The sequence below is a fragment of the Suillus fuscotomentosus genome (genome assembly GCF_016647785.1).
Source record: "Suillus fuscotomentosus strain FC203 chromosome Unknown F5891scaffold_115, whole genome shotgun sequence".
In the NCBI taxonomy this organism is placed as follows: domain Eukaryota; kingdom Fungi; phylum Basidiomycota; class Agaricomycetes; order Boletales; family Suillaceae; genus Suillus; species Suillus fuscotomentosus.
Genome location: NW_024539627.1, coordinates 1 through 131,352, shown reverse-complemented (window position 1 = coordinate 131,352; position 131,352 = coordinate 1). Strand labels below are relative to the sequence as shown.

Below are 131,352 nucleotides of genomic sequence, written 5' to 3'. Positions count from 1 at the left end.
TTCTTGCGTTGGTCTAGAACCTGGAGTAACTTCGATAGATCTCCGATATCGTCCAGGATCAACGCGTCCTCGCCATCTTCATCAGCATCCAAGAGAGGTGTCGCCATGTTTGGTGTGGCAGACAGTGCCTCCGCACGCGATGACGGACCTAGGTATGGTTGGATCTTAGTAATATCACATGAAAATGAATGTGCAGTGACGTGGATGGGAAGTGGTTTAAAATCGACGCGCAGAGCCGCAAACGCCCCTGTGCTGTTTGCACAGACAGCAACAGCACGCTGTATGTACGGTATGCGCTGGAATTTGAATGCTTTGGCACCGGAACCCTGACCTCCCTTGGCGCTCCGCAAGCGGACGTAAACATGTCCAGACTGAGTGCAGACTATGACAGTTCCATCGGCCCCAATATCAACGTCCTACAAGACGTCAGACGGGGTGGTGTTTGTATTTGAACCCACCCACCTGCACCGCACTGAACTGACGTCTCAGGGCCCATATACGTTGAGGCTTGAAAGCAGGGGAACTCTTTGCGGAATCGACTTCTCCAATAGGTTGTGAAGTAAACGTGAATACTTCCCCATTCGATGAGAGGGCGGCGATGGTGTCATCACAGCTCCTGAGCTTTGTGATGGTCTGACCCTTGATTGCTTGCGGGGGGCGATAAACAGAGATCTCTGAAGGGAATCTCTGAGTGGGGAAACTAGGTATCGAAAGTCAGAAAGAAAGTGAACCGAGCTCAGGAAAAGTTTGACCTAATCTTGGAAATCCCTCCAGACCAAGCACACAAGACTTCGCCCGTGAGAAGTAGACATGCCATGAGGGTTTCCTGAATCCGGAGTCACTCTTATTGTAGAACTATATAAAAATTCCAACGAACCGTCATCACTATTGCGCGAACAGGCTTCACTATACTGGAGACTTTACGAGGGAGCACTTGGACGGGCACTAGCGCCTTGTCGTACCCTAAGAATTTCAACATGAGCATGTATTAACAACTCAGGAGAAATAACCAACCAAGTTGCCCGCCGTTCGTGCCCCACGTCCATACTTCCGTATCTGTCCAGCAACCAGAAGCGGTTTTGCACGCTGCAACACCTTTGACAAACTCTCTCCTCAATGAGCCGACTTTTCGTGGTGTAGCCTGGATATGCTCATCTTGTTTAGCCGAGGATGAGACCTCAATGACGTATCCAAGCTGATGGAAGCGATTTAGTCCCCATGTGAGAACTTCTCCAGTTGAAGTGAGCGCGAGGGTGTGGTCTTGGCCAAGCGCAACGGATTCAATGGTGTGTTTGATGTCGGGAAGAGGCATGAGGGCATACTGTGTATGTTGACTTGGCCCTAAACTGCAGAAAAATTAGCAATGCAACGTACGATCGAGTACATGTCTGCGCCTACCGTCCTCCACCGCCAAAGCCGCACACACGGATGTTATCCCGAGGCTCGGAAGTGAGTACAACTACGGAATGGTGAGCTCGGCACATATATACCCCGAACAAAACGCGCCTGTATGAAGCTTGGACATTGACACTTGCCGGACGTGAATTGGGGCGAAGCGGTCGTCGAGGGACCTGTTGTGCTGATGTGCTACATCGTCCTTACGGGGAATGACGACCTCATCTGGATATGCCCTGTCATTTCCATCGCCCAGCCCCAATGCTGCGTTTCTGATGTCAAAACCCTCTTAAGACGTGATAACTCAATTCCATCAGCACGTCGACCTACCTGTTTGTACCCCAGGTAAACAGTTCGGCAAGAGTCTCTTCGTCCTCAGTGGGCTTTGCAGATTTCACAGTTGAGTTGTAGAGGTCATGTGCAGTATAGCCTTCTAAGTCCTTGATGGAGGTATCGATATCCAGGCGCTTCAAAAGAAGGATCCTTGAACTCAGTAAGACAAGACTGCACCGGTCACACATGCGAAAATAGAGACGTACGCAGCAGAGATATTTCCCGCATATAGCGCCCTATGTAAGGGCGTCCAATGACTCTCCTTGTCCAGTATGTTCACGTTGATAGCTGGGTGGGCGAGGAGCATGCGGACATATTCCAGGCTTGAAGTCTCAGTGGAGCTGCATGCCAGGTGCAGGACTGACCTGCCAAGGGTATCGAGAGCATTTATTTCGAGGGCCATTCCTCTGTTCAGTACCCCCGCGCGCTTCCATGATTTTCCGCTGCTGGTGCTGACAGATGTGGAAGGTTGTCCAGGACCGCCATTGAGCAGGCGGTGAAAGGATTGCTGCTTGCGTAGTGCAAAGTAGACATGGAGCAAGGTCATGCGCTAGGTTTATCGGACTGAACGATCGCTGGGGGTGATAAAATCACTCCTCCTCGAGATCGTCTCGGCTGTGTTGTATGTCGGTACCGATGATAAGGCGGCACAGACGGTGTCTCTGAATAAATGGTTGGCTGTTTCAATGTCGGATATCTGTATTTTAGAGGCCGGTGCTGTTGCAGATGAAGAATAAGTTATAGCCGCTGCGGGAGAGAGAAGTATTAGTACGAGACTGATAGCGACTTGTGGTAGAGAATATCTAACCTGACTCGGATACTATAGATATTGTGTAGTCACTGACTCCCGCCGGATATACAAATTCGGATACTCGGTGAGTGGGAGAGACCGAGTGAGAATATGCACATGATGTATATAAGTAGATCACTACGGGCGGGCCGACGCGCGGATCATCTAACCTCGCTCTGTGCCGGGCCACCAACGTTCCAAATTACATGTTGAAACTCGTCCAACGTGGGCGCGGTAGCGCCGTGCTAGTTATAAGGAAAATTTTGGCGAAGGGCACGTTGTTTAAACTGCAACGAATGTTTGCTCTAATTCTTCCAGACTGATCCGACTGCCAAATGACAGAAATTGGACAGAAATAATTGACAGAATGTACCTGAAATATGCTCAGTCAGGATCATTAGTTTGGGGAAGGATAACCGATGCTGTGAACATGGTGACAGACAGAGGCATACTATGCACTCGGGTATGTCCTCTTCCCTAGTACCAGTGTTCTTATCCAACTAATGGATACAGATATCGGTAAACTAGTCACCTCTATCATACTCAGAAGCCTCGCAACAAAAGGCTTCGGTAGCTCTGGAACCTGTTTGGGTGTCAGGTTGGCAGAGAAGACCATAATACTGTGTCTGTTCAGTATATATCGACCCAGCGGCCGTCCCGCATGTGGCACCAGAAATTCCCAAAATCGCAAACACGGCATTTATGATAAGTACTACCAGCACCTTCTCTCCTGTAATGCAATCCGCCGCAACAGGATAGGAATATGCCTGGTAGCTGTCAAAGTACCTGCGTGAGGCATCAGATAAACACTTACAATATCTCATGGAACACACTCTTCTCCAAAAGAATGCCAGAGTGGCCCTGAAAACACCGTCAGAGGATATGAGCCCACATCCAAACAAGAAGATCATTGCTGTCACTCACTCGGCATCAATCAACCCGATTGCAAGAGCATTGAATGTACTTGTCAGATTCAGTCAGTAACATGACCACGACCACTTACGGTACAAAGATGTGGTATCTTGGAGGAACCGCTGATAATTTGGAACGACGGACATGATGGTTGTCATTCTAAGTGCAATGGTCGTATACACAGAAGACAGTGGGATAGACAACGTGGTCGAAGACATGGCGATAACCACTGCACGCCATGGCACCTCAGGTGTGGAAAATGCCCACGTCGCCCGAGTCAAGTCGTTGATTCGGGGGTAAGCGGTCGAAAACACAACGTAGAGAGCGACTGATATGACAATTGATACATCGGTTCCGAAGAGTTGAGCGACACGATGAATATAGCCTTGAGAGACGATCAAAGAATGTTTGGCGTCAACATTCCAGTAAGCAAATTTAGAAGCTGGCCTCATTTGACGGTGTAGTCCTGGCCCGAGGCTAAACCTGACAAATATCGATATCGTTTTCTTGGGCCCAAAATAGTCTCCCGCCGAGAAAAGTGGGTGCACTTTAAGAGTGGTTGAAATATAGAATTGAGCCGAAGAACGACAAGCCAGACGTCCAACCTGTGCGTGAAAGGGTAAATTCGGACCATAAGCCGGATTTGCAACTTTGCCGTTGTACAGAGAGGTGCAAGATGTATCCATGGTCAATACGCCATTCCTGATGGTTATGAGTTGTCACCCATGCTAACCGCAAAAGACAACTCGATGATGGAGCTTCGATCCGAGAAGACTGATTTGTAATGTTCTACAACCGGCGCCAAGGGATCCGGATCTTCCAGGATGTGGGATTGCAACTTGGAGATAACGAAGAAATTCCGAGAAGTTAGAAGCACCGCAATCTCTCAATAGGAGATGTACGCAAGGGAAAAATATTCGCACCATCGGTCATAAGCCTACTCGTAATCTGTCGGACGCAATGTTCAGTGCAGACAAATATCAGAGACCACGGTATCAGCGCTCATCAATGTTGAACGTGGAAGCTGATGCCAAGAGCTTGAAGCCAAATGTCAAGATCCAAAATCGGTAAATTTCAAAGGATCGCAGCAAGACCGTCGAATCAGGATGTATGTATGAAGGGCGCCAGCGGACAAAATTCCCAGCGATTTCAATTCAGAGTTTCGACGTTTCATTTCGCTTTCAAACACAAGTGATTCGTTTTCGGGTGCTAATTCTCGCTTTCCCGAGACTGATTTTCACGTTAAGTTTCGATTTCATGATTTTGATTTCACTTATTGATTTCACGCGTTTTCAGTTTCGGTTTTGATTTCGTCGACACATTTTGGTTTCAAACTCCGATCGATGTCGTGCAAATACCCGCGCGGGTACACCATAGGCCATGAGGGAGTTGCAGGGGACCAGTGCTGGTGACACTGAAGCTCAAGGTACGTTCTAACTTTTCATCATTTTTCTATATTCTTACTACAAAGCATCTTTGCGCCTGCCTGTTCTCTCGCGCCCGACTCATACTTCACAGGGAAGCACTGGCCCCTTGCGCCCGGTCGGTCACACATATCGCCCTTCAGATGGAAGCGCTGGCTTTGTTATCACATTAGTTTCTGGTTCCAGCTATCTAACCTCTAAGCATGGAATATGTGATCCCACAGAACCGATTCGCGTCTACCCCATGTGTGCAGTTACCTTCCATTTTGAATTATGAGGCTCGAGAGAGCAAGCTTTGTCATTGTCATGGGTGCCTGCTAAGGTTGCGCTTAATCTACAAGTGCTTGAGTAGCGGGTGAGAAAATACTGTTCGAGCTTCTATTGCAAGCTACCATGGATCATGGTAGCACATGGACCACGGAACGCACATGGATACATAAAATCTGACGTCTCCCATTTCTTGACATAACTCTTCATTTTCCCCGTCGCTTCAAGGACATCCCAGACATGGACTCATCCCCCTGCCGCCAGTGTGCATGTCGTGGATATTTGGAAATGGGTGTAAGTTACATTCTGTGACTCTCAGGTATTTGGTGCTGATCGATCCCAGCCTAATGAGTGCGCATGCACTCATACCCCGCAGGATCACACAACTGTGGCCCTTCCACCTCGTCGATGTGCATCTGGCACCTATTTCTCTACGGTGAGTATAAAGAATGAACACTAATCATGAAATTCACATTATGTAGAATGAAAATCCGGCCACATATCGATCCATGTGTGCACTCTGTAATGGAGCGTATTACGTCCATGTCCCTACTCCCACTCAAGCGCCCATCACCCCAACTATCCGCTCTGGTTATGATTCGACCATGGCAAATTCATCAAGTTCTTCATCTGGCAGTCCGGCACTTGCCCGGTACATTCATCCTCCTCCATCACCACTTTCCAGTAGCACTGGAGCACCGCCGACAACTCCTGCACCTCTGACCCTTCGACTGTGGAGTCCTCCCCATGCACCTGCATCTGGAACTACAAATGACCACCGGCGTGCCCCCCATGGGGTATCAGCATCTCCGCTGACATCAGTGCCAATAATCTCTTCCCGGGCAGGCAGGTCTGGACCGTCTGGCAACTCAACCAGATCATCCACTGCTCCCAGGAGACAATTGACTCAGCGCACCACTCAATCCATCAAGTACTTGGTGGTCATCCACCCTGAGCCGGTGAGTAATCTTTGAATGCAACGTATCACATAGTTTTTTACTCTTGTACTTTTGTCTAGGTGTATGGAACGGTCACAACAGACTTTGATCGGCTGTTTCGTGAACTCCGGTGCCCTGTGCCTCAAAAGATTGGCTCCTTTTTACGCCAGGCCGAGTCCCTGCGACTCTCATTCAAGTTTGAAGTGACGGCGCGCTCAGACGAATTGGCAGGACCTATTTTCGATACTCAGTTGACCAACCATTTGGATGGCAAGGGGTTTGTGTTTTCCCGCCCTCACAGCGCACCCAATACCAACACTGTCACAATGTCTCAATACACCTGGTCGTTCCTTATGACTGGAAAAAGTCAGCGATCAGCATTGGGCGCTAAACTCACCTCATCTCGGAAGTCTGCTGAAGATGTCACTCACAAAGACTTGGCCGCAAATGCTGACAAACTCCCTGTACCGTCACCTCATCATGATCACCGCATGGTGTTTGTTGGTAAGCTTCTCCTCCGTTTCCTCTCCCGTTCTTAATCATTGATGTGGCATCCAGTTCCTCTAGAGTTTATTGTTACTGGCCCTCTCGATGGACAGGGCTTGCACCTGTGTCTTGCACCTCGGCTCTGGAACAAGAACTTTCAACCAGACATACATGAAGAGGACACAGAATTTACATGCGCCGACGGGTGCTCTGAGGTATGTAATGTCTTTTCTTGCCTGAGTAGGTGCTCAATTTACGTCTTCACCTCAGCAACCATCAATGGATTCTGATATGGATTTTGATGTTCCTGATTTTGTGCCATTGACACCAGCAGATACTACCAACGTTGGGGTGTCTCTCTTCCTGCCAGGGCCAGTGTCTCCTGTTAATGGGGCAGCACCCTTATCACCTCTACGCATGCCTCAGATTATGTCCTTCGATGGTCCTGCTTCCTCTGCATCGTCCGGTCCAGATACTGCCACTAATACCATCATGCGTCCCCCTGTTGCTTTGCAACCCCGTCAACAATCTCCCGCTGCTGCTGTCGCTGCTTGGAGAGGGAGAATAGCAGCTGCACGAACGACCATGCAGTCCCTCCTCAGTGACGATCCAGCTACCATCACCATCAGTGCAAATACTGCATCAGTTGCAGCCCGATCGTTTATTGACGCTATCAAGAGTTGGTGCCGCCCAGAGGCTTCAATGACTGACGAGCAGTCAACGGGTGCCACACTTACTGGATTGACGCCAACAAGCATTGTCACTGGGGAGTTTGATGTCTCAATGTATGTCGGATGGGCAGCTCTGCCCAAAATGTCACTGACCTATTCTTCTACAGTAGCGATGGTGTTGGACATGGTGTACTTCGCTCTTTCTGGAGCGAGGTCATCAGAATGATTACGGAAGACTCTGGGCATTGGCAAAGTACCTGCGATGGGCATTGGGTACCCATTGTGACCTCACTACCCCCCTGTGATGAAGATATTGTTTCATACCAGGCGTATGGAATCATCTTCCGGACTGCGATGCTTATGGACCTAGAAATCCTCCCCGTTTCTCCGATCATTGTATTGTTTCTGCTGAGCGACTACATCACAGCTACCACTTCATCATTCACCGCTGCCATTGCACCCATTGGGAGTCAACGTCTTCTTGCGTGGCCACCCCCTCTAGTCACTGATGCTGCAACAGGCCGGTTAGAACTATCCATAGCACCTGCAACAAATTTGTATTCCATGATTCTGGAAGTTGACGCTTCTGCCCAGGTTAGTTTCTCATTCATTTCTATCATGACGATGTTTTCACACTGCTTGGTTAGATCACACAGCTGAGGCGTCTTCCTGTACATGCACAGGCTGAGCTTACCCACCGGTTGCGATGTCAGGTGTTCTTTGGCAACCAGTTTGCTCGTGGAACACCTGACCACATTGTATATTCATCAATGCGTCAGGCATTCGACTGCCTAATTGGTGACCGTATGACATTACGTGAGGTGCGTCCTCACATTAAAGACATTCATTCATTGGCTCACATATCACCACTGCTGCATTCAGCATTTCATCACTGAAGATTCATCTAGTACGATTCTTGAGGGAATGTTTGGTGGCCGCATTCTTTCCTCACCAGAGCAGGTTATCCGCCTTCTTGTCATCAATGTTACCCCAGTTGGTGGTGTCTTGAATGATATCATCGCACGATTCAAACTTCATCTGGAGCGCTACCTCCGTGGGTGCAGCACTCCTACTCAAAATGATGGATCAGATCTTTTCGGAGAAGATGTAGTAATTGATCCATTGTTACGAACTCGACTCTTTCTCCGGTGTGTCACCGGTAGTGAGTTCCTTCCAGCATGCCCCCAGCAACAGATCAGGGTTCGATATTTTATTTGCTCTATTCATGTCTCGTCACTGATGTCTTTGAACAGTTGAATTTCCAGACGCAGTGGAGCCATCATTGGCGTGAACATGTGGTGCACCTTGTCACTTATTCTAGATTATTGCAGCCCTTGACATCTACGATGACAAGGGAATCCACATCCACACATGCTTCTATGCAGTGGATGTGCTGTTGAATGAGCCATCTACGCTCATTGTGAACCAAGAAATTCTGGCGGACATGTCCATTTCCACTGACTTTGACAGGTGGATTCACTCCTGTATCAGTGGCAACGCCTTCGATCACTACAATACTTCTGTATGTCTGCTATCCTATCTGATCTGAGTCTTAAAGGCACGCTACTAATCATGCCTACATAGTAAATGTTACTCCTTGCACTTTTCTACTCGCACTTCAACAGTTTGATGGCTCCAATTGCTGTACTTAACTCGTTCTTATGCTGTACTAATCTCTCGCATCGTTTCATTTGCATGCTGCCAAGACCGACCTTCACGTATCCTGTGACCCATAGAATATCACTACTGCTTTCTTCGTACTGACTTCCGTACTAATTGCTACTGATTGTACCCTTGCACCATCCCAGTAATATTGTACCAGCTTCATTTTGTACCCTGACATAATCGTACTGCCCTGCAGCGTCAACTAAGCCTGCATTCTGGGCCTGATCGCATGAATAAGTGTCAATAGGTCAACGAAGACTTTGAAGCTCTAAACGTCACAAAACATGTCATTGAAGCTTTTTATGGGTATATGTTTGGAGATTTGAAGTAAACTGTCGCTGGTCACAGAAGGGATGTCTTCGCTGTGCTGGGATCTTTACATGGATGATACGACTGTTATCTTACAAGTGCTGTAGTATCCAATAAGAAGGCGTGTGCATGATCCATGATCTCCAGCGGGATGTCTTTCATTTGCACGTGCCCCGTATGCTGCATAATTAGTTTGACCTGTATTGCCAAATAGTGCTGAAACTGAGGAAAACGAAACGAAGAAATCCAGCTTGTTTATGTCAATTGTATTGCATAACACCTCGAAAGCTCCAATCTTGGGATCGAATGGCATATTGAAGTCCTTCACCGATAGCCCAGAAAAGAAACCATCTGCTAAAACCATGGAGAGCAACATGCATCCCCCAAGCGGATTCTGAAGTTCTCCCACCAATGCTTTCATGTCGGGCTCGCAGAGGGCATCAATCGCATCGATGCGTAAATTCAAGTCTGCTAGGCTCTTGAGGTATGCGATGATACGCTGAGATGCAATGTCTCCCCTGCACTGAATTCCAGCGCACCCGGAACGCGAAGTCAGGACGATTTCCCGGGCGCCATTCTAATGAATCGACTTAGTGTGAAACAAATAGATTCAGTGAAGAGCGTAATTCTGACCTTGTACATCCACTGGGCAATCTGAAGCCCAAGGCTGCCGACACCTCCCACCAGTATATAAGCCTTCTTGTCGCTGAAAAGATGTTTCTTCACATGGATGGGATCACCAGGCTTGGTAGTAATGATCTCACTGAGACTGCGCATGGGGATCTTAAGCTCGTTGCCAGCTATATCTGATCCAAGACGAATAGCGTGGCCAATTAACCACGGGTCACAGGCAAGCAGCGATTGCAAGCCTTTCGTCAGATGCTTCCATGGGAATGTCTTCCCATTGGCTGTCAAGAGGCGTGCTAAGAGGTGGAGTGTTGCCATGTCTCTGTATTCAGAGACAATTAAATTGAAATGGCCATTAGGGAGGCGGCCGATTTCGGAGTCCGTCGCATGTTGCATTAGAGTAGTAACACGAAAGCCCCGGAGAAGGTAGAGTTGAACAATCTGGATGCCAGTTTGAGAATCTGCGTGTGTCACCAGAATCTCTCCACGAAACCTTCCAGGGTTCTCAAAATATGTAGGACCAACAGCAAGGACTGCTATAGCAAACACGAGAACAGCAGGTGCCATCGATATATCAGCATTCCAAGCTACTGGAGCATCTACCATGCTATCCAGTGGCGATACGATGATATTTCCAACAGGGGAAGTGGATATTCCCATAATGCCTTTGTGCGAGCTGTCCAATGAGCCAATAAAGGTCCATATCTGATCGATCTGATCGTCCGATCGGCTGATGGCCTCTCCTCAGCTCGGCAAGGCAGAATTGAGGGAGACCAGTTTAGGGCAAAGGGAACGAGTGTGTCCAGTGGGCTTGATGTTGCAGTCGAAAGACTGGCAAGAAGACTGCGATCAGATGCGAGTGCTAGGCCATTGAGAGACTGTGCGAGTGCCTTAAGCGAGCGTGCCGCAGTGTAAGTGATGCGAGGACAGGTGAGGGAGCGAGGGGACACAAGGGGGGACGAGCAGATACATCAGACGACCAACATTGCGCAATCTCATTCCAGCGTGCTGTTGTCATATCGGGTGTCGCAGGACGGGAAATGTCTTCTCCTCTTAGAATTCTTTGAAGAACTACGATGTCGTTCATATCATTCCAAGGAATGACCAGTGTTAACACCTGCGCACAGGCGATCATGTTAAAGGTACGTAAGTTTTCTGGATCTATAAATCTCACATGAAACATGACGCGACCAAATGAATAAATGTCGGTTTGCGTAGTCGGTGCACCATTAGCAGGTTGGTCATGTACCTTCAGCAACTCGGGTGCGATCCATCTGATGGCACCAGTTCGAACATTTGATCCGAATGTGCGGTCACCTAAACAACCACTGAAAATTGTCGCCAGACTGAAGCCTGTTAAGCGTGCTATGTATTCTCCTTCCTTGATGTCAACCAGAACGTTAGACTGGAACTCTCCGTCAGGAAAGTTTTATGTCAAGAAGATGAACGAACACTCGTAATGTTTCCATGTACCATATTCGATCCATGAACTGATGGCAACCATATCAGTAAAAGCAAGCTTAAAATGAAAGAAAGACGAACGATAGCAAAGGCCAGACACCACATTATGAAGCTAACGACACAAAAATGAGGTTGAGATACAGAAGTTATACCTAAACAAACTACTCACCAAATTTAGCTTCAACCTAATGTTCAATGCAGCACCCTGTTCCGCGATGAACCGGAGCAGTGTACCGCTCTGTAACCATGGAAGAACAAGAGCTGGAGACGGCCCAAATCCTGCTGTCGTCCCAAGCACGGGAACGATGTTGTCGTGTCTGAGGACAGCCCAATTCTTAGCCACGTGTCGAAATCTCTATCAAATTCAGATCAACGATAAGCTGTAAATGACAAAAGAATTAACGAATTCTCACTTGTAAATCCAGCTCTGATAAGTGAACCTCGATGACTTTTACTGCAACCTGCAGCACAATAATCAATAAATATATCATCAATGTTACTAACATTGTCCGACCATCATAGGACCCGACGGCTGTCTCCATTCGCATTTGCAAATTATCCCAATATCACCTGCAGCAACCAGGTCAGTCATCGTACCGACGATCTGACCTGTCAGGTCCACCAGCCCCTGACTGGCGGGAACCTTAGATCGTCGACCCTGCCAGTTGTCGGTCCTAAACTGATTGATGTATTGAAGAACTTTCGTGGCCCTCGGGCGTTGACCCGCCTCCCAGGACCAGCATTTCTGAATCAAGTCCCAGCGATCGTCGAGGATGTTTTTGGGACGTGCATGTGAGACTTTATTCGATAGCGCGACGCAGATTTGAACATGTTGCTTCTCTTTCCATGGCATATCCCCCGAGACAATCTGAGATGAGAAAACTTAGGATAGAGCTGCAAAAACAGAGAGATCGTACATAGAACATGATACCACCAAAAGAATAGACATCACTCATGAAAGTCGGTTTTTGAGGATTACATTCCAGTCCAAGGACTTCAGGCGCCCGCCATCAAGAATTGAAATTGTGTTCGACAGTGGTCGGATTCAACTGTAAATCTGCTTCTCCTTCGATTGTTGCAAGACCGAAATCAGCCAAACATGGATTCCCTGAACCATCTATGAGGACATTTCCCTGAGGCCTGGGAATGAGTGTAGCATCCGCAGAAAGACGACCGTACATACGGGGTGAAGGTCCCCGTGAACAACATTCATTGATTGGACTGAATAGGTGTCAAGAACGAAAGGGAAGACATGGTAGAAATCGACAAACGATAATCGAGGCCAGCAGCAACACCCTTGACCTAGTAGCATGAATTCTTGTTGGATATAATTGATGGTAATGTTGAGAAGAGAACTCACCAATGCAACTTTGGCAAAAGCAGTAATGATAGTAGTTTCTTTGAGGTAGACGGATAACATTCCAGATGGCATCCACTGGGAGACGAGAGCCGGGAACTTGGATGAGGAATTCACGTATGCGAAGCCAAGTAGCGGAACAATGGTCTGGTGTTTCAGTCTAAGCCACACTTTGAGTTCTCGACGTATTGCCTACATAGACCATTCAGCAAAGTAAAAATTGAACCCAGACGACTGACATTTTCAATTTTGTCCGTAGCTCTCGAAGGGTCAATCTTGAAGACCTTCACTGCGACCTGATGATGGTTATTCATTAGATGGGTGCAGATTTGTCGTTTAACGTGTCTTTTGATGTGGATGTGGAATCTGGATGCGTTAGAGGCGACCATGTAGCAGTATGATTAATGGGGTGGATGTATGTTTTTTTTGACGCCGGAGAAGATACAAAGAAACAGAAGGTCTTGAGGTGAATTCTTGTCGATTTTCAAAAAACACAAAGTACCGACTGAAGGGGAGTCCTCGTAGTATATACAAGTTTCAAGTATTAGGCTCGGTTCTAGAAGAAGCTAATGCTAATGTTTGAATCCAAAGTAGACGGCGTGAGTGCATATCGACATAAAGACTAGAATCGAGAAGGGGCTGGATATCCGAGAGAAAAGATTGAAGTTGAGTGTCAGTAAATGGACAACGGGACTCAGGAACCTCGACATGGGATAGATCAGAATCAGGATGATTTGATACAAATGGATTGGTTGAATCACCGTCCTCGGGATTATGAGTATTGTGATGAGCCAGTAGACGCTGGTCATCCAAGTCATTCCAGTCAATGCCATAGCTGGCAATATCTTCTACCTCCTGGTCCTCAGCCGACTCAACAAACACCCCTCGATGGCCGTGCTCAATGATACCTTGGATGAACATGTCATGGGGCGACCGATGGGGCTCTCCACGACGCCCGAGAACATGGTGATTCCACGAGGCTGCCCACTGGCCTGCGTCGTCATTGATCAAAGGGATGAATAGGAAATGAAGTAGCCACAGGTGTGAATCGTTGTTCACGTCGAGGTTGTCGTAGGCTTCAAGAGTCTGAAAAAATTCCTTCCACTTCTGCCCTAGGCCGTTTGTCACATCCACCCAAAGACGTTCAATCCGGATGTTGTGAACGCTCCTGCAAATATAATTAAAACAGGCTAGCATGTGGAAAGCTCAATGATACTTACCTGCCCCATATGTATGAGCCACGCTCAATTCCTCGTACCTCTTCCATCCGGGCAGCAACAAGTAGATTTTCTGTCCCATGGTTGCCTCTCACTCGGCTTGGGTATCCATGGATCATAGCAATATCTTCAAATAAAGAGAGCACAGTTGCGGAGCGGTTGTTATTACTGACACGAATTCCTAGAACATAACGAGAGAATCCGTCAATGAAGCCATGGATGACTAGCTTCCAGCGGATGAGACCTGCAAATAAATTAGTAGCTTTATTACACCACATGTACACAACACACCATGCTGTCCATCGTGATGAACAAGGGCCATGGGGCCTGGTACAGAATAGCTACGGCGTTGGATTCGCCGTGGACCAAATGTCGCAGGAGATGGACCAACAACTCGCAGATATGATACTTCTATACGACTGCGAGGGATGCGGTAACCAAGCTGCAAAAGATAGCCATCACGCATCCGTCATCCAAAGGACGGAAACTGCTGATGGAGTTCCAGTATCAATCTATCAAGTTCAGCATCTGAAATTGTGGATAGATCACTCGAAGATCCTCGATGGTATATTCGGTTGATACTACCATCAGGCTGCTGCTCATCCACATATACTGGAGGTCCAGGAGAAGAAAGGTTGAATTCGAGTAGTCGACGACGTATGGTGCGGGGATGACATTGATAGAGTTCAGCTAGGCGCCTCCTTGATACCCTTCCTGATGAGAGTACAGCAAGATCAGACGGAAGAATGTGAATGCTGGGTCTTCCGACAGTGCCTGTATGGGTATGACTTCCTAAGTCGACAGGGCTGGCATCTGGTGGATCAGATGATATCGTGGTGGCAATATCTAGCTCTTGAATCATGCGATCCACACTGGCTTCAATGACATGTCTTTCCGCAGGTGGGATGATGTTCAAATGCTGAGATAGCTATCAGATCACGTCCTAAGTTCTCGTAATGATACCACAAGTAGCTACACCTGTTCAATAGCCTCGAGGAATTGAAGGCAGACAGCCTTTTGAGCATTCAAGCGACCAATGTCACCAAGCTGCGTTCTGAGCGTGACATGGACTCTCTCACCCAGTTGCGTGAAAGAATCGTAGATGTTTGATAGTTGAATTGCGTCAGGCATGGCCCTCGGCGAAAAATGGACCTAATGGCTTCGGGGTTGGCGGGTTGGTCGTGATGATGTAACTTAGAGACAGCCCGGAACTTCCCGATCAGGCGCTGAGAAATGTGAAAATGAAAGTCACAAGGGAAAGTCGAAAGTCAACGCCGAAAGTGAAAGCCAAAGTCGAAAGCCAAAGTCGAAAGCCAAAGTCGAAAGCCGAAAGCCAAAGTCGAAAGCCGAAGTCGAAAGTTGAAGTCGAAATCGAAAGCCGAAGTCGAAGTCAAAACTCTTACAAAGCAATGTGAAATCTTTATTTGGAGATGAAGAGTTTCAAGGAAAATCAGGAAAACTTTTTGTCCGCCCAAGTCCGTTATATGTATGATAGGTGACAACCAATATTTATTGGTGCTACTTGATTCGCTTGTGAAGAATCAGGGTTGCTAAGTACTAGCTACCGAAAGCAACCTTCGCTGTTGGAATTGAGTCAGCACTGATATCAGAAACCATTGGCAAAATTCAGCTTATGAACGACTCACCTAGGGTTAGAGCTTGAGCGCTGAGCTCTTTATTAAAATCGATGATCATTCTCCGCATATGCAAGCCCGGCTACTGAGGGAAGACGTTTTGGTTCGGTGACCGAGCCACCAGTGGCATTGACAGTTGATGAAAAGCAGCTCGTTACGTAAGCTTACAGTCTCATGAACTCAGTGAATGCGGCATCAGTCCATGACTCGATGCAATGATCATGATTAGCACAAGCCGACTAGTGTCCTGGCTCAGCGCTCAGTGCTCAGACCCGTAGAAGTGACATTCAGTCATCACTAACCAGAACTACTGGGGATCAACACTTGTAAGCATACGAGGGCACTCCGAGTCATCACCACCTGGACCACGCTCATGGGAGCCGAAAAGGAACCAATAACTGCGGTATGTAGTATGTACAAGGATAAGGATAAGTTCCTGATATTGGCTGGCCCAGGCCCCATAATGTTATGTTCTCACTGGTCGGGAACGCAATGTTCATGTCTTCGGCGCCCGTGATTTATGCATTTTCAAGCATTTGATCGCTTTCGCACAATTTTGCACTCTTGTTCTTCTGCTTCAGTGCGCGAACCATTAACATCAGCTCATGGTTCTTCCCTGCCTCATATGGATCTTGACCCGACTCTATTTTATCCACCGCACAAAACGACGATCCCGTAGTCTCGGGGATGTTTATCAAACACGTTTCTACATTTGTCTGTGGTCCGAACACTCGGGCATTGACAGACAAGTAGTTGGAGTGGTGGTTTTGGTGAGTGATAGATTTTGTGCAACAAATTAACTGTTTGCTAGCGGTTGGCTTGTGAGCAGTCTGCCTTGTTCAGCCACAGCATGCTGACCATCGCATTGTAGGAGTTGACATCAACTGAACTACTTAATGATTTCTCGTGGCTGACCTTGTTCTACTATGACAAAATGCTGGTTTCACCCTCAACAGTACTAATACAAAGAAATGACTATCTTCTTTCGACAGGTCTGTCTAGGGAGACTATTTTTCCAGGTTCCCCCCGGCGCTGGAAAATTAGCTGCTGGCAGTTCTGCCCAAAGTACCATCAAGGTTTGGCTATATTACTTCCAAGTCGAATGGAGTAACTTTATTTCTTATCGACGTGGCAGTCCTGGAGGGCCAGTCTCAAAATTTGCACGATAGGTATCAGCACATCCTCAAAAGACATTCTTTCGACTAATTAAATTTCATACACCACACCAAAGACGATCAATGTGTCAGATGGTTCATGGAGAACAGTGATCATGCTCAGCCACTCGGACTTAGATCAGTGAGATTTGAGGAATTGCTGCCATCCTAAAACATGGGCGTCCACTACCGGAATGAATCTTTCCCCATATTCTTCTACTAAGGCATGTGTCACTAACATTTTGATTCCATGGTCGCTAGTGCGGGGCCTGCGGGCCGTATTCCATCGCCAAGAGCGAAGCTGGATAGTCTCGAACTTCTCGAATTATCGGTGCTCCGAGAGCAGGTCATAGACAAGGTGTTCTTCCGGCAGGGTGAGGTTATAAACCGCTTCACCTTTCTTCCGGAACGCGACTAAAACGGACCCTTCAAGATAGAGTAAGACAGTCTGCGCAACTTTCCGGGATTTTTGTCTTCCCATCGTCCCTACCCTCTGTAAATGGTCGAGATTTGGGCGTTATAAGCTGTCAGGTCAACCTCGTACTTTATCTTCGCCTGTTGTAAGATCGGCAAGTATACGTAGGAATTCATCTCTCTTCTGCACCCTTGAATCGATATCGGGTGCCTGAATTCTGGCTAATATGTAATTGAGCTGGTATTGACCAATCGCAAGTGCTCTTACAACGTCACTAAACTACAATAGCTCGTGAAGATTGCAACTCGTGCTCATCTCCTTATTGATGATTAGAAGGTACTCTGTCAATGATGTGCATCATCTTCCCGTTGGACCGTGCGGGGAGTGCCGAGTTGCTGAATCAGATGTTGATTTGTGTTTACTGTTTCCTGGTGAGTGCAATCGAGTAGAATTGAGAAAGAGTCGGACAAGAACTTGGTCGGCGGCAAATTGGCAGGAGACCAAAAACATTGGGAACGTCGATGAACAGCGATGCAACGGAGGCTGCACTCGGTCTCCTCAGCCTCTCTCCTCTGAACAACAACACAATCCCTCAAATCAGAAAACCAGTACAAATACCGACACCAAGACCACCGCCAACGACAACACCAACGCAACCAGCGCTATCAGCTGGCCCACCTCTTCCAGACGCAGATGCTATCAGCTGCATATGTGGTTTTCTCTTTGACGATGGTTTCAGCATTGCCTGCGACGTCTGCTCTCGTTGGTGCCATGCAGCATGCTTTGATATTGTCGAGGGAGAGGTCCCAGAAGAGTGGCGCTGTTGGGACTGCGATCCCCGTCCTGTTGACCGTGACCGTGCAGTTCGCCTCCAGAAGCAACGTATTACAGAGATGCACGTCAGGGAGAGGGAGAGAGACAAGGAAAAAGATAGAGACAAGGGCAAAAAACGAGATAGAGCAGGGTCGCCCGTACAACGGCGACGAGCCAGCGCTGCTGCCATCGAGGGCTCTGGAAACACAAAGAAGAAACGTAGAGCATCTATCATATCCCCGTCAACACCGCACCCACCACCGACGCCAATACAGCAGGGGGAAGATGAGCCGGTCGACATCGACGAACCGTGGTCTCTATCCTACGTCCCTATCACTAAAGACATCGTTACAACAGAAGCCCATGCCAGACTCCGCAGACAAGCCCAGGCATGGCGGGGCATCACCGCCCTCTCACCACCCATACATCCCAACCGCACACAAATCCACTCAGTTCCACCTACACCATCCCCAAGTCAGCTGCATACCAACCCCCTCGTTCGCCCGCCCACCTACAGCCTCCACACAACCACGCCGGTCCCTTCGTCGAGCTACATTGCCCCGTTTACCTGCGCTATCACCCCGAGCGCTTCTTACCTCGCCGACCCGCTCAATGCGTATGCCCACCTTGGCATGCCGAAACCATTCGTGCACCTCATGGGTCCACCGCTGGACGTCGCCCTCGATGCGAGAGTTGTTGGTGACGAGGGACGCTTTGCCCGGAGTGGGTGTCGTCCAAATGCAGTGTTGAGGCCCTTACTGTGCCGTAAGGCAAAGGATGAGTCCAAGGCAAAGGAATCATCCGAGAAAGAGAGGACAGAAAGCGTGAAGAAAGAGAGGAGGGAAAGCGGGAAGAAGAAGAAGAACGACAAGACAGACTCGGATGAAGAAACCCTAACATTTGGCGTATTCGCACTGCGCGACCTCAAAGCTAACGAAGAAGTCGTTCTCGGTTGGGAATGGGACGACGGAAACGCAGTGCACAGTCTTCCAGCGCTCATAGAGAGCCCACATTTGTATTCGTGCGTCTTTCTCTTATCCTGTTCTTTCTTTTTAACCTTCAATCTTTTGTTTCTTTGTAATTGATCCCGGACCATTTACCGTTCCGTACGTTTACCCCTCACCCTCTTACCTCCCACTCCCACTCCACTCCCCATTCTCTTTCATCATCCCACATCCCTTACTGACTCACTCGCACGAACAGGACGTACCACCTAACTCACCTCCGTGCACAAATGACCTCAATTCTCCATGCGCTCAGTTCCACATTCACAACGTGTGCATGCGGTGCCCGCGCAAGGGACTGCGTTTTGAATGTCATGGCGCAGTATGTTGACAGCGAGCTTGATGCATCTAGTGTCACGTGTGCGTCAGGGCAGCCTATGAATGGTACGGGCGGGATGATGAATGGGAATGGGGCGAGGCAGGCAGGAGAGGCGGATGCCGGGGATGGGTCGAGCTCAGACAAGGAGAATTGGGGACATGATTCTGAGCGAACTGTGGTGGGTCTTGGAATCCAGATGAACGCGAACTCGACTAGTACCAACGGGAATGGTGCCAATATCAACACAAACGGTTTGAATGGAAACACACCATCATCACCGGCATTCACCCGGAAAATTGACCTCGGTCCACTGATTGGCGCGAAACGCGGCTTTAGGACACGGGAAAAGGTGCCATTTGGCGGGGGCGTTGGCGGCGTGGAGATGATTCCGTCGGGATCGGGGGTCAGTTTTGACGCTGAGTCGACTGAGAAGTTTGGTGCTGAGTTGAGTGGGAGATTTGATGTTAGGTCGAGTGGTAGATCATCGAGCGCAGGACCCGACGCATGGCCTTCAAGTTTCAATACTCCCGCCGAGTCCTCGGGCTTGGGACCCAATGGAGGACCATCGAATTGGCGCCCTACGATTTCCACCTCGAGTCAGTCACGAACTTTGAATTGCACGAGGACAAGCGATAGGAAGGGCAAGCGGCGTGCTCCAGAGGAGACAGACGTGGATGCAGATGTGGACGTGGAAGGCGACGGTGAGTGTGTTCTGCTGTATTTTAGCTTTTGGTGTGTCCTCTCTGCAGCGCGTAATTTTCTTTCCTCAGCGTGTGCCCATCCACTATACCCCCCTTCTTTACTCCTTAACCCAGACTTGCTCACTCTCAGTATTTCATTTATCTGTGCAGGCCCTACTCCCGACTCGATGGACGTCAACGAGGAGAATATTCCACCAAGGATGCGTAAGAGGTGGATGCATACTGTGTCTGTGTCCGTGTCACATGATCGTGATGAGCGTGCCTCTTCGAGGAATAAGAGAAATTTTGTTTCTATCAACGCACAGAGTCCATCTGGTTCGCATGGACAGCATGGTCAAAGTCTATTGGGAGTGCATGTACATAGTTCACCAGTGTTGAGTGGACATAGTCCACCTGCTCCGGTGTCTACGACAGACTGGAGAAGCCCGACATCACTCTCAGCGGACAGTCCAGCACCAACATCTGGAGACAGCCCTTCACCATCCCCCGAGAGCACTGTAGATGGAATGGATATCGATGTGAACGATACGTTCTCTGGTAAGCTTTACTTCTGCTTTGCACAATTTTGTTGCTTATGGATTTTCACATCGCTTTTCCTGTGTGCCGCATGTTAGCTGACCCTCTCTCCATAGACATTCGTCAAATGCCACCACCACCAATGCCGGCAGCTCTCGATCCCACCACCATTTCCTCCGTCGCATTCGCATCCGTCTCGCCTTCAGCAACCTTCTCAAAATTATCTCTTCTGTCACCCGTTCTGCCTGATATGCGCTCCGGGTCACCTTCCCTCTTTGGAGTGCCTCTGACAAACTCGTCTAGGCGTCCTATGCCAATGTCATCCCCTCCGCCACCCCAGTCATCCAATAGCAAGAGTCCTTCAGACGCATTGAGCGCGCAAGTCACAGTCTATCCACAACCGTCCAATCCATCGATGTCCAGCGCTTCTTCACCCCATCGTGTGCGGTTTGCATCCCCGGAGGTGTTACATGGGCAACCGTGCTTGAAGACTACTCAACATACTCCGCTTAATTCAGGGAGGCAAGCGACACCTCCTATTTATTCACATACTCCTCCACCTGTGTTGGAAGATGACAAAACAGCTGGTTCAGCAGCAGAGGCCGTACTACAGCCAGATAGGAGCCCTGTACATGACGGAACTTCTCTTGAGGTCAAAATAGTCCCACCAGATGAAGCGCCACAAACAGGTGTTTCTATATCAACAATTATGCGCGATTCAACTACACTGGTACCGTCGATATGCGAGTCAACGCCATCCCTCCATGATTCTGATTCACCACCTCCGTCATGCGAACCCGCACTACCTATACACGAATCCACGCCAGCAACACACGAACTCAGTCCACCAGCATATGAACCCACGCCACCCGCACGCGAACAGTCACCGCTGCCTCCTCCAAAGGTGAAGATGTCCCTAAAGGACTTTGCTTTGCGCAAGAAGAAGCAACGGGAAGAAATGGCGAAGGAGCGGGAATGTGAGTCGCCTGGTGGGTTGAGCATGGGGTTACTAGAGGAGAGCGGGGACGAAGGGATACATGTGGATGATGATGGTGCAGATGAGCGGCTGGGGAGGGATTCTGAGGGCACAGACCATGAGCGTGATTTGGAAGTGACCATGTCAGATATAAGAGAGGTGCGGGATGTGGAGATGGATGGTGATAATGACGTGGGGCAGGCTGTTGAGAGGGTGAAGGACGAACCTGACGCTTCTTTCACCTTGCAGAACGTAGTGGACTGCGTGCTGGAAGATTCACCTGCTGAGAGTCAGCGGCGTTGTGAATCCGAACCACGAGGCGCTACTCCATACCCGCCGAGGTCTCCCGTCGCATCCCTGAGATCTGTTCGTAGCATGGATAATGCTCATCCCAACGGCCAACTTGCAGATCCCACTTCTCTTGTGACCAAGGTCGAGATATCGGAGACTTCTATACCCAATGGACTTGTGGGTGCCTATGATAGGACATCACCATTTGCGCCGGACCCGCCTCCACCTCCATTGCACCAGCAGATCAAGGGTACTGAAAAACAATCGTCATCACCCAAAACTTTTTCGTCACCCCTACCCCCTTCCGCTCCGGCTTCCTATTCTCTTAGACCCTCTCACGAAGATGGAGAAATCACAAGCGCCTCTCCTCCAAAGTCGTCGCATTTCTTCCCTCGATCTTACACACCTCCAACCCAGCCCCGCTCGTTTCAGACCTCACATCCCTTGTCTCCTAATTTTACCCATACCACATCCACACCCACCCCGTCATCTTCCTGGCGTGGCCCACCTCCACCGACAAGAGCACCCTCATCCAACACTCCTTCCTCGAACGGCCCTCCGCGCCCCTTACCCAGTGGGCCACGGGCACTGAGAGTTAGTCAATCATCCCATCCACCAACATATTCTTCTCCTAGTAGCCGCGTGTACAGCGGTTCGCAATACATTCCTCGTGGACCGTCTGCTGATCGTGATCGTCATGACCGTGATCGTCTTGATTGGGAACGAGAGCGCGGGTGGGCGCCACGACCGCGGGGACGTACGGGTAGCAGTGGTTGGGGTCGATAACACCAACCGTTGAATACCGAATAAGGAACCTTATTCTCCCTCTGTTTTTGTAGGCCACTCTTTCCTTTCATGATATTATATTTTTCTGCTTGATCCTGATCATTATTGCTTTTTGCGGCGTGGTTTGTATCGCGCCTTCCTGTGACTTTTTATTTTTATTTCTTTGCTTCTTCATTTCGTGGTATCAACTATGAGTATAGAGTATTATATTGCGTAACGAATGTACAACGAGCCGCGTGTACCATCTCTGCAATCATACTGCATCAGACAAGCTATTCAGTACTGTTCTCACCGTGCGGACTACGGTTATCGGCTCGACTAATTGAGTGCAACTTGTCTGTGACTAACTCTCCTTGGTCAACCCAGGTCAGAGATAGGATGGATACAGTAATCCCGATATCCACAAGCCAGATGGCAAAGCAAGGCGATCTGATTGCTCCATGGCAAGAACTCAGAGTACCCCAACCAAAGCCGGGATGAAGTCCACTGCGCAGACGTATGTACGACTATTTAGAATAAGGGAGACAATCATGTCAGTCCAACTTCCATGAAACCATCAACAAGGTTGTTTGCAGGGTGCTGATGCGAGTCACGATGATTTTCCGTTGATTGCTGAGCGAGTTCAATAACTGAAGTTCTGATCGAGCGCAGAAAAGAGAGCAAAGATCCATGTCTTTCTATCGTTCAAAGCTTCTATCATTCTGTTAAAGTGGTGTTGAAGGGGGATGAGCGTCAAGGAATGGCGCACGCACTGATCCTTCTTGAGACGTTTTTTCTGCACCAGTCTGATAGGACTCGAACGTCATGAGCCTCAATATGATTGTTAGTGTCGCTGGCGAATCGGATCTAGCTTTACCATACTTTCCCATGGCGCAAATCCTGAGATACGCAGTGAACCGGGACTGATAAGACCAGATATAATCTGCGCTCAGCACCGCGTGGTTCAAATGTATCAAGAGCAGAGACGCGATGAAACCACGATTGCAGAACATCGAGCCGGCAGTCATAAAACCAGCTGTGGTGGACCCCTCGCACATACCTAGGATAAAACGCGCTACGAACAGGCCAAGGCTGTGTGACAGGTAAACGCAATGCCCCAAACAAAGATATTGACGCTAGTCAATAGGCTACTAGCGGTTGGATAGCTTTAAATCTGACCTGTATCTCTTGTGGTTGCTGACAGGCGGGTTATAGGTGAAGCAACTTATCGCCTGTCACGTTGAGGATAGGGACATTTAATCTTGACGTGTCCCTGCAGTCTTGTTGATACAATGGACCAATGTACATTTCTTCATATCGCTTCACGGATGGTAATAACCTAGACCAGGTGACACAATACCAACGTGCTCAGGAGAGCGCCACTTGATCGATACGAACATCCTGTGATAAGCGAAGAAACAAAGATATTTTTACTTGTCGTGGTAATTCAGATATAGTACCCGTAACCTACACGGGTATTCAATGACATCCAGCTAGTTCGCTGAGCACAGCAGACTCACGTTCTAAATATTTAGAATATGGCATGTCTACTTCGTCTTCTTTGACGAGTTGGCTGCGAAACGGGGAGATTCTGTAGCCAATTCGCTTGTCAACTGCGCAAAATCCACCTCATTCCGGCGAAAGATGTCTGCAATAATTGTGTCCACTTCCTCAGTGACAGGCATCGGAGTTCCATCTTTCGCGACGGTCTTGACCTGGATGACTTCCATCATCTGAGTAAACACATGCCTCTTGCCCATGGCAGTGAGTTTGCGCTAAAGCCATCATAAGTTTGTGCAACATAAGACGCTACTTCACGTACTTGAAGCTTTTCCATCATACCAGCTTGGCTCAAGGGGTTACTGACTTTCCCGTGCTCAATTACGGTCCAGCCTTCCTTCATCTTCATCCATACGCTTAGCTCCCATGCATCTCTAGAGATCAAACCCTTCTTCTCCGCCTCGTCCGCAACCCCCATCGCCCGGAAGTCTATGGTCCACTCATCCCAAGGCATACCCCAAGTTGGCTGGTTGAATTCATCGGGATCGACGGCACGACGCAGAAGGTCCTTCAGGTATGAATCCCTTTTTTCCAGAGATTGGGAAAGAATATTTGCAACGGTCGCTGAACTAGGTTTTCGGAAGACGATTTCAGATTTTGGGAACCCATGACGGTATCGTAGCTTTATGATGGAGATGAAGTTGTTGATCAAGGGCAGCAACACGGACAGCATAAACATGTCAAGGCACAGTTGACCTGCTAATGGCCAGTTCACCGCAGGAGGAGGGGCCTTGAATATTGGTGATATTTTCCCAAGGATAAACAGGACGCCGTAGCGGTAGAGAGCGCCGTATATGCGTTTGCCAATTAGAAAAGACCATGCAAGATTGGCACCTAGCATGAGGAGGAAGTGTCTCCTGCGATGGAAAGTTTATCAAGTCTTCTCGTCTTCAAGCCCTATGGTGCGACTTACTTTCGGCTTGACACCTCAGTGGTGTCAAGATGGCTAACGAATACCTCAGTGTCAGAAGCATATTCGGATAGAAATGCAGCAACTGGGCTACCCTCGGGGACTCGATGAGTAGCTGGCATCGATTAGAAAACCTCGATCTTGTGGGTGATCAACCAACCTGAGTGCGTGGGCAGTGGTTACTGGGTGACTGCAGTGGGAAGTAGGATAATTAGGTAATCATCTGTCGCTGATAGAGTCGAGTATGATGGGCCGCAGACGGATTCACGATTCCGTTGTCGAACTCAGCTACGTAGCTTCGAGCTTCACGCCCCATGGTACGGAATAATACTGCGAGATACGATGATCGCAAATGAAAGTTGCTGCAGGTCATTCTTCTAGTGCATGAGTCCAAAATAGAAGCTATATTCCCACGAATTATTTCCCACGCCTTCGCCTTATAACATTCGTGACGAAAACATTTTGATTTTCATCCTTCCACAATCAAAAACGCCAATGACGAGAAATGACGGTGCAGAGAGTTGAGTCGGACCCTATACAGGGATCGCAATGACATCGCCCGTTCGGCACCACTCTCCTTGTTACATTTGTAAAGGGACGGGCCTCCACAACTCTGATGGCGGCTTTTGATTGTCACTGTGGGTCATCCTGATTCCTGATAACTGGTTCACGACTTCAGTTGGTATTTACTGTACATTCATCAATTCTGATACTCAGTTACACTGTTAACAATCTCATCCATCTACCAGTGCTTCTTGTGTGTTGGGCACTGGTAGCCATTCGGTTCCTTGAACAAATATAGCTGATGATACTCCTCGGCATCATACCACTGCCCAGCTTCTTTAATTTCTGTCGCAATCGTTTGGCCCTTGAAATGTTCCTCTTGTACCTTCCGCGTGACGTCCTCCGCTATCTTGCTCTGTTCAGGTGAATGTGTGAAAATTACAGAGCGATACTCTGATTCGACAATTAGCATATTGAACATGATGTCAAGGGAACAATCATACGAGTGCCCACGTCACCGCCCTGCCTATTCGGTGTGGTCGGGTCATGGGTGCGGTAGAAAAACTCTGGCAGCAGATAAGACTGATTTGATAGAACTAGAACTGCAACTCACCGACGAGCTCTCCGTACTGGATTATGGAAGGATCAAATTCGATTCTCAAGGCCTCAGCATGATCGGTTGTCCCAGTGCACACTTCTCTGTATGTCGGGTTCTGAGCTTTCTCCAGCCCACCGGTGTATCCGACGCTCGTCTTGAGGATGCCCTTATTCTGCGAAGGAGGATACTCTTTCAGGAATATGTGTTCGACACCCCAAAAACACCCCGCAGCGAATGTGGCAATCTCGCTTTGAGCACCTGTATCAATCAAGATTCATGGTTGAATCCACGCATTCAAAGGAACAATACTTGCCTGAAGACAATGCGGCACGATAATGAGACGTATCAACTGCGTGTGACATTGTAGGCCTGGCGAAAGAAAACAAGGCGGTACGGATGTGATTGAGACGACTAAGCATCTAACTGACCAAGACTACGAGTTGGTGGGAAGCATCAGACACCGCCGATCTATATCAATCATGATATTGGTGCCGTTCAACCTGTGCAATGATGATGTCATAGGCATGAAAGCTAGCGCTGACATGGCACTGCACTCGATAGGAATTCTAGAGCAATCCGAGAGTCCGGCTCGATCGGTCAGCGCTTCAGCATACACAGGACCGGCAAATTCGTATCAGCGCAGCATATAAACGACGACGAACGAACATCAGCTTTCACAACATGGCTTCCCCAAAAAGACCTGTATGATCTTTTGCGAAATGCTTGCGCGAGGGAGATTCGGAAAAAACTAGCACTTCCCCCGAAGAACCCTACTGCAAGTAGCTCACGACCTCCAAAGCCCAATGTCACCACCCAGCTATCTTCACAACCACAGGCTGCCGTCGTAGTCACGACACGCCCAGATATAACGATAAGAAAGGCTGGACTCTGGGCTCACTTCTGGCTCTTTATTGGTTGTCTCTCTCCTGAATATACGGACGGTTTTCATTAGATTTTCTCATCCTTCACAAGTCATATGCCTTTTACATCTAGATCTCTCGACGGATTCTTGTTGACGTGCTTCACCTACTCCCTCTGATGTATTTTTAACTGTCCTTCATATACGATACAGATACCAAACGAACAGGAGCTCGTCGGTGATCTTCCGAATGAATTATCTGGAACGCATCATGATAAGTACTGCCCATTCATATTTCTGCAGCTCGAAACCTTGCCGTTAACGCAACTTGCGACGAACATATATAAAACTCTAGCTTCAAGCATAAAAGCTGTGTCCCGGTAAGCATATGAACTCCTGATCTTCGGCAATCCCAGGTCTAAGATGTATTTTCTCGTGACGTATTCGACTCCAGCCGGACGTTCTTATAATATTACATGCTGACAAACAAAACAATGTCCGTCTAGACTCTAGTCCTACATAACATCTATCCGCAATAAATCATGCCAGGGCACCCGACAGATGTCCCGTATGTTGCACCAGAAACGCCCGAAATCGTGAAAACTGCGTTCACGATACCACCAATACCTTCTCCTGCAATAAAACCCGCTGCCACAGCGAAACAATACATCTGGTAGTTGTTGAAGAACCTATACGAGATGTCAGACGAAGCAATTAAAGTATCTAAAGAAATCATCAGACGCACATTCTCCTCCAGAAAAATGCAATAGTCGAGCCAGTAAACATTGCCATAGGGTACGTGCAGACGTCTGCAAAGTAAGCAAGACGGCCAATCACTGGGATACAGATCACATACTCATTATGAACCCAATTCCAATAGCATTGAAGTTGCTTCGTTTCTACGTGAGATAAAGCAGAAGCACAATGGCAAATCGCTCACGGTATGAAGTCATGATATTTCGGAGGAACCACAGTATACTTCGCCACGACAGATAAGACGGCTACCAATCCAAGTGCAATGGCAGCATATCCAGAAGACGGTGGAATGGGCAACGTGCTCGAAGACACAGCAACGGCCACTGCACGCCATGACTGTACATCAGGCGCGGGGAAAGCGCACGTTGTGTAGCTCAAATCGTTGATGCACGGGTAAGCAGTGGAAAACACGACGTAGAGACCAGCAGCCATGAAAATTGATACTACAGCTCCACAGAGTTGAGCTACGTAAACAGCCCTCGGGGACGCGCGGAGGAGGTGTGTCGTTTTGAGATCGCCAATCATATCCCCGGCTAAATCGCACGTCGACAAATTTTCAAAGTTTTTGATAATAAAACTGAAATACCTTGTTCCGCGGCACCTATTTGATTCACGATATTCTAGCACCCGTCATGCCTAACGATTGATTTGCTTACCTAGCGTCAACATTCCAGAAAGCAAGTTCAGGAGCTCGCCTCGTTGGACGCTGTAGTTCCGACCCCTTCCTAATCCTCCGAAAATGAGCTGCGAGGCATTACCTGTCAGTAATGTTAGCGTCCGTAAACTAATCGACAATTTGACAAAGTTACCGATCGATGTGACGGGATTGATATTTGTCCGGCCAGAGCTTTCACAACCAATGAAACTGAACAGAAAAGAGAACACAATCGCTGCATGATGCAAGGGAAGTATCAGCTTCTCCTCATAATCGATCTAACACGTCGATGACGCACCGAGGAGAGTAATACCGACGTTCTGTCCAAACTGAACGCCCATTACGACACATGTAACGATCGTACTGAGAACAAGCACAGAACCCCAAGCCCAGAAAGGCACGCGTTCATGCTCGGGTACAGTATCCACAATTTCGTCTACTACACCGTTTTTTGAAAACCGTTGCAGGATCATTCCGAAAGCGGAGCGCAATGCGGCATACAAAGACCTCCAATTGCATGCTACTTCTGCGAAACTTGCGCAGATAAGCATTAATGTGCCAGGCCAGAGCAGCCAGTATCTCGGAGATGGATCGTTGATCGGATCTTGAAGAGTCCTGCTAATAGTGAGATTTTCATACGGAGGGAATAACAGACGACCCACATTCCCATATAATTCATGTATCCAGGTATAGATGGGTCTGCAGAGGTCCCGAAAGCCTGTCATGGGTGGTTCAATAAGTGGTCAGTATGTAACGACATATGAAGAGTCTTGCACTGACTATTCCTCTGGCGACAATAATGGGACCCAAAACAGCCCAAGCGAGGAAACTCTGAATATGCTATCGTGTCAGCGGCGTATGCAGTCATAGTAATAACACATACTCCACCGATGAAACTATACGAGGCATTGATACCCGTGAGCATCCCTGCACCAATGAACGCGGGTGTCCACTCCCAAATCCATCCCTTTCGGCTGATAATCAGACAAATATTCCTAATGACGGGTAAAATGCTCACCCAGCTCTCAGCGGCGATCACTGAACTCCACCCGATTCGATTCAGAGCGTAGAAAATGTGCCAATCCCAAAGCAATCCTGGAGCATACTCGCTGACCACCCGTAAAGAAATGGCAAAGAGGAAGGAGAAGAACAGCGCCTTGGTTTTCTTCTTTGCTGTCACTTCTGCGTTCTTGCCTGCATGCAAAGATTGAATCGTGTACGCAGCAGCCACGCCGGAAGGAAATACGAGCTTCAACTTCAAAATATAAAACTTCCTCAGCGGTTGAGTGAAGCTCAAACCAAAGAAGGCACAACAAATTGTGAAAGTGATTAGTCTGGCAAAGTCGTCTTTGGGATTAGCGCTCAGTAGCCCAAGTTGGTATGCGGCAGGGAAACCCGAGGTGAAGAGCAACCCGAGGCTTCCCGCTGACGTGGCGGCAGATTGACAAACATTGTTCTCTTTAGGCCCAAAATAGCCCCCGCCAAGAAACGTCGGTGCACTTCTTGAGAGTGGTTTCAAGATCGCGAAGCCTATGATCGAGCCGAACAATGACTGCGCCAAATGTCCACCCCGTCTGCATGAAAGGATGAGTGCATGTATTAACATATCAAAAGGATAACTGACTTTGAGACCCAGGTAGATGTTGCTGGCTGCGATGATGCCCCCCAAAATGCAGCCGACTAGTACAGCTCGAACAGTTAGCTGTTGTTCCTCAACAGGGGCATCCGGAAGCTCCGGAAATGGATCATCTGTGTTTATGAATTGCACATGCGGCTCTGACTCTTCAGAGTCACCAGACACGGATTTAATTTCTGCGGTGATGGCCTTCTTCTCCTCCGAGTAAGAAGATACGGAGTGTACATAGGCTATTTGATCCTGGTCTTGAGGAGCTGCAGTCGCCATACTTGAACCACTAGGCAGACTGGGACTTGAGGTTACCATTGCTCACAAAGGCGGCATATATATACTATCCTCGACTCGTCCATGCCGACGTACGAGGCATGAGGTAAGGCTTATCAGTGAGAGGCACTTCGGTGATAAGCAGTATAATTGGATCAAGGAAAGTCAGCTGTAGAATCCTGCGGAAGCCCATCTGTTTATTTCTTTCCCGTGGCATCTGATTGACAGCAGGAGATCAAAAAGTGCACATGCTCACCTGCTGCGGTGGTCCAAGATAGTTCTGACAGCCAAAAGCGCTGAGCTTGCGATTGAAATATAACACTAACAACAAGTGAAATGAGATGAACCCCGTCTAAGAAATAACGTAGTGAATGAATATTCGTCAAATTCACAACCCAGTATCAAAATTACATATTAGTACAACGCCACCGAGCGATAGGAGAACTGGTGCTTAACCGCAATATAGCCCCCCCGGACAACCAACTGTCGTTCCGTACACAGCACCAGAAACTCCCGTAATTGTCAACACTGCATTCACAATACCACCCAAGCCCTCCCCAGCAATGAACCCGGCAGCTACAGCGAAGCAGTACATCTCATAGTGGCTGAAGAACCTGGAAAGCCTGTGAACTTATCAAAATGCAGTCGGGAGAGATACTTACATTCTACGCCAGAAGAAAGCGATTGTCGAGCCGAAGAACATAGCCAAGGGATAGGTGCATACATCTTTGATGATAGCGTTAGAAGTATTCAATGACCGAGTCAAAGTGTTCCTCACTCATGATAAAACCGATACCGATGGCATTAAAGTTCCTGAATGTCCAATTTATAAGGCTTCGTTTTGAGGTAAGATACCGAGAAACTTACGGAACCCAAATATGATATTTCGGCGGGACAACAGTATGCTTCATAACAACCGAAATCACAGCCGCGATGCCCAATCCTATTGCTGTATACCCTGACGATGGTGGGATGGGAAGGGTCGATGATGAAACCGCAACCCCAACTGCCTGTTGAATTGGTCAGCATGTGATTAAAGGTACAGTTCCATGAATAAAAACTCACCCTCCAAGATTGTACATCAGGTGTCGGGAAACTGCAAGTAGTGTAGGTGAGATCATTGATGCATGGATATGCAGTCGAGAAAACGATGTAGACACCAGCGGCCATGAAAATGGACACGACGGCGCCAGTCAGCTGACCGCAAAAGACAGCTTTGGGGGACGCTCTGAGAAGATGAGTCGCTTTGAGATCGCTGATCATATCAGCGGCTATGCGACAAATGAGTATTTGTCAGCGGCTCAAAGTATGGTCTACGGACCTTGCTCGGCAGCACCTAGGAATGATGTGTGAGAAGCAGTGGTTCACAGAAGCATGATACATACCTAAAGCAAGCATTCCCGATAACGAATTCAAGAGCTCGCCTCTCTGGACCGAGTATCCTTGCCCTTTGCCAATACCACCAAAAATTAGTTGAGAAGCATTACCTTTTGAGATACATGTCAGTATAGAATCACAGGTTCCCAGATGCACTCACCAATGGATGTCACAGGATTAATATTTGTGCGGCCAGCACTCTCGCATCCAATGAAACTAAACAGGAATGCGAAGACAATGGCTAAATTCTGACGTTCAAACACCAGTCATCATGAAGGAGTCGTGTCTCACCTAGAATTGTGATACCAACGTTCTGGCCATACTGAACACCCATGACAGAACATGTGATCACGATGCTAGCAACGAGCACACCGCCCCAGAGCCAGAATGGAACCCGGTCTTCAGGTGGTACAGGATCCACGATCTCTTCTTCGTTGTTCTTTTCGTAGGTGTGTCCGCTGAAACGTTCCGAGAGTGCACCTATCGCAAAACGCGCGGCTGAATAGATGGACTTCCAGTTGCAGGCAACTTCAGTGAAACTCGTGCAAAGTAGCATGAGTGTACCGGGCCAGACCTATACAGGATGGATGGATTGGATCTACAGTTTTGAGAAGACAGTCTCTTACCAACCAGTATCGCGGCGACGGGTGATTAATAGGATCAGACAGAGACCTCCAGATAACTGGTTCAACCGAGATGAACTTGAACAAGGATGAAGATCACGCACATGGATGCATAATTCATCTGCCCAGGGATGGATGTAGCTGCCGGAATACCGAAGGCCTGTGATCCTGTCAGATAGTCCGGTGAGTGAGAGGTTCTACGCATACCTTGCCCGTGTGAACTATAACAGGTCCGATGATAGCCCATGCAAGGAAGCTCTGCAGGCGTTATATAGGATAGGCATGCAGAACATAACACGGACTCACACCGCTCAAGAAGCTGTATGATGAATTGATTCCTGTGAGCATCCCTGCACCAATGAACGCTGGTGTCCATTCCCAAATCCACCCCTACTGAACTTTAGAAGACAAGTATATCTCGTGCAACAGCACAGACTGACCCAACTTTCTGCGGCAATGATGGATTCCCACCCTACTCGGTTGAGCGCATAAAATATATGCCAGTCCCAAAGAAGCCCAGGAGCGTATTCGCTGACGACGCGTAAAGTGATCGCAAAACAGAAAGAAATCAATAGTGCCTTTGTCTTTTTCTTAGCGTCTGTTGCAGCGTTTTTGCCCACGTGGAGCGAGCGAATCGTGTACGCTGCGGCAACACCGGAAGGAAACACGAGCTTTAGCTTCAAAATATAGAACTTCCGGAGCGGGATGGAAAATGCGAGACCAAAGAAAGCGCAGCAGATAGTAAACGTGAATAGCCGACCAATATCATCTCGAGGACTTGCACTGAGAAGACCAAGCTGGTATGCAGCAGGAAAGCCAGAGGTAAAAAGCAATCCAAGACTACCAGCAGCAGACGCTGCAGATTGGCACACGTTATTTTCCTTGGGACCAAAATAGCCGCCCCCAAGCCAGCTCGGTGCTGCGGTAGAAAAGGGCTTGAGGATAGCAAAACCTGCAAATCAACAGTAAGTGACACTCGCGCCGTGTCATATGAACAACCAAACCGAATATGGATCCAAATAATGATGCGCCGAAGGTCCACCCTGTCTACATACAGCTTCAGCTTCAGAATTCAAAGTTTCCCAAAGGATGTTTATAGACCTTCAAACCTAAATAAACGTTGCTTGCGGAAATAACTGCCCCGAGTAGGCAGCCGACGAGGAGAGCCCTGATGGTCAACTGTCTCTCTTCCACAGGAGAGTCTGGATCGATGGGGAAAGGATCGTCTGTATTAATGAAACGTCCACCAGACACCAACTCTCCACTATCATCATCCTGAGAGTTGCGTTCGACAGTGGATATTGATGTGGAATACTTCTCCTTCATTTCTGGAGAAGTGGGGTCATCAGGGTTGGAAATGCCACTCTGGTGGATGGCGTTGGAAATCATGTCGCGCAGAGACGACGTTGGATCATGCTGATCCGAGCTTTTATGAAAACTCTTATCCGGCATGAGATTTTCAAAAGTCAGGTGCTTCCCCATCCTTGTGGATGTCATTGTCAAAGAAAGTGTCTTGGCAAGTTGTATGTGTGGCACATTGCAATCAGTTTTTCCATATCGTCGATAAGACTATTTTTGTTTCACCTGAAAGGATGTGTATCCGCGGCCTATGTAAGCCTACCACATGGAACGGAGTTATGAATAGTACTAAGAAGTGAAATTAAAGCCTATCAGCACGAATGAAATAAAGACAGGAAGGCCCAGGCACTCACTGTCACTGCGTCAACCAGCATCCGAGGTGGCCAGTACCACGATGCGTCAGATCCTGAAGATTATATTTCCTATACTTCAAGCTTCTAGTGACCACCGCAATAAGTGCACAGTTTTGATATGAACCAAGATGACTACTGAAGCTTCAGAAGTTCAAGGTGGAAATAGGTGTTGACCGAGTTGTACTAGGCGCCCTAAACCATCAAGTAGTCGGAATTAATGACGGATTTCAACAACAGCCTCAGAAACATTATAGATCCTAGAATGTTGCAACTTGTAGATCGAGGACTTGCATGACTTGATTCATACTTGTATGACTTCTGAAGTGCAAGGGAGCAACTAGGTACTAGAATTTGACTAGCAGAGTCGGTGTTCATGATCATCGATCGGGTTCTCGGACATAGCCGCGTGGATTGGTTGAAGCGGCGCCTTAAGGCCTCAACCCGGAAATTCGCGAAGTTACTCTTTCGTGCAAAGCCTAACTGTAAAGTCGGTCGCGTCCATGTCTGTGACATCGTTTTTCTCGTCTTTCTTCAACACCGTGCACGGTGACGCACCGGAGGAGAAGCAACCAGAAAGCGAAAACAAGGAGGAGGAAGTTGCTGAGGTGGGGGAACCATCGAAAGAGTCTGAGGAAGAGGAAGTGGAAGCTGAGGACGTATGTCTCCATTCCAGATACAAATATCGTCTCCTCCTGTTGATGTTATTCCTGTTTGTAGATCCACCCTGTCATTATAGAGGAGTGCAAAAACTCAGCAGCGTGCGCTTCTTTAACGAGACATTTCGAACACTGCCAGGAGAAAGTCCAATCTGGACAAGGCTTTAAAGGCGAGGACTGCGTGGAAGAACTGTGAGTTGGTATTTGAATATTGATACCTGCATAACGCTCATATACTGTGATTATAGATGTAGGTCACTTATGTTATATACATGACATTCATATTGATTTTTCCTATTCTGACTACTTCATCTATAGTCCAGTAAGTCGTCTTTTCTCCTCTCCTTGGCATCCTCATTAACGGCGTGATATACAGCCTGATGCACTGCGCCGATGTATGTATATTCTGTCTTCACCCTTGAGGGTTCTTGCTTAACGTTTTACTTAGGCTTGTGCTGCACCAAAATTGTTCTCCAAGCTCAAGTAGACGCTAGGGTTAATACTACAGTGAGTCTTTCTGTTCAGTCTATTTCTAGCATCTCAGTTATTTGTCCCTATAGTTACAATACACGCTATCGTTCTTGAGGAGCAATACCATTTATCTCTCCTGCCACTAAATCCTACTGAGGATCATGTTGATCAGTAGATGCGCCGACATCATACTGCTGTCGGGCTGTTCTCTCGTTTGAACTGCACACTGTCATGCGGTCTTGGTTCCATTTGTCCAGTTTAAGACCGTTGGTTTTGAGACTATGACCGACATGTGGCCGATGAACAAAATTTGAACGATTTGTTTGTGAAAATGGTCTTGTTTCTTGTCCGTTGGGGCGGGGCCCTATGTCGGATACTACTCACGATAATGCACTTGATTTGTGCGTGTTTTCCGCTGTCCGAAGCCTCGTGTGGTTTCGGCTCTCGGTAGGGCCTTCGTCGGGCACCTGATATGGAAAGGAGTGGGGTGCATCTTCTCCTGCTCGTCTACCTCTCCTCAATCTCCTTTTCCTTTGGGCCTCACGTCCCAGAACGCCATTCCAGGTCTTCTCGTCTTTGCGATGAATGTAAGGGCTGCCTTCATTTTTTTGCGTCCGCTCAGCAAATATTTGACGTTGCATTGGCGGGGCCCGACTTCTGCGCGTAAGTAGTTCTCGGTGGTTGGCGAATACTGGACAGACTAACGAGAAGTGGCGGACTGGTTCATCATGGTTTGTAGGTATTTTTTGAGTGGGATGTGACTGGTGTGAAGTTGGAACAGCAGTGAGCTGTAGCGCCTAGGGAGTGTCTTGATCATTTTCACGAATCTTCCCGAGGGGGTTGTGGAAGTCGATCGCAAGCGAAGTAGAGCGCAGCGTGGTGAATTCTCCGTGATGGATTTCATGTCCTTGTTGAAGCGCTGCTTTAGGTTTCGATTGGAAAGAGGTGGTTGCTCTGATTGCAGCTTGGTTGTTCACCCCCAGTGTCATGGTGCACAGTACTCCCCTTCTCACCTCGATCTCTTCCCTGATCAGCTGTACTGCCAATACCATTCCTACTGCTTCCCCTTCGTACACTGTATGTTCTGCTGTGCTTCCCAGATGGAAGATCCTTTCCCTGGTCTTTCTTCCTTCTATCATCACCACCACTGCTGCTCCTACTCCTCTGTCGACCGGTGACCTGTCTGAATACTATGTCTGGTTCCCATTTTGGATAGTGGCACACGGGGCTGATGGTTTCTGTGAGTGAGGGATCAATTCTGAACTCATTGGTGAGGGGTGATGTTTCTTCTTGTCAAAGTTGCGTTTGGCACAGAAGTGATAGGCTGATGTGATGCCCTTGTGCAAGGGGTGGGACTGCAGGAGGGTGGCCATTCTGAGGGATGCTCTGTGGCAGGTTTTGTGGAGGTTCTGTTGAAAGGGTAGTACATTAGCATGTACAGTACACTTTTTCATAATGCATGGCCTCATAATGCATAATTTTGATAATGCATCACCTTTGGGTGGGTCCTGTTGTGGGATGCGGGCAATATGCATGTGAAACGCATAATGCATAAGCCTCTGGGCTGATTTATGCATTATGAGGCCATGTTCAGGTCAGCATCAGTCACTGTCAGCACCTATACTAATGTAGTTTAGACTATCTAAAGTGCATAGTGGTGTCAAAATTTGTCTTTGTTCTCTTCTCGCATGTCCAATAAGACCTGCACACCGCGAGAGAAGCCAGCTCCCTACAAGCAGCGCTCGCAGACAGTCACAAAGAATAAAGATGCACCCACTACCTCAGCCAAACCTCACAACTCAAAAAAAATCTCACCTTAAATGACTGGCTCGCTGTCTTCACATACATTGATACCCATCCCCATCAGTCACAAGCCAAAATTGTTTTACACTTCGAAAAAGAACTCACAGGGGCTTTGGCCTTTAGTCAATCAGCTTCTTTATTGCATGCCCTTGAATGACAGCCAGAGTTAGAAGTGTGAGTCAACTCTAATCCAAACACTTTATCATCAAAATGTCCACGTGTTGTAACCAGGCCAGATGTAGAGTGGGCCTTGTTCACATGGATCAAACATATGGAGATAAAGGGAGATACAGTGAATGGGCCAATGCTATGAGCCAAGCAAGCAAAGTTTGAGGAAGAATTTGATGTGCCAGAGGAAGAGAGGCTGTCGGGAGATGGTTGGATTGCTTCTTTTTGTTGAACGTACAAAATCCGAGAGCATCACTGGCATGGTGAAGCAGGATCCATAAATCTTGATGATGTTGCAGCTGAATGCATTTGATGCTGAAAGATTTTGGCTAAATACGCTCCCAAGGACCACTGGAACTTTGATGAGACCGGTTTCTTTCCCTTGTAAGCTGTCATTTTAGTTTTTCAAATTGCTGACAACTCACTTGTATTCAATGTCAAGCGCACCTCCAGATCATGGACTCACAATGAAACAGATGAGTGGCAGGAAGAAGGACAAATTTCACATATCAGTTGGCCTCACCTGTAATGCTGATGGCAGTGAGAAACTTGAGCCGTTTTTCATTGGAAGGGCAAGGAAGCCTCAGTGCTTCAAAAAACAAACACCTGAGCAATGTGGTTTCTACTATCGAAACAATAAAAAAGCTTGGATGACAACCGTGCTCTTTGAGGAGTAAATCATGTGTGAATTGATTCACTATGTTACTTACCAGAATTCAGATGGGTTAAAAAACTCAATCTCCAAATGAAGTGGGAGAATCAGAAGATCTGCCTATTTGTAGACAACTTCTCAGCCCACAAAATCCCCTATGAACCTTCAAACATCGAGCTCGAATATTTCGAGCCAAATATGACACCTTTTGTCCAGCCATATGATGCTGGCATCATCTGCTGCTTCAAAGCTGGCTATTGTCACAATTTTTGTGCTCAAGCCATTGAACTTGATGATGCTGGTGAATGAGAAATTTATAAAATAAATCTTCTTGAAGCCATGATGATGGCAAAGGAAGCATGGAATATTGTAACTTCAACAACCATCAAACATTGTTGGGATCATACTGCAATTCAACCGTGAGCACGCACATCATTTTTTTTATTGATTACAAAGATCTCATCTGCAAGTAGGGACGACTCATATGTTCCAACAAGCGTGGGTAACAGCAGCCCCCATAATGACCCTGTAGCATAGCAAATCATTTGGGAATTTGCCTCCAGTGAGATGTCTCTGCCTGAAGCAGAAACTTGCCTAGAACAACATTTTGCTGACCGCTATGCCAACATAGATTGGAGACCTGCTTTGAAGGCAGTTATGGATGCCAAGGGTGACATAGCTACTGCACTCGAAGCTGTTGGTACACTAGCTACTACTGCATCTCAATGAACTGGCCTCAAGATCTGGATTCCCACACGTCCAAAGATACCCACCCAAGTTACAATCCTCAAGATTGAACTCATGGATTCAGTTGGTGGTCTGAAGTCTCATAACTGAATTTTTGGCGAGCCACCCATAATCAAAGAGCTTTTGGACCCTGTTGAAGAGAGATCAACTAGTGGAGGTGTAGTATCCTGAAGGTTTTGAAGCATCCCAACTTCCTTTATTCAATCTCCAAGACTCATTTTTTCTGCTGCCACCCAAGGATGCCCAGAAAACCTGTTGCCCACTCCACCCTCTATTCATGGTTGCTAGGTTTGAGCATATGATCACCAAACCAAGACAAAAGGATATCATCAAAGCATGAGATGCTCTGCAGTTTGTTGGCATCAAGCATTACGCTGGGCTAAGGGAGGCAAACTACTCATTCATCCCTGTCTTACACTTGAGGGTGTAGGAAGTGCAACAAGCATTCCCCAAGATGACACAGGACACAAGGCTACAGACCACTGAGGCAATATGTACCATTGATAGGCTTTTTTTGACTGTAGGAACACATGTAGCCCCTAAGATCTTTGCTTTATTATGGCAGTATGCACCAAAACAGTTGGACCAACAACTCAGGTAAGTATATATATTGTTACTGATCTTGGAAGGTCAACTGACTGATACTTGCAGGACACAAAAATAAATCAAGTGTTTGCTGAGGAATGAGTCCCTTCTCTGGCCTGCCCTGTACTTTAGGGGGGCATTCTTTACTTATGCCATCAAGGAAGGCACAAGTGAGGTGATTCATTTGGATTGAAATGATGATCTAAACACAATCACTTGGCTGATTGCACTGGAGGAGTGGAAGGGTGGATATATTGTTATTGTCTACAAAGGTATAGAGCAGCATATCTTCTTACATGCAGGGGGTGTTTTTGGTTTTATGGCTCATACCTTGCCTCACTGTATCATACACCTATCACAGAGGGGTGTCAGATCATTCTGTCTCATGCCAGCAAGTTTATCCTTTATCACTAAGGGGTTCTGATTATCTAGTAGAGGGCACATAGTATATCCTACTGAGTAACTTGTATTCTCCTTTGGACTACAGATATTGCATATAATGCAAATAGCCAGAAGCCCATCTCCCAGTACTAGAAAAACCTTGGTTTCATATGTGATGTACTTCAAAAGTGTAGATGTGGGAGTCCTTGCCTCCTGCTGTATGCAGGCCTGTTATGTCTCATATAGTATGGGGCTTACTACCATATAACATTGTGTTCGTATGGTCATACAGTGTCTGTGGTAAGTAAGCCAATATCACACAGTTGTATAGTCATATGGTTGTATGGTCATACAGTCATACAGTTGTATGGTTGTATGGTTGGATTGTATGGTTGTACAGTTGTATAGTCATATGATCATATGGTCGTACAGTGTCTGTAGTAAGCAAGCTAATGTTATATGGTTGTATGGTTGTCCAGTTATAGCAGTATATGTAGTCAGTAAGCCAATTTTAAATAGCATACATGAATGTTAAATATGAACAGTAAGACAAAGTCACAGAAATGATTGTACAGTTGTATGGTTGCACAGTGTCTGTAGTAAGTAAGCCAATTTCACACAGTCATATAGTCATACAGTCACAGCAGTGTCTGTGGTAGGTAAGTGAATTTTAAATAGCATACATGAATATTAAATATGAACAGTAAGACAAAGTCACAGCATCCTTTGGGTAGAGAGTTGTCAGAAAGGCAAGGACATCACCCTGATTGAGAAGAAGCCAGTTCCAGAATAGAAATACAAACATATGTTTATTTTGCCAAGAGTGCAAAGCATGCATCCTGTGTTGTGACTATTATGTAAAAAACATTGAGAATATCTGATAACAGTCTCCAGAAAGGCACACTATATGTCTTAGACAAAGAAAACAATAGTCTCATAACTAAAATACAAAAATCTGTCAATGCAGGTGAAAACACAAAAGTGACAAACCCAAATTTGCCAAGGCAATCCATGTGGGATGCAACCAAAAGCAGTTATCAACAATGCTCAGGGCTCCCACAGACTCATGGGATATTATTTGGAACCAGGCAATGCAGATCACATGCCAGGAAATATGAAAACTGTGTAGGTTGCTAGCATACATGCACTCTAATAAAAGGGAAGAAGATGCTCACAGACAGACACCAGGAAATGAAGACAAAAGTAGTTAGGAAAGATGCCCAGGATTCCCATGGACTCATAGGTCATTATTTGGAACCAGGCAATACAGATTCTGTGCCAGGAAATTCAAAAACCGGGTAGCTTGCTAGCATACATGCATACTAATGAAAAGAGCAGGACATATCTAGTGGGGCAACTGGGGCAAAAGAGGGACCACTTACATAATTATAAAATAGCAATATCCACCATGATTAGTCATGTATTTGGTGGTATTTATCCCTCCCAAAGTATATATACAAATAAGAGTCAACTTTTAATTTTCCACCTTTTGAACTCATACCACCACCATCTCACTAGCAACTTTTCAATACACAATACCTATAGCCATCATGCCCACCAAAGCTAGTATCAAAACATCAGCAAATAAAGTAAGAAATCAATATTTAAATCCAATTAAATAAATGAATATTTAATTGGATTTAAATATTGATTTCTTACTTTATTTGCTGATGTTTTGATACTAGCTTTGGTGGGCATGATGGCTATAGGTATTGTGTATTGAAAAGTTGCTAGTGAGATGGTGGTGGTATGAGTTCAAAAGGTGGAAAATTAAAAGTTGACTCTTATTTGTATATATACTTTGGGAGGGATAAATACCACCAAATACATGACTAATCATGGTGGATATTGCTATTTTATAATTATGTAAGTGGTCCCTCTTTTGCCCCAGTTGCCCCACTAGATATGTCCTGCTCTTTTCATTAGTATGCATGTATGCTAGCAAGCCACCCGGTTTTTGAATTTCCTGGCACAGAATCTGTATTGCCTGGTTCCAAATAATGACCTATGAGTCCATGGGAATCCTGGGCATCTTTCCTAACTACTTTTGTCTTCATTTCCTGGTGTCTGTCTGTGAGCATCTTCTTCCCTTTTATTAGAGTGCATGTATGCTAGCAACCTACACAGTTTTCATATTTCCTGGCATGTGATCTGCATTGCCTGGTTCCAAATAATATCCCATGAGTCTGTGGGAGCCCTGAGCATTGTTGATAACTGCTTTTGGTTGCATCCCACATGGATTGCCTTGGCAAATTTGGGTTTGTCATGTTGAGCACCCGATACCTGTATGGGTACTGCCGGTGAATTAGCTGAATACAAGCCTAGTGCAAGCTTGAGTGCTACATTGGAAGATGAAGGATGGCCACATCCCCATCAGGAGGGTGAGCCCATATGTGAAACTTACCTGAGATCCATGCAAGACAGAGAATCATTGTGGCAATTTTGGTGAGCATCACACATACTAGATTCAGCGAGTCAAAGCTAACATGTGGTATTACTATACTATCGAGGATGACTGCATTAGAACTGTTTGAACTCGTTCAAGCTTTGTGTCTTCCTGACAATATCAAAACCAACAGCAGGTACAAGTTCACGGCAATCAAAGCTTTGTGCCTTACTTGTGCTCATCTACGCTCAGCTGGTGACATATCACCTGAGGCTCCCATGTTGTCAGGCCTGTTAGACGTACCACTGTGTCAGTGTGGCCAGTCTAAGTCGAGGCACTTTGAGTGATTCCCTGCCAGTACAAATAATTGTGAATATTTATGGCCCTTTAAGCTTACCTGGCAACAACCTGACACATCCAGACATAGTGCCGATGTTCCTGATCTATTCATAGATGCTGGCGGCTAGGAAAGTCCCATGCTTATGTCAGATACTCCTGGGAGGGGCTTAGTGCTAATAGCTTGTAGTCCGTTGCTTACATAACAAGGCAGGGCAGACGAGGCAGGGAAGACGAGGACAGATGAGTCAAATGCAATGCATTAGATAGACATAGACTTTGAATAAACTATAACTAATCCTCCTCCTCTAATGAGTCCTCATCATCGTCTGTACTGTCTATATATTCAACACTTTTGGGAGCCAGCCTTCTGTTAGACACTGCTGACCACACCCTCTTGGATGGTGGCACCTTCTCTTTCGCAGAACGGCGTTTACGGGAAACTCCAGCATCAGAGTGTTTCTTTCTGAGAGCTCTCACTGTCTCTCCGGCCTTACGGCGAGCATCTAAATGCTGGATGTGCTCCTGACGCTGGTGAGGAGTGAGCTTGACCCAGTGGCATCTGCTGTTTTGTAGGGCATCACGGAGCGATCAAATCTCGTCCACAGTACCGATTTTGTATGGGCTTGTGAAGGGCACACTCTCAGGCCAGCCTTTGATGTCAATACCATGCTTCTCCTTGATAGATGTCTCGAAGTTCGTATACACCATACATATATTATGGCCCTTCGTGATTGCATCTAACACACTGTTCCTCAGCCATCAAGAGACTCGGTTTAAATCATTAGGAAACACTCACTGAAGCCCGACTCAAGTAAACGTTTAGACTGCCTCTGCATATTCTCCACCGAATCACGCTCATCGATGTCTAAAAGAGATGTCAGACCACCAGGACATGAAAAAGATGAAAAAATACTTTTGTTTTGATTGCACCCCCACAATTCTAGCTGCTTGGTGATGTAGTCAGGTTGCAGTGAGAGAACATCCTCCCAGAAGTCCATCATGTTGTCAGTTCCAAACCACGTGGCTTGGTTTGTGTCATAGACGTAACCACGTGTCGCAAACAAACACGCATACATTCCAGTGCGGAGGGCCAAAGCCTCAAGCTAATGCATGATCAGTAGGAGAAACAACACAAATAAACTGAGACTACCTCCTTGAACACTTTGTTCAGGGTTACCTGTGCATCTTTTGAAGCAGCCGAGTTGGTAGCACGCACACTCAGGCGTTGTTGCGTGCGGTGTTCCTTGAGTTTCAAAATGTAATCTTTTTTCTCCTGTTGGGAGAGGTGCTTGATTGATGGATCATCCTCGATAATGTTGCGTATATCCACTAGTGTGTATTTTGCTCCCATCGGACGCCCTGCAGAGGAAGCGCTGAGGCAATGTTATCAATTGAAAAAGGAAACACACCTTCATTCAACTCAAGAGCCTTCACATGGACAATTGCGTTGTGCAAGGTAGGCCCCCGCTTGTTCTTGTAGAGTGTCTCGCAACCCAGGAGTAGCTTTACCTTCTCTGTAGTGACACTATGCTCATCCACTAGCTTCTCGATCATCTCTGCATATGTTGTGGCAAGAGACTTCACAGCGTCATTTAACGCAGCTTCCTTTGATCGTCGTTGCTCCTGAGCAATTCTTTGTAACACCTTCTGTGCCTCTGTGAGTTTGACACCCAGGCGAGTTGTGAGTACAGGTCATCCGGGGTTCTGTGCAGCCCATGAGGAATTGTTGTCGGTGGTGACTGCTTCTGTTGTGATGCTGTCAGTGTTTGAATCAAGCACTTGCCTCTGGGTCTGACCGACGTCAGATGGTCGAGAATCCGCAGATGATTTGGAATTGAATGTGGAGTTGTCGGGTGTCGGTACTTGTGTGTTAGGAGTTGGTGGTAGCTCCTCTCTACTATGGGCACTAGGGAGTTGCAGGAAACTGTCGGGTACCTGCCATGTAGATGTATCTTTGTACATAAGCTCAGAGAAAGGCGGGAGGTTGGCATATAGAGCAGGATCCTCCCAGTCGATGTTCACGTCCGAGTTCAAGAGGTCAGACAAACATGTGATTGGTTGTGCTGAGTCGAAGGGAATAAGATTTTGATATGAGGAGCTGTGTTCCAAAGTCGAAGGTCCATGATTTGGAGGATATAGGGTGTCCATAAAAGCTGTTAAAAAAAGGAGATTAAGTTCTTGTCACTACTGAAAAATCAGAGAACTTACCAGTTTGTTGAGCTCCAGAAAATGATCCATGGTCTGCAACGCGTTCAGAACAGCCAGTAGCAAAATAGTCAGGGTGGTAGCCATCAACGGAGGTGTCAGAGTGTTCATTGCCAATGAAGTCGAACATGATGAATAGTCAGAAAGTGATGGCACAATCTACTAAATCAACGTGATGTGTTGTGAACCAAATACCGTAAAATAACGCGAGTCACTTACATTGATTGGACCTATCAAAGGCACTAGAATATGTTAACATGAACCAAACACAATAAAACAACACGCGCTTACCTGGATTGCGACCCGTGGCTGATAAAATGATGTAAGTTAAAATTGATCGGTGTATTGAGACTGTTTCGTAGCTTTTAGGTGGCAAACTTGAGTTTGCATCAACACGTACCTGGCGCCTGGGACCTATACCTACGCCAGACCAGGATATTTGAGTCAAAGCACGAATCTCCCAGATCATCAATGATCTAGAAGTGTCAATTGACACTTACCAATATCAAAGCACAAACCTCCCAGATCATCAATGACCTAGAAGTGTCGATCAAGGACAAACCACGCATTAATTATGATCACGCTTACCAATACCAGACCCAAATCAAAGCACGAGTCTCCCAGATCATCAATGACCTAGAAGCATTGAGACCTAGAAGCATTGATCAAGGACAAACCACGCATTAATTATAAGTAGACACTTACCTATACCAGACCCGAATCAAAGCACGAATCTCCCAGATCATCAATGACCTAGTAGCAGCGTCAATCAAGGACAAACCACGCATTAATTAAAAGTAAACACTTACCTATACCAGACCCGAATCAAAGCACAAATCTCCCAGATCATCAATGACCTAGTAGCAGCGTCAATCAAGGACAAACCATGCATTAATTATAAGTAAATAACACTTACCTATACCAGAAAGCACGAATCTCCCAGATCATCAATGACCTAGCAGTGTCAATCAAGGACAGACCATGCATTAATTATAAGTAAATAACACTTACCTCTACCAGAAAGCACGAATCTCCCAGATCATCAATGACCTAGCAGCGTCAATCAAGGACAAACCATGCATTAATCACCTTGGCCAACCCATTAATTCTGTGAATCGTACACAATCGCAAACAATGGCATTTCCCACGTCAATTCTACCTTATTATTCACCTTCTCCACTTATTTTCTTTACACAGTTTTCTGTCATCATGCTTACGTCCCATGCTGTCATTTTTCGTCCTGGGGCGAAAAATGCCGTATTCTTCTGTCCACTGTTGCGCCCATGTGTTGAATGGTGCGTCCTCCTCACTATCCTCCATCCAGCCTTCACCGCACACTCTACCAAATGCCATGATTTGTAACACCTTTTACCAGTGCGTATTTATCTTCCTTAGCTCATCCAATTAATGATGTTCTTCCGGCACCGAATGCATCTACGGCCACTACACGGTCGCACAGTTCACAGCCATACTGAGTTCCCAAATGCATACCCTCTCATGGACAGTTTTGCAACTCCGAGACGGAATCTAAACGACTCTCCACGACAGCACTCTAAAAGCGTACCCATCCCCCCCACGATCAGAACCATCTTCTTCGTCTTCGCCAGGACCCACCTGTCGCAGGAGGCGGGAAACCTCTGCGAAAATGTTGCACTGGCTCAACCTTTCGACAGCTATTGACCGACCCATCTGGTCCTGAGTTCTACTGACAACAGTGATATTGAATGGGCTGAGAGTGTCCATGGTAAGCGGCATTCTAACTTATTAATGCGTCACTTTCTGAAAATCTGCTAGTGAAACAAATGATAATTCTTGTGCATCTTCTCTCGAACTCAAAACACTTCGCGAAACCCCTTTTCATATCCTCCCACCTCAACCACGCTCACCACAATATTACACTCTCTACTGAAGGCGACACTTCTGTACCAAATCAACCCACAAGAAAGAAGCCCAGTGTCTGGCAGAAAACAATGGCGACGATAGAATATACGAATTCAAGGACATAGGCGATGCCAGTCCGCTTTTCAGGTGAGTTCTATCACTCGTCCGCAATGCTACCTTAAATAATGGATATGTAAGGTATACCATATGAAACATACAGCTAATTCAAGCTGTCCTGGAGCAGTTTTTTTTATATCACTTTGGGAATAAGGTGCACACCCACATCTCATTTGTAATAGTACTGGCATAATGTAGCTTAGCATAGACAATCTTATAAGTTGACGACAACAATGAAACCTCATTCTATACGACATCCCCTCCCAATTGCCTGGAAGCTACTGGTCTCCAAATACATCGAAGGTGACTTCCTTACTGAGGCTCTTGTGTCAGGTTCGTGTTAAGCTGCAGAGAAGTCACACTCAGATACTATAGTATATGACGATGTGGCCTGGGACTGCTTCAAGTAGACATTTTATATTGTATCTGTCCTTGGTGCCGGTGATAGTAAATGGAGGCTGGCCATCAGCTTGCTTTGATCTGTAATTTTGATAAGAAGTTACGCCATAATTAATGTAACGCAGAAAGAAATGTCGAGCGAGTTGGACAATGATGTACTACAGTACTAGTACTTCAGCAAGTCACATGTAGTACTGATCTATAATTCAAAGAAGATTTATGATTCGGTGTACTTGAACTCAATTCATGTTACTTCGTTCACACAAGTAACTAGTCATTTCTAAGGTCTGAATCATGTACTTCAAGGCCCGAAAGAAAGAAAAAGGTATTTCATTCATTTGTTAATGTGACTGGAGCAAATCTTGAGTAAATCTGAAACACCGCAATGGTCACTGGTTAGTAGTATTGCCTATTTCAGACCTCGCACAACACATCTTCACGTCGCACAACACATCTTACTTATCATCAATAACCAGTAACCTATTGATATTTCCACTAATACTAACTCCTAATACGACATACATGGTACTAAGTAGCACTGTTATTCTATGTAGGACAGGACAATGTATCAAATATGTGCGTTGCTCATCTGCTCTGAGAGATCCTCAATATGAGACCAAATGTCTTCTTCATTGGAGGACATAGTCTGTGATTCGGTGGGCCAGAATGGGGAACCAGGCATCGGAATCGCACGAAGCTCGCCATTTTCATAGGCACAAGTGTACTGCGCGAGGGCTTCCTGGAACGTATCACATTTGTAGTGGATATTACCACTAACACGATTCACCCGCTGTGCGACATCATTCCTGAAAGCACGATAACACAAGATTAGATATGAGCAGATGCATTTTGATGAACTACATACCAGTGAAAGAAAAGTCCGACTTGTTGCCCCACAGTAATGACATAGAACTTGCTGTTATGCCCTTCTGGAGGCGAATTGAATGTGCTTGGGTGGGGAATTGATGGGCCATAGAGTGGTGCGTGTGGGGATGCCAAAATGGTTGTTCGAGTGGATGACGGTGAGGCTTGGGTGCGGGACCGTGCAGATGGTGCCACTCGAGATCGAATAGAGCTGGGAGTGTTTTGGGAGGGGGAAGCGAATGTTTGATTGACTTCTGTGGTGCGAGTCCTCAATATTTTTGTGGTGCTGGTTCTTGTCCGTGTCTTGGCAGTACCAGGTGCCAAAGTCTCGGTGGTCACGGTAGTCTTTGTTTCACGCACTTCAAGTGACATGACTTTGTGGGAATGTGTGAGAGGTGCTGCCAGTGTCAACCAGTCAGATGTATACATAATATTCAGTATATATATCTTAACATCTGCCTCAAGATCTTCAGATGAACTGTGACGCATGACACTTGCTTGACAAGTAAGTGGCCTAGAAACACGATATCAGTATTGTATCATGTGAATCTGTTGAACGGCGCATCAATCACTTGACAAATTGAGAATAATTGAGAATCAAAACATCGGAAAATGACGACAAGCTGTAGTTCACGCACATGCCATCGCACTGGACTAGCGTCTACAAAAATTCGACATGTTGTGTCCTCACGCGATCCTCGTCGTCGGGGCTCTGGGCCTACTCAGGAGGTACTCGGGCCAAGAAAAATTGCTGAATGAGCAGCAAGTGCTATAGAATGGCGGAGGGCTCGACTGCAAGGTACATAGTGACTATTGCTACTCGATAATGATTATATGATTCCAACGACTTACCTCAGAAATGTCTGCTGATCAACGGCATGCCCTAGAGGCGCTGCGTGACCATGGCGATGTCACAGATGATAATGCCCAGGTGGACGACAATGACTCCTATGGTGCCTGGGATGTTCTCGATGGAACCCAGGCACTCGATATAAGTCATGGAGGGGGAGAACTGCAGGAACTCACCTGTGGGATTGCTGGTGATTTTTGGAATGCGTAAGTCCAATTTGAAGGTAAAAGATGGCTCACTGCATACCTTGAAGCCATAGTAGACAGTCAGTTTGTCGTAAAGACTACCAGTCACGACGCGATCGAACACAATGTCGGATCGAGGCGTTTGACTACCAAATGCCAGCACTAATTACAGTGTACCTTACACGGAGTCTGGAGAGAGATGAGAAATGTGGAATGGGATTTTTTGAGAGGCAGAAAGATGTTGATGCCGATGACGTCAATGCTGGCCAAGTGTTTATCGAAGTTGTTGATATACATCGTGAGTATTGAATGTTTATTTACTTTGCTTCGATTACAAAGTTCTACAGACGCTGAGAAAGTGCACCTTTCAATTCTCTCATCCAACACATATCTTGCTTCAGCACTCGTCCGCCATGGTGTCATTCCCTGTTCCCCAATTAATCCTTCAGTTGGCATGACCATTGACTGCCTGGAGTTTTATCGTATCGCACGCCAGCGCTGCCCGAACTTCTCTATTCAAGCATTTACGAAGACTCTCTGTGATTTGCAAGGCGTGAGTCATAACATCACACTAACACTATTTATACAACAATAATTCATTATTTATCTAGAAACGTTTCCATAGCTACCTGTCATGCCAATTGTCGATCACTTTGGATCTTTACTTGCTCATTTGCACGCAGGTTCGTTCACTGGTCCAGGAGGCAATAGGACAAAGTGCTATTGACTGGAACCTCAAACATGCATGTCCTGCATGTTTGTATGCCCTAGATGCGGAACCTCAACTCAAATTTAGTCTGTTGTATGCAATGGATGGAAACAATTCACTCAAGCGAGTCCTCAAGCGAGTCCCTGACAAGGAGCATGCCGAAGATTTAGTATCACGGAACATTCCTCAGTCATCAGAGCTCCCGACGTCTCAATCCATCGTAGACTATCATTACTTGACCAGGGAGTATGTGGATTCTTTCGCAGACACATTAAACCCTCAAGTTGATTTGTTCAACGATGATGACGAGGTAAGCTTCACCTACTACAACTCTACTGACTAATGCTTTGATAGGATGATAACCCTTGTGCGGGTCGATGGAAAAATATGAAGGATGACAAAACAAAATGGATGTGGGGAGTTTTTGATGAGTTGGGGATCTTTATGGCAGTGTGTCGACACAGTTTTACACTTATCATTGCAGACATGGTGCAGAGTGGTGAATGGTATGTTCAATTCTTTATTGCAATGTATTCAGGTTAGCGACTAACAACATTCCAGTGCAAAATATCCACTCACTGTTGTCTCAAGGCTACTTGATACATTCAGACACAACCTTGGCAGGGGGTACGACATTGGATGTAGGTTCAAGACCACACTCTCTCGCAGCTCTCTTCGTCCTCATGCTCGTACCCTGAATCACACCCCACTTGTCGGAGCTTTTCATGGTCATGCCCACCGCCGTTTATGTCAACTAGATCACCTCACAACATATGTCACTGGTCTCGGCTTAGAAGACCTCGAGGGTTGTGAACGGACATTCTCAAAGTCAAACGTGCTCGCTCCTGCCACTCGTTATGCGAGTGTGTTTCACCATCGTCAAGCAAACTTAGGTTATTTTGAGCACAACAACGAATTTGAAATATATCATAATTTGAGTGAGTTGCATGGTGCCTTGTATTATGTTTCGTCTGACGGGTTCATTGGTAGCTACGTTCCTATACAACTACAAACAGGCGCTCAACATTCTGTATGATGGCCAGACTGTTCTTCCACGCCTGATGCAGGAACTCGGTGTTACGGACGAATCAGAACTCGAGGCGTGGCTTGAGAATGAACGTTGGAACAGTGCACTCTGGCACCAGCGAGAGGACAGCAGACACAAGGCTAAAACCTCCGAAGCGCGAGAACGAGACGAGGACAACAGCAAGAGCCTCGAAAGCGAAGGCCCGAGGCAGCAAATGGCCAAAGCCAAAGCAAAGCAAAGCCTCAGACAAGCAAATACACAGCAAAAGCTGGAGGAAAGGATGTATAGAACCTAACCCTAAGACATGCTATATATGACTATCTAAGACCTCAAACACCTGGGCAGGACCCCTGGCACCTGTCCCTGCCAAACCCAACCGCTACAACGTGCGTATCTCCTAAGTCATACACATGAGCTGGAGCAGGAAACTCTTCAAATGGAATATTGGCAGAAGCTCGTGAACTTGTCCACAAGCAAGTACGTACCTATTTTTTTTATCCCTGCGACGACACTTATCTCTAGTATTAGGAAGGAATTAGATGGGACGGCGTGGTCTCTGACCATGCCAGGATCATCCTTTGGACAGGCCGACGTTAGCATGACAGTAAGACTCAAGACAGCATGCTGTCATGCACTAGAGAATTATGAGAAGGACCTCAAAATTGTCCATGACCTGGAGATGAAGCTTGGCGTGGACAAACATTGGCAACTGGAAGATATTGAGTGGCAAAATGCTGGATGGCTCGTCGTCAACAGGAAGTACCAGCTGGCATTGGACACGCTCGAAGGACTAATTGTTGCCAGGATCTTCGAACTCTCCAAGATGAATAGGGCAGGAACAGGTATGTCGTTGATTTTTGTTTGAAATATATACTCAATGTGCATTGTAACTAGGCTATAAAATGCAAAAACACATCAGCAAGGCCCTCCAAGTCCAGTCTGCAGCCATCCATACAGCTCTCGATTGCTATAACCTCACTGCTCGTGCATTATCCTCACCACGTCCAGCACTGAAGTGGGAAGATGTTGTCGAGTACGCGTTCCTTACAGATTTCGAGCTTCTCCGCGACGCACACGAGGATATTTCGCAATGCCCGTGGGCTACTCCATCTGGTCGCCATGCAATGGACTTATATTTCAAGATGTGTCACGCGAGGGAAGAAATTGAGCGTCTGAATGTAGAGATCAGGTGTGTGGCTACGTATCTGCAAGACGAGAGACATTACCTGGAGGAATGCGAGATCCTATTGCACACGCTGCACCCAGGTTTGGCCCATCAAGTACAGATCCTCCGGAACACGCGCGGCCGCTTCCTGGATTATCACTGCCAGCGGCTGCGAGACATTGTGGGGCTACCTGGGTTTTCCGGGACACTGCTCCCTGGGCAGGCTCTGCACAATGGTCCAGGAGAGTTGACAATGGATGGTGTACACTATGTACACCCAAAGAGTATCTGACATAAGCACGGGACTTTCCTAGCTGCCGGCATCTATGAATAGATCAGGAACATCGGCACTATGTCCGGATGTGTCAGGTTGTTGCCAGGTAAGCTTAAAGGGCCATAAATATTCACAATTATTTGTACTGGCAGGGAATCACTCAAAGTGCCTCGACTTAGACTGGCCACACCGACACAGTGGTACGTCTAACAGGCCTGACAACATGGGAGCCTCAGGTGTGACATATATGATCTTGTATCTAAATTCGACCGTTCTGCTTCTGCCATATCTGAAATAGTAAACTGGGTTGTTGTTGTTGTTGATGATGATGAAAAATGAGGGCATCTCCTGGATTTTGATCAAGAGCATCTGCTCTCGAGACTTAACTTGGAGAAGTACGTGAGCACAGTCCATGAAGGTGGTGCACCTTTGACGGGAGTCTGGGGTTTTATCGACTACACCATATGGCAAATCTGTCGGCCATCTCACTGGCAATGGCAGGCATATAACAGTTATAAAAAATACCACACCCTTAAGTTTCAGGCTGTAATGTTGCCGAATGGGATGTTTGGTCATCTATATGGCCCCATTGAAGGACAACACAATGATTCCTTTCTTCTGTTGGAAAGTGAGCTAATGGCCAGTTGTGAGGAATATGCTGTGTGTGATGGCATGGACAAGCATACTCCTATGGAGGACCATTACTTGCAGCTCTTTGGTGATGCTACTTATGGTGTCAGTCCACAAATGATCAGCCCATTTTCAGGTCCTGGAAATCACACAGAAGAGGAACAGCAGTTCAATGCAGCCATGGGAGTTGTGCACATAGAAGTCAAGCATGGATTTGGTATTGTCGCAAATACATGGCCAGCACTCAATGCACACGGGAAGATGCACATTTTTTCTTCTCCCATTGGAACCCAGTATCACACAGTTATATGAACACAGTCAACTGTTTACAGTACAATCAAGTTTTGCAGTTTTTTAATTGCCAGCCTCCTAGATTGCACAAGTACTTTCATCATTAATTATGTGCAGTCTACAGATATATACTAATGATACATGATAGCGATAGCACAAGTCAACAGTCAATCAAGTCATGACCATCGTAATCTACTGCTTTGCAACATGTAAAACTGCCTCCAAGTAGCAGTCAGAAGTTCACTCGAGAACAGCTGTACAAGCCTTCATCTCCTCAATGACAGCTTCATTCTGCTTGCTCTGTATCTCCTTGCCGTGTTTGATAACATCAAGGACAGACTGCCATTCAGTTCCTGTTTGCTCACGACAGATGCGCTTGGTGGAAGCATGAGGTGGAGACAGCTGCTTGGGGGCATGATAAGGAGAAATATTCTCCTTGTCAGAGTCATCATCAATGTCATCATCAATGTCAACATCATCAAGCTTCCGCTTGTGAGTGTTGCGAGTGTTTCAAGTAGCTTGTGCTCGGATAATCTTGCCACCTACTAGATCAGCTTCAGCTTTCTAACATCTTGTAAGTACGATGAAGCAATACAGAGGCTGAAAACACTCACCTTCCTTTCACTGTCCTTCTGTTCATTATTCAGCATAGCAGCAGTGTGTGCGAGGAATGATAGCTAGATGAGAAGGGGTGAAAAGTGAAGAAAGGGTGAAGTGGGGTATAACTCAAATAGACCTCTGGACACGAGTATAGTATTCGGCCCGAGGGGATTGCTACTGAGAATGATTCCTCTAAGTAAAATATGCTGAGGAGAACTTGGGAAACTAGTAAGTAATGTTGAGAAGTGAGGAAACGTGAAAGCTGAAGGCGAGCTGACGTGAGCTGATGCAATGTGATGTGGAGTGACACAAACCGATGCAAAGCGATATAAGCCGACGCAATATGATGCGCCAAACGTGCGAGGCGATAGAAAAATGTGCGGCTGAAGATCCGCTTATGCACTTAGAGAGTATGGACGAGCCAATATGTAGAAGGCATGAAAGCCGGTGGATATGCGAAAGTACCAATGTATTCAAGTAAGGCGGCCGATAGAAAGATGCATGCCGAGATAAGCCAGAGTTTTACTGAATGCTAGTGCGGAAGTTCTGATTTTGCGTGCAGAGTGGTGATAGATTTCAAGTGGGGAAAAAGATTACATGAACTTCGTAAATGTGGGATATATATGTATGCACGCCTAAGCACTATTCAGGACTGAGTAGATAATGATAAGTATGTAAGTAGGGTCTGTGACACATGCAATAAGAATATAAATGAAATAGCTTCAGAAATAAAGTCAGTCTAATACTAATTGGGTATGGTACTCACCAATGAACCAACAGAGGATATGGATAGGACGGACGGAGGATGTGCGAAGGACCCGAAGAAAAGCCAATGTGAGCTGATGACCTGCGTCCGTCGGGCGACAATAAAATACCATGCGCTATGTCAAAAACAATGCAGGGGATAATAGAGTCTGAGGGATGGCAAATATGGCCTATACAAGGCTGAAAAGACCATAGGTCTTACAGCAGCTCTCTGGCTTTCCGAGATTTTGTCCAACAGTGCACTATTAATGCTGGGAACGGAGTCTGGGTCCTTGATGTTGACATTTGGGTGAGCATGCTATAATCGAAAGCTTCGAGTACTTACATCTTGATACCTAAGAAGCTGTCCCATCTTGTTGCAAACACCTGCATATGAAGTGTTTTTGAAGTAGCCTCACTTCTTCATAGCTTCATGGACATCTTTCCATGCCTGAGTCTTGTGAGCATGCTTGGCAGCATATGGGTTTCGCTTGCTAACAACCCTCACGAGATGCTCAAGTGCGGCACCTCCATATTTTGAGCAAGACACTGTGTGTGATTTCTTCTCCTCATTGCCAGTGGACAACAGAAGTGGTGATTCAGATGGTCATAATATATCAGCACTGAGTTTAGAGAGTTTTATGTCTAAAGTGGGAGACAAGGGAGACGAAGGTGTTGGAAACTTCTGTTGAGGTGGAGGCTGAGGTGATGGTGCACGGAGGACAAAAGGGTCTGTCATACACAGCAAATCAGGTTCCCAGAACACAGAAATATCATCACCAGTCCCAGATGTAGAGAACTCAGAAACTCAATTTGGTTCAACATGGGCCATCATGTCATTGACCCAAGATAGCCGAGTGCTAGTTGTGCAGGGTTGTGCATTGTGAGACATGGTAGCAAGTTCCCGTACAAGTTGTACAAATCCCATGCTCTTATCATTGTGAACATGGTGACATGGTAGAGCTGAGCACACACAGTGCACATCATAATCAATAGAAAAGTGGAGTCCGCTGCATACATGCATCGTCACTGTCATGCAGGGAACATTCTTGAGGGTTACAATTGATGCCGTAACTTGTAAGTCTAATGTGGCTAGCGAAAGATTAAGGTTCTGAAATTTTACTTAACATGTTCTGACTCCAATGATCAAGGTTTGATGTAAATATCACAGGCCTTGAGTTAATAAAATCCTCCAAAAAATCTTAGCAAAAACACTCTAATGTGCATCATTGAAGGAATTCAAGTTGGTGCCTACCTGTCATGGAGGGCGTGACGTGACATTATTCCATGTGATTTCGACGTGTCACTTACCAGACGCATCTGCTTCCATCATTCACCCCAAATTTGACCTAGTGATACTACATATACATTATGATACTGAACAGCAAACATGTCACAAGTCCCAGCAAAAGGGTCTGTACTTGTATTTGCATAATTACAACCTTATCATGTCTGGGTCTACAACACCATCAATTCCACTTACATCCATAACACCCATCAAAAAAAAAAACTTACCCCTGCCTGCCTCTGTCAGATTCAAATCCTTGCTATCAGGTATTGTTGCCATACACAAATACTCACCAGACGTCGTGCATGAGGTTTACAAATGTGTTGAAAGCTTAGCAGAGACTGAGAAGTGTGTGAGGGACATGCACCATGTCTCTAAAAGCTGGATTGAAGTGGCACTCGAGCGGAGAGAGCAGGAAGCACGTAGAGCTATGAGAGCCTCGATGTAACGGGTGCTCAATGAGTGACAGAGACAAGCGAAAGACGAGAGGAGAAGAGAGGTCAGATACTGGTGTTGATTCGACGAGGAAAAAGGTACAAAGCTCCAAGCCACATATAAGTATCTAGAATGTGATAATGTAAAGTGAAACACAACAATGAGACCAGGTATAGTAAATGCGTCAGTGATACACTAAGTCTGTAAATATCCGAACGAGCTGTTCCGCACGGAACGGAGTACATCGGTGCAATGCTGATACTGTAAAGAGACCATGAGCTAAGTAGAATGGCCATGGACTATGTAGAGTGACCATGACCATGACATCATCCCCCTTCTAGAGCAAGTGAGGATGAGCCTACAGGTTGAGCCTTTCGGCAGGACGCGAGACACGACCCCCATGGGTCGTCGTCTGCGTTGGAGGCACATACTCAGATCTCAATCTCTGATGTACGGCAACAGGCAATGGAGGACGGGCAGCAGTGGGAGGAATGGCAGCAAGGGCAGGTGCAGGAGGTTTGGCAGGTGTGGAAGGTGCAGCGAGCGGCAGGATCTGTGCAGACGAAGGAAGAAGATTATCAGTAGCAACAAGGAGAGCATGGTAGTTTTTGGTCATGTCAATGACATGAGAACACAGTGAACGCGGGTGACGTCAATGGTAATGTTTGATTAGCTCATTAAATGAAGTGGGAATGTCAGAAAGAGGGAGCCATGAGTCATCTGACTCAGGCAAAGACTTCCACCATACAAGGTACTCATAACGGTGTCCAGTCTTGCAGCAGTCGAGAATTATCTTGATGTCATTGGCAGGATCATCAGCGAGAGTGAAAGGGAGTGGTGCTGAGTGAGAGTGAAAATCAGAAGGGTCAATGTAGGGTTCAAGTAGAGCAACATTAAAGACAGGATGGAGGCAAGATAAATAGGTAGGCAGTCGAAGTAGGTAGGCAGAAGCACCGATTTTGCGTATGATGGGATATGGTCTGAGTCTACGATGGTCAAGCTTTAAGGATGGTTGTGTTGTCTTGATGTTTTGGCGCAGTAACCAGACCAATTGGTCCGGTTTGAACTCTGGCGCGGGCAACACTTTCCAGTTGTAGTACTTGGCTTGAGTGTTTTGTGCGAACTGTAACTCGGCACGTAGCTCTTCGTGAATCACGTCGAGTCTTACGGTGAGATCAGCGGCCACAGGGACGGTTGAATGTTCAGTGATCTGTGGTTCAAAGGTAGGGTGGAAGGCGTAGTTAGCGAAAAACGGAGTCTGATGAGTGGAGGTGTTCTCCAGATTGTTCAATGCAAACTCAGCAAGAGGGAGGTAGTCAACCCAGTCATCCTGTTGGTAAGAACAATAAGGGCAGAGATAAGTCTCCATCATCTGATTTGTACGTTCCATCAGACTGTCGGTCTGCGGGTGGTACACTGTCGACATGTGCGTGGCTATCTTTAGTAATGAAGTTAGCTCAGACCAAAACTTAGATATGAAGATGGAGCTGTGATCCGAAACTATCGAATCTGGGAGGCTGTGTAACTGGAAGATTCAGTCGAGGAACAACCAGGCCAAGTCAGGAACAGATAGTGCTTCCTGACATGGGATGAGGTGCACATATCTAGTGAGACAGTCGCAAACGACCCATATTGAGTCGTAGTTGTGAGATGCTGGGAGTTTGATGACGAAGTCCATGGATATGGCTTTCCATGGATGGGAAGGGATGTCGAGGGGCTGTAGTAAGCCATAAGGTTTATGGCGAGGGGTCTTGATGCGAGCACAGGTGTCGCAGGCTTCCACGTAACGTTGGACATAAGTTTGCATGCCGGGCCACAAATAGTCTCTGGACACGAGTCTGAGCATGCAATTACGACCCAGGTGACCTGCAATGACCGCATCGTGGTGGGAGGACAGAATATCAGTGTGCAACAGGAGAGGTACAAAAAGTTTTCCTTTGTGGAATACGAGACCACCATCAGAGGTGAAGTCTGTATTGCCACGCACGAGTGCTTCGCGCCACTTGGTGTCTTCTTGAAGTGCTGTTTTGAAGTGTTTGAGGAGGGCCAAGCTGTCGATGGAGAGGGTAGTGATAGCATTGAGGTGAGGGATGGCAAGAGGTAGTGATTCTGTGTGTTTAGGCGTTAGTATAACACGGTTTTGACCCAATAGGGTCTCATCTCCCTTCTTGGGGAGGAAATCGGGACAACGAGAGGGCGCGTCAGCAATATTACTTTTGCCTGGGGCCCAGGTCAAAGAAAAATCAAAATCGGAAAGAAATATCGCCCAACGCACCTGGCGGCGGTTGAGGATGTGAGAAGACATAAAATATTTGAAGTTCTTGTGGTCAGAAATAATGGAAATGGCGAATGGCGAACCAAGTAACCATGCTCTCATATCACGGAAGGTGTCCACGACGGCGAGTAACTCTTTGTCGTGCACTTCATAATTGATTTCTGTGGGAGAAAGCTTCCGTGAGTAGAACGCAACTGGACGAAGGCAGCCGTCGCGATCAGGCTGTTGAAACACCCCCGAAATGGCGAAGTCCAAGCCATCTGTGGCCACAGTGCACGGCTTCTGGGGGTCAAAATGTTGCAAGATGGGGGATAAGACGAAAGCCTGCTTGAGTGCGTCGAAAGCACAGCGAGTGGTTCCTGAAAGGTCGAAAGGAATGTTCTTTTTCGTTAAGTCAGTCAGAGGTTGAGTAATGCGTGAGTAACCATCAATGAAACATCTATAGAAATTCGCAAACCCGAGAAAGGATTGAACATCCTTCACAGAAGCTGGCACAGGCCACAAAACAATGGTGTCCAGCTTCTTCAGATTCATTTTGATGCCATCAGCACCAATGATATAGCCCAGGTACTTGACTTTGGACTTGTCCCATTTGCACTTCGCTGGGTTAGCGCAAAGGCAAGCATCACAAAGTCAGTCCAGTACGAGACGTACGTGCTCGTCATGCTCGTCCTGAGAGCGGGAAAAGATTAGTATGTCGTCTAAGTAGATGACACAAATGATTTCAAGCAAGTCGCGGAGGTATCTTGAATGAAGGCTTGAAAAGCAGCAGGAGCATTAGTAAGACCATAGGGAAATGACGAGATGTTCAAACAGGCCGAGTGGTGTCCTAAACACTGTTTTCCACTCGTCACCTTTCTTGATTCGAAGGTGACTGTAGGCAGATTTGAGGTCAATAACAGAGAAAACCTTACAGCCCTGTACACGATCGAGTAGATCGTGGACAAGGGGAACAGGGTAACGATTCTTTTTTGTGATCGTGTTAAGACCACGGTAATCAACGCATAAGCATAGTTCACTGGTCTTCTTGCGAATGAAGAGAACTGGTGCGCCCACAGATGAGGTAGAGCTGTGAATGTGCCTGCAGTCCAAGTTCTTGTGAACATATTCAGTGAGGGCCTCACGTTCTGGGGGCGTGAGACGATAGAGGGGCCTGAATGGAGGTGTTTTCCCCTTGTCGAGTTCAATGTCAACATCATATGCTCAATGTGGGGGCAGCTTCTCGAATTCGGAGGGGGAGAATATGGTAGAGGCATAGTCCTTGTATTTACTGGGGATAGCATCAAGTACCTCATCAATGGCGAAAGGTACAGCAGGAACTTCATCATCGACAGTGTCGATGGATGATGATGCGGTGGTGCGGACGTAGGCAGGAGAGTTTGGGTGATGGTAGTGGAAGAGGTAGGCTTCGTCAGGGCAGGCGCGAGCCGTCCGTGCGAATTTCTTCGCAGAGACAAAGCAGATGTGGGGTGGTCGAGGCAATAGGCAGGGAGGGACAGAGTGACCATAGCCATTCTGGGCGACAAGGGAGGAGAGGAACAAAGTAGTAGGCCTACTTGGATTGGGGTCCAGAGTAGTTCTAGGCGGATCCAGTGTTGATTCTGGAGGTATCGCGAATGCGCGAGCAAGATAAGAGGTGGCTTTAGGTAGACCAAGGCCTAGTCCAATGGTAGTTGAGGCATTGAGTGTCAAGGGTGATGAGGGCAGCGTAGGACCAAAGCCCTTTGCTGTTACGGTGATGGGATTCTTGCAAGTGAGTCCACAACAATCGAGGGAGAGTGTAGACTCCTCCCAGTCAATGTTGGGATTGTGCTGGTGCAGCCAGTCTAAACCTAGAATGATGGGATAAGTGACAGACACGACCGCAAGCAGTCGTGTTTCGCTATGGCTGGAGACAGAGAGGTTAGTAATGATATCATGGGTGATCATCCCAGATGCAATTGGCCGATCGTCAACTGCCATAATGGGTATCAGCATGCTTTTGACACACTGAGGGAGAGAGTGATGAGCAGCGAAACGCTCAGAGATACAAGACATAGTAGCACCACAATTGACCAGTGCAAAAGTGTCAATGGATTTTCTGTTAGGGAAGGAAAGACAAACAGAGATGAAGAAATGTAAGGGTGAGTTCAAATAGGAATTAGAAGAGAAGACATAAGCAGGAGCAGACTTTACTAGCAGGGTATAACTTCCATCTGAGAGACGAATGTAGGTGGGGTCCGGTGCCACGAGGAGGCTCTGACATGTCCCATCGTCTGCAACCGGGTGCCCTGGGACGAGATGGCAGCCGGTTAGGCTTTCCCGAGTCATTACATGCATTGAATTTCTTCTTTGCACGTTCTGACATATTTGAGCAGTTTTTTATGGTGTGCTCGGCACCCCCGCAGTACAAGCATAGGACTTGGCGAAACAACGGTCATGTTCTTCTTTGATGAGTGGTTGGTGGGTCACAGTTTTGGTGGCATCGATCTCCATTGGTACCCCAGGAGGGAGTGAGGTGGAGGCTGATGGTCATACTGGGGTGTGGCGTTGCGCGTTGGTGTCCGCAGTGGTGTGTTGGTGGGGTGTGACTGTCTTCGCCATCTTCCGTTCGACTTCTTGATGGTGAGGTCGACATATCCGTCGAAACTGTCGGGGGGTCGTGAACGGTCAGTAACAAGTCCTTTACCTCGTCCTTCAGACCATCGTAGTACTTCTGGATCATGGTTGAGGTATTGAAGTTGACGTAGACCAGCAACTCGCAGAATTTGGACATGTAGCTAGCGCAACTCCCAGTCTGGTGGAGGTTTTGATCTTATGAAGGGCTGTGCCCTCCGTATCATGATCTCCGAAGTGCTGCCTGAAATCGTCGATTAGTGAGTCGAAGTTGTGGAGTAAGTCGTCATTGGTACGGCGGGTAGCCATGAACCAAGAACGAGGCGACCCGTTGTAGAAACAACAATACAATGAGGAACAAAAGAAGCTCCTGACTGTATCTGTAAAAGTTGTAAGGTCGCGCGCTGCCTAGTCTGCGTTACTTGAGAAGCAAGTGCGTTCGACCCTATAGGGGAAGTGAGTGCAGCAAGGATCTAGAAGTGTGCGCTTAAGCGAAGCGCGAGAAAGCGCAGGAGCGCGCAAGGTACAAAGGCGCGGGAACGCGCGCGCGTATTAGCGCGAAGCGCGGGAAAGTGCGCGCGCATATGCGGAAATGAGAAACTAAGCTTAAGTAGTGATATAAAGCAAGATAAGAGATATAAGAGTGCAAAATGTAAAGGAATAGCTTTCTACTATATTCTGCTAAGTAGTAAGTGGGTAGTAACTAGTAAGTGAAAAGTAGGAAAAGTAGGTTGTACTGCTGGCGCTTATATAGCGCGCCTAAGCGCAGTCATGCGGAGCCGAAGCGCTACCGAGTAGGTATGTAAAAATATATATATGTGAGAGTCCATGATAAAAATAAAGATGGAATAATATGCAATGAGAGAAATAGAAATATACGCACTAGAGAACATGGTGGACAGTGGATGGATGCATCTGGATGGCTGGCGCTATAGGGCGCGCAAGCGCGGGAACGCGCGCGCGCGTATACATCATGAAGCGCGGGAATGGTGCGCGCATGGCGCGCGTTGCGCGGGAAAGCTGCGCGTCATATAGGAATCACTGTGGATGGTACACAGAGTGATGCTGCGAGTTGGTGCTGTATACTCCCTAGTGTAAAGCGCCATATCACACTATGAGATGCACAAGTCTCTACACCGTTGTCTAAATAGGTGGACAAGTACAAGGCCTTGTCCATGTCAGTAGGTAGTGCCGAATGTGAGAGTTCGACAGCACTAAGTATTTCGTCCATGAAGGCATCGACTGTCAGTCGCACTACCTTTAAACAGTTGTGGTTCCCGAAATTTGGCAATTCCCCATGGGGCAACCAAGTCTGAATGGCCTTGATGCCCCATCACACTGGTGGGCATAGTGGGGAATCTGAGGGAGGCAATTTTGTCGGTAATGTCTTCGAGGGCACAACCTATGGTGCACTGGTGTTCGTCGAGATGGTAAGAGCTTTGTCCAAGCACCATGATGGCCTGTAAAACTTCATGGAAGTTTTCCAAGGTAGGGACGAAGGTGGACTGAGAGGAGAGCGGTTCTCCATGTCCGGGTTAGCACTAATAGGATCAGACATGTCAGCAGAATGATGCCTTGAGGCAACAATAGGATAGATGAATGAAATATACGAGTTTCGAAGGTCAAGTTTGTGGTCACATCAAACTGTAACGGGCGCTCAACGAGTGACAGAGACAAGCGAAAGATGAGAGGAGAAGAGAGGCCAGATACTGGTGTTGATTCGACGAGGAAAAAGATACAAAGCTCCGAGCCACATATAAGTATCTAGAATGTGATAATGTAAAGTGAAACATAACCATGAGACCGGGTATAGTAAACGCGTCAGTGATACACTAAGTCTGTAAATATCTGAACAAGCTGTTCTGCACAGAACGGAGTACATCGGCGCAATGCTGATACTGTAAAGAGACCGTGAGCTAAGTAGAATGGCCGTGGACTACGTAGAGTGACCATGACCGTGACACTTGATTGACAGGAAGAATGGGAAGGAGAACAGAAAGAGCGATGATAGCGACAACGAACCGCCTCGCAGCTCTCACCATCAACCATCCTTGCAGCAAACTTCGATGTTTGCCAAATGGGCTGCAGGTACGGCATGAGCCTGAATTATTGGACGTTCGCTGCATGCGCTCAGTATCTCTGCCCTGGAATGTGGATGAGGGTATGACCCCTCTTTCCAGGAATTGGGAGGTACACCAGACACTTGAGAGACGATTGGGTAAATGAGGCATGAGAAAAGGGTCGCGCAGTCGCTGCGATAGCATTGGAGTTCACAAGCCACTGGTCCTGTTGTTACGCTTCCGGTTTGCAACACCCAGCCATGTAACACCCTCACATTCTGTAATGCAGACCCCAACTGCCTAGCAATCAACCTTGACATCAAAATAAGCCCACTGCTTCTGTGTCAACAGTACACCATGACTTTAACTCCCAGACTCCCAGTACTCACTAGTCAACAAACCCACAAAGGAAGGACACATGAAATAAGATCCACCTCTTTTGATGTGGCGCGAATCTGTCACAAATAGCTTCATGCATGGTGGGCACCAGCATAAGGCGTTCTTCTATTGAGATTACGATAGATACAATATTTGATTGCACAAGTAAGAATGAAAATAATTGACTTAGAGGCACACGAGGGTGGGCGCTAAGAATGCTTAATCATTCGGATATGTCCGCGCAGGTTATATATACTTTATATTACCGCCGGGTTATGTAATCTCCGATATGGCTAACGTGTCCTAGGTTTGTTCAACCTCGACACTCCCCCTCAAACCTAGGACATCCCAAGTCCACGTATATGTTGGTGATGTGCAGGTTTGGGTAGCGCTTTTGTGAAGATGTCCGCCGTCATTTGTGCGGTAGGACAATACTTCAGTTTTATCTCACTGTTTTTAACTTTATTTCGGATATAGTGATGTTTTAAATCAAAATGCTTCGTTCTCTTGTGATATTGTGGGTTCTGCGCAATCGCCAACGAGCCAGAGTTGTCTCCATGTAACAAGGTAGGCTCTCTTTGCTCGTATCCTAACTCCCAGTATAGATTACGAAGCCATACCACTTCTCTCGTTGCGTCTGAGAGGCAGATGTACTCAGCTTCTGTCGTTGACAAGGAGATGGCATTTTGCTTCCTCGATCCCCACATTATTGCCCCTCCGTTCGATAAGAAGATGTACCCCGAAACGGAGGTATGATCATCATTATTCGCGAAGCTCGCATCCGAATAACCATCGAAACGGTTTTCGGTGTTACTCAAGAGTTTATTTGTTTTATAGGTTATTCCTATATCTTTGGTACCCTTGAGATATCGTAAAACGTGTTTTGCAGCAGTCCAGTGAGTTATTCTGGGATTCGCTGTGTATGATGCTAATCGATATACAGCATACGCAATATCTGGACGTGTCGCTACGGCTGCATACATTAAGGACCCTATGAGGGATGCATAGTTATTGCTACGATTTCCCGTTTCAGGTGAGCTATCTACTGGTTCAAGTTTGATATTTGGATCAAGGGGCATCCCAACTGAATTCGCGTCTGCAAGGCTGTACCTCACAAGAATCGCTTCAATGTATTTTGTTTGGGAAATTTGTAGCTCCCCCTTCTCTCGATCTCGATCAATTTCAATACCAACAATTTTACTTGGATCACCGAGGTCAGTGACTTCGAACATTGTTTGTAACTCACATTTTAACTTCACCATTAGCGCTGTACTCTTCGTAAACAGGAGTAGGTCATCAACCCACACGGTAATTATTTCTATTCTGTCTCCCATTTTTCTTATGTACGCGCATGGGTCACTAATTAGTCTTTTGAATCCCTTTGCTTCGAGCTGTTTATTTAGCTCGATATTCCACTCACAACCAGATTGTTTGAGGCTGTACAATGTTTTTATTAGGCGGCACACTCTCGCTGTTCCATCTTCAAATCCTTCCGGCTGTTTCATGAAGACTTCTTCCTTTAGGATACCGTTTAGGTAAGCACCTTTCACGTCCATTTGTTGTATATCCCAGTCTTCTGATACAGCCAATGCTAGTATTGTGCGGATCGTTTCAAGACGCATGACGGGTGAGAAAGTGTCATCATAGTCCATCCCCGGTATTTGTGAGTACCCTTTCGCTACTAATCATGCTTAACAAGCTCCCCATTTTTATTGTACTTCCAGACTAGAACCCATTTGTTCCCTATGGGTTTTCTTTCTTCTGGAGGGTCTACTAACTCCCAGGTTCCCATAGTATTGAGTTGTTCTAGCTCAGTATTCACAGCCTTCTCCCACTGTGACCAATCTGGGGATGTCTTCGCTTCTTTTAGTGACTTTGGGTCATCCAGAGCAATACCGCGCTCATTGAACGCGGTGAAGGTACAACAATTCAGATGGTGAGTCTGAACAATGTGTTGGGTCTTGCAGAACCTAGCTGCTATTCGACCCTAAAGGGTTTCTGGACTAGGCTCAAGTCTCAGAGGAGAGGAAATATCATAAAAACTACTGAGGACTCTGACTCATACTGGTAACTGGTGAAAAGATTGATTGATTATGTAAGCTACAAAAGTGCCAACATAAGGTAAGGTAAAAACAGTCTCTACAAGCCCAACCAGAAATGAATCCCTACAGCGGCAAATATCATTTCGGCTGCTGATGATGTAACCTCTCCTTTGTCAGGATCATCTACCAGTTCAGCTAGTTCTTCTGGCGGATCATTTAGCACTCGATAATCGTGCTTTATTTTTGTTCTGGTGCTTCTTCGTGGTTCATCAGGTATGATTTCGTCCTGTTCTCGCTTCCACTTTAGATTAACACTTGATTCACCAGCTTCACTGGTCTGTCCACCATCGAATCTTCCAACATCTTCATCAGATTGTGGTGTGTCAATCTCTCCCCACTCCCCCTCACGCTGCATATCTGGCGTGATTGTTTCTTGGGGTTTTATTTGTAGGAAGCAATAATTTCTAGATGATTTCACTTGTTTTGTGCGCACGTCGTAATATTTTATGGCTTTCGGCCCATCTAGAAAGCTGACAAATGTATGTTTTTCTGATTTCGCTTCAAGTTTTGATATATTTTGACCATCTCTTAATATCCACACAGGTACACCAAATTCCTGCAGGTGAGACACATTTGGTCGTGTTCCTGACCATTTTCCTTCAGGTGTATTCTCTTCGAGTGCTCGTGTATGCGCTCGACTGTGTAAATATGCTGCGTGAGTCACCGCTTCAGGCCATAGGAACTTAGGTAAGTCATGAGCTAATAACATTGCTCGTGCCAACTCAATTAATGTTCTATTGAAGTGTTCTGCTACACCATTTTGCGAGGGAGAATATGGTGCAGTTGTTTCTAACTCTATCCCTTTCTGCTGACACCAGTTTTTTAGGTCATTATTTATATATTCTGTACCGTTATCGGTGCGAATACGTTTGGGGAGTTTTTCCCAGTGCCGCTCAACATAGGATAGGTATTCTTTCACCTTTTCGGTGGTTTCATCCTTCATTTTCATATATTTGATGACACACCTTCTTGTGCAGTCATCGACAAAACTAACATAATATCTCGCCCCCGTTATGGCCGTTGTTCGAGCTAGTCCCCAAACATCTGTGTGTGTTTGTTCACCTGGTACTCGAGCTCTATTTTCAGCTTGATTTGGGAACGGATTTCAAGAGTGTTTAGCTTCAATGCACGCTTCGCACTCTGGAATAGGTGAACTTTGATCTATGTTAAAACCATCTACTAACTGTTGTTTTGCCAGTCGTTGTAATCCCGTGATGCCAATATGTCCATAGTGTTTATGCCACTCTTCCCAAGTAAGTGAGTCATTTGCTTTGTTTGTTGACTCAATTCGAGGCTGAATGGTCTTGGCGTCTAGGATATATAATCTATTTACACAGCGTCCAGTTGCTATGGTCCGTCGGTTCTGATCGAGCAATGTGACTTGTCCATTGTCAAATCGGGCTCTTCCCCCTTGCTCGTCTAATCAGCTGATTGATATGAGGTTGTTTACTGCTGTTGGAACATGCAGTACGTCTCTCAATTGTACCATCTTCAATTTGTCCTTGACTCATGTTTGTATTTTTACTGATCCACAGCCTAGTGCTTTTATTGGCACATTTCCAATTCCGATTATGGTGCCACCGCTTATTGGACGGTACTCTTCAAACATGGTTCGTTGGCTCATAATGTGGGATGTGGTAGCTGTATCAACCACCCACAAGTAAAAGGAAACACGCTCATCAGCGTCTTCATTCACAGATATATTTTTGGTTACATAAGCCTTATCCTCATCCATAGGCTCGTCTTCCTGCGGATCTCTCGCAATATTGGCACACTCTTTCTGCTGACATGGCTTTTGGGATGATGGTCCCGCTTTCCCCCAGCAATCTTTAGTCTCGTGTCTGAACTTTCCTGCAAGACATACACTTCGGCTTGCCCTTGAACCGGCAGTCATCTGTGGCGTGATTATTTCGTCCACAGACAGTACACTTAGCTCGGCTCTTAGGCATCTCCACGTGCTTCTCGATCTTCCTTTTCTTTCCGCTCCTCTCAGTCTTGGCGTAGAAGCCTTTCTCTTGGGTGTCCTCACCTTTGCGACGTTTATACTCGTCGAGGATGATGGAGATTAACTCCTGGGAAGTATATCCTTTTATTTTGTCGGATTCAATTTTCTCAGCATGTGCCCCTAAATAGGATGCAGTCCAAGTTCCCCACGATTTCAGTAACGACATTATGAGAATGGCTTTGAACTCTGCGTCTGGGATCTCGCACCCCATGGTGTCGAGTTGGTTACACTTATTCACCATCTCAGTAATGTGTTCTGTAATATCACAGCCTTCTTCAGCTTGCATAGCATAAAAGGTGCGTTTCGCCATTAACACACTCGACTGACTCCTTGTCTCATGGATTGTCTTTAGATTCTCCCATGCCTCCTTTATGTTCTTCGCACGTGACACATGGACTACTTTATCATCCTTGATATTATTCAAGATGAGTGTCCATGCCACATAATGTTGTTTATCCCAGTATGTGATCTCATCCTTGTCCGTCGTGGGCCTTTTACAGGTCCCATCAATGTGCCCATGGACTCCGTGAAGGTTAAGGATGGTTTCTATCCTTTCCTTCCACGTTATCTAGTTTATATCATTTAGGGCCTCAATTTTATACGACGTGACAGGTCCAAGGTTAATGGCGGGACGCGAAGAGGCATGAGGATCAACAACCATGCTTGTGTTTGGGTTGTTAGGATCAGTCATTTTAGATAGGAGTATTTGCGCAGCATGTTTTGTTTGTTTTTAATTTATGAGGGTCGATATGCGATACGACAGGGCTCGTAACCTATTGAGATTACGATAGATACGATATTTGATTGCACAAGTAAGAATGAAAATAATTGACTTAGAGGCACACGAGGGTGGGCACTAAGAATGCTTAATCATTCGGATATGTCCGCGCAGGTTATATATACTTTATATTACCGCCGGGTTATGTAATCTCCGATATGGCTAACGTGTCCTAGGTTTGTTCAACCTCGACATCTTCTGATTCTGAAGCCATCGTGAATCGTGTGCTGAATCACCCCCACGATCTCAGCCTCATACACCGTGAACTCGATCCCCATGAAGATTCGCGACTCGTGCAATGTCTTCCGTCCCGAGAATGCCGTTAGTTAGCTAATGCACTTTATTTATGCGTGTTCTCCGCCGTCCGAAGCCTTGTGTGGTTCCGGCTTGTGCGAAAACGGGTGGGGCCTTCTTCAGCCGCCCGATATGGAAAGGAGTGGGGGTGCATCTTTCCTGCTCGTCTACCTCTCCTTGATCTCCTTTTCCTTTGGGCCTCACGTCCTGTCACACCATACCCGGTCTTCTCATACTTGCGATGAATGTAAGGGCTGCCCTCATTCTTTTGCGTCCGCTCAGCAAATATTTGACGTTGCATTGGTGGGGTCCAACTTCTGCGCGAAAGTGCTTCTGGGTGGTTGGCGAATACCGGACAGACTAACGAGAAGTGACTGATTCATCATGGTTTGTAGGTATTGGTTGAGTGGGACGTGACCGGTGTGAAGTTGGAACAGCAGTGAGTTGTAGCGCCCAGGGAGCGTCTCGATCATTGTCACGAATCTTCCCGAAGGCCGGGCTGTGGAAGTCAATCGCGAGCGAAGTAGAACGCGGCAGTGGTGAATTTTCCGTGATGGGTTTCATGTCCTTGTTGACGCGCTGCTTTAGTGCCGACTTGCTCGGCGGTAGCGCTCGGATCTCTCCCCGCCTTGGCAGGAGCAAATTCAAGTTGGGGAGTTCTCGAGCTTCTGATGATTCTCCGCTCACTTCCCTTTTCGCATCCTCATCGTTCGTCTGCCGCCTCGTTTCCCACAATGCTCGTGTGTCTCGGTGTCCACCTGATGATCAGTTTCCGATTGTTCGTCCTCCGGAACTAGCGTTCTGAGATCATAATGGAACAGATCCATCAGATAATGCCTTAGTTGCAACCGAAATGCCGTCGTGGCCTTTATCGCTGTTTGATGGACGATGCTTGCGGACATAGAGCCCCCCTCCATCCCTCTCTAGTAGCCGCACCCACAACTCGTCTCTGCCTCCGAGTCATACACCGCGCGTTCCAGCTGGAATCTCTTGCTGCCTATCACCTCGCTTTCTCTCATTAAGACGGCTGCACCCCCTACACTTCCGTCCAACATGGAATTGTCCGAGTAGGCTCCAAGTCTTCATTTGCTAGGGCTTTTTCTATTGCTGCTGATTCGGTGTCTTCCGCTATGCCGCGAACGATGAGACGTATCGCTCCCATTGCGAACGAGCTTGGCTGTTTTGTTCATGCAGCACCTCGTGGGATGCGCCCTTGGCGTAGAACTGATTAGGCATCTCTCGAGCAGACAGTGAATGTTATAGACACATTTTATCAGGATGCATCTCTGAGCCAAAATATGTGCCTGCTCTTCTTTGTCCAGCATCAGGATCACGAATGGTCGTTTGATAGCCTTGTCGAGGTTGTTGTCGTATTGATGAAAGCCTATCGTAAAACCATGAGGCTCAGATATCGAGAGCTCTAGCACACTAAACTGTTCATGTGATTGAGCGAATACAAAGAGGTACTTCATTATCTGACGTTATTTTCAAACCGGTGTGTCTTCGAGGGGTTGTTTAGCAAGACCTTTAATCCAAACGTGCAGTCACTGATCAAAACAAGTAGCCTGTAGTAAAGTACAAGGGAGATTCTGACGATGCTTCACATGCTGTGATTATTAGGCCGCGTAACCGCCCATCCCGTCCAGAGTCTACTTTCACGCCACCAGGTGCGGGTTCGTCGGCTACCGGTTGAAACCCTGCGTGGATCTTCACCCTCACATCGGCAGGTAGCGCATCCAGTAATCTTCGATGAAGCGAGCTGCAGTTCCGTCGTAGCTTGATGGGAATAAGTCCCAGGTCTTGTGATTCTCCTAATCCAATGGCAGCCGTCTTCTTCCTGAGCTTCTGCCTAAGCTCGTTCCGCATTAGGATCTGCATATCCTAGCGATGCAGCTGTCGAGTAGATTGGCGTATGGATTGCTTTGTTTAGTCGGAGGCTTCTTAAACCAAGAATGATGTTGTCCGTACTAGGTGCTGGTCAGTGTGAAGTGAACTATGGGTGGGGTGACGTTGAGCTTTCGGCTCCGAAGAAGAAGACCTAGATTAAGAAAGAGTTGAGCTGCGAGGGCGGGTGGGGTAGTTTCGCTGTGACTAGGTAACTTGGGTTTCCTCAGGATCCAACTGAGTTGCTGTGTCAGTGTTTGGAGGAATGACTGCGCAGCAATGGACGATGGTCGCGGGACGAAAGCAAGAGGTTCGATGCCGTGTCTTTGTTCGCTCGAAGATCGTACTCTATTTTTCGCTCGTACCTCGCTACATCATGAATAGAGTCCCAAACTGTGAATCCAATGGACCCGACCCGAAAACCATGAAACGGGTTAATGGCAGCTATTATTGGAGCGAGCTCATGCTAGCTACTTCTGTAAGTCATCCACGGACCACGGGAAACCTTCGATACATAATACCAGATGTCATGTCCATTACTATCCACACGTAATATGACGTCGAGGGTCACAGCACAAGCAGAACTTCCCTTTAGTGTCTTGCACGACGAAGGCCATGTTACTTGATAAGGTCACCTACAGTAGTACCATGACCATGTGCAGCCGGTCGCAGCTCAGTGCGCGGGCGGTAGGATTCCAAGGTGTTGTCGGACTACATTTGTACCGCGCGGGTCCGCTTCCACAAGTCAGGTTGATGTGAGATGGAGTGCCGCTGCTTAGTATCGCTCCGCTACTAAACAAAAGCGGTCAAGTGAATCGTCTATCGATATGAAAATAGCGGGAAGAGATCAAACGGATCGTGGCTATAGCACGAACGAGGATGCAATTCATATACGGTGATAAGGGGACACATCGCCCAGGACGGTGATAAGAGACATAGCCCATGACATGACATGTATGTCGCGCGGTTCCAGCGCAGGTCGAGGAAGTAGAAGATGGCAGTGCACGAGTCACGGGTGATGATCGAGGATGCCATGAAGGACGCCGGGCATCAGCTGTCCGGTTCCCACCTTTAGCCCGAAATAGTTCAATTTGTAGCCATTGAGTTGCCTAATACATTGACCGGCGAGCAAGCCTTGATCGGACCTTTGCCCTTGAATGCACTACTAGGTACTTACGAGAGAAGCTGCCGCGCGTACCGTCAAACGGTCTAGTCTTGTTCGAGAATGGTCTGATTGAATGGTGCGTGATTTGTGCGTCTTACATAAAGGATGTAGCGCTTCACTGCAGGGTTAGACAGATTTACGCTTCGAATTGGTCATGGCGCTCATCTTCGATCGAGAACGGCACTAACAATCATGCGCGTGTCTAATTTTCATCAGTCCAACAGATATTCTAGCGCTCAATAAATGCATAATAACTTCTCCAATCCCATGCGGAGCTCTAACCATAATGCTCCCCTCAACAATACAGCCGCTGCTCCCCGGCACCATCGATCCACCTTGTCCAAGTCCTACCACCACCATAAACCCTACATACAAGTACACGTGTCCGTACTCCAAGCACAAGGAGGGCAGGAATTTGGTAGTCTGTATTGATGGTTCATCAAACCGGTTTGGCCTCAGGGTGCGTATCTACTTGTCCCAGTTTCTTTGCCTCACGACTCCCCAGAACACCAATGTCGTCGAACTCTACAGCCAACTTATCAAATCTGATCAAGACCAACTCACTTATTACAACAGCGGAGTGGGCACACACGCACGCCCGTCCTGGCGCTCTCTTACATATCTCCATTATTGGCTCAGCAACAAAGTGGATCTACTTATAGCTTGGTACGTCCGCCCATTGCACTCTACAATCATTATTGAGCAATCATTCAGGAATCTCGAAACTGTCATACTGGCAGCCTATCGATGGATATCAGAAAACTACAAAGATGGCGATAGAATTTATTTCTTCGGTAGGCTCTTGTGCCACATGCAATAATGCCGCGCGTCATATCAATTTGTCACAGGCTTTTCCAGAGGCGCTTACCAGGCCCGAGCACTTGCTGGAATGATACACCGTGTGAGTCGCCTGGATTGACGTGCTAACCAAAACAGGTCGTTCATTTTTTTTAACCTCTAGGTCGGCTTAATCCTCCCTGGCAACAACGAACAAATACCATTGTAAGTATAGTCCCATCTCGTGCCGTCACAGCCTAGAATTCTCATCTTGGCGACATTTAGCGCCTTCGAGTTATATTCGAAAATAGATGAAAACGCCTCAAAGAGAAAATCTCAGCGCAGGCATGCCTGGGCGAGTGAACTTGCTGAAACGTTCAAGAGCACATTCTGCAGGACACACGTCCACATCCATTTCATCGGCGTATGGTAAGGCTTTCACCTTTGGAACATGGATGATATCTCTTTACTCATTCATCTCAAGGGATACTGTTTCTTCGGTTGGCGTTGTGAGGGGCAAGACCCTACCTTCGACCACGGACGGCGACCACCATATGTGCTATTTCAGACATGCCCTTGCCTTGGATGAGCGGCGAGTCAAATTCCTTCCGGAGTATATACATGGTGCAAAAACACAAGGATCACATTCCGACCGCATCAAGGAGGTCTGGTTTGCAGGTAGTCACTCGGATGTGTATGTTAAATGTTTTGAAATTTCCTCAACTTGATTTGATAACGGACATTTCCAGTGGCGGAGGCAATCGACTCAACGAGAAGCTTCAATCAGGCGACATTCCATTGCTATGGATGCGAAAGGAGGCTGTCGAGGCAGGCTTGAGGATGAAGCCCACCGAAGTCGTCTGGAAGATGGATGACCTGCAGAAGAGGACGTACGAATCACTAAGGAGCATGTGGTGGATGCTCGAATTCGCTCCTGTCAAGCGGGTTGTTTATGGCACTCGAGACAGTCACGCGTTCGGGTACGTGCTTTAAGCTTTTCGCCGCGCATCGATAAATTCATTACAATCTTCTGAAGGCTCCATCGTGGCGCGCCTCGAGTGATCCTCCCCGGACAGAAGATTCACGCCTCTGTCTTGTTCAAAGGCAACTATAGAGCCAAGGCCAAGTTCTGGAAGGACTTTGACGTCTGGCCAGAATTGCTGTACTGGAATGATCCAGCCAGCCAACAACGACTTTCGAAACTGGGTCAGCTGTGGGAGAAGGACATCTTCGATGAATCAACCGTGCCCTCACTTCTAAGAGATATCCAATTACACGGAGTGCAGTGTTTCGACGCGGTTGACCGACTGGCATTCATGGCCTCATTTGGTGGGTGTTTCATTTCTTTGTTATGATATATCTTCTAAGCACCTTACAGAACAAGGGAGGGCTGCGATTAAAGAGTCGGACAGCTGGGAGAGCCAGTTAAATCAGCTAGTCCGTTACAGCGATGATCCGAAAGTACGCGTCAGTGCTACCGTTGCACTAAGCGAACTATGTAGGTCATGGTGAACCTATTGCATGGACATCTTCTCACTCTTTGCAGTGTCCAGACTTGACCCGGACGACTTGGAAAAGGCAACCACAGACGTGTTGAAAATGCTGCATAGCAAGGACGATATCGATCAGATTCGAGCTTGCAAAGCCCTTCCCGCCCTAGTCAAGCATGCCCCGAAAGGCAATAAGATCTTGAGCCCAGCCACATTCCAGCGCGTACTGGACCTTGGAGGGGTCTCTGAAACCGAATCGTTGATGGTGCAAATTCATGCATCGCAGACTTTGTCGTTGCTTGCCGGCCATGGTTCGTGATTGAGCCTATCTGAACGATACTTATTTTGTGACTGAAATATCCTAGACGATCATCAGCCGGCTGCGACGGAGAAGGTTGCGACGGAAAAGGCTGTGACAGAAAAGGCTGTGAAGGACATTATCGCACTTCTTAGTAGCGAACGTGAGTTTTCGATCCGAACGCGCTTTTACATTCAAGTTGACCTGACCGGTCGCAGACGAAGAAATTTTGGTAGCGGCCTTACGCATACTTGCTGCCCTTGTCCACGACGGTATTTACTGTTGTTCGTTGAACGCAAGCGTATGTTTGACAACCCGTTGCAGATATAGCGCAAACTATGGTCATAGATCTACTTCCTACACTTATCAAACATTTGAAGCAACATGACTTCTACATCTCGCCGCCGGTGGGCAATGTCATATGTGCATATGCAAGGCACGGTAAGCTTCTTATGTCACTGTCACTTAATTGATGTGCTGATCACAGTATACAGAGGAATTCCGTAAGCGATTACTCCGCCCAGAAAGCGGGTTTCTCGCGCTTTTGGTCGACATGTTGGAACACCGCTTGACTGATATTGAGGACCCTGCCATTCAAATCCTTGGCCAACTTGCGAATCATGGTGCGGCATATGCACTTACACTCATGCAACGCCTGACTAGCGGACCTCCAGTTGATGTTCAGGGTGACTTGATTGAAAATGGACATATTAGGGCTTTGGTGTCGTTGATGAGAAGTCGAAATCACGAAACAAGTGACGGAGCTACTCTCGCGATGTTGTCAATTCTCCGGCATCGTGAGTTTCTCATATGATAACATCTCTTCTGCTGTTCAGCTTTTTTCAGCCCACATACGATTTAGAGCAATCGAGGAAGGTGTCGTTGTGACATTGGTCAATCGTTTAAAACACCGGAAGAGCTGTTTGCTTGCGGCTTACGCATTCTCTCGTATCCTGGAATACGGTCAGTTTTTCACCTATGTCATGATCAAATCTTCCCTGACACAATGCAGACAACATCAGAACAGCTATGCTTGATCTATCCGCGCCTGACTATATCATCGGCGCTGTCAAGCAAGGATTGTTTAACGCGACGGTCGAAAATGAACCTGGTAAAGAAGTGCTCGGACGCCTCATGCGCAACGGTAAGCTTGTGCGCTGCTTTTCTCCTTCCGAGATCTCAACACTTGTATAGATGAACTAAGGGCAGCTGTCCTCGAAGCCCACACAACGGCAGGCCCTCTGTACCTATGTTCAAGAAGGGTGATCCAGCGTTCAATCATGCAGCATTTGATTTCCTGAACATCATGTCCAACTATCGTGAGCACGCATATCAATGCATAATGATATATGCTGAGCAAAATTGCAGCCGACGGGAAAGAGTTGATTAGAGTAGCCAAGATTCCCATATTCCGCGCCATAGTGGCGGCCTTGGACCACCAGAAGTGGGACTCACAGAAGAACGCTGCAACAGCACTTCACACTCTTGTAGGGATTCGGGATTCTTCTTTTGAAACAGAATTTGTCACACAAGAATTTCGATCGGTCATCTTGGAAGAAATCTCGCACATACTGAAATTGTTGGCGCATGATCGGTCTTTCCGTGTTGTTGGCGGTGCAGCGGCTCTTTTGGCACTATCTGATGACGGTATGTTGCATCGCACGATAGGCGCGTCGTAAATGCTCATATTTTCGAAGAAATCATACGGGCTTTTGTGCGAGAGCACAAAGATTTTAAATCGGCCAGAAGCGAGCATTTCGCGAAGAACAAAAAACTACAGTATCATGGCTCAGACCCACGGGAAGGTAACTTATGTTTTTTCTCGAACGTTGCGGGGATCTAACTCGCCATTAGAGGACGTCCACAGGATGCTTGACACGTTGTATGCGGCCATGGAGGAAAGCCCTAACCGTCGCGGCGTCCTAAAGTTCCCAGAGGTGCACCCAATGCCTGCCCGCAGTCGCTTGGTCACTTCCCTAGCGATTTTATCTTGCATCTTTTACATTCCTTGCGGCCTTACAGCCATGCTGGCCGGGTTCGCGATCGATGAGGCGGAAAAGTAACTCGCGTGCACATGATTACAGAGTCTTGATAACGATTGATATATCAGAATCAAGTACGTTTCTTTTCGGTTACCTTATACTTGGCGTTTATCTCTGTGACCTTTGTTGTGGGGGTATTATCTTTGTAATTGGTTTGTGTGGGCATTGCGACGTACTTTTGGCTCCAGTCTTTCTCTTTTATTGGTGGGTTTTCACTGGTACCCGGGTATCATCATCCATATGCTTGTGGCACAGTAAATTGTCCAAATAAGGCAACATCGGATTTTGAGAATTTTAATGATGAGAACGTCACAAACATTTGGTGCAAATCTCGAGGTTCATCCATGCAGCACATGCCACATTCTCACTTCATGTACAGTCGTTTGCGAGTGCTTTGGGCAACTTTCAAGTGATAAAATCAATACATAATTTTATGCTTATGGTCTCAGCCAATCGAAGTTATTTATCATTTATCGAAGAATAAGCAGAGCTGACAAGGTTTCCGAGGGCTTTTAAGTTACACTGGTGTTTTCACCACGCCGTGGAGGTCACTACACAGTCCCACCTCCCCAACCGTACTATTCTGCTGGTGGATCATGGCTACTGGATGCAGCTAGCCGGTTGTCGTTTCGCGGTTGCAGTCGTACGACAGAGCCTGCACCCCGATCAGGTGTATAGGCTCAATAGTATCATAGCACGATCGGGGTAACAGCAGCCCCCTGATGAGAACTTCCGCGGGTTCGACACCGCTGCCATCCCCGCCATCCTAGCGTTCCTCCTATCCCAGCTGACAGACTCATATCCTAGGAGACGGGTGACTGCAGCAGGTGCTAAGAACGTGGTCTGCCTCGCGACGCTCTGCTGGACGCTCCGGTTTGGGCTCATACCCTAGTGATGGTCTGAATTAACGTTTCAGTATCTGTGCATCCATATTTCACCTATGAATGACTAAAAGGGTGTGTTTTACTGCAAGGCCTGTCTCCCATGCTACATTAAGGCCTCGAATTGGTCATGGCGCTGATCTTTCATCGAGAAGGGCACTAGCCACGCGCTTGCCTGCTCAACAAATGCATAATAAGTTCTAGAATCCCATGCGAAGCTCCAACGTTGACCATGCTCCCCTCTGACAGAGAGTCGCTGCTTACCACTGATGTACCTTGTCCGAGTCCTACAACCACAAGCTACCCTACATATAAATACACGTGTCCGTTACGCTCCAAGTACAAGGAGGGCAGGAATTTAGTAGTCTGTATTGATGGATCATCGAACCGGTTTGGACTCAAGGTGCGTATCTACTGGAGCCAGTTTCTTTGCCTAACAGCTGACCAGAACACCAATGTCGTCGAGCTCTACAGCCAACTTGTCAAATCTGAAGACCAACTCACTTATTACAACAGCGGGGTGGGCACGCACGCACGCCCGTCCTGGCGCTCCCTCTCATACGTCCAGTATTGGCTGAGCAGCAAGGTGGATTTGCTTATAGCTTGGTATGTGAGAAGGTTAAACTCTATAAGCATTGTTGAGCAATCATTCAGGAATCTCGAAACCGTGATACTGGCAGCCTATCGATGGATATCAGAAAATTATGACGATGGTGATAGGATTTATCTTTTTGGTAGGTTCTTGTGCTACTAGATGCAATGATGCCTCGCGTCATATCAACTGGTCATAGGGTTTTCCAGGGGCGCTTACCAGGCCCGAGCAATTGCTGGAATGATACACCGCGTGAGTCGTCTGGATTGAGGCGCTGACCAAAAACGGATGTTGATTTTTTTGAACTCTAGGTCGGATTGATCCTCCCCGGAAACAACGAGCAAATACCATTGTAAGCATAGTCCCATCTCGTGCCATCGCTCCCTTCTGATCTCGGCCACATTTAGCGCCTTCGAGCTATACTCGAAAATAGATGAAAAGGCCTCAGAGAGAATACAATCTCCACGCAAACATACCTGGGCAAATGAGCTTGCTGAAACTTTCAAGGGCACGTTCTGCAGATCGCACGTCCATATTCATTTCATCGGCGTATGGTAAGACATCCACCTTTGAACCATGGATGATGTGTTTACTTATTTATGCCAAGGGATACTGTTTCTTCGGTTGGCGTTGGAAGGGGGAAGACGCTACCTTCGACTACTAACGGCAGCCACCATATGTGCTATTTCAGGCATGCCCTTGCCTTGGATGAGCGGCGAGTCAAATTCCTTCCAGAGTATATACATGGTGCAAATACAGAAGAATCCCATTCCGATCGCATCAAGGAGGTCTGGTTTGCAGGTAGTCACTCGGACGTGTATGTTGAATGCCTTGAAATCTCCTCATCTTGATTTCATAACGGACATTTTCAGTGGCGGAGGCAATCGACTCAACGAGAAGCTTCAATCAGGCGACATTCCATTGCTATGGATGCGAAAGGAGGCTGTTGAGGCAGGCTTGAGGATGAAGCCCACCGAAGTCGTCTGGAAGATGGATGACCTGCAGAAGAGGACGTACGAATCACTAAGGAGCATGTGGTGGATGCTCGAATTCGCTCCTGTCAAGCGGGTTGTTTATGGCACTCGAGATAGTCACGCGTTCGGGTACGTACTGTGGACTTTTCGCTGCGCATCCATTTCATTAGAATCTCCTGAAGGCTACATCGTGGCGCGCCTCGGGTGATCCTCCCCGGACAGAAGATTCACGCCTCTGTCTTGTTCAAAGGCAACTATAGAGCCAAGGCCAAGTTCTGGAAGGACTTCGACGTCTGGCCAGAATTGCTGTACTGGAATGATCCAGCCAGCCAACAACGACTTTCGAAACTGGGTCAGCTGTGGGAGAAGGACATCTTCGATGAATCAACCGTGCCCTCACTTCTAAGAGATATCCAGTTACACGGAGTAGAGTGTTTCGACGCGGTTGACCGACTGGCATTCATGGCCTCATTTGGTGGGTGTTGTATTTCTTGATTGTAATTTATCTTCTAAGCGCTTCACAGAACAAGGAAGGGCTGCGATTAAAGAATCGGATAGCTGGGAGAGCCAGTTGAATAAGTTGGTCTGTCACAGCGATGATCCGAAAGTACGTATCAGTGCTACCGTTGCATTAAGCGAGCTATGTAAGTCATGGTGAATTGCATGGACGTCTTCTCACTCTCTGCAGTGCCCGAACTTGACCCAGAATACTTGCAGAGGGCAGCCACTGATGTGTTGAAAATGCTGGATAGCAAGGACGATATCGATCAGATTCGAGCCTGCAAAGCCCTTCCAGCCCTAGTCAAGCATGCTCCGGAAGGGAATGAGATCTTGAGCGCAGCAACATTCCAGCGTGTACTAGACCTTGGAGGGGTCTCCGAAACCGAATCGTTGATGGTGCAAATTCATGCATCGCAGACTTTGTCGTTACTTGCCGGCCATGGTTCGTAATTCAGCCTACCGGAACGATATTCACTCTGTGACTTTGGGATATTCTAGGTGTGCATCGGCCAGCTGTGACGGAAAGGGCCGCAAAGGACATCATCGATCTTCTTAGCAGCGAACGTGAGTTTCGATCTGAACGTACGCTTACAGTCAAGCTGACATGACCGATCGCAGACGAAGAAATTTTGGTAGCGGCCTTACGCATACTTGCTGCCCTTGTCCATGACGGTATTTTCGGTAGTTCTTTCAATGCAGGCGTGTGCTTGACAACCCGTTGCAGAAAACGCGCAAGCTGAGGTCCTGGTTCTAATTCCCACGCTTATCAAACGTTTGAAGCAACACGACTTTTATATCTCGCCGCCGGTGGGCAATGTTATATGTGCATATTCAACGCACGGTAGGCTTCTCATGTCACTGTCGCTCAATCGATACGCTGATTGCAAGATACAGAGGAATTCCGTAAGCAATTACTCCGCCCAGAACGCGGGTTTCTGGCACTTTTGGTCGACATGTTGGAACACCGCTTAACTGACATTGAGGATCCTGCCATCCAAATCCTTGGCCAACTTGCGAACTATGGTGCGGCATATGCACTTACACTCATACAGCGCCTGACTAGCGGACCTCCAGTTGACGTTCAGGGTGACTTGATTGAAAATGGACATATCAAGGACATGGTGTCGCTGATGAAAAGTCGAAAGCCCGAAACAAGTAGCGGAGCTATTCTCGCGATGTTGTCGATTCTCCCGCATTGTGAGTGTCTTGATAATACCATAACAACTCTTCTGCTGCTAAGCGTTTTTCAGCACGCATACGATATCACAAGGCAATCGAGGAAGATGTCGTTGTTACGTTGGTCAATCATTTAAAACACCAGAAGAAGTCTTTGTTTGCGGCTTATGCATTCTCTCGCATCCTGGACTACGGTCAGTTTTTCACCTGACCTCATGATCGAATTTTCCTCAATGCAATTCAGACAACATCAGAACAGCTATGATTAGGCTATCCGCACCTGACTATATCATCAGCGCTGTCAAGCAAGGATTGTTTAACGCAACGGTCGAAAATGAACCTGGTAAAGAGGTGCTCGGACGCCTCATGAGCAACGGTAAGCTTGTGCGCTGCTGCGTTTCCCCTCCCGAGACCTCGACACTTGTATAGATGAACTGAGGGCAGCTGTCCTCAAAGCTCACACAACGGCAGCCCTTTGTACTATGTTTAAAAGGGGTGATACAGCGCTCAATCATGCAGCATTTGATTTCCTGGACATCGTGTCCGACTATCGTGAGCACGCGTTTTCCTGCATAATGATATATGCTAAGAAAAATCAAGCCGATGGGAAAGAGTTGATTAAAGAAGCTAAGATTCCCATATTCCGCGCCATAGTGGCGGCCTTGGATCACCAGAAGTGGGCCTCACAAAGCAATGCTGCGATGGCACTTCACACTCTTTTCGGGATTCGGGATTCTTCTTCGGAAAGAACCTTTGTCTCGCAAGAGTTTCGCTCGGTCATCTTGGAAGAAATCTCGCAAATATTGAAATTGTTGGTGCATGATCGGTCTTACCGTGTTGTTGGCGGTGCGGCAGCTCTCTTGGCACTATCTGATGACGGTATGTTGCATCGCACGATAGGCGCGTCATCAAGGCTCATATTTTTGAAGAAACTGTACGGACTTGTGTGCGAGAGCACAGAGATTTCAAGTTTGCCAGAAGCGAGCATTTCTCAAAGAACAGAAAACTACAGTATCATGGCTCAGACCCACGGGAAGGTAACTCGTGCGTTTTTCGGACGTTGCGGTGATCTAACGTTAAGACACTTACCATTAGAGGATGTTCACAAGATGCTTGACAGATTATTTGCGGCTATGGAGGAAAGCCCTAACCGCCGCGGTGCCCCGAGGTTCCCAGAAGTGCACTCAATGCCTGCCCGCAGTCCCTTGGTCACTTCCCTCGCGATTTTATCTTGCATCTTCTATATTCCTTGCGGTCTTACAACTATGTTGGCTGGATGGGCGATCGACGAGGCGGAAACGTAGCTCCATACGACTACAGTGACTATGCATTACAGAGTCTTGATAACGATTGATATATCAGAATCAAGTACGTTTTTTCTCGGCTGCCTTGCGCTTGGCCTCTATCTCTGCCGCGGGATAGTGAGTATCGTTGTAAATGGCTTGTATGGGCATTGCAGCGAACTTTCAGCTTCAGTCTTTCTCTTAGCTTCAGCAGCCTCTCGTTCCTCTTTGATATCCAAGGCGAGCAAGATCAGACTTGCCTACATCGGTCTTTCCAGCGACATGTAGGTACAGTCGACGGAGTGAGCTAAAAGACAGAACATGATATATACTTCGACAATTCAAACTGACCTTTCAGTAAGCGACCCTTGGCTTCTCGTTTCTCCTTCGCCTCCCCGAGAAATAGACGATCAGTGACACTCCTGAGGCGTAAACACCGACCTTTCTCTATGGGTTAGCTCTCGAGGTGCGCCAAGATCAGATATATTCGTCTTCTTCTCGACATGGTTGAGGTTTTTAGATCTGCATATCTATATCGCTCTCTCCCTCGCTTGTTTCTTCTTGAGCGCCCTTCGCTCAGCGCGACTTAGTTCAGGCTGTGCGACACTGCTGCTGGCCCCTTCTTCTCCATCATCCTCCTCTTTCACCTCTTCTCCGATTTGTTCGTTTCGTCTGAGTCGGCGTCGCCATCTCGATCATGACAGGCTATCGAACGAAATTCCATGATTATCTCCCATGAAAAACTCACCACCTTACTCATACCCAATTCTCGACGCGCGAAACAGAACCTGTCTGTTCGGAATCGCGGTTTCGAGTACCTTGTCTCAATCACCGGGAGGAATATCGTACAGCTAGAAGAGAAGAATGAAGTGCGTGGTAGGGAATATCCCTTAGCTGTTTGTTCGTAGGATGTTGCTAATCTGATGTACGTCCTTATTGGAGGTAGAGGACGACTCTAACTTGAAGCACCAGTGAGTTTGAGAGAATTCAGTGCCGATTATATGTTGCTAGCATATAGGCAACGCAAGCCACTGCGATGTAATTCATCGTCGCGTTCGACAGCAGCTGACAATGAGAACCCATGAGAATCCTTGGCAGCCAACGGCCTCTCGCCTTCCATAGTTGTTGAGAACCAGATAATCATGGACTGAAGCTTCACTAAATGTGATCATATGATACTTGGGCGCCTCAGGTGCACAGCCTATGCTGTGTATAAGCTGTGAAGCGAACACGAGGATACAGCATGTTCAACAACGTACCAGGAAGCAGTGGATTCAACTGTGACTTTCCACCAAAGCCATCATTCCCTGCTACCTGTGAATCGCTGCTTAGAGACCTCCTTGTAAGTGATAGGTCTTGAAATTGATCGATGAAAGCTGACACGGGGCTGCACTCCGTAGTTGAAATTCTGGAGTATGGCTTCACCGACTGCTAAACCGAAAGAGATATTAGCAATAAAACCCCACCAGGAATTCAAAGGACACACTGACATAGTGGAAGGCGCCATACACCTGCCAGGTGGACAGCAGATCATCACTTGTTCAGTTGACGGCTCGCTGCGAGTATGGGACTTGAAGAGCGGGAAACAGATAGGAGAAGACTGGAGAGACGGAGAAAGTGGAGTGTACTGTATAGCATTGTCTCCGGACGGGAAGAAAGTGGTTAGCGGGAGTCAGGACGGCGGAGTGAGGTTGTGGGATATCGACACATGCAAAGTCATCGCTAGATGGATGGGGCATACACAACGAGTGTTATCTGTCTGCTGGAGTCGAGATAGTCGAAGAGTGTTAAGTGGATCCTCCGATGGGACTGCGAGGCAATGGGACGTCGAAAGCGGGGAGATAATCCTCAAGCCAACCAAGACTGGGCACACCTACGTGTGGGCAGCGGTCTATTCACCAGACATGTCCATGATTGCGACTGGTGGATATGATGGGCCCCGGACTGAAGGACCAATTGAACCCATCGAGTGCTCCATCAAAATCTGGGACACAAAGACAGGCGAGCTCGTCGCAACTCTCAAAGGACATAAATATAGTGACTTGCCTGGCTTGGACCAAGGACGGAAAAACTCTTATCTCCAGGTCATCCGATTGCTCGATTAGGAAATGGAATACCAAAACATGGAAGCAAACCGCACCACTGGAAGTGCACACTTCCGCGGTCTGTGCCATTGCAATATCACCTAATGAGCGCGTCCTCGCAAGCGCATCATTAGACCATACAGTGCTATTGTGGAACCTCGACAATGGACAACTCATCGGTCCGCCTCTCTGGCACGCACACTGGATTGAGTCCATATCGTTTTCGGAAGATGGAAAGTTGATATCCACTGGCTGCCGGGACAAAAACGCGTACACATGGGGTGTTGCTGCGATTGTTACAGAGGCCGGCCTCGACGACCTTCTTTCGGATCCAAAGGTGAGTTGATATGCATACCTCATTGTATATTTTCACAACTGAACGCGCTCTGCCAGGCCAACAAGTTGGCAGTCCATGTACGCGACACTTTCATCAAAAGATCTTGTTGTTCTAACTATATACACTCTAGGCTAGTGCTGCACCACCTCCGGTCCAACGACGTCCGCCTGCTTATCGGATACCCCAGGGTTTTTTCGACGGAAGCCCACCAAATCGTTCCCATGTATGTCAACAGGATTCACTATCTATTTTATTTTATTTCCTGACCTCTGGCATGTTCTCAGTCCTCTGCACGAAGGCGTGCCGCCTCCTCAGTATCACCTGGCAGCACACTTCTCGACCGTTTATTCCACCGCAACCGCAGCCCCTCCAGTGCTCGTGCTACACCACTGTCCTCTCCTCTCGACTGGACTCGAAACATTTTGAAACAGCGCAGACAAAGAGGCGAGGGCATCGAGTCTCAAGGACCCAGTCCCGCAGTTGTTGAGGTCCCGTATGCGAAGGGCAAACGCGTATGTTCCTTCTCTTCCTTGATCGTCCTACACCACCTAATTTCACCTAGAGAAATGCTTGCGCGAGGGAGAAACGGAAAAACCTATTTCCTCCGAAGATCCCTACTACCGCAAGTAGCTCACGGCCTCCAAAACCCAATGTCACCCAGTCATCTTCGCAACAACAGGCTGCGATCTCTGGTTCATCCTCCACACCTCCCGTTGGCGATGCTACTGGCATAGCCACGACCTCAACGACCTCGCGCCCAGATGCAACGATCAGACAGGCTGGACTTTGGACTCGCTTCTGGCTTTTTCTCGGTTGTCTCTCTCCTGAATATACAGACGGTCATCATTAAATCTCCTCATCCTTCACAAGTCGCATGCTGTTCCATCTCTCGACGACCTTGATATGCTTTACCTACTCTTTCTGATGTATTTCGAGCCGTCTTTTATGTACGATATTGATACCATACAACTCGTCACCTCTGTCTGCAATCTACGCTATTAATTCATTTCTGCAGCTCAAAGTTGCCGTTGCAATTCGTGACGAACATGTATAAAATCCTAGCTGCAACATAGCTTCAACAACGAACATGAACAACTTGATACGGGAGCAGAGAAAAAGACCCTAAGGATATCTCCCTATCATAGCTATCAAGTCAGGCTCAATGGATGCCGGTACCTACCAAAGCATCGCTAATCGAGGTTTTTTATCGTCCGAATCGCAAGTAGCTTGATACCAGTTATCGAAACTGGATACCGAAGATGAAGATGGATTCGGGAATTGAGAGTATCATATAGGTGTCGATGCAAACCAGAGTACTTCGTGACCCGTTGGGTTAAAGTGGCGTTATCACTAACGAACGATCATCTGATATCAGAATACATTAACATCAAGTCCAGTACAATGCTATTGAAACAAAATAAAAAAAATGCCATTTCATTCCACCTCACGTACAACCCCGAGCTGTATCGCACCTGCCGCACGCATCGCACTGTGACCTCACAGCCCCGCTCAATTCCTCTCACTCCCCACTCGTCAATCCACAATTCAATACGGGAGCGGAAAGAAGGAAAGGTGCGATTGGGATCGCACTCACCTAACAATATTCTCCTGAAATCGTCATCTTTATATCAACACCGAATGGGACAGGTTCGATCAGGGCTGATATCAACACATCGAGCAAAGACCCCACTTGCTCTCCCTCCTCCTGAATCTTAGCGAGCGTTAGAGGAGAAGTAGAGACAGACGCTGGATCAGAGAGCATCGAAGCATGTGAATTTGCGTGGATTGGGGGTGGTGCATTTTCTGAGGTGGGGAGGCTTATGTTTGGTTGGAGGTTAACTTGGGAAGAAGGGGAGGTTGCCATATCCCTTGTTTCGTTAGGTCTGTGTCATACCATTTGTTAGATCGAACACCAATCAATCCATGGGAGTATAATCACCGTTCGATAATAGGACGTGATGGAACGCACCATCTCGGGATCATCAAGCGCTTGTAATTCATCATCGAGGCCTGCCTTTCATCGAGGCCTACTGTAAGAGCTTCTTTCGTGAGTTGGGCATCTGGTTTACCGAGAATGCGATCGATGATTCCATAGTGGACACAGGTGAGTTTACAACACCCTTCGAGGCCATTAATGACGGTTAGTAGTACGTCTCTCTGGTATATCTCGAAGGATGCCTCGCTTGGGAATACGCTCTCAGGAAGTAAAGGTACAACAGCTGCATGAAAAAACGCTCGTCAATCAGAAACACCATAGAAACTTGAATACGAGACTCACAATGATGATTAACGTAGCAATAACCCTTAAAGATGCAACGATTGTCCAAGCTGCAAGACTCGCAGTGCGAAATTGCCTTGCTGTCGAATCCCCAGCGATGGCAACTGTCGTTGACCACGAAACATCCATATTCCACCCACATCGATGTATCCACACATACCAAAATATATAAGGACAAGATTCACGATCGGCATCGCGATTATCAATACAACAAGACACCCTCTTGAGATGATCCTCGCAGCACGATCGAACCTATCTCCGTCTTCCGGAAGAAGTGGCATAAAAAGCGTCACGACCACTCCCGTGACACTGATACCAGAAATAACGCAAAGCACGAGCGCAAGCGTGCGTGGTGGTACATCGCTCGTAAGAGCCATTTGAAATGCGAGTGAATAGCGGATCGTGCAGTATATAGCCCATGTACCTCTTCACTATCCTGCGTGCTCCACATTTTCCGTGCTTCTTCGGCCTTGGTGGCCGGATGAGTGTCGCCCAGATAACTTCCACAGCGTGCACTGTGCAAATTCCCTCTGGTTACTTAGCGCATTCGCAGGATGATTACAGTTACAGAATGCCACGCAAGCAGTACACAGACTAATTATCAGTGTCTTATCACGATTGGAGCGTGAGCAAATCAAGTACGCTTCTTCTCGGCTGCCTTGCGCTTGGCCTCTATCTCTGCGGCCTTTGCTGCGGGATAGTGAGTATCATTATGTATGACTTGGGTAGACATCGCAGCGAACCTTCGGCTTCAGCCTTCCTCTTGGCTTGAGCAGCCTCACGTTCCTCTTTGATCTTTCTAAGGCGAGCGAGATCTGACTTTGCTTCATCGGTCTTTCCAGCAACATGTAGCTACAGTCGAGGGAGTAAGCTGAACGAAGACATGATATGTTGCTCAAACTGACCTTCCAGTAGCGATCCTTGGCTTCTTGTTTCTCCTTCGCCTCCCTGAGAAATAGACAGTCAGTGACATTATTTCCGAGATGTGGATACTCACCTTTCTCTACGAGTTAGCTCTCGAGGTGCGCCAAGATCAGATATATTCATCTTCTTCTCGACATGGTTGGGATTTATTAGATCTGCATCTGTGTCACTCTCTCCCTCCGCTTGTTGTTTCTGGTCCGCTTGTTTCTTCTTGAGCGCCTTTCGCTCGGCACGACTTAGCTCAGGCTGTGCGACACTGCCGCTGGCCCCTTCTTCTTCTTCCTCTTCTTCCTCTTCGTCTTCCTCCTCCTCTTCCTCTAATTTGTTCTCTTCGTCTGAGTCGGTCTCGCCCTCTTGATCACGAGGAGCCCTGATCAGGACAAACTATTGAACCGAATTCCATAATTATCTCCCATGAAAAACTCACCATCGTTTATCAAGCGACACAGCAGTTCCGTTCTCGTCTATTTCCAGGTGTTTGCTAAGTTAAACAACGCTATTCAGCGTTGACGATGGGATGACAACGGTGGGCGAATTGCACCTGAAATTCCTCCCTCCGCCACGCTTGGTCTTAAATTTACCTGTTCGATAAGGATTCAAGAAACGAATCTCTAATCCAGTCAAAATTGACTGTTACCTGAGCCTCTGACCATCTTATTCTCTTGGGTGTGATGTTGTGAGGAGTCAAGAGATCAGAAGAATCGCTTTCAGGCGGATAAGATAGATAACAATCAGGCTCCTTCCCAACCACTGCTTCGAGTGTGGAAGGGCTACATCCGAGGTCACATGATACAACAAAATTTCAAACCCAGCATAACCTTATTCCCCTCACACTCTCAGCAGCAGCTGGAAGATAACATTTGTAAACAACGTCAGCCACAGTGGCTGAACCAGCGGAACGCGAAATTTATTCATGTAGAACGAACTTAGGGTTAGAAAGACGCAGGTATTTTTGTATTAGAAAATTCGTGCTACGTAGATGTAGCAACACACATTTGCCATTAATGGCTTCGGCCGCTCCTATTCCATCACTCACAATCAGTTCGGATATTCCTTCCTTAGGTCAGATTCAGTCTGTCACGCAGCAAAAATTTGGAGTCAGACCGTGTTTATGGCAAGTGAAGGTCGCACAAGCGCTGCTAAAAGGGGACCATGATGTGCTCTGTACTGCAGGCACAGGAATGGGCAAGACACTTGGATTCTGGATACCATTGTTATTCCGGCAGGGCATACAAATTGTCATCACACCTTTGAATATGCTTGGGAAGCAGAATGCCGCGTCACTTGCCAAGGCAGGCATACGAGCTATCTCGATAAGCAGCGAGACTGCGACTACTGCAAACTTCGCTGTGAGTCTGATTTCTAACCACAAAATTTTACTCACCGAATAATACCCAAAGGCAATTCGTGCACTCCAGTACCAAGCGGTTCCTGTTAGCCCTGAACAGATTATGAAGCCGAATGGAGAGTTTGAAAGGTTACTAAAGGATGACTTGTTCAGCTCTCGCATTATCAGTATCATCATTGACGAGGCACACTGTCTTACCGATTGGGGAGAATTTCGGCCAGAGTACAAGGAGCTTGGACGTCTCCGCTATATCTTGCCTCCAGCAGTCCCTATCATGATTACATCCGCAACACTCACCAAACACGCACTCTCTAATGCGGTACGCCTCCTTCACATGCGGGCTGACAAGTTGACGACTATCCGGTGTTCTACGGATAGACCGAATATTAAGCTTGGAGTCAAAAAAATAATTCACGCACTTCACAGCTACGCTGATCTAGCGTTCTTGATACCGGCTGGGTGGAAACGAGGCGATCAACCACCCCCTAAATTCCTCATTTTCTTCGACGACATACAGGATGCCATCAATGCTGCTCGTTCGCTTCGCAAGCGTCTGCCTTCTGAGTTCCGCGACAAAATTAAATGGTTCAATTCAGACATGTCGAGTACTTACAAGGATGCCAAGCTTGGGAACATTGTATCGGGAGAAACATGGGGGTTCTGTACAACCGACTCCTTCGGAATGGTAAGACACAAAAAACTTAGAACAAACAATAACTTACTGACAACTTAAAGGGTATGGATGTTCCGGATATCAAGATCGTCATCCAATGGCGGGCAACGTGCCACCTTGCCACGTTATGGCAACGTTTGGGGCGCGCTGCATGAAACAAGCAGTTGATGGGCACAGGGTTGCTCTTCGCTGAGAAAGAGCACTTTGATGACGAGCGGGAGGCTCGGGCCATCAGAAAAACACAACGTGAGAACACTCGCAAACGCAAAGCAGCAGACTTACTGGAGGCACGAAACAATAAGCGTCGCACAGTTGCTCTCTCAGAAGTACCCGCCAATGTCCCCCCATCAGCTCCGTCCTCTCGAGTCGTCAATGACAAAGATTACGATATCGAGCTTGATGACACTAATATACAAAGCGTGAATAGTTTGCAGGAATTGAAGGATGTAATGGCAAACGCTCACCATGTAACCAGAGCTGAAAAGAGGAAGAAGAGGGAATTGGATCCCGGCGTGGATTACCTTATTAATGCCGATAAACGTACAGGATTGACGTGTAGAAGGAAGGTCTTTAATGTGTGCTTTGATAATGAAGCGGCTGGTGAGAAATTTCTATTCAATTGAAAGGGACCGCACTCACGCCCTCTCAGACTTTGACCACCTCGATTGTGACCCAGACCATATCTTAGGCTGCTCACGCTGCATGGTTTCACAGCCCATGGTTTGTTGCGACATTCACCATCCTGACCACTTTTCTACCTACTCCTCCCCAACTGATGAACTCTCTGCCACAACCCGGCGTTCCCGCGTTCCCAAGTACAAACAAGAAGTGTCTGACCTTGCGCTGTTGGACGCCCTTTATGATTGGCGTGAGGAGAAGACCATATCAACATACAGCTGGGCTCATCTCAGTGACCTCGGCCCTTCCGTTGTCCTACCCAACTCCATGCTAGATCGCATCGTTGACTGCGCGCATCATCGCAAAATTCACAGCATGCTTGAGCTGAAGAAGGAGATAGGGTGGACGGATGCGGATAGGTTTGGAAACGAGGTCGTATTACTTATTCAAACGCTTGCACCACCTGGTGCAAGCCCTTTTGCTATGACTCCTCTAAGCCGCACACCCAGCGCTACCAACACCAATGTTCCTCCTCCAACACCATCCACGCCATCTCCTTGTCTTGCTACAACTTCCAATGCTCCCAAGCGCAAGAACAAATGTAGCGCCTGCGGTCAAGAGGGCCACAATGGTGAGTGTCTCGCTGTTTGCATTCAAATTCTCTAAAATATTCATTCGTTAACAGCGCGCAATCGTGTTTGTCCAAGCCACCCGTCTCATGCTGGACCGAACAAAGAAAATAACAATGCGTCTCGCTTAATAAACCAGCTCGACTAATACATCGTCTAAATCGGCTCTACCCTCTCCTGCATCCATACCCTCTTCTTCCTCGTCTACCTCGCCTCGTGTGGCTTTTTCCATCATCTCCCTTCCTTTGTCAATCAAGTCAAGAATCAGAAACCGACTTTTTCCTGCTGGGTGTTGGGATGTGTGGGGATTGTTTGGCGAGCTGAATAGATAGTAATTCAAATGTTTTCCTCATGTTTGGTCCAGCGTGTTTTGCCGTGAGGTGCGCAAGTAGAAAATTCTTTTGTATCATTGTCTGAGCATTCCGGTATGCATGTACCAGTGGGGACTCGAGGAAAATGCGCTCGACGGTGCGGTTGGGTCCCTTGCCGCCATTTTTGACCTTTGTAAACAAATTGTTCAATTCAACACACCAGTCGACAGCACGCCAACTCGTTTCCTTGCCGGTGGGATTAACAAGAATATGGTAACGTATTGCGCGTCTAGTGCCTCGTGAGATCAGTACCATGTGTTGACAAACCGGTTGACAAACGTACCGGAGTCCAGGCGGATATACGAAGTGAAGATTAATGAGGAAATTCGACATGTGCGTGGCGTACTTGTGCTTGCCCGTCGCTTTGAGTATAGGGATCCATGCAACTATGCATGTTTCGGTGCGTCCAATGTCCCCACGGTTCATTGCATATGATAATTCCTCGTAAAGTAGGAAGTATTTGTTCATCAAGAGCGAGTTTTCAAATTGGACATCTCGCTCCTCCTCTGGCCTTCGACGGATGCGGTGGAGCTTATAATTTGCTACGTAAGTCTGCGCCAATTCATCTGCCATTTTTATCAACTCATTCAGGACAGGTTTAGATGCTGCAAACTCCTCGAGGCTGCTATAAGCAGGAGACTTGTTTTTCACATGGATCCGCCAGCAATCGAGCCGACGACAGGTGCCGGAACTGCCGATGAGTACATGCATCCGTCGAAATCCTGGTTTGGAACAGTATATTCCAGTCTCCCTGGGTCGAAGTTGCGTGATGTCTCGCATAAGACTAGTATCGTCTTCTCTTGCTGATAATGGTTGCAGGAAACACCGCCAGATGGCATCGGCACATGCCATCTTCAAATGGAAAAGACCGGGAATGAAAATAATGTGTTGCAACCGGTCCCATGGGGTGGCCTCGATGGAGCGCCGTATTTGTGCCGCTTGAAGACGTTCACCTGTTCCAAGGTCTCCGTGAATTAGAACTACGTGCTGGGAGATATCTGGTGACTCTAATTCAGAGCCAACCGGATCGTAAATTCCTCCCTGCGCTAGAAGTTCTGTGACTGCGCGTATGTTCCCACTAACAGTTGAATTATTGATATCCATTGCCCGAGCAGCTGTGATTGATGTTTTGTGTAAGGGTATTTCTTCGATAACTTCAGGTGGGGGTATCTCCGACTTGAAGAGGTGGAAATACTCTGGTCCGTGAGTGCATAGATCCATCAAGAATAACCATGCGTTGAAACGGTCCCGTCTTGTTAGGTTTCGGGTGACTTCGGACTTGGAGTGGATGGATAGAAGATCCTTCCAAGTTCTATGGGGAGGTAAGTCCTGTTCTATTGCTTGAGTATTCAAAGCTGACTGCTTCCAGAGCTCTTCGGAGCATTTCAAATCATCAATAGTTATACCATGTCGCAGCGGAAACATTAGGCCGGAGGTAAGGTGTTTCAGTGAATCATTTGATTTTTCCACGACAGGAAGGTGAGATTTGAGGTCAACATCAAAATTGTCATAGGCATATGACGCGAGGAGACTTTGACCAAGTTCTCGCATCGCATTTTGTGATTCGGCTGACATAGATTTCACTGCAGCATGAATGGCATCTGTGGATATTGATATTCCGATGCGAGCGAGAGTGTCGACGACATTTTGCGGTGTGTGCATTGACTGCAAGAATATCCCGATGATGCTCTGTAGTGCATTGGATTTCCGGTTCATACTCTGCATCATGATACTCAAAATCACGACCTTTTTCTGATTTAATTAATATCTAAGACATTGACATGCGAGCAAGGCATTATACTGACAATGTTACATATAGCGGCACGTCTATTTGTGTGAATATCTCGCTTCAAGGCCACTGTATCCCCTTCAGAGGTGAGTGCATTGATGAACCCCTCGAGTTCTATTGCTTCCACCTGATCCCAATAATAGTCATCGACAACTTCTTCCGCATTGCTCATGACCACGTCTTCGTTACTTCCCAACCTCTCATCCTCGCCGAGTAGAATCCCAAGCAATCCCCACAATCCTGGTGCATTAGACTTCATTGTCTGTGCGGTCTCCTCGATACTGAACTCTTCGAGTTGTTGCATGTTTGCACTTGATGCCCCAAAGTGCGACCCATTTTCTTCGGAAGCCATGGTGCGCACTTCACGGACATATACCCCTTTTATGAGTTGGGTCACCGTGTGTACTGAGTTATATGGTCTCGAAGGATGCTTGATAATTGCACCGATTAAGTCTTCTGAATGTACAAGGAGTTCATGGACATGTGGATGGTTGTTGAGCTCCTGGCGAGTGAGTAGCATTGAGAAGAATTGAAAAGGCTTGATTCCAGCATCTTCAAATGTAGTCAATAGGTATTGAAATGAATGTTCCATTGTACGACTGTCAACATCAACTGTGACATTAATGTGCTACTGTCCCGGACTCAATTGTAGCACGAATTTTCTAATACAAAAATACCTGCGTCTTTCTAACCCTAAGTTCGTTCTACATGAATAAATTTCGCGTTCCGCTGGTTCAGCCACTGTGGCTGACGTTGTTTACAAATGTTATCTTCCAGCCGCTGCTGAGAGTGTGAGGGGAATAAGGTTATGCTGGGTTTGAAATTTTGTTGTATCATGTGACCTCGGATGTAGCCCTTCCACACTCGAAGCAGTGGTTGGGAAGGAGCCTGGATAACAATACTCAAATGAACTTAGGAAAAGCTTATGTCAGCAGCTCCACCCGCTGAGCCGCTTTGCAACAACGACGCTGTTAGTTACTAGTTCAGGCCGACCATGACCACAATACCCTCCCGACTCGCGCAGATGACGCGCATCTCAAGTAGCCGCGCAGAAGCGCGCCTTCGAGTTATTGACCTATACAGGGCATGGGTCCGTGCTGTACGTTTGCTACCGACTGAGCTACCTACCTACCCGACATTAACCGAACGATCTTCAAGGTTCCTGAGATTTGTACAATCTATGCGTTGAACGTCACTCCAACCTACCTGCGCCAATCAATTCGCCAGAAGTTTGAGCAGAACCGCCATGTAACAGACCAGCGCGCCATCGAGGTGTTACTGCTCAAGGGCCAGCAGGAATTCCAGGAGACGTTGAACTGTTGGAAGCAACCGGACCATATATATGGGATTCTACTCCAAAATAACCAACGGCCACACCGAACATTCCTGCAGAAGTTCTATGAGGGCGAGTTTCACTCCTTTTCCTTTCATTCGATCCCACTCATGCTATATACCACATTAGGTCGTGACGAGGATGCTGTTCTTCCCGCTGCATCTGGCACTGTATAGAACATAGATGAGAATGTTCATTGGTACTGCCTTCTCCTTTCGAAGCATCGATTGCGTAGATTTACACGTCAGTGATGGGTGGATAATGCACCTGCCAGTTGCGGCCATTTTGCTGCCTGAAGTTTTCAGACCCATCAGAAAACATACAACCGTCTCAGCCCACCTCCCGGTTTTAAAGTGTGACCTGCACCCCGGCGCCTACACACTTTGCAAGAGGGTATACCGAGCAGTGATTGTCCGGTGTATCAACGGTGATAGATGTGACAAAGCAAATATTATTGACAACATTGCTGAAGATACTACATATCGGTTGGCTAGTGTGTTAGTAAGTGTACGTATATGATTGATACATGGCAGATTTCTTCGTGAGCGAACAATATTCAACATGGTCATGACAGGCAGTCTAGCGGGTCCGGCTCGCTATCGTCGATTCGATGCAACGTAGCGCTTGCCTTAATGCGGTCTAGGACATCCTTTGGCGGACCTCTGGATTTTGACTTGGAATTGGGCTATAAATCGGCTTGTGAGAAAAGATTAGGACACTAGTTATATAAATAAAACCGACCTTCCCCGTCCTCGGCTTTCTCGATGAAAGGGCGTTCTCTTTGTGTTTCTCTGAGGAAATATGCACGCTGAAGTCGCAGATTATGGGAGCGCTCGACCAGTTTTTGCAATAGGACGTACCCTGGCTTCGGTTCTTCATCAAATCTTGCCTTCTTTGAAACAGGTTTCTTAGGCATGTGATCTTCGTCATCTGATTCCTGTGGGTGCGCCTTCTTCTTCTTTGTGTCTTGTTTCATAGCCGAATGAGGTTTCTTGACAGCAGTGTCTTCGGGATCAGATTTCGATACCGCAACGGAGTTAGATAAAAGCAAAGATTTAGCGCTTTGGGATTTGGACACTTTCGGCTTCTTGAGAGGCTGTTTCACATCTCCACTAACATCGTCATCAGGTGCACTGCGCTTGGGGTTAATGGTCGACCTCTTCATGGGGATATCAACGGTCAGAGATCCATAAACTTTGGTTTTCACCAAATCTGGAGACTCCTCGTCGACCTCCGTCCGCTTCGAACATTTCGGTACCCGAGAAGCATATATCAGCTCTGCTGTTAAATGAAGGTGTTGATATGATGTTTGCAGTGTTTCATACATGTATAAAGATGTTACCTTCATCCGAGTGCTCCTTGCGAATTTCCGTGCGTTGTTTGGCTTGTGCCCGATTGAGTGGAGCATCTTTGGCAGAAGGCCGTTTGTGAGCAGACTTCGGAACCGCCCAAGGCTCAGCGGCTGCAGGTTTGTTGTCAGGCATGGGCGTATCCTCATCGTCGGGTTCGATTGTGACGACGACAGGCTTCCTTTTAGAGTGTGTCTTTGGTCGAGGAGCTTCTACCAGGGTGCCTTCGTCGTCTGATCGAGGCGCCTCTGCCTTAGTTTTGACTTTAGGTATGTCGGGTGGCTTTTCCTTTGACATCCGCGTCTTGCGGTTTGATGATTCAGGATCAGCGTGGAGATCTGGGTGAATGATCGTCTACATATGCAAAAAGATAATGATGATGAACGTGCCATAATCATTAGCTTGAGATTTGGTTTTCGGCGGCCGTCCTCGGCGGTTAGAGGCAGGTTTGACTTTGGTTGTTTCTGCTTCTGAGACATCGTTGCCTGACAAGTGGTATGGGAAATAATCTGAACAGAATGGAAGAGAAACTAACCGTCAGTAGCTTTGACCTTGTCTTTAACCTTGCGAGTAGTAGGACCTGCTTTCTTCTTTGTTTTCACCTTCGAGATTTTACCCCCGGACTCAGTAGAGGGACCTGCACAATGATTGATCGATGACGTTGCGCGTGAAGTAGTGATACGCACCTGCCGCAGCGTTTCTACTGACCAGACCCGCTGGCGCCTCCGTGTTGACTTTTGAGCGTGAAACCTTGTCATTGATAGGACTCCCTTGGGCTTTACTGGCCGTCTTCTTGCGTTTGGCCTTTGATGGAGATGTGCTACGGCTTCGGTGGCGATAGGGTGACTTCATGGCCACTTTTGAAGGGGACTCTCCAGAAACGGTGCGGGCCAACAGGATATCTTTGAGGACATTCTTTTCCGAGGGAACAAATGCACTGCAGAGAGCGATTGGGGTGAATTTAGTACATGTAGGTAGTAGGTACTGTGTGCTGACCCTCCACGATCCCTAAATCGTGCCTGCTGTCTCTGAAGGCGCTGGGCCTTGCTCTCCTCCACAGTTACGGGCAGCATCTAGAGCTTACGAAGAAATAGAAGATAGAGAAAGCTTAGCGTGTCCATGTCAACTTTGAGACTTCAGAAACTAGAGTCATGTGACAAGTGAAAGTCAATCACGTGATACGCGATTGTCCGAAAACCAGGTATTTACGAACTAAATTTCGTGCTAACCAGTATATGTAACATGGTCAGACCGCCGCCACGCATAACCGTTACACCAAAAGGGCAACTCTCACGAGCAGAAGAGAGTCTTGCAAGAGTTTCAAACTACATTTCCACCAAGTCGGATTTTTAGATGTACATTGAACTGCCTCAAAATTTGAACCAGACCAAGGTAAATACTACTCGATCTGATGGTAACACAGCCATTGACATGCGGTGTCAGCAAAAGCGCCTGCAAGCGCAGCATGCAAAACTGACCTACATAGCAGGTTTCTTCATTACCTCGAACCTGTATCTCTCCCTCCCCTTGATTGCCAACTTCGCGCAGCGTTTCACTGTCCAGTCTGTCTGTACAATGTGCCAACATCCTTGTCATGCCGTATGAAGAGGCTGAGTCAAGCATGTCAACAAGATGAGGAGAAGCGCCATTGCACTCATTGATATGTCGGACAAGTGTGCAAGATACACCACCATATGATGGTGCACAGCACCGCCAGGACGCACTTTGGGAAGGTGAGCAGTACCTTGTGATACCTACCAGCTTAGTCAATTAGAATCAGGCGGGAATGAAGAGCTTCCTCCTATGTGGCAACAGTTTATGCCATCGTCGGATAGTGCAATACAATATCATGATGATATGCTCACGATGTTCTCGTGGAACCGACCTTTACCAGGAGTGCGACTAGGTGAGGGATGAAATTGCAACAAGGAGTGATGAACTCACCATTGAACATAGACAATCCTGGAGATCTTGCTGTTCCTGGATGGGAATGGCACATCTCACCGCTTGGTCGGTCTTACTTCGTCAACAATAACACTTGGATCACGTCATGGAAGAAACCAAAGTGAGAGATGTGCGCCCACCAATCGTGAGCAACCCCACCTTTTCTCATGTCTCATCAGACCTTTGACCCCCATCTTGTGTCTAATCAGCAGGCCAAAAAAACATGACTGGCAGGATATGTCAGTGTACTTTCTTGTTCTTGAAGTTTCTCGCCTGACACCAAGATACAGGCCAATGATTTCTTTGGCAACGAATCAGACCACACATCTCGTTGTGTGGCTCCTGCTGCAAGTCCATTGTCCCTTGTTCATTGATGTCATTTACTCACTCACATACATTTCAGCACACGACCTGCAAATGGATCCAAACCAATTGAACGACAGTCCCGACACTGGAATTTCAACTTCAAGAAGTTGTTTTCTGGAGGACATTCAAGTTCCATGTGCACCGTCGATGTACCTCTCGCTCAAGATGACAATGTGAGTGGCTGGTTCATTGTACCTCTAATTTCGTTCCCTTAAAATACACTGCAGAGATATGGCATTGTCCCTGAAACTGATGCAGAAGTGGCTGCAGCTATGCAATGTACGATTTGGTATGAACAGCAACCAGGCCAAAAGTGCAATGCAATCAGGGAATGCTGGATTAAAGCTGTTTTATCTGCTATATGTATATTAGAGCATTTGTGAAGCTGTGAATAGGTTAACATACATCATGCAGGGGGCGCAGAGCAGCCAGCAGCTCAGTACCCCCTGGTTCTTTATCCTTTCCATCAATCGTGTGGGGCTTGAGTGTAATCATAAAAAAAGGTGGCATCTTCTCTCTCTTTGCACTGGTTTCATCTGCAAATGTCACAATATACTTGGAGTGAGTCCCCAACATCGTCATCATTCTAACACCATCTCCTTCAGCTGAAGTTCCAAACCCATGGACCCTTGACCATGTTCCCACAGTTTGGCATTTGAATGCCAGGTCTATTTCTCCCTCGCTCTGGAGTTGCTCTATGCGCTCGAATGCAAAACACAACCTATCTTTATGAAGCCGCTGATGAATCAGTGTCAGTTTTTTGATTTTGTGCAAGATAAATAAAACGATACATCATATGATTGGATATCTGTAATATTGGAGTATAATGCAGATGTCATTGTGTATATGTGCTAGTGAGAAACGAGTGCTAGGATACATCAGTAAGCGTGTATGTGAGATACAAGAGTGCTACACACCTCAGTAGAGTTAGGAAACAATACTGAGGTGTCAACGAGAGGTGTGACGATGTATATACCTGCGGAGTCACTTAGGTAACGTAACACTGGAGGATCAAGGGGCAGAAGTGCCATAAGGTGCAGAAGTCAAGAAGCAACAGACAGTGTGGTACCAAGGGTGATCAAGATAACAAGATAAAGGAAAATCGCAGAGTCCAGTTGGTGTGATCTTGCATAGAGTTGTACCGGCGCTGAGTATGCATATGGTGTCCGCACATAAGGATGATCTCAGGCTGGTGGCACATGCAAGTCATAGAGAGGCAATGTGAGGGTATGTTCAGGTGTGAAGGTCAGATCAGCTGCAGTGCGTTCACTGTGAACAGCAGGCAACAACTTCGATCAGCATGGCTTGAGCTCGACAGAGGATCGACACACTGCGAACGGCAGACAATGACTTCGATCAGCATGGCTTGAGTCAAAAAAAGATCGACTCACTCATTCACTGCGAACGGCGGGCAACAACTTGGATCAGCATGGCTCAAGCTTGAAGGAAGATCAACAGACTCAGTCACTGCAACTCCCCATCCAGAGTTGAGTCTACATGTGCTGTGTGCAAGTGAGAATGAGTGCCGCCTCTCATCCTTTTCTCATCTTCGGCGTCCTGGTGTCATCTGCAAGCATTTGTGCCACGTCAGCACTTGCTGGTGTGTGTTTGGCGTTTGCGCATGATGCTGGTGATCATTGGTGTTGGTGGTGTTGGGGTATGTGCCAATGCTGGCGCGAATGGTGATGTGGTGTACAGTGAGTCGTGTGCCCATGATACTGAGTGCTTGCTGCCGGTGTAGAGACTCATGCCTCTCATGGTATGATATGGCACTTTTCACTAAGGAGTTCATTGCACAAACTTGCAGCACCACTCTGTGTGCTGTCCGCAGCTATCCCTATATGAGGCACTGCTTTCCTGCGCAACACGTGCCATGCGTGCACCATTCCTGTGCTTCGCAATGTATATGCACACGCGCTTTCCCGTGCTTGAGCGCCCTATAGTGCCAGCCATCCAGATGCATCCATCCACTGTCCTCCAAGTTCTCTAGTGTGTATATTTCCGTTTCTCTCATTTGTATATTGTTCCACCTTATTTTTATCATGGACCCTTACTTATATATATATCTCTACATACCTACTTGGTAGCGCTTCGGCTCTGCATGACAGCGCTTAGGTGCTATATAAGCGCCAGCAGTACATACCATTACTCACTTACTTTCACTTGACTTTTGACTTTCTATCTTAGCTTACCTTACTACCCAACTTTGCACCCACTATCAACCTAGTAGAACATAGTAGAAATCTATTTGTCTACACTTCACATCTCTCTTTCCTTGTCATTACATCATATCATCACTTAAGCAAGCTTATACTTAGTCTTTATTGTTTCTGCATACATGCGCGTGTTCCCGCGCCTTGTGCGCACCTGCGCTTTCTCGTGCTTCACTTCAGCACATACCTCTAGATCTTTGCTGTACTTGCTTCCTCTTCAGGGTCAAATGCACTTGCTGTCTCAAGTATGGCAGACTAGGCAATGCACGACCTACAACATTTCTAAATACAGCCAGGAGCCTTGTTCGTGCCTCGCAGTATTGTTGTTTCAACACCGGTGTTTGGATGGTCTAACCCGTGCACGGGTGTGGGTAAGGGTATGGGTGCCATGAAAGGCAACCCCCACCTGTACCCCAGGTGTAGTACCCTTACAAACCAGATTTTATATGTTTGAGGAACTCGGTTTCTCTTTCCTCTGGGATCATGAGATCGCAGTGTAGAGACTCATGCCTCTCATGGTGTGATATGGCAGTTTCCACTAGTGAGTACATAGCACAAACTTGCAGCACCACTCTGTGTGCTATCCACAGCTATTCCTATATGAGGCGCAGCTTTCCCGTGCCATGCGCGCACTCTTCCCGCGCTTCGCGATGTATATGCGCATGCACGTTCCCACGCTTGAGCGCCCTATAGCACCAGCCATCCAGAAGCATCCATCCCCTGTCCACCAAGCCCTCTCTAGTGCGTATATTTCCATTTCTCTTATTAGCATATCATTCCACCTTTATTTTTATCATGGATTCTCACTCATATATATCTTTACATACCTACTCAGTAGTGCTTTGGCTCCACATGACAGCACTTAGGTGCCCTATATAAGCACCAGCAGTACATACTATTACTTACTTACCTTTTCACCCAACTTTACTTACATACTTAATAGCTAGAAAGTCGCAGTAGAAATCTATTCATTAGCACATCGCATCTCACATCTCTTATCTTGCTTTATATCATCACTTAAGCTTAGTCTCTCATTTCCGCATACACACACACACTTTCCCGCGCTTCGCGCAATACGCGCGCGTGTTCTTGCTGTAGAAACAACAATACAAAGAGGAACAAAAGATGCTCCTAGCTGTATCTATAAAATGTTGTAGGTCGTGCGTTGCCTAGTCTGCATTACTTGAGGAGACAAGCGCGTTCGACCCTAAAGGGAAGCGAGTGCAGCAAGGATCTAGAAGTGTGCGCTGAAGCGAAGCGCGAGAAAGCGCAGGTGCGTGCAAGGCGTGGGAACACGCGCACGTATTAGTGCAAAGCGCGGAAAGCGCGCGTGCGTATGCAGAAATAATAGAGAAGTTAGACTCAAGTGCTAATATGATGCAATATAAGAGAAGAGAGATGCGAAGTCTAGACAAATAGACTTCTACTATGTTCTGCTAAGTAAAATGGTGGGTGGTAACTAGTAAGTTAAAGGGAAAGTAAGTGAAAAGTAAGTGGAAAACTGTCAAGTGAGTAGTACTATGTACTGCTGGCGCTTATATAGCGCGCCTAAGCGCGGTCATGCGGAGCCGAAGCGCTACCGAGTAGGTATGTAAGATATATATGGGTGAGAGTCCATGATAAAAATAAAGATGGAATAATATGCAGATGAGAGAAATAGAAATATACGCACTAGAGAACATGGTGGACAGTGGATGGATGCATCTGGATGGCTGGCGCTATAGGGCGCTCAAGCGCGGGAATGGTGCGCGGGAAAGTTGCGCCTCGTATAGGGATAGCTGTGGGTAGCGCACAGAGTGACACTACAAGTTCGTGCTATGTACTCCTTGGTGGGAACTGCCATATCACGCCATGAGAGGCATGATTCTCTACACCGCGCCTTCGTGCCTTGCGCACACCTGCGCTTTCTCGCGCTTCACTTCAGCGCGTACCTCTAGATCTTCGCTCCACTCGCTTCCCCTTTAGGGTCGAACGCACTTGTCTCCTCAAGTAATGCAGACTAGGCAACGTGCGACCTTACAACTATTTACAGATACAGGCAGGAGCATCATTTGTTCCTCTCAGTATGGTTGTTTCTACAGCGGTAAAGAGCAAGTTGTTCATATCCCTGTATAATAGCAGCAAGTACCTCTGCAAAGTTGAGGGAAAGCCACCAGACAGTGTGGAAAGCAGGATCCTGGCAACTAGGGATGGGATAGTCCATTGTGTGCCTGACTTGGAGAATTATGAGGGATGCGAAACGAAGGCCGTTTGTAATGAGGACATGTATGAATGTGCTTGCAAAAGATGCATATTGTAAAGGGAGTAGGAAGGAAGCGAGTGAGAATATGGGAATGCAGAGGAGATGAGTGATACTGAAAATGCGCTGGAGATGAGAATTTGAGGTAATGGGAAGGGGAAAGATGATGGGTATGGAGAAGGGAAGTCTGCTATGGGCCAAGCCAAGTCAGGAAGGAATGCTAGCACAGTGAAAATCGTTATTGAGAAAATTGGAACTAAAGCATTCAATAAGACTATCCGAGAGTATGAACCTAGAAAAAAAGGTTAAGAAAACCAGCTGGAGAATGGCGACGCTGCCACGATGTTCAGGGGAACGAACCAATATACAATCCATTATTTTGAAGCTCCCACTCAATGTCGTTATTGTCTTCATCGTTGTTCTATGGACTAGGACTGGCAATGATACTACTGACTGGTGAGCTCATACTTGCAAAGCCGAGGTCAGCATAAGTGTTGGTCGCTCTGGGCGCTGTCAGCTCGGAGTCTGGATCCCATAGTAGGGAATTTGTCGAGAGCGGTGGTGGAATGTCAGCGGCTTCTTGGTGACATGCACCACCCAAGGCTTTGATTGCGAGTTGAACTGTGCCTGATGTGCGAGATGTAAAGATTAGCGATGTAAATGACACAGCGTGGCTGCACGATGCTTACTTCCATAATACAGCAAGGCAACTACAACATATTTTAATCAAGAGCAGAAATTGGAGGATTGATGAGTCTTGGTCTGTCTACATGGACGACTGGTGGGACGGAGAAATTAGAGTGTGAACCATAGTGTTATCTCCGAATGGGAAGAAGGCGGTCAGCAGGAGTGATGATGGTGGAGTCAGGTTGTGGGATATCAACATGGGCAGGCTCCACCACACCATTCCCAACACCACAAACACCATGTGGAAATGCCCAGTCCACGTCAGCAACTGCTGATGTGGCTCAGACGAATACAGACGACAGATGAGAGCAGAAGGAGGGAAGAAGGTGAGGAGGAGAATGAGGGAGAGGAGACATGGGAGAGCTGCCTTCTTGGAATGTTGGAGGAGGATAGCAGTGGGCTTAGTTCGTCAGACTGGGTGCGTACGACATTCATTGTTGCTGTCTGTGCAGACAGTTCCAGCCATCAGAGGCAAGTAGTAGAAGGTAGATACAAAAAATGTACCATCATGGAGGCATGCATATGTCTCAAAACAAATCTGATGGTCACCGAGCTTGCAAATAACAAAAAACTTGCAAAGGAGTGGTCGCTAACACCAAAATGAATTGTGTCAAGCTTGGAAAGAATGTGCAACTCACTGTAATTAATTGACATACTAATATATTGGCCTATGGAAATACAAGGAAAGTGATTCAAAGGCCAAAGTGAGATAGAAGCCATATGTTAAAGGTACAGTCCGCGGTCATCAAGTAAGTAGTTTGGGCACTGCAGGCACAGTGTATGACATAAGCTGTGGCCCGCGGGTAAGTTACCCCATGACCTGTGCAGGTTACCCATAACCCGTGCAGTTGCCTAATGACAGTACTGGGCTCTCAATAAACTTCGATGTAAGGGAGTGTAATGTAAAACTGTCCGAATTACTGACCTGGATGGCATTCAGCTGAATTGCACAACCTTCAATACCCCCTAAACGTGCTAGCAGGGCAGACACAATCCTGCCATAGAGCTCACCATGAAGAATTGTGGCCCCATTACCATAGCCTACTTGTCCAATGAGACAGTGAGTGATCCTACAGTTGTTGTGACAGCAAAGGTCATGGACCGTACACTATACGAAACTGGTATTGGAATGTGTCAATATGTACTAACTTCATCATTAGTACACATTGACACATTATAAGCGAGTATTATGATGTGATGATAATAATAAATCTGGACTGGTGGAAGGTGTTGCGATCGGGAGAGACGGGAGTGTCAGACTAGGAACAAGGGGTACGAGTGTATTTGATGTACCTGGCTATGACATCGGCCGAGCCTCGCGTTTTCGTATGTTTCACAATGATATCTTTTCTATCCGAGTTTTACCGTTTTACCTTATGTTAAAAGAACATTTGCGTCGTAAAAACATCTCAGTCCCTCTTAGCGAGACTGAGATGTGAGCCTTATGTTTTCATTCCTTCGTACACACGCTAACATTACCATTAGAATATATTCTCTTCTAGGTAGCTACTGATATACAGAGTCCCTCTTAGCGAGACTGAGATAATATATTCTCTTCTAGCTCGATCTTCCCGCGTGCGTTCGCCTCGACTCACTAAAGAAGGGGGGCAAAAATGAGTGAGCGAGCAAGAGTGTATGAGCGAGGTGTCGGTTGACTCGGTTCCTTCCGAGCACTCACATCGATGATCGCAAGGTAACGTTCAAACTCCGCCATTTCCTCTCAAAGTTCAACTCAAACGTTTCGGAGCGACGATGTCAGAGCCTTACACACAAGGAGGTCGCCTCCAGCTGCAGGTAACTCCTTTCAGCGACGAGACATCCTCATTCATATGTGCTGCTGTCATCCACAAGGCATTTACCCCTTTCACAAAATGCCAGGTTTTATGCGTCGAAATCGAGGATGCCCCTGTCAGAGCCAGCCTCCCTAATCCACTAATAGCTAAAATATTTGATCCACGTCTCAACTACGAGCGCAAAAACCCATTCCCAAGACGATCTCCCATCCACTGGTCCGCTGCTAATGAAAAGGCCGCAGCTGATCGTCGTGGATTCGCAACGGGTGATGACTTCAGGATCCCTCGATGGGAGAGAGAGTTCTTGGATGGCTCGTTGTGGGAAGAAATCTACTATCGCGAGTACGAGGCTTCATTTGCACGTGAAATTGAAGCCTACAGATGCCTTGGATACCTTCAGGGTTCTACCATCCCACAGCTCTATGGTTCGGGTCGGGTCATCTCGGGCCATGGCGAAGGTCGTGCCATATCTCCCAGAGTGCTTTTCATGGAGTACATCCCAGGCGAGAATCTCGCAACCATTCAAGATCCCCATTCAGTCCCTAGTTCAGCATACCAGGAGCTCGTAAAGGCCGTGAGCACCCTCGCGTCTTTCGGTGTCATCCATGCCGATATGCGCCCAGACAACATTGTTGTATCTAGCAGTCACCCTAGACGAGTGGTACTCATCGATTTTGGGCTGAGTCAATTTCGTTTTGATGATGAATCCGACGAGGAGTGGAAAGAAGCTGTCATATTCGAAGCGGATGAGAGGGCACTCCAGCTCTTTATGAGAAAGTTGGGCATTTGGCACCAGGAATGATACACATAATGCTCGGGAGAAAGTAGGCTTGCTCAATATGTTAAGACACCATCTAACCAGCCACGAACTTTTGCAATGGAGTAGGCATGACGCAGTCCATTCACAAACAGGGTCGGGTTGTAAGGTATCATCAGCCCCTAATATTATCGTACTCACCCCAAGATTATGATGATCATGATATAACGCAACAAGCTATAGCAAAATACATGAAGCGTCGCCAGCGAGCCAAGGATCGGAAAACCCGTCAGGTTGATAATCGCGAACCGAAATGTAAGCTCTTGAAAAACGTCAGTACAAGATGATATCTACCTCAGCGTTATAAAGTAAACAGCTCTGTATGTAGAGCAATCCCGCCCACGTCCACACCCAATGTCAAACCCGATCTCGCGACTGCATTCTGCGCATCTCCCGTCAAGCTCTCTGAGCCACTAGCCCAGACCGCGACCCCCGCACCCAAGCCCACCATTTTCTGGCTTTCATCACATTGAATTTCGATCGAATCTTCCTTTGCAAACGATGACGGGAGACTGATGAAGTCCTTGAGAAGACTCTGAATAGGCAGACGCAAGAGTGTGACGATGAAGTTAGGAATATGAGGTACGGCTTCTGGATCGCAAAGGCACGTCACGAAAATAGAAATGTGCAGGTCGACGGTGCTACTAGACGCTGCCGTGGCAATATCTACCAGCATCAGGGCAAGCCATTACATCTAACTTGTGAAAATATATCAGAATGATGTAACGTTGTGATCAAAAATGAAATACCAAAAGATCCAATGCACCAGGTGAACTCGATTCTCCTCGTTCGTTCCCCCTGACTGCGGCCTAGTTTGACACACCTGCCAACGATGTCGTCCAGCAGACCAAGAGTGAATGTGACGCCAGACCCGCCGGCTACAAGAACCACGCTTTCGTACAGACCCGGATCGATACTCGACCCTCTACAAGGACCTTCCAGAATACAGCATGCGGACGTCCCATCTGTGAGTGCCTTCACCACCGTATCTGCTTCACGAACGGCATGTGCATACTCGTACAACACGCTGTGGTAAGAGTTACGGCAGTCAGTGATGTTGTTTTTGTTTTTAATCATTCACGGCCTTTTCTTCTCGCCAAGGCTCACGACTTAATTCCATGACCTTGAGGCTTTTACTGCATACCAGAAAACAACATGTCTGTCACGAATCACGATCGGCGTCTCGTTGGCTCATCAAGAGAGGGACACATGAGCTACCCTTGGAGTCCAATGTTAGACGAACAAATTCAACCTTGACAGTGCGTTCCATCTTTGTACTGCCGTTAACTATCTACAGCAATGCTCGCTCGTTTTGACGGCCTCTCAAGCTCAAGCTTAGCGGACGACGAGCAAGACTAGTAGGCATGATCGATCATTTTCAGATAAGTTTAAACATCAACATGATTGCTCGAGTAGTATGAACATTGGAGCGGGCAAAGACTGCAATGAAAATCTAAGGTCAAACCTCACTGGCGGGAGGCTGCGGCTCTATCTATCGAGCCGACTCCTAGTACATGCGCAGGACTACCGACTACGATCCAGGACTTGTGCCATTGCGCCAGGACCCTTGGCGTTCCTGGGGACCTGCACCAGACCACCCTATCACAACATTTGTTCAAAAACAATTGATTGGCTCTGAACTAGGCCTATATTGCACCGTTAACCATGATGCCAAAGCGAAAGTAGAAACATCATGCATAACTCACTGCTGCTCGGGCTGCTGACCCGATTTTTTAAAAATCCCTTTTGTTAAGCAGACAAAAATTCCATCCTACGGCACGCAGGTGAGTCATGTGGTTGAGTTGTACAGCAACCTGCTCACACTCAGGAAACCACTGCTACACCAAAAGCCAGCGCAGCAATCGTAGACTCGTAGTCTGTTGTGCAAGGTTGATACAGGGTCGAACGTGCACTGACAACCATAGATACTGCCAAAGCAACAACAACAGCCAGGAGGGAGAAGCGCATTTTTTGTACGATGTGATATGGCATATTCTGAGGGGGATATCGCTGAAAGATGGAGGAATGCTATTGGACAATGGCCAGCTATTATATCACGCATAAATTAATCGGCACGATTCTGATCGTTTTTGCAGAACTGTTATTGCTGTCAGATAGCACAAATTTCGGCAGAACCTATGCGGCTATAACCTGCCTGCGAGCATCGACAATTCTCTTCTTTGTCATGACAGAACGCTCGCCACCGGTTCTCATCTTAATCTCTCGCTCATCGCTTCATCATTTAAACCTGCAGTGGCCCTGCCAGCGCAGTGACAAAGTTGAGAAGTTGATGTTCATGCTCGTCGTCACCCATATAGCTGTTTTGCTGCATCTATATGTTATGGCCAACTCAAATCATGAGTTTGAACATCAATTCTGCATTGCCCGTGTCCATATTTGCTTTTAATGCTTTCTACAACCTTCAAACGTACTTTACAAACACGCTTTCAATGATACAGTTCTAGCAAGTACTCGAAACTTTCGCGCGCCTTGATTTTGTCTCGAAAGGCACCAATCATTTGAAGTTCAATTTATTACAACTCAAGGCCCTCGTACCTTTGCTTACAGGAAGGCATCCTCGCTCGTCAGCTTCTAACACATTCAAAAAATACGCTCATGCACTATGGAAAAATACATCCTTCCAAGTGGCCATGCCAGGCTTTTCTGAGTCTCTGAGATGGTGTGTAGCAGGAGGTCCATAACCGTCTGCATCGTCAAGTGGGGTATGGCACTCTATGCAGCGCGCGAACGAAAGTTTCGGTGATTAATAGTCGATGGTAACCATGTAGCACTACAGACTGGTCTCGACTCCGGAGCCCGCATTGAAGATGCATAGCCTTATCCTCACATATAGCATACTTCCGGGTTCGAATCATAACCACAAGTCAGAGATTGGGGTGAGAGACCGGTGATTCGACGGAGCGCTCTGTTGTTACAAAGAAGAGACTTGTTGATGCCTGCATGCAGGTTATGATTCGATGGGCGTAATCGATTGAACACGCTCCTGCAGGTTCTGCCGAAATTTATGCTATCTGACAGCCATACCAATTCTGCCAAAACGATCAGAATCATATGTACAGGATATAAAAGCTGGTCGCTGTCCTGCAGTGCTCCCCCCCATAATCGGTGATATCATTCGAGAACCCCTCAAAAACATATCACCTTGTACAAAAAATGCGTTTCTCCCTCCTCGCCGTTGCTGTTGCTTTGACAGCATCTATGCCTATCAGTGCATGTTCGGGACTGAAGGGACCTTGCCTAATAGAGATCGATTGCTGCATTTACTTGTATTGCACCGGTCAAATAGTGAGTAGTACTATGGGCAGATCACTGTACAACTAAGACTCAACCACATGACTCACCCAGTGCACTAACATCACTGACACCAGAGACATTGCCGGATTGGCTGGAGGCTAATATGCGGAACATATTTGTAAAATATTTTACATCTATTGTTCGATGTTGAACCTAAACAAATAGAGCACAGATGTAAAAATTGTGGTTGAAATTGATTCCCTACCAGATTTATCTCCAAATGAAGAATATATAGACCACAATATTGAGAATTTGAAAGGAAGGCTTTGTTTGTGCACCAGATCCATGCTCATATTGAAATTATGACAATAATATTTTGTATGTGCAGATCTGGTTTGTATTATTCTGAATTTGTTCGATGACTGACCAATAAGAAATTGTTATACCAAATATGTATAGGGTTCATATTTAAAATTTGTAATTAAAATTGATCAGCCACCATATTCATACTTAAATTCTATATATGACACGTATCTTAGAGCAAAACAGATTTTATTTCAAAGTTTAGATATGTGATGTCATCAGATTTAGGATATTGTCCCCCCAATTTGGCTATATGTCATATCACGAACATATGTAAAATTTGATATCCAATACTACTGCAGTACAGATCCTATCACCAATGCAAAATATTTCTGCGGATATGATACCAATCTGTGCTTCAGACAGATTCCGTCCTGCCTCAGGTGTGAAAACCGGTTAACCCTGGTATGACAATATTTAGCTTACAAAGCTGGCGAAATCTGCGTTGCCAAGCCCCTTCAGTGAATTCACTCCGTCTCAGACGGACAGCTGAGTGTGACAATGTACCGTTGGGAACGGGCCATCCCATGTGGGCCCATGGACATAATTGTACCATGAGATACGAGTGGGCCGGGTGAATGTGTGTACCCAAGACACACGGATGGGCTAAGGGTACATTATATAGACAGTGGTATAGGAATGTATTAGTATATAGGACATTATAAATGCTAATTCCTGTTTACATTGGAGACGAGTGGGCCGGCCGGATGTGTGTACCCAAGGTAAACGGATGGGCTGACCATATGAGTGGGCTGAGTGAATCTGTGTACCCGACACATACGAATGGGCCGAGAGCATACAGTATAGATAGTTATATAGGAATTTACTAGTATACATGACATTATTAATACCAAATTTTGTGTACGATGGAGACGAGTGGGCCAGCCAGATGTGTACCCAAGGTAAACGGATGGGCCGGGGGTATATAGCAGACTTACAGGAATCTTATTGAATAGCGAATCCGGTGTAAAATGGAAACGACCGAGCCGGACGAATGATATACACCGGAGATCTGGTCATATTATCATCCGGCAGGTGCATTTTAATCACCGGCCCATGATCCGGTAGCTACATTATCCGGTTGATGAATCATTTCACAAGCCCATCGGCCGGTATACTACATACATGAACCAGTCAATCTAATACATACATGAACCGGACAATCTAATACACCATCTAATACATTCTACCATGGCATTAGATTGTCCTTATCGACAAAACAAACTACATGTACTGGCATTACTTGGCCCTATTACCAGAAGGGTTCTTGTCATGCCTAGCACTCACTGACCGACCTTGTTGCCGTGATTGAGGTGCAAATGCCCGGTTCAGGTAAAGGAGCCGAAAGGGACTGACCATCTGCCGGCAGATGTGGTGGCCCGGTGAGCATGGTGCGAAGGGTACTAGTGGAGGGCATAGATGCCATTGGGACAGTAGGGGCCGATACCGGAAGTGCACTAACCGGATGACTGTGTGGACCGGATTCCCCCATGGTGGGGACAGGGTTGATGGTAGAGGTGGAGGGTGTAGGTACCTGCTCATGCCTTGCGACTGGTGAGCCATCTCCGACAGGACACGTGTTGGTCAAAAACACATCCGGAGTGAAGACATTGTTGGTGATGGAACGACCCAAGGCGCTGATTGAGCCAAAGTCAGGGAATGTGGGGGTATCAGGGATGACAATGGGTGGCGGATTGAATGCTGGTGGAGTTGAACCGGCTGCTGTGGTGTCCCTGTGGCTGTTGCTGAGGTACCGGGCGATACCACTGACCTGAAAAGTCAACTGATCTACCACTCTCTTCTGGGAGGCTAATTCGTTTGTAAAGCCGGCTTGCAGCCAGTCGATACGATGGGACAGCTCATCATGAATAATGTCGTCACGTGTCCGGAGCTGATCCATGTCGATCTGAATTTGTGCCAGGAGGGCATCCATCTGGACATTGGTCAAAGAACAGGGACTGGGGAGTCTGACGAGGTACAGAAATGTCGACAGGAGAGGCGGGTCTTCGAGTATGAGGATAGTCCTGGCGAGTACCGGATGTCATCCAGTGTCTCTATCAATGGTGCTGGGGGCAGGGTAGTTTCATCCATGGCTTCGATCCATCGATCCGTCGAAAAATCATCGACAGATACCTCAGGGCCTGCATCGGTAGCAGTGCCAGGATGTTCGGTGCCGGTGAGTGCAGGGGCATCGGTCATATCAACATCGACATCCAGTTCCTCCGGAATAGGACTGGGACGCTGAGTTTGGACGACTAGAAGAATACAATTAGTAGATATACTACAGAAAATAAGATACTTGCCTTTACCTTTGCCTTTGTTTTTTGACTGCCCAATGGTCTTAGTTTTTCCGGTCGTCTTGGAGCGAGTGACGATGGCTGTGGCCGGTAGGACCGGATCATCCAGCCGGATGCATTTCATCCTCCACTTGCTGCAAAGAATGCAAGTATGGGCGACCTCGCCCCTTTTGGTCAACCAGCTTTCGCATTTGGCCTTCATAATTGTGCATCTCCTGCATGGTAGGAGAGGCGTACCAATGGGTTTCTATGAAGAATTAGTATAGCACAACCGGTGGAGAGTTACCGGATGTCTTACCGGCTGTGGACGCTTGCCCCTGGTCTTTGCCTTGTCCTTGGCTGTTCTGGTATGATCTGTACCGGACTTGGACTATTATCATGATTATATTAGCCATACTCACGATAGGTGCAATAATATGAAAACTTACTGGTAATCGTCCCTCGCCCGGTTTGACCCGTGTCCCAGAAGGCTCAATTGCATTGTCTTCATCCGCCTCCTCCTCCTCCTCCGGTTCATATTCCTCTGAGTCAGCGGCCTTCTTCTTCTGGTCTGGAGGGGGCAGCATTGGCCGAGTGGTAATGACAATGGTTGGTAAATTCTGTACGAATCAATGACATTGCCGGTGTTGATATTGAAAAAATGAACGTACCTTGTTGATCATTGGCCGGTTATCGCGATCCAGTGACGTTGCCCTTGCCTTCACCTTCGCCTTTCCCTTTCCTTTTCCCTTCGCCTTGGGCTTATCTTTGCCAATGCGAACTGTATCGCCAGTCAGTGTCCGTGTCTGTTAACAGTGGCTTCGACTTGGGGATAGCCTTCCGGGCCCTCTTGACCTGACGTGGGGGACTCGCGCTGAATTGTCGTTTGCGTGGTCTTGATGGGCCTGCAATGGCACCAGATGTATTGCCAGGAATGCGGATTGTGTTGGGAGCCGGTGGAGCAAATGCTGGTGGAGCAGGTGCCGGTGGAGCAGGTGCCAGTACAGGAGCAGGTGCCGGCTGAGAGCAGGTGCCGGTACAGGAGCAGGTGCCGGTGCAGGTTTGGCTACAGGTGCAAGTGCCGGTACCGGTGCCGGTGGAGGGCCAGATAGCAGTGTTGGTGCAGCGGTAGTGGTTGGTGGAGTGGGAGCAGGACCCAATGTCTTAGGGTATAACAGATGACCTCGGCAAATGTCCTCATTGTTGCCAACACGAGTCCAATCCAGTACTTGAACCAATCGCGTGGTACCCCCCTGAGCTCTATGAATCTCAGCTGCCATAGAGAGCAGGCGAAGGGGGATGTAGGTAGCTGTCGTCCAGTAGGAGTGAATGGCATCATTCTAACGATATTAATGGATACAATACAAAAAAAATGACAAACATACCATTTGAGATGCAATGGCTCTGCTCAACCTCATCCTCTCATCTTCTGACCGGGACCGGAGAACCTCTTCAACCATCTGATTCAACCTGGCGAGAAGGGCAATGAGTGCCTGGTTGGCAGTGGCGGCAGCAGCAGTACTAATGTTGGAAGACATATCAGCAGTAAGACAAAATGATGGTAGCAGGTTGGCTTGCAAAAGAAATCCGGAAGGGAACGAGGAAATGGAAAATTGCCGGATGTTCGGGTGATTTCAGATATTGCCGAAAGAACAATAATGAATGTACCGGTTCTCTTGATCCGGCAGGGAACGAGGAAATTGAAAATTGCCGGATGTTCGGGTGATTTCGGATATTTCCGAAAGAACAATTAATGTACTGGTTCTCTTCTCCGCAGTTGCCATGTGTCCTTGTGCGAATGCCATTGTTGCCACGTCATCGCTATCAAATTGGCGTGAGTACAGCATCCACTGACAGGCTTTGGAACAACCCATGACACATTCCGGATATCGCACAAAATATACTGATTTAGACAAGTCATTCAGCAGAAGGAGGAAAAGAATTTCGCCCTCAGAGATTATTGAGGATCATTTACACTTATCTAGCGAGGCCAAAGGTAATAAATCAATTGCCTTTCCGGAAGGTACCTCACATGATCTGGCAGTGTTTTTCATATTGGAACCGGGACACGACAGCCTTGGAATGAATTGCTCAAACATTGGCGACTGTAAGTCCTCTCATACTGACCTATACACCTAATTATTGATGCCTTCTAGACCTAGATGTTGCATCTGCTTATGACTGGTGGAAGGATGGCAAGACTTTGACGATGCCAGAATGCAGGATCGAGAACAGCCGGTCATTAGACATGGGTTTCGACCGGTTCCCAAGCCAACTGGTGTCAGACGCATTGGATATGGGGTTCCCTCTGTCCAATACTAACCAGTCTTCAATTGCCACACCTATATCCGAAGTTGGACATGGGATTTCCACCTGGCCATTCATTCAATACCAATGATTTCGCGGAGCCTGCGACCGGCTCTCTGAACTTCCTGGCACACAATCAACTGGCCGGTGGCTCAGGTATTTGGTTGATTCAATATGCAAGGAATGGGATTACTCATGATTATCATCAAGTCAATGATGTTTCGGTGAAAGACAGCCCTTTGGACATGGGTTTCAATTCACCTCCAGTTCAACACTGGTCATCCGGATATTGACATGGGCTTTCGTTCACCGGTTCAACATCATGATCCGGACCAGAGGTCATTAGACATGGGCTTTCATTCACCTCAGGCTCAACATCATGATCCGGACCAGATGTCATTAGACATGGGCTTTTATTCACCTCTGGTTCAACATCGTGATCCGGAGCAGATGTCATTTGACATGGGTTTTAATTCGCCTGTGGTTCAACATGATCATCCGGACCAGAGGCCTTCCGGTGTTGATCCGGTTGATATTCTGGATCAGTCAAGTGAGTTTTATCATTTTATTAGGTTACACTGTTACATGTACATTCAGTGGGTCTTCGATCGGAAGAGACACCTTTGGACATGGGCTTTGGGACAGATCCGGCACATGATCTTGCCCATCAATCGAATATTCAACCGGAAGAGACCCCTTTGGAGATGGCTAGTGAACCGGAACCTATCGGATTTGTGATTCAGCGTGCTGTAGGTGACTTGTGCTTGGCAATGCACTGGTTGGAGATGGAAAGGGCTCATGGTACAATGTCGCTGGAAGAAGCACTTGTCAGCGAGGAAGTTCTTCAGTCCACTAGTGAGTTATTATTGGCATTTCAACTTATATCAATATACCGACTGTCGACATGACATCTATATATATACCATTGATACTTTCCACCCCTTGTATAGTACATTCAATGAAATGTGATGATTACGCTCTTTGCATGTAATTCACTTTATAAGACACCTTTGCAGCTCTAGTGGAGCGCTTTGGCTCCAGCTTATCAATGTGGGCTCCATCTGTTTGAGTTTTCTTACCAGTGCCCTGTGTGGTGACAGGAGCCGTTGGTTTAGGTGCAGGTATCTTCTGACCGGACTTCTGCTTCTGACCGGACTTCTTCATTCGACCGGCTGATGCAGGACCAACAAAGCTACTTCTCGATGCAGTTTTGGGAGGCAGTGGGGCTGTAGAATGATTGCTGGATGATTCTGCTGAAGGAGTGCCAGCATCGTCCTCCAGTGGTATGTTGCGCCCAATGACATTTGATTTAGATTTCTTGACCAATGGGCCGGAGTCTTCCTCCGGATGAAATCTGACGGCTCTGCTTCGCTTTCCAATAGATTGGCGCTCCGGGGGCGGTGATTGGACTTCAGCATCGCCTTCATCCCCATTCTCTTCCTCACCACTTGACTCCGCTTCCACCCTTCCGGCCGGCTTACCGGATGATTTTCCGGTTGACTTTGCAGGTGGTTTTTTAACCGGAATAGATTGGACAGCTTTGCCTGGCTTTCCGGTCAATTTCGGCTTTCCAGTCAATTTCAGCTTGGAAGGCGGTGATCGAGCTTCATCATTTTCACCTTCACCTTCACCATCCTCGCCCTCACTGCTTGACTCCGGTTCCACCCTGATGGTTGACTTGCCAGATGACTTTCCGGTCAACCTACCGGTTGGTTTTTGAACCGGAACTCTGGTCTTTGCTGTTACTGGACTGCATGTTGTGCTAGAGTCGCCCTCTGAGATCTTCTCCACTGGCTCCCTCATCTCCTTCTCATGGTCTTGCCAGCCTTTGAATTCAAATGTTGGCCGAACCTTGTCCTTTTGTCTCTGATGCCAGAACTGCAAGAGCCGGTCAGCGTCATGCAGCTGAAGCTTGGACGGGTCCTTGATCTTTCCACCGGTAGGCAAAAACTTGGGCTCGATGAAATTCTCTTGAGCCTCCGTCACTGCAGACCAAGGAACAGACACCTTTGGCTTTTGACTGCAAAACCCTGCGAAATAAGTAATTCCTCTATCAACCCTCCAGATATTTCATTTGTGAAACTTACTGTAGTGTTTTGTGAGGAATGTCCGGATAAGAGACTTTTTGTTTTCTAAGTTGAGGGGCTCAATATCCGGTATGACCGGAAGCCCATAGGCATCGACCTCTAAAGTAAACTCCTCCTTCTTTCTCCTTGGATTTCTGCTCTCCTTCCCATCAGCATCCTCATTGCCATCGTCATCATTATTCCAGGTCAATTGCTGGCATCACATGGTGTAAGTACTTGACCGGATGCATCAACATTGCACAAAAAGAAGCTCACCAAACTCTTCTCCGACATAGGCATTCCACTCTGGTAACATGGACTTCCAGTCCTTTGTATCTGTGAAACTATTGCCCTCTAACTTTTCATTGAAGTCAATTCTTATGACCGGATCAGGCCGTCTTTACCAGGTTGAGAGAATTAAAATGTCACTCACCCATTGATCCTCACCTTGCCTTCCTCGGTTTTCCATGCAGACAATATGAATATCCTCATACCAGCCTGCCTCCATAACTGAGTCGCAAGATCCTTCATCATACCAGGAGCTTTCTTCTGAGCGAACTCAGCCTGGACATCTGTAGGAGGAGCACTGCTAGACCATTCTATAGCAGTCATATTTGCTTCATCCAGCTGCTCTTCAGATAAACCGGCCATAATTGCATTGACCGCACCCTGGTAGTGTTTAATCATTTCCTTCCCTCCTGGCCTTGCTCCTGTCTTTTCAAGGATCTCCTTCTTGTACTGGTGTTCTATCACCAACCGGGTAGTCCATTTCTTACTGAACTTGCTTCGTTTTTTGAGTGTCTTTTCCGCTCTCCGGTTATATAACCAGTCCCGGTACATCTTCATCCATCATGAGCATTTATGAAATTAGAAGATTGGCTGCTTACAGATTTCCTTTTCTTCAACAGCCGGGCATCCATCTTAGGGGCTTGCATCTTGGCCTCTTTTATGACCGCCCTCAAAATCGTTTTCCTATCCTTACCGGTCGCTTCCTTCCATTCTTCTAGGTGAGATTGTAAGACCAGCAGCTCTTCCTCAGTCAATTTCTGCTTGGTCTTTTGGGGGCTGTGTACTGATGAGTTGGATCGGGCCATTGCAAAGCAGTTGAGGTCTTGGTAGAAGAAAGGATACAGTATAATCTTACATAGCCAATTGCCACCATGTATCCGAAAGTAGAACCAAACAAGAGATTGTCTGCCAACATGATACTCTCAGGCTTAACATGCCCTGTGTTTCCGGTTCATAGAATTTAGGACTGCAAAACACACAAATTTAGACCAAGTTTATCATATAGTATACAGGCAGCATACAGTAATACTCTTAAAATGCCATACAGCATAGGGAGACACATTTATACCGGAAGAAATCTATGGGAATTGGGATGATGGCAGGATTACGATGTGTTTGATTAACTAACCCGGAAATGACGAAACTTATGGCAAACTCGGTTGCTCTGACCTTAATATATCCTAAATAGAGATGATGTTCCAAAATTTCTGATCACCCGGTAACCTCACTGACACATAGGAACAGAAAATGTAGTAATCCGGTGATTCAAATTACTCAGAGGCCGGAGTTGGTACCTCAATGACAAACAGGAATGGTAATCCAGTGATTCAAATCACTCAGAGGCCGGAGTTGAAGGAAGGAACAGGTGTAAAGTTATATGCCTGCCGATCATCAAGCTTAAGTGCACTCCCCAGCCCAACAATCCTTTAGGTCTTGGTATCAATCATGGCAAATACCAAACAAAAGGGAATCACATACACTCCTCCGATGAAGAAACGATTGCCTCAGCTATATAAACTGAAGGAGAAAACTACTTCCAGAGGAACCAGGTCATCTTGGGTGAAAGATTCATGGTCCCCGAAAACAAAGTCGGTGACATCCTCACCAACAAAATCTCCCTCAAAGCACACAGCCAGGTTCTCTCAGATGCTCTATGACGGTGCTGACTTTGACTTTGACCAAGGCTACATGCCTCAGCCTAAATTACCAAAATCTCTGGCAAGCAGAAGTTCTTCTGATATCTGCAGTCTTCATCTGACCGGATCATGCAGAGTCAGAATGAATATCTCCGGCAATGGAAGCGCAAGTTCAAGGACTACATAAATTTACTCATGGTCTGAGAAACCCCTCCTCTGGACCGGCTTTGTGAAGTTTGCAAGAAGGATGGGGTTTATAAATGCCACGGGTGTTTCAACGAGCCCCTGTTTTGCACAGAGTGCTGCAGAACCCAGCATCAAAGACATCCTTTCCATCGCATCAGTCAATGGACCGGATCATTTTTTCAAGAAATTTCACTTATGAAAGTCGGCCTGCACATTCACCTTGCTCATGATGGCACTCCATGTCCCAGCAGCACTGAATACTCATCAGACCTCTTTGAATGGTCAGATACCGATGAACATATAGACCATAATGATTATCCGGAGGGAACTTCCATTCCACTTGTCGCAGACTCAGATCATCCGGCTACAACCATAGTCGACAAATCCGGTGTTCACTCCGTATCCATATGGTATTGCCACTGCCCCGGAGCTCTAAACCCGGATATGCAGCTCTTTCAAGCAGGCTTATTTCCAGCATCCTTCACCAGACCAAAAACTGCATTCACATTCTCCGTGTTGGACGACTTTCTGCTAGACAACCTGGAATGTGGTACATCAGCCATGAATTACTACAGTAAGATCTGGAGGCTAACCTCCAGCATCTTTCCATTGATGGTTCCGGTAAGTCGGTTTTCATTCTCTACTTCAGCCGGTCATCAAACAATAATATTTGCAGGATCGCTACAGAGAGCTCATGAGGACTGCCAGACAATGGCGTCAATGTAAGCTCTACAAGTGGCATGGGTTTGCCCATAAAAACGATGAGCCTAAGACCGGTGACCTCGCCCTATTCTGTCCGGCATGTCCTCAACCGGGATAAATTTGGACTGGTCAACCGGTATGGCCACTCAGCCGGATGACACCCCTTCCTGGCTCTTCACCAGGACTTTGGTCATGGATGGTAATTTTAAAGCCGAGCACCTCCATCCGGTGAATCCATCCGATGAAGTATCATTGATTGATGGTCTTGCATTCATGGTCGGAGATGAAAGATACAAGAGTCATTTGGCTGTTGCCCAAGACCGTGTCCAAAAGTCAGATTGTAACAATCACCATGCAGTCAATCAAGCCAATGCCTCCCGACAAAAGCTAGAGGCCACAGGTATAGGAGGATGTGCATGTGCACGGCATGGATGTTTTGTCCCACATTCCATGGTGGATTTTCAGAAGGGTGAAAGGTAAATGGACATTGCATCCAGTTACATGCATTTCTGGTCTTACTGATCTTGAAAAATAATCAGGCAGATGAACATGGACTATGCCTTGAGTCAAGCACTCAACTACAATACAGATGGAATCTCACAAGCAATAATGTTCTATGATATAAATTGTCAGTATAATAAGTTTCTCAAGGACCGGATCGCATCAAGCATGTATCTGTCCATCCCCATTGGCATGGATATCATTCCTGGAATAGGTTTGTGGCATGTGCATGGCCATCAGGACAGCTGCTATGTCCGGTATGCATCGAAATTTATCCATGGGACTGGCAGGATAGACGGAGAGATCATGGAAACACTCTGGGCATCTTTAAACATAATCTCCCCGTCAGCCAGGGACATGGGAACTCCTCATCGCAAGGAGGTATTGGATTATCAGATGAATGATTCAAACTTCATGAAAATGATTCACATAAGTGAGTTGCCAATATCCGGATGTACAAAAATGGCCTGGTCTCATATTATTCATTCCCGGCTGACCTGCCCCTTAGCCAAGTTTCTTTGCAGAAAGTTTAAAGAGGCTGTTCAGGGTGCTGCAGAGAGCACACTCTCATTCCAAAATCTTAACGAGACAGTTCAGCCTGCCATGGTCATTCTTTGGGAAGCAGAGGAGGCTGTTGCTCAGGCAAACAGACTGGAGGATCCAACAGCCATGGACATTTATGAGGTCCGGTTGGAAAAAGGCAAGTGTCAAATTCTACTACTACTCATCCGGTCCTGATCACATACGGATTATTATCCGGATGGCATGATCTACAGCTCCAACTAGAAAGCAGCAGGAGTTGCGCCTGCTGGAGGCTCAAAATCGCCCGGATCATCCAGCTACCAATTCCCCTAGTCGGCGAGGAGCAGCCACTTGGCTCGCAACTGGTCTGACCATAGAATAATCCCAAATCTCTCTCTCTAGAGATGTGAAAAGGCTCGGAAGGCATCCTACAGACATTCAATTGTTGACAGTAGCCTGACTCAGAGATAAGCTGCAAACTCGCATTACAAGCTTTCTTGAGATGGCACCTACCTATCTTGGATTTGCAGTTGATGGCAATGAACAGGATTCTCCGGTAGACACGGTTCATAATTCACCGGATGAAGATTATTCCGATCTTGATGACGATCACAATCCGGATCCGGATCTGGAAACACATCATGCCTCCATCTTTCAACCTGAGCTCACTATCTTACCTTTGCCTTCCAACCTCAGTATAGTGAGATGCAATGAATTGGGTCTCATCGATCTCATGAAAGAAGAAACTGCCCTTCGTGAAGGTCAGGCCAATGACGCCCTTCATGCAATTAGAGTTCATTTGGGAGATAAAGCTGTTATATTCCGGAATACTATCCGGTCAGCCAAGTCACAAGCCTCCTCCACCAGGGCATGGACTCAGGTTCGCTCGGTGGAAATGGTAGTCAATCTCAATGCCAGGATATATTCAAAATGTCGGTTGCAGCTAGCCAAACTCCCTGATCACGACCTCCTGAAGAAATATCTTCCGCTAAAGAAAGAACACCTGAAGGCAAACGCTGCAGTTGCAGATCCAAATGCACGTGGTCAGAGGGACGCTACTCTTGCATGGTTCTGGTCAATCAATGTTCAGGGTGATACATCCGGAAATGACTGGATGACAGAATGTGAGTATCCTGCATATCCGTTGATATTGGGTGATCCGGTCTCACATATTGCAACAACAGTCTATCGAGTCAATTGGCTCTGGACAAAGGCCCTGTGCGATCGTTGGAATGAAGAGGTCATTCTTGTCAAACATGAAATGCAGTGGTCTGTCAATTTCTTTACCTACAAGGCCAAGCAATGGCTAAGTCTCATGGACAATGCCACTTACACTGGGCTAACCGGACATGCGTGTTATGCTGCCCGACAATGTCACATATATCGACAACTAGCTGCACATGCAGCGGAGTCTTTTCAGAAAGTGATTCCGGTCATTCAGCCGGAAGTACCGGTTGTTAGTTCATAGTTCCGGTACCGGTTAAAATAGTTCCCGGATTAGCTAATATGTAGTTATATTGAAAATGTGGGAATAAAACAAACTGTCAGTCTCACCATCACATCATCGTCATACACTCACCATGAACAATGCCGCCACTTTGGTTCCCTCTGATCAAATCATTGTGGCCTACTCGGATGGTGAGATCACCGCCGGACAGATTTCTCGTGCTTTGTTCTATGCCAATTCTCGCTTGTTGGCCATGCACCTGTATGTTGACAAGAGCTTTGCCACCGCCATGCCCGGTTATGCAGAAAAATTTTACACCCTCATGCAATGGGAAATGGAGGTAAGCATCCAGTTGTCCGGTTGTCCGGGTGTCCGGTCAACCGGTCAATTCTTATCTTGCACTCAAATCATGTCGCCTGTCATGTAGACTTTTGTAACTCCATTCATCAACATATCCTTCCTGACCAGGTGCTCCGCTACCATTCCAAAACTTCTCCACAATGTGATTGCAATTTTGGTTGTGAATAAATTGGTGGACCGGAAACCGGATGTGAATGAGGTCCTCATGGATATCAAAGCATTGCCTCTTTCTGTCAATTCCGCCACATCAGATGAATATGACATTGCTCATATGTCAGACTACTTCAATGCCTGGTGGAAGGAGAACCTGGGCTCTTGCAGGGTGCCGGACATGTTGCCAAAATCATCTGTCCAAGATGTGATGGAGTTGGTTGAGGGCCATTTTTCAGAACTCGTGAGTCCATGAGATCTTGACCTCCTACACCGGATCCTCACTAAATCTTACTTGCATTGTAATAGCCGGATCATGTGGAAACCGACCTCCTCCCATATATGCTCACACATGGCCCGGTGCGTCAACCGGAAACGGTCGGATCAGCATCTCTTGAGCGGTGCCATCAGACGACAATCGGTAGAGAGCTGTTGGAAATTTTGCAGAGAAGGATGACAAACTTTTTACGTTCAAGTGATAAGTTGGCCGGAGTAGTTGGGCCGGTTGCTGAACTCACTAGGGCTGTGGCGTCCTCACAATCACTAATGGACCGGTTGAATACAGATGCCAGTGAATCCGTACGGTCAAGCCCAATCTGACGTCTGGAAGCCTTCAGTAGATATGTTATACCCATGTATATTAAAATGCAATGTGAATGGGTGGTGATTTTCGAAGATGAAATCCGGTCCATTGCATGTGACCCGGATTCCTGCTCATTGTTATCTGGTTACGGATTCATGAAACACTTCTTTTCTTTCCTCATACTTTAACCACTCATTGATTTCCTGAACACATGACAACAATTCCACCGGACTGGGCATTATACCAGACCTACCTTGCCGGTGAATTGGTTTATGACACCTTCATGTCCAAAATTCATCGGCAACTGGTAAAGCCAATGAGTGTTGGACTTTTAGATGTCGACACTTGTATTGATTTGGAGCAGCTTGCCAATGTCCTGGCCGTTGCTTACTTCAATCCTGGTATGCATTCTCGCATATATCTGTGCCGGTCGAGTAACTTGCAAACAGTTCATCTCAAAATTGACATGGTTAGATACAATGAATCTCTGGAAAAATATGAATCCGGACGAAGCGAGAAATGAGAGCAAACTCTTTTAGACAAATTCCCTCCTGCAGAACAGGTTGTCCTAAGAACACCGAGTGTCATCATTGATTCCGGAGGCAGAATCATTGTCTGGTATTTGCCCGGAGCCATGACTGGCATGATAATGGTTTGTCTCATATCCACATTCATTTCTTATTTCATCTCATCCGGATGTATATGACAATATTCACAGACAGACATGCAATCCGCCACGAATTCCATAGGACATCTGTTGAATGATAGCATCACCACCAGGAAGGCTACTGAATGGAGGACCCATGAGTCCAATTTCTATCCGAGTCCGGATGGGAAGATCACACCCGGTTGCATCAATATATCACCCGCCTGGTTTCAGCAAGGCAGAGAGGTATGTCCGGTTCACATCAATTGATGTTGCTAGTCTAAAGTATTGTAGAAACATGGTTTCCCAAAACTTGATCCGGAAGATGGCTTCTCACCTCAGGTATCCGCTGCATTGAAAGGTGATGTTGGTCACAATATCACAACCTCCCTTCAAAGATCCGGTATCCTTGTCCCTGCTGCACTTCGGGTCATGCACCCAGATCTATATCGGGCTGGAATCAAAACTCAAGTCAGGCTCGGTGCATGGGCGACCCAGTATCAGTTAGAAGACATGTGCCATCATCTCAAACATTGGGCATCTGTCTTCAATGTAGTGTCAGTCATTTGCAATCGCCGGTCACCACCTCATAGAGATCCAAAATGTCGACCGGAGGCATTTTATATTATGACAACCGCAGGCATTTATCATCCGGTCATAATGGATTTCATGAATCTCGGCATCAAGTTTCTATATGACTCCGGGTCAATGTTGGCCTCATCATGTCGCCTTGTCAGACATCACATGCATGTTGAACAGGGTAGCCGGATTGTCACTGCGTGGTACATGCGAGATAGTATCCATAATTTTGTTGGAACTCCAAGGACAGACTATGCAAAATATGGCAATGTACAACGCAGTGACCCGGTTGAGCAGAAAGATGTCTAGACATGTGATGATGAATATTTTAGTCTACTCCGATTGATATTCACTTGTGCAATGTTTTTAGCATATGATAGTGGATATGCCGGACAACAGGCTTGTGAGATGTGACAAATGCACCGGATTATCACCTACCGGATTGTATATTTGCCTGTACTGGATCATCACCTACCGGCTCGTATATTTGCCTGCACCGGATCATAGATACACCGGATCATCACCTACTGGATCGTATATTTGCCTGCACCGGATCATAGGCCAGTGAAAATATTGATGTACCTGCCGGATGATAATATGACCGGATCTCCGGTGTATATCATTCGTCCAGCTCAGTCATTTCCATTTTACACCAGATTCACTATTCGAGTAGATTCCTGTACCAGTCTATACTATATACCCCTGGCCCATCCGTTTACCTTGGGTACATACATCCGGCCGGCCCACTCGTCTCCATCGTAAACAGGATTTGGTATTAATAATGTCATGTATACTAGTAAATTCCTATATCACTATCTATATTGTATGCTCTCGGCCCATCCGTATGCTTCGGGTACACAGATTCATTCAGCTCACTCATATGGTCGGCCCATCCGTTTACCTTGGGTACACACATCCGGCCGGCCCACTCGTCTCCATCGTAAACAGGATTTAGCATCCATAATGTCATGTATAATAGTAAATTCCTATATCACTATCTATAATGTATGCTCTCGGCCCATCCTTATGCGTCGGGTACACAGATTCACTCAGCCCACTCATATGGTCGGCCCATCCGTTTACCTTGGGTACACACATCCGGCCGGCCCACTCGTCTCCAATGTAAACAGGAATTAGCATTTATAATGTCCTATATACTAATACATTCCTATACCACTGTCTATATAATGTACCCTCAGCCCATCCGTATGTCTTGGGTACACACATTCATCCGGCCCACTCGTATATCATGGTACAATTATGTCCATGGGCCCACATGGGATGGCCCGTTCCCAATGGTACATTGTCACACTCGGCTGTCCGTCTGAGATGGGTGAATGTTGCTGTATTATGTGCGTTGCCCTTATATGCCAATGTACTAACCTATTTATCAAGCATCATATGCCTGATCTACGAGCTTGATTGTCATCTGCGTTTGCGTTCAATGAATCAATATAAGAGCATATCGAATTCTGAGCTAATGTTCAAAGTTTTGCCCTGCGTATCTCAAACACAAATCATACTACGGTGCCTTCGCCTTTTCGTCTTAAATTTTCCATTTTGATAAATCACTGTCATCCCATGTCGTATTCTAAGCTTGTGGTCAAGATTTGGAATCTATGCGTCAAAATTGTTTAACACTATATATTAATGCCGAATGATAGGAAGATCATGTCAAAATGACATGTTGTTGTAGGCATACACCCAGTAGGATGACAATAGCGAAAAGCTGTATTCTCTACCTACAAAATATACATGTTAAATATTCCATTTAAGTAAGAATGGTCTCGATCGAGGGAACACTACGATGAATGAGCGAGTAGCACAGATACTGTAACAGATATTTGGATGACTAATATGTACGAACATTTACCAAGTCCTTGCGAGCCGCATCATCATGTCTAACGCGTCGAACATGCAGAATAACAACGGACTGAATAACAATGAAAACAACGTAAGTCAATCGCATCTATACAGTTGATTGACTACTTACATAGATACAGAGAGCATCCCTGCCCCAAATTGCAAGGGCGCGCAACTTTCAAATACCGGATCGCTTACTCGTACGTGTTATCATTGACGTCCCTCGAATGTGATGTGCTGAAATTATTAGGCCGTAATCTGGGAGACGATGTCCATCGCGTGCACAAGAGCCAATCAGGCGTTACACAGCGACACGCAACTGCTCGACATGGTCGAGCCTCCGGTTTGGACAGACGAAGAGACGGTGTTCCTAGTGCTTTGGATTGCAAGAGAGCGAAGAATTTTGGAGATGGTGTTGACGCAGTTGGAAGTTTTACTGGGATTGAGGCATTCGTCCTAGATAAATTTCATCAGTTTTTGTATGACTGCACAGCATCCCATCCCAATCTAAATGCATTGCTTGCCTTGGCATTTCATCCTCCCGAGAATTGATCTCAAATTTTGTATTCCAGCCCTTCATCTTCTGAGTCTTCGTATTCTTCCGAGTCACTGTCTGCATCTTTGTCGTCTTCATCGTCTTCATCATCATCATCATCATCATCATCGTCTTTGGTTTCAGTTTCAGTTTCGGTTTCATCTTCGTCATCATTATTCTCGTCATCGTCTTCGCCTTGAGTTCGATTTTGACAGTCTCCAGCATCGGAGTCAAGCATCGAACCGCTTGTGTTTGACATGTCAATGTCCCATTCATCATCGCAGCCTCCTGGTCCATGTTCGGGCTCCGTGTCCTTCGACAGGTTGTACTGGGCTACATGGCCAATGCCTATGCCCGCAAAACGAGCGAACATATCTCGATTGGCGAAACTATATATGCCAATCCATTATCGACAGGAATATCAACAAGGTCAAATTACTCACATGTTAACGTAGAATGCAGTCCAGTCGTTTACTTCTCCAAGCAGTCGCGCAACAGTTGGGCCATACCGAAGGAGAGTATCCGTGCGACCATCAGCGAAGGAGGGTATAAGATGACAGGCTCTAAGAACAATGGAGGGATCAAGGAAACCGAATGCAGAGGGTGAGTCTGGTATAAATCCAACTTTTGGGAGATGGCCCTCCCTCATGCTCCAGCGGTAACATGGGACTACACCGAGCCATCGAACCCACAGGAACTCCATTGATTGGGGCGAGCGATTACGAACCTCAGGGCCAACATGGAGTACCTGTATGCCAAAAGCACCCAAAACTTGAGCATACCAAAATGGATGAGCGTCGTCGCCATGTTCTCTCGACAAAGTCATTACAGCACCACCATAACCTGGTTTCAAGGTATCTTGATCACGGCAGACATCATAGGTCGTGTAATTGATCTGAAGGCGCTTGGCTTGGGAGACTTTATTAAGGTTGTTGATAAAGTGTACGCTGTTTCGTTCCGCGTCAGTGAAGGCCCTCTCATCACCATCATAGTCCAAGCCAAGGAGTCGCGAAAGAAGGTGATCTTTCAGTTTAGGAATGAAGCCCTTTTGGCTTCTGTTAGCAGTGAAGCCTTGGTAGACTAACGAGTCTTACCTTAATAGCTGGATCACCCTGGTGTTCACTCAGGTAAGCGGACAGATTCAAAAAGTTGGATGTATTGGACATAAAGTGGTGAGCCTCGATCGGTAGGTCGCTGGTGTGTATATCCTGGAGGAGGGCTGTAGACTGCCACTGCCGCTGCTGGCGAACGCGAGTACGTCTTCTTTCCTGTTTTGCAAGTTGCTTCGAGACATCTTGCTTATTTGTTTGTTGATACAGCATTTTGATGAGATGGTGAGCAAGCTCGCCCTGTAAAATGCAGAATGTCAGGGTGGCCAAATACTTGACCATCAACTACGTACAACCTGAGTGGTATATGAATCCGTTGTTCCAAATAGCCTGATGGAGCCCACGTAATCGCCAAGCGCATGCAACTTGTAGGTTGAGAGATTGAAAGTCCTGGGACGAGCACCCGATGATCTTGTTCCCCCATTGGTAGACTGTAGGTTAGTCTCACATCTCCTCTGACGTGCAGCAACTTCGCGTGGAAGTTCTACAGTTTGAAAAGCTGAGCATGTAAACTGCTGAAATTTTCGAAGTTGCTTTCCTAAATTATTCAGCGCCTGATCGAGTTGAGCTAGCGAATCATCCGTGTGAAGCCGAAGCTTGGCCAAGGCATGCCATTCAGCCAATCGAAAGAGAAGAAGATGGATAACATTGTCATGCTGTGCAGGGAATAACCCTTCAAATGCAGGGATTGCGCACTGCTCAGAGGTGGACAGTCAGAGTGCGGAAAACGGCTAAGTCCACCAGGCTAACTAACCTGTAAAACGTCCTCGAAGTGCTGTGCAGCATTATGCCGCACATCTGACACACTAGAGGGAAAGCGCCGAATTGCGCCCCAGCCAAAGGAAGGAATCGAGCGGAAGCTATGGTGAGGAGAAGTCCATGTCAGAAATATAATCGGTAGTCTTCACACGAATTGAATGTCTTTACCGTTCGTTCAGGACAGTTATTTTTTCCGGATTTATGGCATGAAGGAGCCTGATGAGATGCTTGAAAACGGCTTTGAATACGCCCAGTTCAAACTCGTGTAAAAGGTCAACAACAAGTATCGGGAAAAAATTGAAACCAAGGGGGCCTAGCCGATCAGCAAAGGCATTCTAAAGATGCAATGTAAACAAATATCTAACTATCAAGATGAAATGGGCTCACATAGGTAGGCACAAGGGAAAATTCTTTTAGAACACGCTCTACAGCAGCACCTTTGATAGGGAGGCCTAATTTGTAGATGGCATCATGCGCGACGGTGATTTTGTCTCCAAGATATTGCCGTACTCTTGAAACTCGTGCTGACATATCAGCGCCGAGCCCAGTGCGCCAAAAATATGATTTTGGGAGGAGACATCGTGGACATGGACAAACACCCTTATCACAAATGGTTGCAAGAAGAACTCTGTTGACGGCATCTTAGTTGGTAAAAGTGAATTAGGAGGGGTATATTTTACTTACTTTTCAGGGTAGTCTGCGGAATAGGTAAATATCCTAGGAAATACTCTGCGGTGCACCCCATCGTAGCACTTGACAACGATGCCATTTTTGTATGCTTCGACAAAATCATCGTCTATCAGAATACGCCAGATAGCATGAAACAGCTCTCACTTGCAATGGGCTAGAATGTCATCATAACTCTTCCTTTTAACCAGGGTAATTTGGGCAATGAATCCTTTGATCGATTCCGGTAGCTACAAAACACCACTGTTAGTATAACCATCTAGTAGCGGGTAGTGATTGGGGACTCACAGTAGGAATGAATGCTACAGGATGACATGCACCGGAGGTAGGGCAGGCACGCATATACTTGGACTGGTTTCTGAAAAATAGATAAACCGGCCATGCCAAAGCATTCCCAAACTGCGCTAAGTGCGTCGAATCCGACCAAAACATAAGCCCAGCAATGACTCTCTCCAACGGACAACCGTCACTTCTCCTCTGCTTCTGCAAATCATCGTGTGCCCCAATCCATGCATCTGACATATAGAGCTCATCATAGAGACACTGCTCTTGACTGGTTACAGGGGACGTCCAAAAGCACTTGAAGGGAGTGAAATGAAACCATTTCGATGCTGCCTCGGAGAAAGCAGCACGAATGACGGCTGTGAGCAGACGGTACTGGAACCCTGGTATGGTAAACAACTGTCCATTCCCGCTCGGATTTCGCTCCCTAGTCGGCACCAGAATCTCTGCGGCTGTCTCTTTCCAACCGTCCTTTCGGAAGATATCATTGTCATCAAGACCGGCTTCAGACGAATCAAAATGCCCCATTTCTGTGTGGGCGTTGAAGCCATTCATGTCCTGTATGCTGAAATCTTCCGCTGATAGGACTTCCTTGACAAGCTGAGTTACCTTAGCTTCAGACAACTGGTTGCTTCCTGTCATCATCCAAGTCATGAGGCGCCAGATGCTCATGTTTCGCCAAGGCCAAGGAGGTGGCTCCGGGGAAGACACTACCCCAGCATCAGATGGTTCAGGGTTCGAATCTGGGCGGAAGTTGGATAGTTGGTCTGTAGACACAAATGTGTCCGGGTTGTGCGATGGTCGATGATGGTACTCCCTTCCAATACCAAATATATTTACGGACGTCCGCAAAGAGTCAAAAACATGAAGAATTACTCGGCGAATAGTTGGCGGAGGTGATTGTTGGACAGGGGGTGGTGGCACAGGAGGCTCATCTCTAAATCGCGCAGGTAACCGGTGAGTCCGAGTGGGGCGAGTGCCTTCAGGAGTAGGATTTGATATAGGTGGCTCAGACTGCGACACTTCTTGTGAGATGCTAGGTAGTCTGGGCTCCGTTGATAGTCAAGGTGAGATAGGGTTATGCGGAAGGGTTGAATCAGGTGACGCAAGGGGATCATTGCTACTAGGGGATGTGGCCATAACACTGAGCGAAGACCCAGCCGTAACAGGCTAGTTTCATCAAATGAAGCTTGGGGTAGGGTAAAACAGAAGACTGACTTGAGTGGTGCTAAGCTTTATTTTCTTTGCCATGGATTCCTCCTGCATGACCTCCGCGGCCTGTTTGAAATGTAGTGACTGTAGTGTCAGCTGCTGCTGCCAACAGGAGCAACTTTTCTGGTGGCGTGTTAAACCACTTGGTGCTGAAAACAACCGGCTGCAGGTTGAATGGCACTTGAAGCAGTGGCTCATTAGGACAACGAGAAGAAACAAAGTAGCTAGAAGGGAAATCAAGTAAGTGAGGACTCCAGATCTAGTGGCCCTCATGTGCACGCAGTATAGGTCTGGCTTGAAGGTTGCATCACACAAGATCTTCGGCTCACATGGGAATCGGCAATTGGCAACATGCTGTGAGAACGTCCAGGAAATGGACACTCTGGGGGTAACTCTGCCATGGACTCCGGGGGTATTGTATGGGTCCCACTCTGGGGGCGTGTCAGCCACTCGGCTCAATTCAGTCGGAGTTTAATTATGTCAGCTGTGTTCTAACTGGCTACTGTACCTTCTTCCCAACGTTCCTCCTGCCCCTCCCGCCCCCGGTGTCTTTTGCCCGCCCTCTCCACCTAACGCACGTGACACCGCACACCCTGTGATAGCAGATGTGACCACCACCATGATCATGACCTTTTACTGTCAACAACGACAACAGCCTGCTTCATGGACGTCAGGACTCCATTTCCATAGGCCTAACCCGCATCTAAACCTTTTTATGTAGAAATGCTAGCAATATATAATCAATCAATTCTATTTTTCAAGTGAGAGGTGCATTATATTCACGAACACTACGTAGCACTGGATATACTCTGTGGAAAGGGTCAGGAAAGGTTTAGGAATGTTAAGGATTAAGTCTTCTAAGGGTTAGGAACACGAACCACAAAGATTAGGAGCACTGCTGAGGTTTAGGATGTGCTTTAAGACTGAAAGCGTTGGTGCTGCGCGCCATAAGGGTTAGGTACAAGTCCCATTTAGGACAGGTTTGGCGATGCTTAGCATGTGTTTGGCTTGCAAACGACAATGACATTTAAGAATTGAGCATCCTTTAGGGGGGCAGGAGGAACATTGAGAAGAAGGTACCGCCGGCCAGTGAGAACTGACATAATTAAACTCCGACCAAATTGAGCCGAGCAGCTGACACACCCCCAGAGTGGGACCCATACAATACACATACTACAGTGACCTATCTCCGTATAATACGAGGGAACGGATGTGCATAATATCCCATATGATACGGGCCAGCGGACCATGGGCCCATGATAAAAATATTCTCGACTATGACAGATGGGCCGGGAGGCAAATTATTCCCGATGGAGGCGGGTGGGCCCATGCAGGGAATATATAGAGTAGATGAGTGGGCCGATGTAAATGAATATTAGGTAGACGGGTGGGCCGAGGTAGCTGGATATTATGCAGATGGGTGTATTAAGGTAGATGTGTATGAGATAGATGGGTAGGTACTTGTTATCACATTCACAGGTGGGCCCAGACACATATTAAATTAGACGGGTGGGCCGAGGGTATTATAAAATATTGTATTATACGGGTGGGCCCAGACGCATATTAATTAGACCAGTGGGCCGAGGGTGTTGTATGGGATGTTGTATTAGACGGGTGGGCCGAGGGTGGTATACAATATAGATGGGTGGGCCCATGTGTATCATAATTGTAGACATGATGGAGCTGAGGTAGTTGTACATCAACCAAATCAGAGGAGGTAATAAATCAAAGTTACCAAGTTCCCGGAGCATCAGGTGATCTCCTGACATGGCAGTGCGAAGCTTGTGTTGCCCAATGAGACGCCAAGTTCCGGCCACCAGAATTTGAGTCAACTGTACCGAGTTCCGAGTTCCGGGACCTGGAACTCACCACATAAGTTGGTTAATACTTTTTGATGGTGCACAGGTTGTCTTGCAGAATGTGGAATCCGGGGTGCGAAGCTTGTGTTG

General features: G+C 47.0%; 39 protein-coding genes across 39 annotated transcripts in view; 18 read left to right on the top strand and 21 right to left on the bottom strand.

The window, feature by feature from the left end:
* F5891DRAFT_72554 (uncharacterized protein) overlaps window positions 1–2,515 on the bottom strand; it is a 5,186-nt gene extending 2,671 nt beyond the window's left edge. Inside the window, exons 1-9 of the mRNA XM_041372970.1 lie at window positions 1,935–2,515; window positions 1,726–1,878; window positions 1,507–1,667; window positions 1,399–1,459; window positions 1,015–1,346; window positions 878–963; window positions 753–826; window positions 463–700; window positions 1–416 (exon numbers count right to left, since the gene is read on the bottom strand). The exon at window positions 1–416 is cut by the window's left edge and continues 749 nt beyond it. Coding sequence (XP_041218452.1) covers window positions 1–416; window positions 463–700; window positions 753–826; window positions 878–963; window positions 1,015–1,346; window positions 1,399–1,459; window positions 1,507–1,667; window positions 1,726–1,878; window positions 1,935–2,275 — 1,862 coding nt within the window. The 5' untranslated portion in view covers window positions 2,276–2,515. The remainder of the gene's footprint in view (window positions 417–462; window positions 701–752; window positions 827–877; window positions 964–1,014; window positions 1,347–1,398; window positions 1,460–1,506; window positions 1,668–1,725; window positions 1,879–1,934) is intronic.
* Window positions 2,516–3,042: 527 nt separating this feature from the next.
* Window positions 3,043–4,116, bottom strand: F5891DRAFT_1197147 (uncharacterized protein; the record flags this gene model as incomplete). Its single annotated transcript, XM_041368438.1, has 3 exons — window positions 3,043–3,304; window positions 3,352–3,379; window positions 3,522–4,116. 3 exons carry the CDS (start codon window positions 4,114–4,116, stop codon window positions 3,043–3,045), a joined length of 885 nt encoding a protein of 294 aa, XP_041218451.1.
* A 1,293-nt stretch (window positions 4,117–5,409) lies between these two features.
* On the top strand, window positions 5,410–8,986 carry F5891DRAFT_1282304 (uncharacterized protein; the record flags this gene model as incomplete). The annotated part of the gene is made up of 11 exons (XM_041370527.1): window positions 5,410–5,415; window positions 5,465–5,557; window positions 5,604–6,080; window positions 6,140–6,563; window positions 6,618–6,760; window positions 6,816–7,330; window positions 7,387–7,810; window positions 7,864–8,037; window positions 8,099–8,378; window positions 8,470–8,738; window positions 8,801–8,986. 10 exons carry the CDS (start codon window positions 5,410–5,412, stop codon window positions 8,505–8,507), a joined length of 2,574 nt encoding a protein of 857 aa, XP_041218450.1. The 3' UTR covers window positions 8,508–8,738; window positions 8,801–8,986.
* A 382-nt stretch (window positions 8,987–9,368) lies between these two features.
* F5891DRAFT_936440 (polyketide synthase) lies at window positions 9,369–9,686 on the bottom strand (the record flags this gene model as incomplete). Its single annotated transcript, XM_041374059.1, has 1 exon — window positions 9,369–9,686. A coding segment is annotated over one exon (318 nt), but the record flags the coding sequence as incomplete, so codon positions are not given.
* On the bottom strand, window positions 9,666–10,407 carry F5891DRAFT_72476 (uncharacterized protein). The gene is made up of 4 exons (XM_041372967.1): window positions 10,311–10,407; window positions 9,955–10,258; window positions 9,824–9,896; window positions 9,666–9,767 (listed from the first exon to the last, which is right to left on the bottom strand). The coding sequence occupies exons 2-4, from the start codon at window positions 10,211–10,213 to the stop codon at window positions 9,743–9,745; spliced, it is 357 nt and encodes a 118-aa protein (XP_041218448.1). The 5' UTR covers window positions 10,214–10,258; window positions 10,311–10,407; the 3' UTR covers window positions 9,666–9,742.
* A 272-nt stretch (window positions 10,408–10,679) lies between these two features.
* F5891DRAFT_963782 (kinase-like domain-containing protein) lies at window positions 10,680–12,818 on the bottom strand (the record flags this gene model as incomplete). The annotated part of the gene is made up of 5 exons (XM_041376044.1): window positions 10,680–10,934; window positions 10,992–11,222; window positions 11,270–11,307; window positions 12,550–12,580; window positions 12,648–12,818. Coding segments are annotated over 5 exons (726 nt in total), but the record flags the coding sequence as incomplete, so codon positions are not given.
* Window positions 12,819–13,172: 354 nt separating this feature from the next.
* On the bottom strand, window positions 13,173–13,902 carry F5891DRAFT_963816 (uncharacterized protein; the record flags this gene model as incomplete). The annotated part of the gene is made up of 2 exons (XM_041376047.1): window positions 13,173–13,803; window positions 13,856–13,902. 2 exons carry the CDS (start codon window positions 13,900–13,902, stop codon window positions 13,173–13,175), a joined length of 678 nt encoding a protein of 225 aa, XP_041218446.1.
* Window positions 13,903–14,321: 419 nt separating this feature from the next.
* F5891DRAFT_1197142 (uncharacterized protein) lies at window positions 14,322–14,983 on the bottom strand (the record flags this gene model as incomplete). Its single annotated transcript, XM_041368437.1, has 2 exons — window positions 14,322–14,771; window positions 14,831–14,983. The coding sequence occupies 2 exons, from the start codon at window positions 14,981–14,983 to the stop codon at window positions 14,322–14,324; spliced, it is 603 nt and encodes a 200-aa protein (XP_041218445.1).
* A 2,507-nt stretch (window positions 14,984–17,490) lies between these two features.
* Window positions 17,491–22,757, top strand: F5891DRAFT_1068515 (uncharacterized protein). The gene is made up of 4 exons (XM_041363196.1): window positions 17,491–18,889; window positions 19,072–19,892; window positions 20,043–20,429; window positions 20,507–22,757. The coding sequence occupies exons 1-4, from the start codon at window positions 17,577–17,579 to the stop codon at window positions 22,459–22,461; spliced, it is 4,476 nt and encodes a 1,491-aa protein (XP_041218444.1). The 5' UTR covers window positions 17,491–17,576; the 3' UTR covers window positions 22,462–22,757.
* An 882-nt stretch (window positions 22,758–23,639) lies between these two features.
* On the bottom strand, window positions 23,640–25,221 carry F5891DRAFT_1068510 (uncharacterized protein). The gene is made up of 4 exons (XM_041363195.1): window positions 24,914–25,221; window positions 24,263–24,857; window positions 23,961–24,215; window positions 23,640–23,907 (listed from the first exon to the last, which is right to left on the bottom strand). Exons 1-3 carry the CDS (start codon window positions 25,030–25,032, stop codon window positions 23,988–23,990), a joined length of 942 nt encoding a protein of 313 aa, XP_041218443.1. The 5' UTR covers window positions 25,033–25,221; the 3' UTR covers window positions 23,640–23,907; window positions 23,961–23,987.
* A 173-nt stretch (window positions 25,222–25,394) lies between these two features.
* Window positions 25,395–26,559, bottom strand: F5891DRAFT_1068506 (peptide methionine sulfoxide reductase MsrA). Its single transcript, XM_041363194.1, has 4 exons — window positions 26,326–26,559; window positions 26,028–26,270; window positions 25,918–25,980; window positions 25,395–25,867 (listed from the first exon to the last, which is right to left on the bottom strand). Exons 1-4 carry the CDS (start codon window positions 26,429–26,431, stop codon window positions 25,653–25,655), a joined length of 627 nt encoding a protein of 208 aa, XP_041218442.1. The 5' UTR covers window positions 26,432–26,559; the 3' UTR covers window positions 25,395–25,652.
* Window positions 26,560–27,397: 838 nt separating this feature from the next.
* Window positions 27,398–30,185, bottom strand: F5891DRAFT_1209691 (OPT oligopeptide transporter protein-domain-containing protein; the record flags this gene model as incomplete). Its single annotated transcript, XM_041369142.1, has 12 exons — window positions 27,398–27,560; window positions 27,617–27,680; window positions 27,728–27,762; window positions 27,812–28,160; window positions 28,214–28,228; window positions 28,284–28,385; window positions 28,437–28,517; window positions 28,581–28,886; window positions 28,922–29,000; window positions 29,063–29,113; window positions 29,166–29,249; window positions 29,301–30,185. 12 exons carry the CDS (start codon window positions 30,183–30,185, stop codon window positions 27,398–27,400), a joined length of 2,214 nt encoding a protein of 737 aa, XP_041218441.1.
* A 344-nt stretch (window positions 30,186–30,529) lies between these two features.
* Window positions 30,530–33,951, bottom strand: F5891DRAFT_72300 (OPT oligopeptide transporter). The gene is made up of 18 exons (XM_041372965.1): window positions 33,895–33,951; window positions 33,767–33,829; window positions 33,284–33,694; window positions 33,187–33,229; window positions 32,623–33,134; window positions 32,489–32,572; window positions 32,390–32,440; window positions 32,287–32,342; window positions 32,186–32,231; window positions 31,851–32,133; window positions 31,720–31,800; window positions 31,568–31,669; window positions 31,504–31,518; window positions 31,248–31,453; window positions 31,050–31,192; window positions 30,961–30,995; window positions 30,845–30,908; window positions 30,530–30,796 (listed from the first exon to the last, which is right to left on the bottom strand). Exons 3-18 carry the CDS (start codon window positions 33,677–33,679, stop codon window positions 30,634–30,636), a joined length of 2,280 nt encoding a protein of 759 aa, XP_041218440.1. The 5' UTR covers window positions 33,680–33,694; window positions 33,767–33,829; window positions 33,895–33,951; the 3' UTR covers window positions 30,530–30,633.
* Window positions 33,952–34,363: 412 nt separating this feature from the next.
* On the top strand, window positions 34,364–35,401 carry F5891DRAFT_1068491 (Non-heme 11 kDa protein of cytochrome bc1 complex). The gene is made up of 7 exons (XM_041363193.1): window positions 34,364–34,550; window positions 34,612–34,742; window positions 34,828–34,831; window positions 34,860–34,861; window positions 34,927–34,945; window positions 34,999–35,057; window positions 35,111–35,401. The coding sequence occupies exons 1-6, from the start codon at window positions 34,395–34,397 to the stop codon at window positions 35,035–35,037; spliced, it is 351 nt and encodes a 116-aa protein (XP_041218439.1). The 5' UTR covers window positions 34,364–34,394; the 3' UTR covers window positions 35,038–35,057; window positions 35,111–35,401.
* A 7,454-nt stretch (window positions 35,402–42,855) lies between these two features.
* On the bottom strand, window positions 42,856–43,738 carry F5891DRAFT_963820 (uncharacterized protein; the record flags this gene model as incomplete). The annotated part of the gene is made up of 3 exons (XM_041376048.1): window positions 42,856–43,185; window positions 43,233–43,441; window positions 43,492–43,738. Coding segments are annotated over 3 exons (786 nt in total), but the record flags the coding sequence as incomplete, so codon positions are not given.
* Window positions 43,739–47,279: 3,541 nt separating this feature from the next.
* Window positions 47,280–47,707, bottom strand: F5891DRAFT_934669 (uncharacterized protein; the record flags this gene model as incomplete). Its single annotated transcript, XM_041374024.1, has 2 exons — window positions 47,280–47,490; window positions 47,550–47,707. Coding segments are annotated over 2 exons (369 nt in total), but the record flags the coding sequence as incomplete, so codon positions are not given.
* A 700-nt stretch (window positions 47,708–48,407) lies between these two features.
* On the top strand, window positions 48,408–51,776 carry F5891DRAFT_963824 (uncharacterized protein; the record flags this gene model as incomplete). Its single annotated transcript, XM_041376049.1, has 11 exons — window positions 48,408–48,604; window positions 48,652–48,881; window positions 48,931–49,136; window positions 49,195–49,602; window positions 49,647–49,798; window positions 49,854–50,230; window positions 50,283–50,420; window positions 50,582–50,601; window positions 50,735–50,796; window positions 50,848–51,161; window positions 51,214–51,776. The coding sequence occupies 11 exons, from the start codon at window positions 48,408–48,410 to the stop codon at window positions 51,774–51,776; spliced, it is 2,667 nt and encodes an 888-aa protein (XP_041218436.1).
* A 1,143-nt stretch (window positions 51,777–52,919) lies between these two features.
* F5891DRAFT_986375 (uncharacterized protein) lies at window positions 52,920–54,396 on the bottom strand (the record flags this gene model as incomplete). The annotated part of the gene is made up of 6 exons (XM_041377761.1): window positions 52,920–53,168; window positions 53,226–53,243; window positions 53,294–53,356; window positions 54,046–54,160; window positions 54,221–54,342; window positions 54,370–54,396. 6 exons carry the CDS (start codon window positions 54,394–54,396, stop codon window positions 52,920–52,922), a joined length of 594 nt encoding a protein of 197 aa, XP_041218435.1.
* Window positions 54,397–69,233: 14,837 nt separating this feature from the next.
* F5891DRAFT_72152 (uncharacterized protein) lies at window positions 69,234–69,767 on the bottom strand. Its single transcript, XM_041372958.1, has one exon. The coding sequence runs from the start codon at window positions 69,703–69,705 to the stop codon at window positions 69,316–69,318; it is 390 nt and encodes a 129-aa protein (XP_041218434.1). The 5' UTR covers window positions 69,706–69,767; the 3' UTR covers window positions 69,234–69,315.
* A 1,801-nt stretch (window positions 69,768–71,568) lies between these two features.
* On the top strand, window positions 71,569–73,052 carry F5891DRAFT_963788 (uncharacterized protein; the record flags this gene model as incomplete). The annotated part of the gene is made up of 8 exons (XM_041376045.1): window positions 71,569–71,742; window positions 71,788–71,948; window positions 71,997–72,076; window positions 72,131–72,183; window positions 72,244–72,284; window positions 72,345–72,488; window positions 72,544–72,751; window positions 72,837–73,052. The coding sequence occupies 8 exons, from the start codon at window positions 71,569–71,571 to the stop codon at window positions 73,050–73,052; spliced, it is 1,077 nt and encodes a 358-aa protein (XP_041218433.1).
* Window positions 73,053–75,000: 1,948 nt separating this feature from the next.
* F5891DRAFT_72128 (uncharacterized protein) lies at window positions 75,001–75,959 on the top strand. The gene is made up of 4 exons (XM_041372956.1): window positions 75,001–75,166; window positions 75,216–75,494; window positions 75,545–75,652; window positions 75,702–75,959. The coding sequence occupies exons 1-4, from the start codon at window positions 75,097–75,099 to the stop codon at window positions 75,908–75,910; spliced, it is 666 nt and encodes a 221-aa protein (XP_041218432.1). The 5' UTR covers window positions 75,001–75,096; the 3' UTR covers window positions 75,911–75,959.
* Window positions 75,960–77,002: 1,043 nt separating this feature from the next.
* Window positions 77,003–78,544, top strand: F5891DRAFT_963770 (uncharacterized protein; the record flags this gene model as incomplete). Its single annotated transcript, XM_041376043.1, has 8 exons — window positions 77,003–77,173; window positions 77,219–77,376; window positions 77,425–77,504; window positions 77,562–77,614; window positions 77,674–77,714; window positions 77,770–77,916; window positions 77,970–78,177; window positions 78,263–78,544. The coding sequence occupies 8 exons, from the start codon at window positions 77,003–77,005 to the stop codon at window positions 78,542–78,544; spliced, it is 1,140 nt and encodes a 379-aa protein (XP_041218431.1).
* A 1,231-nt stretch (window positions 78,545–79,775) lies between these two features.
* F5891DRAFT_1176646 (uncharacterized protein) lies at window positions 79,776–81,767 on the top strand. The gene is made up of 8 exons (XM_041365769.1): window positions 79,776–79,860; window positions 79,912–80,034; window positions 80,088–80,207; window positions 80,258–80,389; window positions 80,443–80,565; window positions 80,614–80,892; window positions 80,943–81,050; window positions 81,109–81,767. The coding sequence occupies exons 1-8, from the start codon at window positions 79,791–79,793 to the stop codon at window positions 81,315–81,317; spliced, it is 1,164 nt and encodes a 387-aa protein (XP_041218430.1). The 5' UTR covers window positions 79,776–79,790; the 3' UTR covers window positions 81,318–81,767.
* Window positions 81,768–85,108: 3,341 nt separating this feature from the next.
* On the bottom strand, window positions 85,109–86,383 carry F5891DRAFT_71882 (uncharacterized protein). The gene is made up of 3 exons (XM_041372945.1): window positions 85,996–86,383; window positions 85,657–85,936; window positions 85,109–85,600 (listed from the first exon to the last, which is right to left on the bottom strand). The coding sequence occupies exons 1-3, from the start codon at window positions 86,135–86,137 to the stop codon at window positions 85,312–85,314; spliced, it is 711 nt and encodes a 236-aa protein (XP_041218429.1). The 5' UTR covers window positions 86,138–86,383; the 3' UTR covers window positions 85,109–85,311.
* On the bottom strand, window positions 86,384–87,680 carry F5891DRAFT_71881 (casein kinase substrate phosphoprotein PP28-domain-containing protein). The gene is made up of 7 exons (XM_041372944.1): window positions 87,557–87,680; window positions 87,461–87,500; window positions 87,347–87,400; window positions 86,993–87,289; window positions 86,901–86,943; window positions 86,739–86,847; window positions 86,384–86,685 (listed from the first exon to the last, which is right to left on the bottom strand). The coding sequence occupies exons 1-7, from the start codon at window positions 87,570–87,572 to the stop codon at window positions 86,630–86,632; spliced, it is 615 nt and encodes a 204-aa protein (XP_041218428.1). The 5' UTR covers window positions 87,573–87,680; the 3' UTR covers window positions 86,384–86,629.
* A 243-nt stretch (window positions 87,681–87,923) lies between these two features.
* On the top strand, window positions 87,924–90,335 carry F5891DRAFT_1197122 (P-loop containing nucleoside triphosphate hydrolase protein; the record flags this gene model as incomplete). The annotated part of the gene is made up of 6 exons (XM_041368436.1): window positions 87,924–88,268; window positions 88,320–88,952; window positions 89,003–89,075; window positions 89,118–89,540; window positions 89,590–90,189; window positions 90,244–90,335. 6 exons carry the CDS (start codon window positions 87,924–87,926, stop codon window positions 90,333–90,335), a joined length of 2,166 nt encoding a protein of 721 aa, XP_041218427.1.
* Window positions 90,336–90,444: 109 nt separating this feature from the next.
* F5891DRAFT_986368 (uncharacterized protein) lies at window positions 90,445–92,699 on the bottom strand (the record flags this gene model as incomplete). Its single annotated transcript, XM_041377760.1, has 3 exons — window positions 90,445–90,787; window positions 90,842–92,310; window positions 92,364–92,699. 3 exons carry the CDS (start codon window positions 92,697–92,699, stop codon window positions 90,445–90,447), a joined length of 2,148 nt encoding a protein of 715 aa, XP_041218426.1.
* A 526-nt stretch (window positions 92,700–93,225) lies between these two features.
* F5891DRAFT_1068454 (NdufA6 NADH-ubiquinone oxidoreductase 14.8 kDa subunit) lies at window positions 93,226–94,127 on the top strand. Its single transcript, XM_041363192.1, has 3 exons — window positions 93,226–93,446; window positions 93,506–93,752; window positions 93,810–94,127. Exons 1-3 carry the CDS (start codon window positions 93,342–93,344, stop codon window positions 93,854–93,856), a joined length of 399 nt encoding a protein of 132 aa, XP_041218425.1. The 5' UTR covers window positions 93,226–93,341; the 3' UTR covers window positions 93,857–94,127.
* A 551-nt stretch (window positions 94,128–94,678) lies between these two features.
* Window positions 94,679–96,147, bottom strand: F5891DRAFT_71849 (uncharacterized protein). Its single transcript, XM_041372943.1, has 5 exons — window positions 96,026–96,147; window positions 95,716–95,966; window positions 95,565–95,666; window positions 95,419–95,499; window positions 94,679–95,367 (listed from the first exon to the last, which is right to left on the bottom strand). The coding sequence occupies exons 1-5, from the start codon at window positions 96,100–96,102 to the stop codon at window positions 95,000–95,002; spliced, it is 879 nt and encodes a 292-aa protein (XP_041218424.1). The 5' UTR covers window positions 96,103–96,147; the 3' UTR covers window positions 94,679–94,999.
* A 476-nt stretch (window positions 96,148–96,623) lies between these two features.
* F5891DRAFT_1197118 (uncharacterized protein) lies at window positions 96,624–97,098 on the top strand (the record flags this gene model as incomplete). The annotated part of the gene is made up of 4 exons (XM_041368435.1): window positions 96,624–96,652; window positions 96,704–96,762; window positions 96,810–96,935; window positions 96,986–97,098. The coding sequence occupies 4 exons, from the start codon at window positions 96,624–96,626 to the stop codon at window positions 97,096–97,098; spliced, it is 327 nt and encodes a 108-aa protein (XP_041218423.1).
* A 7,111-nt stretch (window positions 97,099–104,209) lies between these two features.
* On the top strand, window positions 104,210–105,256 carry F5891DRAFT_1068448 (kinase-like domain-containing protein). The gene has a single exon (XM_041363191.1). The coding sequence runs from the start codon at window positions 104,231–104,233 to the stop codon at window positions 105,071–105,073; it is 843 nt and encodes a 280-aa protein (XP_041218422.1). The 5' UTR covers window positions 104,210–104,230; the 3' UTR covers window positions 105,074–105,256.
* Window positions 105,257–108,999: 3,743 nt separating this feature from the next.
* Window positions 109,000–112,787, bottom strand: F5891DRAFT_986364 (uncharacterized protein; the record flags this gene model as incomplete). The annotated part of the gene is made up of 17 exons (XM_041377759.1): window positions 109,000–109,038; window positions 109,133–109,162; window positions 109,214–109,312; window positions 109,645–109,718; window positions 109,757–109,823; window positions 109,857–109,892; window positions 109,994–110,001; window positions 110,063–110,639; window positions 110,666–110,961; window positions 111,016–111,250; window positions 111,302–111,373; window positions 111,432–111,602; window positions 111,654–111,743; window positions 111,797–111,887; window positions 111,988–112,322; window positions 112,368–112,503; window positions 112,651–112,787. The coding sequence occupies 17 exons, from the start codon at window positions 112,785–112,787 to the stop codon at window positions 109,000–109,002; spliced, it is 2,493 nt and encodes an 830-aa protein (XP_041218421.1).
* A 67-nt stretch (window positions 112,788–112,854) lies between these two features.
* Window positions 112,855–114,197, top strand: F5891DRAFT_1197114 (uncharacterized protein; the record flags this gene model as incomplete). The annotated part of the gene is made up of 7 exons (XM_041368434.1): window positions 112,855–112,978; window positions 113,027–113,089; window positions 113,139–113,260; window positions 113,337–113,445; window positions 113,500–113,513; window positions 113,557–113,839; window positions 113,887–114,197. The coding sequence occupies 7 exons, from the start codon at window positions 112,855–112,857 to the stop codon at window positions 114,195–114,197; spliced, it is 1,026 nt and encodes a 341-aa protein (XP_041218420.1).
* Window positions 114,198–114,261: 64 nt separating this feature from the next.
* F5891DRAFT_1197113 (uncharacterized protein) lies at window positions 114,262–116,449 on the bottom strand (the record flags this gene model as incomplete). Its single annotated transcript, XM_041368433.1, has 5 exons — window positions 114,262–115,319; window positions 115,377–115,569; window positions 115,618–115,732; window positions 115,789–116,195; window positions 116,243–116,449. 5 exons carry the CDS (start codon window positions 116,447–116,449, stop codon window positions 114,262–114,264), a joined length of 1,980 nt encoding a protein of 659 aa, XP_041218419.1.
* Window positions 116,450–117,535: 1,086 nt separating this feature from the next.
* F5891DRAFT_963789 (uncharacterized protein) lies at window positions 117,536–118,192 on the top strand (the record flags this gene model as incomplete). Its single annotated transcript, XM_041376046.1, has 1 exon — window positions 117,536–118,192. A coding segment is annotated over one exon (657 nt), but the record flags the coding sequence as incomplete, so codon positions are not given.
* A 75-nt stretch (window positions 118,193–118,267) lies between these two features.
* On the top strand, window positions 118,268–120,659 carry F5891DRAFT_986362 (uncharacterized protein; the record flags this gene model as incomplete). The annotated part of the gene is made up of 8 exons (XM_041377758.1): window positions 118,268–118,644; window positions 118,708–118,926; window positions 118,960–119,102; window positions 119,178–119,375; window positions 119,446–119,556; window positions 119,722–120,071; window positions 120,135–120,315; window positions 120,376–120,659. 8 exons carry the CDS (start codon window positions 118,268–118,270, stop codon window positions 120,657–120,659), a joined length of 1,863 nt encoding a protein of 620 aa, XP_041218417.1.
* A 112-nt stretch (window positions 120,660–120,771) lies between these two features.
* Window positions 120,772–121,627, top strand: F5891DRAFT_986361 (uncharacterized protein; the record flags this gene model as incomplete). Its single annotated transcript, XM_041377757.1, has 4 exons — window positions 120,772–120,978; window positions 121,066–121,392; window positions 121,458–121,508; window positions 121,574–121,627. 4 exons carry the CDS (start codon window positions 120,772–120,774, stop codon window positions 121,625–121,627), a joined length of 639 nt encoding a protein of 212 aa, XP_041218416.1.
* Window positions 121,628–121,942: 315 nt separating this feature from the next.
* On the top strand, window positions 121,943–123,265 carry F5891DRAFT_986360 (uncharacterized protein; the record flags this gene model as incomplete). Its single annotated transcript, XM_041377756.1, has 4 exons — window positions 121,943–122,132; window positions 122,289–122,383; window positions 122,450–122,623; window positions 122,672–123,265. The coding sequence occupies 4 exons, from the start codon at window positions 121,943–121,945 to the stop codon at window positions 123,263–123,265; spliced, it is 1,053 nt and encodes a 350-aa protein (XP_041218415.1).
* Window positions 123,266–124,853: 1,588 nt separating this feature from the next.
* F5891DRAFT_1197109 (uncharacterized protein) lies at window positions 124,854–125,279 on the top strand (the record flags this gene model as incomplete). The annotated part of the gene is made up of 3 exons (XM_041368432.1): window positions 124,854–124,910; window positions 124,960–125,019; window positions 125,070–125,279. 3 exons carry the CDS (start codon window positions 124,854–124,856, stop codon window positions 125,277–125,279), a joined length of 327 nt encoding a protein of 108 aa, XP_041218414.1.
* Between the last annotated feature and the right edge of the window lie 6,073 nt (window positions 125,280–131,352).

What these genes read in the sequence shown, in the direction of transcription:
- F5891DRAFT_72476 (XM_041372967.1), bottom strand. Translation starts at nt 10,213, where the DNA reads ATGCAACATGCGACGGACTCCGAAATCGGCCGCCTCCCTAATGGCCAT. An exon ending in GATCCCCATGCGCAGTCTCA is followed by an intron (nt 9,897 to 9,954) that starts GTGAGATCATTA and finishes ACATCTTTTCAG; the next exon opens with CGACAAGAAGGCTTATATAC. An exon ending in TTGCCCAGTGGATGTACAAG is followed by an intron (nt 9,768 to 9,823) that starts GTCAGAATTACG and finishes TCGATTCATTAG; the next exon opens with AATGGCGCCCGGGAAATCGT.
- F5891DRAFT_1068515 (XM_041363196.1), top strand. Translation starts at nt 17,577, where the DNA reads ATGAACAGCGATGCAACGGAGGCTGCACTCGGTCTCCTCAGCCTCTCT. An exon ending in GAGAGCCCACATTTGTATTC is followed by an intron (nt 18,890 to 19,071) that starts GTGCGTCTTTCT and finishes TCGCACGAACAG; the next exon opens with GACGTACCACCTAACTCACC. An exon ending in TGTGGACGTGGAAGGCGACG is followed by an intron (nt 19,893 to 20,042) that starts GTGAGTGTGTTC and finishes TTATCTGTGCAG; the next exon opens with GCCCTACTCCCGACTCGATG.
- F5891DRAFT_1068510 (XM_041363195.1), bottom strand. Translation starts at nt 25,032, where the DNA reads ATGCCAGCTACTCATCGAGTCCCCGAGGGTAGCCCAGTTGCTGCATTT. An exon ending in ACTGAGGTGTCAAGCCGAAA is followed by an intron (nt 24,858 to 24,913) that starts GTAAGTCGCACC and finishes TTTCCATCGCAG; the next exon opens with GAGACACTTCCTCCTCATGC. An exon ending in GTATGATGGAAAAGCTTCAA is followed by an intron (nt 24,216 to 24,262) that starts GTACGTGAAGTA and finishes TGATGGCTTTAG; the next exon opens with CGCAAACTCACTGCCATGGG.
- F5891DRAFT_1068506 (XM_041363194.1), bottom strand. Translation starts at nt 26,431, where the DNA reads ATGCTTAGTCGTCTCAATCACATCCGTACCGCCTTGTTTTCTTTCGCC. An exon ending in CCAGTACGGAGAGCTCGTCG is followed by an intron (nt 25,981 to 26,027) that starts GTGAGTTGCAGT and finishes ATCTGCTGCCAG; the next exon opens with AGTTTTTCTACCGCACCCAT. An exon ending in GGGCGGTGACGTGGGCACTC is followed by an intron (nt 25,868 to 25,917) that starts GTATGATTGTTC and finishes TTGTCGAATCAG; the next exon opens with AGTATCGCTCTGTAATTTTC.
- F5891DRAFT_72300 (XM_041372965.1), bottom strand. Translation starts at nt 33,679, where the DNA reads ATGACATCCACAAGGATGGGGAAGCACCTGACTTTTGAAAATCTCATG. An exon ending in TCATTGCCGCAGAAAGTTGG is followed by an intron (nt 32,573 to 32,622) that starts GTCAGTCTGTGC and finishes AAAGTTCAGTAG; the next exon opens with GGGTGGATTTGGGAATGGAC. An exon ending in CGTCGCCGCGATACTGGTTG is followed by an intron (nt 32,134 to 32,185) that starts GTAAGAGACTGT and finishes CATCCTGTATAG; the next exon opens with GTCTGGCCCGGTACACTCAT.
- F5891DRAFT_1068491 (XM_041363193.1), top strand. Translation starts at nt 34,395, where the DNA reads ATGTCTGTGACATCGTTTTTCTCGTCTTTCTTCAACACCGTGCACGGT. An exon ending in AGGAAGTGGAAGCTGAGGAC is followed by an intron (nt 34,551 to 34,611) that starts GTATGTCTCCAT and finishes TCCTGTTTGTAG; the next exon opens with ATCCACCCTGTCATTATAGA.
- F5891DRAFT_72152 (XM_041372958.1), bottom strand. Translation starts at nt 69,705, where the DNA reads ATGAAGTACCTCTTTGTATTCGCTCAATCACATGAACAGTTTAGTGTG.
- F5891DRAFT_72128 (XM_041372956.1), top strand. Translation starts at nt 75,097, where the DNA reads ATGTTCAAGAAGGGTGATCCAGCGTTCAATCATGCAGCATTTGATTTC. An exon ending in TTTGGCACTATCTGATGACG is followed by an intron (nt 75,495 to 75,544) that starts GTATGTTGCATC and finishes ATATTTTCGAAG; the next exon opens with AAATCATACGGGCTTTTGTG. An exon ending in TGGCTCAGACCCACGGGAAG is followed by an intron (nt 75,653 to 75,701) that starts GTAACTTATGTT and finishes ACTCGCCATTAG; the next exon opens with AGGACGTCCACAGGATGCTT.
- F5891DRAFT_1176646 (XM_041365769.1), top strand. Translation starts at nt 79,791, where the DNA reads ATGTTGGAACACCGCTTAACTGACATTGAGGATCCTGCCATCCAAATC. An exon ending in GTTGTCGATTCTCCCGCATT is followed by an intron (nt 80,035 to 80,087) that starts GTGAGTGTCTTG and finishes AGCGTTTTTCAG; the next exon opens with CACGCATACGATATCACAAG. An exon ending in GGACATCGTGTCCGACTATC is followed by an intron (nt 80,566 to 80,613) that starts GTGAGCACGCGT and finishes AGAAAAATCAAG; the next exon opens with CCGATGGGAAAGAGTTGATT.
- F5891DRAFT_71882 (XM_041372945.1), bottom strand. Translation starts at nt 86,137, where the DNA reads ATGTGGGTGGAATATGGATGTTTCGTGGTCAACGACAGTTGCCATCGC. An exon ending in TTGCTACGTTAATCATCATT is followed by an intron (nt 85,937 to 85,995) that starts GTGAGTCTCGTA and finishes TTTTTCATGCAG; the next exon opens with CTGTTGTACCTTTACTTCCT. An exon ending in TCACGTCCTATTATCGAACG is followed by an intron (nt 85,601 to 85,656) that starts GTGATTATACTC and finishes GGTATGACACAG; the next exon opens with ACCTAACGAAACAAGGGATA.
- F5891DRAFT_71881 (XM_041372944.1), bottom strand. An exon ending in GGCGGAGGGAGGAATTTCAG is followed by an intron (nt 87,401 to 87,460) that starts GTGCAATTCGCC and finishes TGTTTAACTTAG; the next exon opens with CAAACACCTGGAAATAGACG. An exon ending in GTGTCGCTTGATAAACGATG is followed by an intron (nt 87,290 to 87,346) that starts GTGAGTTTTTCA and finishes TGTCCTGATCAG; the next exon opens with GGCTCCTCGTGATCAAGAGG.
- F5891DRAFT_1068454 (XM_041363192.1), top strand. Translation starts at nt 93,342, where the DNA reads ATGACCACAATACCCTCCCGACTCGCGCAGATGACGCGCATCTCAAGT. An exon ending in ACAGGGCATGGGTCCGTGCT is followed by an intron (nt 93,447 to 93,505) that starts GTACGTTTGCTA and finishes ACGATCTTCAAG; the next exon opens with GTTCCTGAGATTTGTACAAT. An exon ending in CCTGCAGAAGTTCTATGAGG is followed by an intron (nt 93,753 to 93,809) that starts GCGAGTTTCACT and finishes ATACCACATTAG; the next exon opens with GTCGTGACGAGGATGCTGTT.
- F5891DRAFT_71849 (XM_041372943.1), bottom strand. Translation starts at nt 96,102, where the DNA reads ATGCTGCCCGTAACTGTGGAGGAGAGCAAGGCCCAGCGCCTTCAGAGA. An exon ending in CGATTTAGGGATCGTGGAGG is followed by an intron (nt 95,967 to 96,025) that starts GTCAGCACACAG and finishes CGCTCTCTGCAG; the next exon opens with TGCATTTGTTCCCTCGGAAA. An exon ending in ATCTCAAGCTAATGATTATG is followed by an intron (nt 95,368 to 95,418) that starts GCACGTTCATCA and finishes TCATTCACCCAG; the next exon opens with ATCTCCACGCTGATCCTGAA.
- F5891DRAFT_1068448 (XM_041363191.1), top strand. Translation starts at nt 104,231, where the DNA reads ATGTCAGAGCCTTACACACAAGGAGGTCGCCTCCAGCTGCAGGTAACT.